At 43.9% G+C, this 144,179-nt stretch overlaps 2 protein-coding genes and 1 long non-coding RNA gene across 9 annotated transcripts in view; 2 read left to right on the forward strand and 1 right to left on the reverse strand.

Annotated features, from left to right (window-relative positions):
• Nucleotides 1-8,520: 8,520 nt before the first annotated feature.
• Nucleotides 8,521-79,289, reverse strand: KCTD15 (potassium channel tetramerization domain containing 15). Of its 7 annotated transcripts, none has more exons than XM_032230927.1 (5): nucleotides 79,067-79,289; nucleotides 73,640-73,818; nucleotides 37,758-37,902; nucleotides 26,862-27,167; nucleotides 8,521-11,140 (listed from the first exon to the last, which is right to left on the reverse strand). In XM_032230927.1, the coding sequence occupies exons 2-5, from the start codon at nucleotides 73,801-73,803 to the stop codon at nucleotides 10,985-10,987; spliced, it is 771 nt and encodes a 256-aa protein (XP_032086818.1). In that variant the 5' UTR covers nucleotides 73,804-73,818; nucleotides 79,067-79,289; the 3' UTR covers nucleotides 8,521-10,984. The 7 variants fall into 7 exon arrangements, with proteins under 7 accessions (XP_032086818.1, XP_032086816.1, XP_032086820.1 ...); XM_032230925.1 differs by having other exon boundaries at nucleotides 73,640-73,826; XM_032230929.1 differs by lacking the exon at nucleotides 79,067-79,289 and adding an exon at nucleotides 78,574-78,764.
• Nucleotides 79,290-130,469: 51,180 nt separating this feature from the next.
• LOC116517511 lies at nucleotides 130,470-131,042 on the forward strand. The gene is made up of 3 exons (XR_004256471.1): nucleotides 130,470-130,554; nucleotides 130,775-130,848; nucleotides 130,978-131,042. It is a non-coding gene; the product is annotated as an uncharacterized LOC116517511 (long non-coding RNA).
• Nucleotides 131,043-143,651: 12,609 nt separating this feature from the next.
• Nucleotides 143,652-144,179, forward strand: part of LOC116517895 (endogenous retrovirus group 3 member 1 Env polyprotein-like) — a 2,316-nt gene continuing 1,788 nt past the window's right edge. Inside the window, exon 1 of the mRNA XM_032231079.1 lies at nucleotides 143,652-144,179. This exon is cut by the window's right edge and continues 1,788 nt beyond it. Coding sequence (XP_032086970.1) covers nucleotides 143,652-144,179 — 528 coding nt within the window.

Here is a 144,179-nt window from a genome sequence, read left to right on the forward strand (position 1 = left end):
AAGACTGCTATATCATCCCTAGTTCCTCTCTTTGTTCAACTAGACATATGCAGTTCCCGCAAATGTTCACTGTACACTTGAGCCTCCAGCCCCCTAATCACCTTTGTTGCTCTTCTCTGCACTTTTTCTAGAGTCTCAACATTTGGATGCCGTACTTCAAGTGCAATCTTACCAAATCAGTATAAAGAAGCACTAGAAATTAATGCAATCTTGGTACTATTCCTCTGTTGAGGCAGTCTAGGACTCCGTTGGCTTTCTGAGCAGCTGCAACACATTGGGGAACTGGCACAAAGAAGAGGGGGTCAACTTATTTTCCAAAGCACCAAAGAAGGCAAGAAAAGAAACAATGGATGGAAAATAATCAAGGAGAGAAGCAACCCAGAGTTAAGGAGAAACTTCCTAACAGTGAGGACAGTTAACCAGTGGAAAAGCTGGCCACCAGAAGTTCTGGGTGCTCCATCACTGGAGGCGTTAAAGAAGAAACTGGATAGCCATTTGTCTGAAATAACATAGGGTCTCCTGCTTGAGCTGGGGGTTGGATTGGATGATCTCCAAAGTCCCTTCTGTTATTCTATGCCAGTGGTTCCCAAACTTGGCAACTTTAAGACTTGTGGACTTCAACTCCCAGAATTCTCCAGCCAGTTGAAGTCCACAAGTCTTAAAGTTGCCAAGTTTGGGAACCACTGTTCTATGCTATAATTATGCAGGCAAGCTGCCAGAGTTGGGAAACTCTACTTTATTCTCTCAACGCTTCCAGGCAGTTTTCATTTTAAAGTTGCTTTGGGTGTGTGAAGCCAGCCAGGAGAAGGCTGATGCAATAGGGGGCATCCCAAGAGCTTGAGGGATGGGTTGGGGGTTCCCGAGCAACCCTTCCTTGTGCCTTATGGGAAAAGAAGAGTGTGTGGCTCCACTCGCTGGGCAGCTATTTCCTGAACTGGGCAACCTCTGTCCATGGTGGCTGAGATTGAGATTGACTGCCAACACAATGATCTCGAAATCCCCAAGGTGTTCATTGCCTCCCAGAGGCTGCTTGTCTGAACTTGAAGCTCAGTTTCTCAGCTCTCCAAACTTGCCTGCCTTAGAATCCCAAAATCAGAGACAAAGGATCAAACCTGCAAGTGCCCCCCACCCCCATAAGCACTTTCCTGCTTCCTGGAGCTGGAGGCAGAATCTCTCCCCCCCCCCCCGATTTTTCCTTTTTATTTTTATTTTGCCTTGGATAGCTGAGCCTTCGAGCAGTATTCCACTGCCTCCAGTTCCAGGAATTAATTCCAATTTGTAAAGAAACGAACAACAAAACCTTTATTGAATCTTTATGAAAGATTGTCGCTTGCTGTTCTTCTGGGACTAGTTCCAGGTGTCTCCGTAGTCCTAGGTTTTAAATGTCTCTGGCCCAGAACAGAGGAAGGAGGCAGGTTGACTTTCCTATCCATTTTCCCTGATATGAAGACCTGGCTTGGGGAATCTCTTGGATCCTATTCAACAAAGATTTCTCCTCTAGCTGCAGCCAGAGATTTTTAATACACGCTACCTAAAAAGGCTTGACTAAATGCCAGCAATACAGTCTCTTCTGTGCCAGATAGAAAGTTTTCTGGCTGTTGCGTTTGGCTTTGTTTGAGGATTGGTTTTGTTCTTTTATTGGAATAGGCACCTGTAAGGGCCGTGTGGGAGAGTTTTGACAGCTCAGAGCCTTCCAGAGAGAGGCCGGGATTTAGAGTCAGCGCAGTCCTGAATCAAAGTGGTTCTCCATTCCATTTTCAGGGCAAACAGTCTTGAAAATCCTGGTACAAGCTGATTTGGTGATCTGGTCTTCTTCTATTGTCACTTGCCATATTTTTCAGACTATAAGACGCACCAAGATTTTAAAGAGGTACATTTTTTAAAAAGGGTTTTGCACTCTGCAGGCCTCCCAAACCCTCTGCACACCTCATTTTTTGTGAAAAAAAGGGGCATGCAGACAGAGACCTGCAAAGTGCTCCTGGGGGCTGTGGGGGGGGGAATGAGCAAAACCCAGCTTATTTTACATAAAAATGAGACCATTTTTAATGCAAAAAACAGGACACGTGTAGGCTTTAGGAGGCTTGCAGAGTGCTCCTGGGGGCTGTGGGGGAGGGAATGGCCCACTCTTTGCTCATTTTTGCCCTCCCCAGCCCCCAGGAGCACTCTGCAGGTCTCCCAAACCCTCTGCGCATCCCTTTTTACGAAAAATGGGATGCGCAGGGCAGGGTTTGGGGAGGCCAAAAATGTTGTATTCAGTGCATAAGATGCACCCAGATTTTTACCCTCTTTTTTGGGGGAAAAATATGCATCTTATACTCTGAAAAATACGGTACTTTTCCCCATTTCCTACCATTAGATACACCAATGTGGATGTGCCCCCAATGCCTCCCCCCTCCCTTCCTCTTTGGTGGCAGGAACCCAGCCGGCTGACTATGGAGATCCTGACAGCCAGAAGACTCTCCCAGATGACAACAGCCACCCTTGCCTTGGGGGGAGGGGGTGTCATCGCTGTTGCCAACATTATGTACCCAGCCAGATTTTAGCAACACACGCAAGGATTATTTGTGGAATGTGGCTTGGTTTATTTTTAATATCCTGTTATAATCCATGCTCTCTCTTTATATTTTTTTATGTTTTAAGTGTTAGGTTTTTTTTAATGCACACCTGTTTATGCAGTTAGAGAACTTTGTTTATAGTTCAGATTGGAAATCATCTTCTTCATCATCATTCCCCATCATGTCAGGCTGGTCCAAAACTCTCCCATGCCAGAAAGATCTCAGCTGACCCCCCCAGAGGGATCAAGTCCTTTCCCACACTGGATTGGCTATTGCCCAGGTAAACGAGGGCAGTTTTTGCTGCGATGCTCCCTTGGCATCCAGTGATAGGTGGGCTCAGTTCCCTCAGCTCAGCTACCAGGGCAAGGAATGGCAGAGTGACTGGCAAACGAACAAGATGCTCCCTGAATCCTTGCCTTGCACCCAAATCCTGGTTGGACTCTGAGGTTCATTTGGAGGTAGCATTTTAATAAACCAAGCAGGAAAATAATGAAGCTCAAGTTGGCGAATGGCCAAGAGCAGATTTCCTTTCTGTAAGAACTCTGCCTGCCCAGGGTGGTGGGACCAGAAGCATGTCTAGCTTTAGCAATCAGTTTAAACCCACCCAGCTTCTGCCTGGGTGCAGAGCTTTCCTCCCCTGCTCGGTTTCTCCCTCCCTCCCTCATTAAATTCTGTCCATCTACCAGCTGTGGATTGCTGGGTGCCCTCCAGCTAGACTGCTTTAATCTGGCATCGCATTAGGGCTTTGTCTATGCAGCCCTCGGGGTGCAAGCAGACTTTCTTCTGGCTCATAAATCCAACCATCCAAGCTATTACAACAAGCACAGTCAAAACCTCTTCATTTGTGTACAGGACTTGGATGGGTTTCTAATCCTTTCCCAGGGTTCCTGCAAAATACTGTCACACAATTGTCCAGGGTTCAGAGCCAAAATGTTTCGCTTCTGGTTTAACACAACCAGCTTTGGTGAAAAGGGAGGGCAGCTGGGAGGCTGCGAAAGAGCTGGATTCATATTTCTTTTCGGTCCCTTCTCCTCGGTCTAATTCAGGGATGTACCAGTAGTCCTCGACTTACAACAGTTCATTTAGTGACTGTTCAAAATTACAACAGCCCTGAAAAAAGTGACGGGACCAGTTTTGACTCTCACGACCATTGCAGGACCCTCATGGTCACATGATCAACATTCATAGTCTTGGCAGGGATTCACAACTGCAGCTTAATAACGGCAGTGATCCACTTAACAACCATGACCAGAAAAGCAAAACCCATTGTGGGAAGCCCCCCCCAACCCCAAAATGAAATATTTTGGGAAATATTAAAAAAGGCACAATATTATATTTCCCGAAAGGGAGAAATGGAGAGACATGCTGTTTAGGGAGGCCCCAGTTTCCCTGGCCGAAGCAGAAACTGAGGAGGCCAGCTTTTAGAAATGCAGATTGGGTAACCCATTCAGAAAGGCTGGAACAAGACAGAATCTCAGATAAGCAACAAAGAAAAGGTTGACAAAATTAGCTCAGACAAACACCTAGGATTTGCATTTCCTCTTTTGCCTATAGAGCCAGCTATGACCCCTACATGACCCCATAGGAACCCAAAATGTATAAAACCCACCAGCCCTAAACTCCACTTTGTGGTTGGGGTTCTGCTTCCTCAATAAAGGGAACCTTTCTTTCCAATCAGCCTTCATTTTAATTCCTTTCTCCCGGATTGGAATTGAACCAGATGGATTTTCCTTCCAATACCACTTAACAAATGTTTCACTTAGTAACAAGTTTTGGGCTCAATTGTCCTAAGTCGAGGACTACCTGTATTTGCTCTCTGGTTGAGAAAAGAATTGCTACACGGAAGCACAGCGAGTCATAAAATTCTCTTTTATTTTATCAGAAGTGGCCATCTACTTCGTTTCACTCTTTTTCTGACGAGATGCCAGCCTGTAAGGAAAGCAGGGCCACACAGGTCTAGAACTACTTTTAGGGGGACAGAAGCTTGCAAGTGCGAATGTGCTCCTCCCTCGTTTTATCTTGCTTTGAATTGGGGAAGGGCCAGCCTGCAGTGTTCCTTAAGTTTGTTTTTGGGAAGGAGCATAAGGCCTTGCTGCCCGATTGTTGCCTTGGTTACAGATTTTACAAGGCCATTCCCTCTGCCCTCTGCATGAAGGAACTCATTTCAATAGGAAGCCCCCTGCCATTTTTATTTTTGAAAATAGTCTCTGTGTTATGTGTAGAAAGAGAGAGGATGCTTGAGACTTAGTAGTTCACTTTGCAACTTCCCTTTTATTTATTCCTAATGAAAAGAATCTCAGAGAAGTGCAAATGTGGAGAGGAAGCCTAACAGATTTCAAAGCAAAAAGTTGATTCTATGTGGGCAAGTGGGCACCATGCTGGACACCTGAATCTTATCTATCTCCCAAGGTGGTTGTCAGCAACACATTAGAAGATAGGTGGAAGTGAATTAAGAAAAAAATGAACCCTGTTCTGCTGAAAACAGAAATGTATAAATAAATGGATATAGGAAAAATAAACGTTTGTGGATATACTACTTTGACCCCCAAAACTTGGAATAGATGAAAGTGAAGAAAAAAATCTAGAATGGAAAAGCAATAAATTGTGATGTATATATCCCCCCATGGTCATTTCCTTACTGCAAACACCAACTATTTTGTAGGAAAGAAGTTAGAAAAAAGGGATGCTTTTGCAAATGGACATTTGTGAGTATCAGCCCTATCAGTAGATCAGACCAGACAATCAAATCCATACAAAGACTAAAACTATTTTCATTGAATCTTGCAAGTGTGATTGGGCTGTGTTGCCGCTTCCTTGGTATCTCCTGTGAATTAGGGAGGGGTATGTCAGAATATTTTCTGCTTGTTCTAAACTCATCGATTTGGTAACGGAGTTTGCAAATATCCACCAAGGTCGTCCTTCTTACCCTCTACAGGCTGAGAGGGTGGTTGAAGTTCTCTTAGCCTGTTGTAAGTGGCAAGAAGGAATCCTCGAGGCTTAGCCATTGCATTGAGTTTGAACTGGTTAGGAGTGGGCAACTTTCTTGGTGGGATGGTGGCAACATGTGCATATGCAATTTGCCCTTAAGTCACCCATGGCTTCTCAAGCTCAAAAGATTTGCCGATATATTCTGGTGCTTAGCCATTCCCAAATCCACTTTACTCTATGCTCCTGAGAGAAGAGGGAAAATGGATAGGGAGTGCGTCTTTTTATTTATTTATTATCATGGCCCTTGCTTGTGAAACACTTCTCTTTGAGAAACTTGCCTAAAGAAATTCCCCTTGGAATTTCTAAGGAAAAGAATTACTAGGAATATTTTTTCATGGTACAGAAAAGCGTCTCAAAATGCTTTGGAAGTGAAGTGTTGCTCTGAAACTACAACTGGTACTTTTGATTTTGAACAGTTGGTTCTTAAGAAAGAAAATGGTATCAAAAATAATATTCAAAACTCTCAGTGAAGCTGAAATGTCTGCTAGAGAAGGAGCCAAATCTGCTTTGTCTAAAGAGGTCCATCTTCTGTCCTGTCAGAAGGAGAGGAGAAATCAGCTATCATGCCGGCCTCACATACTAGGGAAATCAGATGGAGCACAGTGGGACATATCTTTTAAACAGGTTCCATGGAAACCATTTACTTGAATTTTTTTAAAAAGCTATTTTGGTTTCATTAGGTAGCAGTGCCAGCAGAGCTGATAAGCATTGGCTGGTTGGCCATAAAATGCTTGAGTTAATGAACGGGTTAATCAACATAGACAACAAAATGGCCTTTTCCTTCTGCTGGGTTCCACAGAGTTATATTTAAAGAGTTGCTCCAAACAGCTGGACCAAGGTATGTTGGGACCTTTTGTGGCATTGGAAGATCCTGACGCCCACTTCCCGAATTACACAGTAACTCATGTTCTTACCACCCTAAGACACTTATGGAGCAGTAGAAAAGTTGTAATCAAAACAGCCATTTGAAACAATTCGGTTACCAGGGATTTTACGTTTAAATTTTCTTCCTGTGCACCATTTGGATCAGAAATGGAGTTTGCTGTTGCCATTGTTTTCCCCTTTGTGCTTCAATCGGGTGTGTGTAATGGGGAAAATAAGACACAGCTGTCATTGATGTGGTGGTTTGAAGACCCAAGCATTGGGAAACACACTTGCACATGAAATTAGAAAAAACTACACTCTGCATCTTGAAGTCAGTTAGCCAAGCATTAGAGGCTTTAAAGAGGAGGCATCCCGTTCTAAGGGATTGAGTGTTTCCATGTGTCCTTATTTCACTACTGTTCTTCAGCACATGCTCTGGAGTCATGACTCACAAGTTTCCCATTTGCTGGAACCTTTGATGGAAGGACTTTCCCAAGAGGTTTGAAGCTGATTTACGTAAGTTGAAATGCCTCGCAAATATCTACCTGGAAAGAGGGGAACGGAGAAGAGTAGGTGGGAAAGTCATGAGCAGACTTTTGTGGCAGTTCTTTCAGAGACCACAGAAAGAAGATTGTACTTTATTTGCTTCTTTCCTAAGACTTCCTGACAGTATGTCATTAAAAAAAGGTGGCAACCACAATGGCATCATCCATTTTTTTCATGTCTGGTGCATGTCTTTTTGATCACATTCTCTATGAACACACTTACTCAGTGTTTTCAACAGGACATGTCATCTTGGTAATGACTCACACACAGTGATGACATTTTGATTGACATACAATTTGGCTACCCAAGGTTGCTTGCAGAAAAGGGCAAACATTTATCCAGAAGCCAGCTGAGTATTCTTCCCTGAAAGGTTTGGGATTTTTTCCTGTTATTTATTTTTAAAGAACAGAGACACGGTTGAGTGCAATAAAATGACGAATGCATCAAGGCTGAATATATGTAGGTGTAGTGGTCACTGCAGATCTAGGCAAAGAGCCTCACAGGTAAACTGGATTTAGGGAAAGATGAGGAATTTTTAACATGCCTGAGATTTTTCCACAAAGAAATGGTTTTGAAAGGCTGGAGACTCTTGGATGCTACCTAAATGTACTAGACTTCTAAGTGTTATTTCAGCTGTTATGACGCTATTGCTAAAATAACATTAATTTAAAAAACTAGTCTAGTTACACGCACTGGACAATTACTCTGTGAGCCAAACTGAAATATTGATGTATTTTTTAAAATGCGGGTGGGGGAGATTTGGTAGAACTTAAGTGGTTTCTTGGTGCCAAAGGTCCAATTAGATGAGCCACCATGAAGAGCAAGTCAGCCAGATAAATGGGAATGGTGAATGAGGCACCGTTCTTCTCTGTTTGAAGCGCACAACCCAGAAGGAATGTCCCAGGAGGATTCATTTGAATGCCCCAATTCTGTTCTCAAACACTGAAATAAAATAAAATTCTGCTTATTTGGCTCTTGACTTTATGGATATGTCAAACACCAGAAAATGGTTGATGGACACATTGCACGATCTGTTTTTATGAAGGGCAAGAGGAATGCCGAGAAGGTACAATATTAAGCATTTACAGTACAATACAATTTAATAGGTATCTTACATACAAAAGGGATGGCATTAAGACCTAAACATTTTATTTAGAAAAGATATTAAACTAACTTGATGGCACAAAATGTACTATGCAGCCATTTTTCTGCATAGGTAACCCTCAACCAGTTGTTTGGGGGGGGGCAGATGGAGAAATTCTCCTAACATTTTTTTTTTTGCGTAACAGCTCTCACTCAGTTTGATGAAAGTAGCGTACTTAAAAAAAAAAACTATACTTTGAAAGAGAACTTTAGTGAAAAAGTGGTGTGTTGTGACAATTCTGTACTTTAGTTCTGAGGTAGCTAAGGGATGTGTGTGTGTGTGTGTGTGTGTGTGTGTTTCTGTGTGTGAGAGAGAATGTCCTGTTTTTCTTGGTAGCCCTCTCCCAGATCTCTCTTCCCAGGTTCCTGGGGTCTCTATTATAGCCCAAGGGATCATGAAGGGGACTTCCTGGCCTTTCTTAGTGACCTTCAGCACCATTCAGAGGGCAGCAAAACTGCAGGGGCAGCCTCTTGCAAAATGCAATACATGGCTGCCATCATGTAGTTTGACACTCCCCCCTTCTTGCCTATCACAGTTAACTGGTTTTGTCCTTAAATTGTTGGGAGAACTTTGCTTTACTCTGGTGAAATTCCTCCCTACCCCCAAATTTGCTGGATAATTTCTATTTGTAGCAAATAGAAATATTTCTATTTGTAGCAATTCAATTATTACTCTTGCTGATGAAATATGTGAAAAAGACTCTTGGTCAGTTCAAAATGGGGTATTCTGCTCAGAGCAGCAGCTTTCTGGGATACCAAATTTCCTTAATGAAATTCTTCACAAGGGGTGCAAAAATCTAAGGGCGGGTTTTTGGTCCTGGGCCGTTCCATTTTAGGTGCCCCTGCCACATTTTGGTATACATCTTTTTTCTTGAACTTCAAACAATTAGAGCGATTCATCCATCTTAGCAGGTTTACTAATTCAAGAAAACTGCCTTTTCTCCTAAATGTTTTGAATTGGCAGTTTGATTTGCCCTCCAGGCAGTGGTGCCTCTTGGGAAGTGCATTTTTGAGGGGGGGGGGGGGAAGAGTAACTGAGGTTCTTGGCCAGATGTGGATTCCACATTAAACCGATAGAGAATGTCTGGATTCTCACTCAATACACTACTCAGGAGGCATCAGGGGTGGAGATTTCCTTTCCTTTTTTTAATCTTTTGAGCAGAGCCACATACTGGGACTTACTCGGAAAACTCAAAACACTTTGCACAACTGCAAGGTGCACACAACCTGATTTGCCATGCTGAGTAATAGATATTTGTGATTCAGTGCATTCTAGGAAGTGAAGCACTTACCTTGGCAAGATGGGTGAATGGTGATTGGCCTGCGTTGGACTGAGCCGTAGTTTTAACGAACAAGTTTTAGCCTAATTTTTTAGTGTGGGAACTTTAGATCCTGCTTGTTCTTTTTGCTATAACTGTCACCCAATAAAAGTTCCTTCTGAAATGCTACCTGTTTCAAGAATTCTGCTTTCTTGAGGGGACCGTTGTAAGACAAGCCACCCTTCAAAGTCCTAAAGGCCCTCAATATTTGAGCATGTAGCATGGCATATAAATGCTCCCCACCTCCTGCATGTTGGCCTGGGCTTGGATTCTTGAGTTTTATGCAAAACCGGTCAATCAGCGGGGGAAGAAAATAGTGCTAGCAATTACACTGTGTTCATCATCCCTCTTCCTATGGGTTACATCCATTGGGTTTTGGGAAACGGCAGCCCCAACAGGTTTGAAGTTCCTTTGGTCAGGAAGGATGCACTAACTGACCAATCAAGGAATACAACCTAGAGAGTAATTCATACAACACCAAATCATGGCACAGCATAAATGGGCAGATTTTTCTGGATCATCTGAACTGTCGTGACTGCTCAGAGATTGAAAACCAAGTTTATTTTCTCAAAGAATGCCGATGCCAAAGGATTTGTGAATGGAAGCAAAGTATTTAAAGTAGTTGCTCAAAAGAAAAAAAATGCATCACACTTTTGTGTCATTTAAAAAGATGACACACAGCATCCAATCAGTGTGGCATCATCCCTTTCCATGAGTCAAGGCAATATGGGGACTGAATTCAAGTGAAGAATGAAAGGTGACTTGAGACACAATTTAGCCAGTTCCCGTTCTTAACGACAATGAAAACCAGCATACCATAACTCGGGCTCACCTCAGGACCTACATAATTTTGCAAAAGGACTTGATTTTGAAGCTCTTTTTGTTTAGAATTTGCAGCTGTGTGAGATGTGTATGCGCATGGGGGAAGGAGGACAGTAAAGATGTGGGGCTGGAAAGAATGAAATCAGGTTCAGCACCATAAGAGCTCTGGTCCCTTCCTGAACTGGCTCCTCTAAGACAGCTGCCATAGAAAAATAAGCCATAATACAATGAATCCAAGGAATGAGCAAAGGATGGTGAGTAACAAATGGAGATAGGAAAGTAATGACTGTCAGGGTTGAGGGAAGACGCTCAGAATACCACCAGCTTCCTTCTGGCAGCTATCAAGATCTCGTCACCTGCGTAGGACAGAGGGACTGTCCTCCAGAAAGCTGGTGGGCTTATTCCTTCAGTGAGACATACTTTAATTACATCAACTGGTCTTTTCCACCAAATTCAGTCCAGTTAGTTCTTTACAGAAGCATCACTACTTTCCATGGGCCAATACAATCCCACAAAACGCCAGACTTCCAAGTGCACTGCGATGACGACTTGAGTGATAATACAAAGACCTCTGGGTTGGGTCATTGTCCTTGCTTCCACGTGAGAGTCATGGCTGGCCATGCAACAGGGTTGCTTCGGAAACAGGCTGGCTGCTCCTGCATAATACTGTCCTGGGAGTCCCAAGTGTTTCCACCCAAGGGACCTTTGAACCCACCTACTGTCTCAAAGGAGGGAGGGAGTCCGTCCTTAATCCAGGGGTTCTTGCTTTATCCTGATGGTGGTATTGGGCTGTGGTCTCCTGTCTTCACGACACAGCACATATTCACTGAACTGGGAGGAATCTACGCCTCCCCCACAGGACGCTGCCACATTGAACCCCTTCTGGAACAACCGTTCAAGAACCTGGAGATTTGGTGGGGGGAGAGAAATACAAAGAACAAAATTTCATACCCAATGCGCCCCTGAAAGAGCCAAAGATGCTTTCCTGACTCCATATAGGCTACATTTTCTAATAAATAGGCAGAAAAAAAAAAGCCACTTCATGGTACCTGAAATGGCCTGGCCCGCATCCTTTGACAAGCCACAAATGGCTTATCAAATAAACCATGTGATGTTCCTGAAGGAACTTCATCTGTTTAGAATACATGTCTGATGCGAAGAGAATCCTGGATTCAACTGCAAAATTTCTTGGCTAAAAAGTCCATGCATAGAATTTTAGGCAACACATGATACTCTTAAGTTAATAGCAATAGGACCCAGACTAAGGTCTACACTACACAGTGCTTTACAGACTGACTCTCGAAGTGGTTTACAGAGTCAGTCTGTTGCCCCCAATCATCTGGCTCCTCATTTTACCCACCTCGGAAGGATGGAAGGATGAGTCAACCTTGAACCTGGTGGGATTTGAACTGCCAAATTGCATGTAGACGGCAGTCAGCAGAAGTAGGCTGCACTCTAACCACCGCGCCACCACACCTCTGTTAATATTACTAAGGGATCCTAATGGAGTCATCTACTTTAGGGGTATCAAACTCACGTCGTCATGTGACATATTGTGACTCCCCCCCCTTGCTAAACCAGGGGTGGGTGTGGCCAGTGCGTGACACATCCTGCCTGCAGGCTGCGAGTTTGACACCTCTGATCTACTACATCTTGTAGGGAATTTTGTCACCAAACCCTTCCCAGTCACCTTCTAAAGTACTGGTTTCAACCAATGATGACCTAACAGACTTAAGGCTTGACGTCTGTACAGACCGCCAATCTCCATACGATCCTCTTCAAAATGCCTTCACTTTCCAGGACTTTGTCAGGACTTCTCCTTGGTTAATCTCAAGTTATGCAACGTTATGTTTTGTTCTCTTCAGAAAGGAACCAAGTTCTTCCACTTCAGTGAGGCTTTTTAAGTGGATTAATAATAACTATACCTTTTTTTCCTGGATTATAAAACTGTTTTGATGTTTTATTTGCCCTCTTGAGAGGTAAGAATAGAAGCCATTTAAACTACAACAAATTTAATAAGTGATGATTTTTTGGATAGGCTCTCCATGGCCACTGTGAAAGTTGGCTATGTCTAGCATGGTGTCAGAGGCAAAATTACTCTGGAGAACATCAATGGCACTGGGAGCCTGTCTTGCTGGAGGGTGGGGGGAGTGAGACGGGGCTCTTTCCGATGAACCCCCCACCTAAACCTCCCTCCATCCTTGACTCCTCACTATGCTCTTTCTGTACCTGAGTGTAGTGTTCTTTCTTTAAAAATATTTTTTTTAAAAAATCTTTTTTATTCAGCATTTTTAAACATTAAAATCACAATTACGCTTTTACAGCTTTCCGCTATTGGTATTCTTTTTTCTTATTTCTAATTTTCCATTCTACGACCTATTGTTTCATACATATACCTCCCTGTTTCATGATTATTGTTTTTAGAATATATACAACATATATACAACATTTGTATCTCTATTGATTCCTGAATATATACATCTCCTTTTGTTATATTTTCTATTCAATCATTATGCATTAATTTTACATCTCTTTTCGAGCCAATTATATCACCTTTTCCATATCTTATAATACTCTGTTTCCTCTCTATCCCTTAGTTCCATTGTTAATTTATCCATTTCCATGCATTCTAGCACTTTTTTTTTATGATCTCCGCGTTTGAGGGGATGGTTTTTTGTTTCAGGTTTTGGGCGAATGAGATTCTGGCTGCGATAATTATATGAAGCATAATATATTGAATTTCTTTGCTTATATTTCCTTTTATTATCCCCAAAAGAAACAGCTCAAGCTTCATGTCAATTTTTTGTTCCATTACTTCCAATTTTTTATTAAAGGACTGGTCCTTTGCTGCTTCCAGGGTGGCCCTGTGGGCCGAATTTGGGCCCCGGGCCTTGAGTTTGACACCCCTGGTCTACATGCTCTTTTATGTAGATACATACATAATCTATGGTCAGATGATTTTTCTCTTACCTCTTTGGCAAAACCCACCAATTGCTTTCTTGTTTCCCAGCGAGATATGAATTATTTATTTCATTATTTAAAAAACACTCTAAAGTAAATAATCCTAGTTCAACTGTCTCTAGTTCATTTTAAATTGTTAATCTTATTTCTGACCCAGCATTTTGCTTTTAATTATGCCTAAATCCTTATCTTTCTTGGCTTTTAGCTTTAATCTTTCACCACGGTTGAAGGATCACTCACTAGGTGGTATAATTGCTCTGCTGCTCTGCAGCTTTTAAAATACTTCTATTCCCAGGGGCTTTAGAAAGGAGGGATTGGGGCAAAGCCCTGCTGTTGAACAGGTTGCATTGAGGCAGGGAGCATGGGATTTCTCCAATGGCTCCCGGTGCTCTTACTCATGAGTTGCCTGCAGATCTCCCTAACAGGAACGGCCTTTCCTGGCTTCTTGTCCAGAGAGGCTCCTCTCTCCTGGCCTTGCGGCCCAGTCACTCTCTCCTCTTCCTCCTGAGCATCATCTCTGTTATTTGGAGATGCATCTCGTCTCCATTGTTCCCCACCCAGAAGTCTGAAAGGAATGCTGAACCAACGATTACTTATTAATCAAATTTATCTTCGTTTTCTTTAACTGTCCACCTCAAGCAAGTAACTCTGGGCAGGAGCAGTCAGAAAACGATTACAATATTACAATTAAATGAGTAAAAATGTCAGAATAGATGTCAGTGTGGCCAGAAAACAGGGCACTCGTGGTCCCCAGACATGGACTCAAAGCCAGGTCTTCAAAGAGCCAAGAGGCCTGAGGCCATCTTTGATTCTGAGAGGAGAATGGTGGGGAGGGAAAGAACTGTGGCCAAGAAGGCAGGTCTCCTAGTTCCCACCAGTTGACATTCCTTTGTTGATGGAACCGGCAGCATTGGAGGTGGGTTCCTACCGGTTCAGCCGAACCGGTAAGAACTTGGCGGCCTGGGTCGCTGGAACCGGCAGTGACCCAGGTCTGCCACAGCCCCAAACTGGTTCTCCTATGGGACCGCCATCTTGTTTTTCGCACACACGAAATTTTCAGTGCAAAAATTTGATTGTTTTTCATTTTTTAAGGCGCAGACCTTTTTATTTGCAAATGTGCGTGAGCGAAGTGAGTGCACCCACGCAAAGGTTTTGAGGCACCGAACTGGCAGTAATGCCGACAGCAACCCACCCCCGGGTAGCATGCCCAACTATCAGACTGGATTGGACAGGTGGAAGCCTCTGGGAGGAGATGCTTCCTCACGCATTTCAGATGCAAGCCATGAAGGGCTTTAAAGGCGTGTTTCCGGGTGCAATTCAACCAGCAGAAACACAGGCATCCAATGCAGCTCTCACAGTGGTGTTACATACGTTGAACATACAACATCCATGCAGCCACATTTTGTACCAGTTGAGGCTTCCAAATGGTTTTCAAGGGCAGCCCCACGTAAAATGCATTGCAGTCATCCAAGAGGCCACAAACTATGATGGTGACAGGACCCACCAGTCCAGGAATGGGCACAACTTGCACACTACCCAAAGGTCTTCTAGCCACAGTTGTCACCTGCCCTTCTAGCAGGGCTTATCTGCCTATCAAGATGAGGTGGAACAGTTGCTTTCGTGGTGTGGAGACAATAACTTGGTCCTTAACACCAATAAGACCAAGGAGCTTATAGTACAGAAGAAATAGATCAGACATCCAGTCCTTGCTTACCAATGGAGACCAAGTGGAACAAGTGGCCAGTTTTAAGTTTCTGGGGATTATCTTAAAAGAGGACCTGACCTGGGGCACTAACATTGCAGCACTGGTCAAAAGGGCCCAGCAGAGATTATACTACCTGAGACTTCTCAGGAAACAACAAATGAATGAAAAATTGCTGTTGACCTTCTACTGCTGCACCATAGAGAGTATTCTAACTTACTGCACTTGTGTATGGTTTGACAATTGCAGTGGCAGATAGAACAGCGTTCCAGAGGGTCAACACAATTGCCCAGATGATCATTGGTTGCCTTTTTTTGAACTATTACCATCCAGCAGACAGAACAGGACAATAAAAACAAGGACGAATAGGCTGAAAAACAGCTTCTATCCCAGAGCAGGAACTATATTGATTTCTACTGTATAGTGCATTATTAATGCAACATAGGGTTTTCAATTTCAATTACCGTATTTTTTCGGAGTATAAGACGCACCTTTTTCCCTCAAAAAAGAGGCTGAAAATCTGGGTGCGTCTTATACACTGAATGCAGCATTTTTTGCCTCCCAAACTCCACCCCCTTCACCAAAATGGCCGGGTACAGCCTGTAGAAGGCTTTCAGAGAGCTCCTGGGGAAGGCAGAAATGAGTGAAAAACAGGCCGTTTTTTTGCTCATTTTGCCCCCCCCCCCGAGTACTTTATAAGCCTCCTAAAGGCTATGCATGCAGGGTTTTTTTTGACAAAAATCAGGCCTGTTTTCATGAAAATGAGGCATTTTTCACTTGGTTTTTTTGGGGGGGCACCCCCCAGGAGCACTCTGCAAGCCTCATAAAGGCTATTCAGGCCTTTTTTGGGGGGAAATAGGCTGTTTTGGGGAGGTTTGCAGAGTGCAAAAACGGTTTTTTTATTTGCCTCTTCAAAACCTTAGTGTCTTATACTCCAGTGTGTCTTATACTCCGAAAAATTCGGTATATAGCATGTGAAGGATGTGTGTTTGTGTTTTTGTTTTTATAGTTATAATGTACACTGAAGATGGCATTTAATTTCATTGTACGATGTGCAATGACAATAAAGTAAAGTAAAGAAAACTAAACTATGTCCAGGAGGATCACCACATTGCACACCAGGTTTCCACCCCGTCCAGGACCAAAGTTTGGAGACCTTTGTCACCAGACAGCCCAGGTAGCAGAACTCACCCGGCCTTGCTTGGGTTGAGTCAAAGCCCACTGTGCCCCATCCAGTAGGCACTGAGACAGAATAACTATGGCATTGCCCAGGCAGCCTGGGATAGAGAGGTAAAACTGAGTATCATCAGCATATGGATGATACCTTGCCTCAATCTTCTGGATGACCTCACTCAGAGGTCTCACATAGAGGTTCAATAGAAGAGAATCCAGCCCTGAGGCACCTCACAAAATAGAGGCTGTGAGCTGGATCTCTCTTTCCCTTATCAATACTGACTCCAGAGAAAGGTGGAAAGCCAGAACCATGCAATGCCATCCATCCTCGCAGGATACCTGCGAGACCACCTACTGCCACCAGTAGCCTCCCACCGTCCAGTGTGACCATGGATAGGTGGTTGGAATAGAAGACTTCCAAGATCCTACACAACCCTTATTATTCTATGTTTTATATCTGCAGGAAACATTGCTTGAAAAGGCAAAAGCTCCTTTAAGATGTCTTAGCCATGGATCAGCCAAACATTATGAAGTCACAGCAGCCAACGAGCAACAACCCAAACGTTACTTTATATACTGTTGGAATACTTTTGTTAAAGCCATTGGCCTTATTTCCCTGCTCTTTCAGACTCCAGCCCAGGACGAAACAGTAGAGATTGAATCTGAGAGTTTATCAAATGCGTTTTGGTCAAAAAGGGATTTCAATGCAGGTCTTCTGAACTGAGGCTACCAGCGGACTTTTTCCATGTTATTTTAGTTTTCTGGACTTGTTTAGGGTATAAATTACTCTGCAAAATACTTGCCTCCAAAGGGCCCAGGAGAGGAGCTAGGAGCTACTTGATGCATCTTTGTCTTTCAGGATCTCCTAGCATATTATGCAGTGATAATTCTAGAAGTTATTCCTAAATGACTACAGTGTGATTAAAGTCTTGCTTACAGAAAACCTCTGCAGAAAAGCCAAATATTAATCAAACAAACAAGCGCTCTGCAGGGCAGTTCAGTACATTATGGAGTAACGTTCTGTCTGGTAGTGATATTGATGCAACCTCTTAAGGAAAAGCAACGCCAGGGCTTCCCTCATAACCAAATGAGGCTATGACTCATCATGAATGTGCAATGTCGGAAGTGGGGGACGACGACAGTGAGAATGCCTGCAAACACATTTACTGGTGCAATTTGTCTTTTAGGGGTTTTCCTTGTTTCTGGGAGCAGGGAGGGAGAAGATCTGCAATCAATACATATGGATTTGTCTTCCTTATGGTGCTGGCCTTTCCATGAGATCCCAACACAGCTACATCCTCAATTTTATTTTGGCCCCTGGTCCATGGCCTCCAAATCCGCAAAGGTCCTTCTCAACCCAGTTGCCTACTTCTTCCTCAGCTCCAACCGACATAGCCAGGACCTCTCCTGCCCAGGACGAGAGCTGTGCCAGGTAGCAGGAGGCAAGGGGCCATCTTGAGTCAGTTTGGTCAAGTGGTTAGGGCACCCGGGTCGTGGCTGCATCTCTCCTATCCAAGCTTCATGAGCTGACAGCCTGACTTCAGCAACAGAGGTGGAGGACAGATTGGACTAAGGAAGAAGGGGGAGATGAATGCCCAGCTGAGCTTTGGGAGAAGCTCCAGCCAGCCAAGGTCAACTAATGCTATGCAGAGCTGAAAACCCAGCCCCTGTTTCCTAAACAATACATGCGCACCTGACTGGACATTTGCAGACAACCAGGGGAAGGAGGGGAAGAGGAAAATTTACTTTGTATTGTTGGTGCAGGAAAAACCTGATTCAGCTTTGTTACTTCTGTAACTATTTAAGCTTCAGTAAATTACCGTATTTTTCGGAGTATAAGACGCACCTTTTCCCCTCAAAAAAAAAAAAAAAAAAAAAAGAGGGTGAAAATCTGGGTGCGTCTTAGCCACTGAATACAGCATTTTTGGCCTACCGAAACCCCACCCCCTTTGCAAAAATGGACATGCAAAGAGTTTGGGAGGCTTGCAAAGTGCTCCTGGGGGCTGGGGAGAACAAAAATGAGCAAAAAACAGTTTTTTTTTAGGGAGCCCAGCCCCCAGGAGCACTCTATAAGCCTCCCAAACTCATACCCCCCCCCTCTTTTGGCAAAAAATGAGGCGTGCAGAGTGCAAAAACTTTGTTTTACAAATTTACCTCTTCAAAATCATGGTGCGTCTTATACTCCGGTGTGTCTTATAGTCCAAAAAATACGGCAAACTCTCAGCAAAAGCAAATGGCTAGAATTCTTTCTTTGCTAGAAGACTGATTAGGACAATTGAGAACAGACTAGAAAGCGAAAATGTAAGTTCTAGTCCTGCCTTAGGCATGAAAGCCAGCTGGAGGACTTCGGGGTTGAGGGTGGGTAGGGGGGAATAGGAGGAGGAAGGTGTGCTGGGACTCTTCATCGTCTTCATTCATTTGTAAAATAATAGAGGTGGGGTATAAATAAACAAATAAATAAAATATCTCTAGTCATTTGCAGATTGGGAAAGATTGAAGGCAAATGAGGTCCAGGAAGAAGAAGAATCTCACGGCTTCAAAATCTAAGGGGCTGGTTTGGACAAAATTCAGCAGCACATTTTTCTGCGGCTATTGATAAAAATGGGATCCCACGTCTGATAACAGACATGGCACAAGAAAAAGAAGTCATTGCAGAGCCACTTGCACGATGCTGCTGAAGGGTGGAATCCGCTGTCAAGATCTGATTCAAGAGAGGCTGTGTGTAGAATCTGAAAAGCCTCCTTGGAAGGCTGACCCTGGGCGTGGCACGACAAAACCGCGCCCGACTAAGCCGCGCCCGATTAAACCGCGTTGCTGACGTCATCAACAGGGCGACAACAGCGAGCGCGGAGAAAGAAGGGCGCTTTAAATAGCGCTTTGAAAGCAAGCCGATTCAACTTAAGGTAAGGGTTAGGTTTAGGGTTAGGTTTAGGGTTAGCTTTAGGGTTAGGTTTAGGGTTAGGTTTAGGTTAAGGGTTAGGATTAGGTTTAGGGTTAGGTTAAGGGTTAGGTTTAGGATTAGGTTTAGTGGGGTTAGGTTTAGGTGTTAATTTTAGATTTAATAAATCGCATTGGGGCGGGAGGAGGAATTTGAGGCAGTAACATGGGCAGGAGGGGAGACACCTTGACAAGAACCAGAGGTGCCAAACCAGCCTCCAAGGCGGGGGTGAAATTCAGCAGGTTCTGGAGAAATGGTAGTGGAAATTTTGAGTAGTTCAGAGAACCGGCAAATACTACCAGTGGCTGGCCCCAGTGTGTGGAGGGAATGGGATTTTGCAGTATCCTTCCCCTACCTCGTCCACCAAGCCACGCCCACAGAACCGGTAGTAAATTAATTTGAATTTCACCACTGCTCCAAAGACACCTGGCCTGAGAACCGAATGGGAAACTTGAAGTGAGAAGGGCCAAATATTCGAATCATTCCCCAAACATCCAAAAGGCATCCTATTGGACACTCATGAACTGGTCAAGGGGGGAGAGCCAGAGTAAGGGGGGGGGAGTGTAACCTTTGTACGGGAATATTCATATCTAGCTTTACTTTCACCACAACCACTTAACTTTAGTAAAAGAATCTATCATTTCAGCCAAATGGAGTCAAGGGTCTTTCTTTCCTAAATGTCTAAGTTGGGGCGTATTTCCTGGTTGAGGAAAGCTATACTAACTCATCTGACTATTCAAGGGGGCAAATTAAGAGGAAGGGTTGATCACAACAAACATATCTTCCCATACTAGCAGAAAAGTGTGGTGCCTGGCGGTCACTGTTCATAACAATATTACTCTAAATTTAAAAACAAGAAAACCAACCCAGAATGGCAAGGTGGGGAAGAGATGAAATGCAATTGAAAGAAAAGGAAGAACTCCAATGCTCTCTGTTAATTAACCCTTATGTGATAAATATAAAAGAGTGATCCCAATCTTTCCACCTAGGCGGACCAGTCCCGGATGTGTGTGTGTGTGTGTGTGTGTGTGTGTGTGTGTGGTGCGTGTGTGTGTAAGGAAGAGGGGATGGTTTTGTGCAAGTGGCAGGTGCACAGGCTTGCAGGTGCAGTTTCATTTGGGTAAGAGGTGGGCGCATGTGCCCACCACTTGCACAAATTGAGCTTTACACATTCATGGCTGCCACGCATGTAAGTGCATCCGCATGCAACCAGGTAGTGGGCTGCAGCCTGGGAGTTGGGGACCCCTGATATAAGAGACTATTTGTAAAGCCATCAGGAGCCATCGTGAATGGTTGCATGATGGAAGCCAAGAATCCAGGAGAGGCCTTTTCTACTCATTCTGGAGTCTGGGCTATTAATGCCCCTTATTCATTTCCATATTGGCAGCAGTTTGATAAGCAATAGGTACATGCATGCATTCCCAATGGAAATCAAATTTGTGGCCCACCAGAAGGAGAGTAGATAATTGGTCCATCTACCCACTCACCTGATGCAATTATTTTTTAATAACCTGAATTGAAGGAGTAGAAAAACCATAACACAAGTTTTCCTGGTATATCCAATCAGGTTCCTAAAGGACTACTACTGTTATCAGGAAAACTTGTTTTATAAAACTGGTCGTTGACCGTAATAAAGATATATTATTATTACACTTTATTCATTAAACATGAAACTCAGGCAACTGAACATTCAAAAATGCATTGCAAATAGCAGTGACTGGTGCTAATGGTTGATACGGTTTGCTCCCAGCGTCCTAGGTATCAACCAAGTACCTTCTTAAATATAAGATGTTCCAAGTAGCGCAGTTTTTTGCAGTTCCACTGGTGTTATTGCAGGAAGCTGCAATTTGTTGATGTATCTTGTAAAATTCTTTGACATGGTGCCAAGTGCCCCGATGACAATGGGTATCATTTTACATGCTTCATCCATAGCCGTGTAGTTTCGATGGCCAGGTCGCGATATTATTATTATTATTATTATTATTATTATTATTATTATTATTATTATACAATTGTATCACAGCGGCCAGTTGTTTCGCCGGATTTGGCATTGGTTACTAGTCGGGCCCCACCCAGGGGCCTAGGACATCATAACGTATTCTCGTAATATGCGTGCAGATCCAAGCAGTGCGGCTTTTTGCATTTGACTAATGGTGATTTTGTCAATTTTTAACTGTTTTAAATGTAATTCCAGTGCTTTTGGAATAGCACCCAGTGTGCCAATTACCACTGGAATTACCACTGCTGGTTTGTGCCATAGTCGTTGAATTTCGATTTTTAAGTCCTGGTATTTTGCGATTTTTTCATGTTCCTTCTCGGCGACCCTGCTATCACCTGGTATTGCGATGTCTATGATTGTGACCTTATTTTTCTCAACCAGTGTGATGTCTGGTGTATTATGCGCCAGTATTTTGTCCGTTTGCATACGGAAATCCCACAAGATCTTGACCATCTGATTTTCGGTGACTTTTTCAGGCTGATGTTCCCACCAGTTTGTTGCTGTTTTAATATTATAATTTTTGCACAAATTCCAATGGATCATTTGTGCTACTGAATTGTGCCGCAATTTATAATCAGTCTGCATGATTTTTTTACAGCAGCTGAGTATATGATCAACAGTTATTATTATTATTATTATTATTATTATTATTATTATTATTATTATTATTAAAAACAAAATAAAATAATTTTTTCCTGATAACAGGAGTTTCCTGATTATTATTATTATTATTATTTTATAAAACAAAATAAAATAAATTTTTCCTGATAACAGTAGTGTTATGATTTTTGTTAGCCAGTTAAAACAAAAAAAAATGATATAAAAGTTAATGACTATTGGGGTTATTATATCTGGGTCAGCTTGTTGCATATATTTCAGGGGAGAAATGAATGCACTAATTTGGGAAAAAAGGTTAAAGGACTTTGGAATAAGATTGTGACAATTCCTAGTTTAAGAATTATATGACATTTTTCTATGTGCTAAATTGGAAGTCAATATTCTGTACGCATGGAGATTTTACAGTAATTAAACCATATAAAACAGGGGTCTCCAACCTTGGCAACTTTAAGCCTAGAGGACTTCAACTCCTAGAATGCTGGCTGGGGAATTCTGGGAGTTGAAGTCCTCCAGGCTTAAAGTTGCCAAGGTTGGAGAGCCCTGGTATAAATGATCCTGGGGAGACGGAGATCCTGGGAACTTAACATCTTTGGTTCTGGATGGGTTGTACTGCCTCCGAATGATCCTCCCGGACTCTTGATTCCTATTCAAAGAGCAGGCAGTCACCTTGGCTACAAAAGCCTTTGTGCCACTTCCCCTTGTGCACCATTTGCGCCCTTTCCTGGATCCAGAGTCCCTCTGTTCAGGCACTCAGACCCTAAACCTCATCTATACAAACATTTTGATTAAATAAAACAATATTTAAAGTGTGACACCAAACTTTTAAATGCTGACTCAATGGTTCCTGAAACTGAATGTTTCTTTGATCAAGATAAATCTTTCAAACATTGCTAAAACTCAGAATTGTTATTATTGTTATAGGAAGTAAAAGACACTTTCAAATCCACGGAAACCAGGAAGCCCTCCAGCTAAGTTGGTTTTCCTGGGCAGCTGGATATCATATCCATGGAGTCTTTTGCTGCTCGTCTGTTGGAGCTGAGTAATCAAGGTTTTTTCTCTCTCTTTCATTAACTTTAAAGCTGGGGAAGGTTAGGGTTAATTTTGCAGAGTGTACAATTGATCACTGAAGTCTATTTGTCAAATACGCCTCCAAAAAATTGCCACAGCAGTCTGGCAATGAGGCTTAAATCCTTTGCCAATGAATCCGCTTGGATCTTTGCAGTAATAAAACAGTGAGAATTAACCGATATTTGAGATGTAGAGTAAACTGAGTTGGCAATGACGACTTCACCGTGTATGAAAAAATAATATTTTGCTACGATGCAGGTTGAATTCTTGAAATATACTTTGAGCTGGGTTATCTTTTGTTATTATTAGTAGTATAATATATCTCAATCCTTCAAATTATAAATATATTTCACCACATTGTATGTTGTCTTAAGGAACTTGCCAAGGAAATTATTTGTGTTTCATTAGATTTGATTTTAGAACACTGGTCTGTTTTACTAATCAATCAAATGATATTTTGTGTATAAAGGTGTTTTTAGGATCTTTAGAGCATGCAGTCTTTAGAGTCTCCTTGATAATTAAGATTCTTTACGTCCATTTGTAGGTATTGTACATTTGTTTAAGAAATTATCAGGGTATTGAACTAACTGAAATAAGCCAGTTGGATAAACATACTGTATCTCTAGACATTTATAAAAATGGAATTTTCTTACCCAAATTGATTCTGTAAAATATTCTAGAATAATTATTCACATGAAGATATATTTGTGCAGAGGCACAATTCTAGCATGACAGGCTGCAACTTACATTGGGAAAATTTGGGGACTAAAATTTGATCTTTGTTCACATGAAAAAATTACTTTGGACTAATCTAACTTAAAAAATTTAAGTCAAATATGTATCTATTTACATACACGCACATTAATAAATTATATGATTCAGACCAGTTTATGAATCATTTCTTCAAAAAATATAGCATAGTGCAAGAAGAATTTAGATGTTCTAAAATGACTGTGTATCCAACTGAAATGTTTTCAATTTAGATCTAACACATTAGCAACTTTTGAAATATCTTAATTTCTTGTCATGCTGAAAAGCATTGTGAAAGATTATAAATCTGCAGGTGAAGTGAACAAACTTCCAATATTTGCAAAAATCTGAAATGAAGAATTTAGCAACTTGATGCTTTTGCGCTTTAAATATTGCTAAATATATTATCTCCAGATAAAATTAACTCATCAAATGCTTTATTGGACACCTTGGCAGATGCTCAAGAAGATTTGAATGTCAACCTTTTCATGTTGAGATTGTAACATATTTAGGTGCACATACTATTTAGGGATTCCTTCTGGTTGCTCCACTGTCAAGACAACACAGCTGAACCAGAAATTTGGCTCAGATCTTTGCAATCCAAGATCGGTTATTATACCATACTGGCCTCCATCCCATCAGTTGTGGGTAGAACTGGAAAAAAAAGGGAAGCCTTTATTTTCCTTGCTGAACCTGGCTTGGGATTTTCACATGGGAAAACACTCCCAAGTTTCATTACTACCAATGAAAGCACTTTTTCAAGAACTAATAGACTGGTTTCAGGGATGAGATGCTGTACTGTGATTGTTACTCCCTAAATGCAGTTGTCCCCCAGGGTTGGCCACTGACATTTGCTCATTTGTGGAGTCATTGTGCTTTTTTTTGTACTATTTTTCAAAAATCAGAATAGGAAAGGAGGTAGAAGATTCCTGGAAGCCACCTGCTGTCAGGACTCCTTTTTAAAAAAATGGCCCAAATGATATGATTCGGCTTGGGCAGCAAAATGACTGAATGACAGCAACAGGATTCTGGGTGAAGGAGTGGGTAGATTAAAGGTGAGACTGGGAATAATTAAGATTAATGAAAAGTAATTTAGCTGCTTCCACAGTTCCTGATGGGGAAAGCATGGCTGTCATAAAACAAAAAAAAATGCTTTTAATTCACTTCCTTTTCAGTTGTTGGAAAGTAGCCTGTTTTGGCAATTTTTCTGTATTTGGAGAGTTTGACGTAGTCACCATGGACCACCTGATCTCATGGCCCTAAAGTTAAAAAAATGGATTTGTTTTATCTTTATTTTGGGGGAGGGGTTCTCTAACTCCTGGTTTGTCTTCATTATCATAACCTCCAGTTGGTTAGTGATTAAGGCATCAAGCTAGAAACTTCAGAAATTGCTGGATTTTGGAAGCACAATCTTTAGATTTATGTTCAGCTGATCAATCAATAGTTTTCCCTTACCGAATATAGCATTCTAGAGGTAAAAATAAACCACAACTCCATTTTCTTCTCTCACTCTGTATAGGAGGCATTTCTGCACTTGGATCTTGGGCTTCTTAAGCCATTTCCCAGTGAGCCACAGAGGGATTTGGCTTGCATGAAATTCCAATACAGAGCCAAAGTATTCCTCTATTTCTCGTAGCTTAACATCACCGTTGTTTTATCATTTTAATCCATTCTTGCCGTTTTATAGTCTGTTCTGATTTTATAACTTTTATTCCTACATCTATTCCACTCTGCAATTGTGACAGTGAAATCAAGCCATGTATTGTGCTTTATTAATAAATAAGCTGATTTAAAAACAGTGGGGAGAAATTCCACTGGGGTTTCAAGGATTAAACTGGGTAGGAATTCATCTCCCACTTCATCCTCAGCCACCAGCATCACCCAAAAAGACTTCCAAGGCGGCTCCTTCTCTTCTTCAGGACTGGGCACTCCAGGTAACACGAATAACCATGGCCTTGGGGGCTTCCTTCCTGGAGCCGAGGTGGCACAGTGGTTAGAGTGCAGTACTGCAGGCCACTTCAGCTGACTGCTAACTGCAGTTTGGCGGTTCAAATCTCACCGGCTCAAGGTTGACTCAGCCTTCCATCCTTCCGAGGTGTGTAAAATGTGGACCCAGACTGTGGGGGCAATATGCTGACTCTGTAAATCGCTTAGAGAGGGCTGAAAGCCCTATAAAGCAGTATATAAGTCTAACTGCTATTGCTATTGCTATTCCTTGGCTCCCACCAGCCCAAATCTTTGGCCAGAAATGAACTCCCTCCTGCATGGCACCTAAGGAAAATCTCATGCAAGAAAAACCATGTTTTTTGGCCTTCCCTAATTAGTGAGGCTCTATCAAAGCCTGCTGAGCGGTCCCCCTTCCTGGGGGCAACTAGCCCTGGTGGGAGAACTCTTCCACAGAAGACGCCAAAGGACACAGGGAACCCAGCTTGCTTTTTCCAGCACCTGCTGATCAGCCTGCCTTTGTTTCAAGACCTAATTTTAAAACTTTAAAAAAGGATAGAAGGAAAAAAAACTCTCAATCAATCCCACAAAAACCTTTGAGTATAAAGTGGAACACATTTTATTTTAAATACTCTGGGCAATTTTTACAGTACATCTTTTTTTTTGGGGGGGGGGGGAAGTGCAGAGATCATTTTTTAAAGTCCATCCTGCAGGCTCTATCATTTAATTATGAGCGGGACATAAATTATGCATTTAAACATTGTTGCATTTTCTACAAAGTGGCATGCAAAACATTTCTCTCCCCCTTTTCTTTCCTTTTCTCCTTTTGTACGTACTGTAGTTTGATCGGTCCCCCCCCCCCCCCACATTCCTAGGGGCAATGTAGAAGGAAAAAGAGGACTGCAGGGTATGCAGTGATGAAAAAAATTAGCATTTGTCAGGCTAACACCATTATGAGATCAGCGTGGTGCTAACATATACAAAATCTAAATCTATTTTTTTTCTCCTGCTTGAACTTGGGAGGGGAAAGAAGAAGAGAGAGGAAAGGGTGGGGGGGAAGGAAATACTCTGAACAGTGCATGAGCTCACCATAAACCAGGGGTGTCAAACTTGATTTCATTGAGGACCACATCAGGGTTGTGTCTGACCTCAGGGAGCTGGGGGTGTGGCCAGCTCGACATCACTCAATGAGGCTCAGTTTTCGGCTGCGACAACCTCCGGCATCCCTCTGCCAGTGAAAACAGAGCCAGGGAGGACTGTGCGACCTTCCCGTGCTCCATTTTCACTGGCAGAGGCACCGTGGGCCAGTCCTTCACTCTTTCCAGGGTGGGCCCATGGGCCAGATCCGGACCCTCGGGCCTTCAGTTTCATACCCCTGCCATAAACCATGTTGCCACACACTAGGTGGAGGGACACGAAAGCAAAGAGGATTCTTCCGCTGACAAAAAATAAGGCAGAAGGGCAGAATTACCTGTACCGAATTCAGCCGGCAGTAGCCGTTCAAAGGGAAGCGGATGACATGGGTGGGGTCCTGGTTCCAGCCGGCATTCACCGAGTTGCACATCACATCTCCCGTCTCTGGAAAGATCTCCTCGATCAGCGCCTTCTCCCCGCTCAAGGCGATCCGCTCACCAAGATCCGGCGTCACCCTCACCACCAAGCAGTCACAGGGCTGGAAATGTTTCTGTTGCTCTTTCTCCTGCTTCCATCGCTCCAGTTCCTTGATCATCGGCTGCAGCTGGTAATACTTGGCTTCTTCATACAAAAGACTGAAGTCCTTTGGAAAGAAGGGAGAGGGAGAGACTAGAAGCATCGATGGATTGTTCTCCTGACCCCTGCAAACACAGACCTTTTTTAAAAAAAAAGGTTAATATTCCGCTCATGCCAAAAGGTCCATTATTCCCTTTTGCATGGGGGTGGTGGGTTGGGGAGTCAAAAAGTCAAGATGGCAGCCACAGCCATGTGGCCAAAGTCCTACCCTGGAAGGGGCTTACCCAGTCCTGCCAGCCGCTGTAGCAGGCGCGGATGCTCACTCTGACCTCTCCAAGATGTTGTGATTGCAGTGTATTTGCCTGCCTGCCTGCCTGCCTTTTGTTCCACTTGTGCATATAAGAGCCATACAATAAACTGAAGCAACAGACGCAGCAACAGCAATGTCACTTAGGCTTATTAATTGTTTCACAGTGCTTCGCAACCCTCTCTAAGCAATTTACAGAGTCAGTCTGTTGCCCCCAACAATCTGGGTCCTTATTTGACCCACCTCAGAAGGATGGAAGGCTGAGTCAACCTTGAGCCTGGTGAGATTTGAACTGTTGGTAGCTGGCAGTCAGCAGAAGTAGCCTGCAGTACTGCATTCTAACCACTGCGCCACCACAGCACAAGCAGAATCTTGCCAGAACTGATCTCCTAGGGCAACAGTCTCCAACCTTGCCATCTTGGCGGCCCAGCGAGGGGTGCATGTGAGTGGAAGGCGACATCCATTCACAGAGATGGAGCTTTGCACACAAGCGGATGGCACTTGCACTCACATGAGCCAAGGGTGACTGAGCAGAGAGTGCTCATGGATGGACAAGCTCCTTTGCACAAGTGGAGATTTGCGTGCGAGGGCAAGGGCCTGCCATTCACATGAGTAGAGCTTTGCGCGTGAACATTTGCCCATTGGTCATGAGGCCCCGGTAGTTGGCTGCAGCCTGAGGGTTTTGGGGAGCCCTGCCCTAGAGTGCTTTTCCTAATTGTCACTATTACAACAGTTGCATCTAATTGTGTGTAACTGGGAAAGAACTCCATAGGCTAAACGGCAGTCTAATTCATGGTCATCCCTACTTGCCTAAAAATCTTCCACTAGTACGAGCCAGTGAATCCATTTTGTCACTGATTTGCAATCAAATAGGAAATTTTAATTGGCTACTCAATCTAAATCTGAAATCCTATTGCACTGAACTCACGTGTGACGTACTTTGGAATAAATACTGTATGAAAAGGGTGAGGCTGTACTTAAAAATAGCTGTACATAGTTTTTTTTACAAAAAAGTTTAACCAAGCAGGTACACACATTTTCCTGCATGCAGCAACAGGTTGGAGATTTTTTTCCCTTCCCTTGGTGACCATCCTCCTCCTCAGATCAACTCTGTGGTACCCTACCTCTCTTAAGAAGGGGACTATTCAGAGATCATTTTTCAGAAAACCTGCCAGGTTTACATGCAGCAAATGAAACAATACAGAAAAATGAAGGCATCCTGTTTGTAGACTTATAAGCAACCAAGGTTTAAGAGTTCATTCAAACACTTTCTGCAAGCATTTGGGGGCTGTTAGAAATGCAGCACAAAGCCTACCTTAAGATGGGCAGATAATAGAATAGAACCGAACAGAACCTTGGAGGTCTTCTAGTCCGGCCCCTGCTCAAGAAGGAGAACCTGTCCTACACTATCTGTCCAGTCTCTTCTTAAAACTCTCCAGTGACAGCACACCCATGATTTCTGGTGGCAAGCTGTTCCACTGGTTAATTGTGGAATGAGGGAGCCTGTGACCCTGATTAGGCTGTAGCAGAGCAGTTTTCCCACAAGAAAGGTCCAACTTCCCTGGCAAGAAAATGACACCTCCATTAAACAAGGAAATCCTCCTTCAAAGGTTTCTTTCCTGGCCCCCAGGGAGTCCAGAGGACAATGGGTGTCTTGGAGGATCAAGATGAATCAAGAAGACTTACTTCAGTTCAGGCAACAAATATTGGAAGGGGGGAAACTGCTTTGTCTAACTCCCCTACTTAGAAGCATCTTTAAAAAGTCCTCAAGAAGGAAGAGATAAAGATGTTGTAACTACACAATACTAAATGTTCGAAGCAAAAGATCAGAAGTCTGCAGACCAAGATTTGTCTGGTTACCTCAAAGCCAAGGTCTAGATTTGCCTTCTGCAATTAGACATTCTTTGGGCACTTCCCTAAATTCTGCTGAAGATGTTACCTAGCTTGGTAACAAAACATTTGGAAACCAATCCACAAGCTTGGAGAACGAACCTCTATCCTCCAATTATCCCAATTCTGGATATTTCTTCTTCAGCCCATTCCTTATGTCTCCTATTGGTCTCCTGACTCCTGGACTGCAATTGTCTTGCAGTCTCCCATGCACTTAAGCTGTAGGTCATAGAAATCCAATCCCAGCCATGGGGCCACCTTTTCCTTTCCTAACAGAAGCTGGACTGTGAATCATTCTATTTCAGAGCACCTGAACAGTCCGAATTTCTGGTTTATGGAAAGGCACCAGTATGATGTACCTGCTTGCAGAGGAAGGCTGAAGTCAGGGGCAACAGCAGCAGCTTAACCCTGTCCCAAAGATCGTGCCAGAAAGAGAACTTAAATCCCAGAATTTATTCACCAATTATATTTCTTTAATTCCATAGGATTATAGCCTCTTCAATTCCAAGCAACACTTATCTCCCTCTTATTGTTGCAAGGATTAAGCTGTATAGGCTTATAAGGCAAACCATTTTTTTCACTCTCTTACAGAAATCTGGCAGGAAATCTGCAGAACTCTCCACCATAGGGTATTGCTGAAGCAAAGCATTGCAAAACATACCTCAAAGTTCTGGCAGCCAGCCCTACAAGAACCTGAATGGCACCTGAGAGCCACACCTGGAGAAGACAGGAAGTCTCATCTTAATATTTGCAAAGAACATTAAGATTGGGTTGCTCTGCATCGCCTGCTCCAATTCTTTGCCCTGCAGGTGTGTTGGGAGCAGCTCCCAGACTTCCCAATGAACAGGGCCAAGAGGAGAGTGATGGGGGGGGGGGGGGAGTTTCTCATGGTCCAAAGGGCTACAGGCCGGGGAGGGCAGAAGCCATCTCCATTCCCAGCAGTGTAGCAAAGATTTCCCAGAGGGCAAACTGCGGGCGTCTCTTCTAATGATAGGCTTTGTTTTAAGATAACTTGAAAACATTCCAATATATTTGGGTGGAGAACTATTATTCCTATTTGGGATGACTGGGCCCAACAGGAGAATATTCTTCTCTTGTGAGCTGGATAGAAAGTAAGAATTATTATTATTATTATTATTTTATGCCCCTGACTGATGGGGGTTTAAGGGTGAGATATTTTCTGACCATTCTTCCCCTGCTTCCTTTAATGCAGCTTCCAAAGATTGCTGCCTATATACAGATGTTGAGAAGATTGTCAAAGGGATGGAGAGGCAAACAGAACAAGAAAGAAAGCGGCCAAGTTCCTTCTCCTCTATGCACCGTTTTCTGAAAAGGACATTTTTAATGTAAGCATATTCTTCTCCCCCTTCTCCTTCTCCCCAAGAACTCCCTGCTTCTTCTGAATCTGTTCTCCCTCTTGAGTCCTCAGAAGTCCTACCTCTCCAAGGGGCAGCTCTTCTGAGACCACATGCTCATCAACGTCTCGTCTGCAGCTTGGAAAGCAACGCTGATTCCCGAGCATCCCATCCTCCAGTGCCATTTCATTGCCTTGCTCAAGAGGAAGCCGGTCAGCCCAAATCAGCAAGGGAACAACACCCACGAAGCACTTTCAAGAGGCAGAAGCGGAACTGCCTTCCCAGGCTGGCTGCTAGCTGCACCCGGGAAGCTGCCAATCTGATATTGCTCATCTGATAGAAGGCGGCTTTACTCCCATTTTAATGCAGATGACTCGGGGCAGGAAATGGGGAGTCCAAATGAAAAAGCGCTGACAATGTTTTTTCAAGGTGCTGGAGAACAAGCTAAGCCCCTCTGGGACTCATTGCCAAGGGGAAATGGCTAAAATACAAGCTATGGCCAACAGGAGGCATCGGCCCAAGGCAAGAGGGATGGTTTACTCTCCAGCAATATTAATAACAAGACCTTATTCCAGTCTTAAATGATCAAAGCACTGACTCTGGCAAGTCTGGCTGTTGCCACCCCAATCTCCTCCAAGCTGGTGCTCTCAGCTATGCCTGGATTACACCTCTCAAGCCAGCACAGGCAAAACACAGGAGGTTGGGAAGGCTGGCTACAAAATTAGGCCTCATTTCAGCCCTCGGAGCTGCATGAGGGTGCAGTGGTGGAAACAGAAGCGCTGGAGATCCAAGCCAAATCTTGTGGCTCGAATGGGTTCTCCACCTATCCGGCAGCCTGCTCTTGAGGAAGCCTCCTTACCATTGCAAAGACAGTCCCCATGTTCCTGTGACTTCTAAAAAAAGCCATTACTGCTAACTCCAAGTCCTTCTGTTGCTGGCTGCTACGTGCTGTAGAGTTAAGTGGAGGATCTAAGCCAAGGGTGAGGGTACTTTGAGTCTTGCCTTATTAGCAACTGCAGCAGTAGTTAATATGCACTGTAAACACACCAGCCAGATGTGATAATAGAGAATTGCTAGCTAAGAACATAAGAGGCATGGCTGTCTCCATTGCTCACCACTCGCTTAGCCAGAAAACAGCCCTCCATGGAGGCAGGACTTTTAAGAGCACAGCCCCACAATCAGCCCTGCTGGAACTGGTGGAAAAACTCCCCGAATAAGAGGTGCGAGGATTTACACCTCCCTTTACATTTTGCATTGTTCTATCTCATAGGAAAGATAAAACATACCAGCACATTTGTTTTATAGATAGCATTTTCTTTTGCTTATTCCTTCCCATTATCTGGATCAGCTTCTAAATCCATCTATTAGATTAGATTAGATTAACAGAGTTGGAAGGAACCATATAGGTCATCTAGTCCAACCCCCCGCCCAAGCAGGAGACCCTACACTATTTTTGACAGATAGCAGTCTAATCTCTTCTTGAAAGCTTCCAGTGATGAAGCTCCTATAAGAATAAGCTCCTAACTATAAGAATGACCGAATCCCTTGTAGATCAGACAGCTGTTAGCATGGATGCCAGTAAGGCAACTTTGAAGAATAAGACAACTGGCGGTAGAAACAGCAGTGGCGGTCCTTCCAGCACAAGTTTTTCAGAAATATATCTTGCATCACTGCATGTTGAACAGAATCCAGTTCGGCTGTAGTTCAGCTAATCAGCAAACTCATAATAGGGTCCACATGGCAATGCTATTTTCCAAGCCACTTTGACAATCAAGGAAGACTTTCTGGAAAGCAAGAGATGAGGGAGAATGCCAAGGAGCCCAAATCTCAAGCAACGTACTGTAATTTTCAAATCTAAAAAGGTTCTATTTGTAATATTGCTTTGATTAACGGAAATGCTGAAGCACTTAAATCCTGGCAGTTCAATTCAAATACACGGAGGGCCCATGGAGCCAGTATAAACATTTCTGAGATGCTGCATTCTGTTCATAGTGCTGCTTAAAAGGGACAGCATCCCAAATCCTTGGGCATTTGTTTCAATGACTCCTGCTGAGTTGCATGAAACATTCCAAAAGAAACTGTACAATTCATTTTCCTCAGTAAGAACTGCCATAGTCTTAACAGATTAACAGAGTTGGAAGGGACCTTGTAGATCATCTAGTTCAACCCACCCCCCACCCAAGCAGGAGAGCCAATCTCTTTTTGAAAGCCTCCAGGGATGAAGCTCCCATACCTTCCGAAGGCAACGTCTGCTCCATGGGTTGATGGCTCTCACTGTCAGAAAATTCCTCCTTATTTCCAGGTTGAATCTCTCCTTGTTCAGTTTCTATCCATTATTCCTTGTCTGGACCTTCAGGGGCTTTGGAGAATAGCTTGAACCCCTCCTCTCTGTGGCAGCCCCTCAAATGTTGCAAGATGCTAATCTATCTCCCCTGGTCCTTCTCTTCCCTAGACTAGCCGTGCCCAGTTCCTGCAACCGTTCATCCTATGTTTTAGCCTCCAGTCCCCTCATCATCCTGGTTGCTCTTCTATGTACACTTTCTAGAGTGTCAATGTTTTTTTTTTACAGTATGGTGACCAAAACTGGATGCAGTACTCTAGAGGTGGTCCTACTAAGGCTCACTAAGCCTTGTTACAACTGTGTCTTGGATGCTTAAATTCTTTCTTAGATATCTCAAATCATAATAGCAAAAGGAGCATTAAAGTGGAGCAGATATTGATCACCTCCCAAGAACGCTGAGAAGCCCAGAGAAAGGTTGGTCACTCAAGACCTGCTGCTTCATACTAAAAAATGCACTTGCATTTCCCTGTCATTTGGATAGAATGGGACACCCCCTTATTTCTGCAAATCTAGAAACAAAACCGAAGAAGCACATTTCTCCTGACCATCCAAAACACATTACTAAAGACATTTATAGTTTCTGGCATAATTTGGCTCAGTGGTTCCTCATCAAAGATTCCTATTTCCCAAGTGGAATAAAGGCTCATATCCTGGCATATGTGAATAATTTAATATGCTGTGCTGCAATAGAGCCTTTTAATTTATTTTATTTATGCTGCTTTACTTTTTGCTACTAATGGTTTGAATTCAGAATGTTTCAAGTTTCAACATTCTCCTGTTTGAAACAGGAGGCTTCGACTATGCTGAAAGTCTTTTAAGCTTAGAAAGCTGTTTTGAATTCAGTTGAAACGCATTTCATGTGGTTGAGGCAGCCAGTTATAAACGCTACGTGTCTAGGATCAGATACTTTTCTGTGCCTCTACTAGAAATTATCACAGTGGAGTATTACTATCTTGTATACAGCTGCCATTATACCTGAGATACTATTTGGTTTGTGGCTTTTTTTTAAAGAGGTTTAAGTCATTCATGGAAAGCTTTTGCTCTAAAGGACAGCTATGCATTTTTGAAGTAACAATAAAAGAATAAATATATATTGCAGTTATAGAGGTACTTACGGTAGTAATTGCAATGGGAATTTCTATCATTAAGGATGTGATAGTAAACTGTGGCTGTATCGCTTAGTGACAGCAATCCCTGCAATCCTGTTGCTATTGCAAGAGCCCTAGTGGTGCAGTGGTTGGAATGCAGTATTGCAGGCTGACTGTTCACTGCCAGGAGTTCGATCCCGACTTGTTCAAGGTTGACTCAGCCTTCCATCCTTCTGAGGTGGGTAAAATGAGGGCCCAGATTGTTGGAGATGATATGCTGACTCTGCAAACTGCTTAGAGGGGACTGGGAAGCACTGTGAAGCAGTACATAACTCTAGGTGCTATTGCTATTAGCGGAATCCCCTGCTTAGGCAAGGCAACTTGTTGCCAGCTTCCCACAACCAAAATCAGTGGGGAAGTAAGCAAGAAGTTGTAAATCCCAGGCAGGAAGGCAGGCAGGCAGGCAGATAAGTAGCTGGGAAGAGGCAAGAGGTACAGCATAGGTCAGGTGTGAGGGGCTATGCAAGAGGTCAGAAGAATGCCAGGGGAGACATGAGGGTGAATATGCGGGGCTGTGCAGGACCAGTGCAGAAGGGCTGGAGGAGACGAACTTCAGCGTCTTGCGAATTTCCCTGCAGTTTTCTGCAGGGGACCCTTCTGGATTGACTTTCTGGGGAGGTGATCATGTGATTGCAATGTGCTGCAACCTGCGGTAAGCATGAATTTGTTGTGAAACTCTCACATCACGTGACCGCAGCTGCAGGGGTGCTGGGATGGCCAGAATTCGTAGGGTCACTCAGAACCATAATTCGTTCAGCGCCATCCTACCCATAACTCTTTCCAACTCATCCTCTTATCCACTCATTTGGCTAAGGCAGTGATGGGGAACCTTTTTCGTCTCGGGTGCCAAAAGCACGCGGGCGCTATCGCACGTCCATGTCCACCCCCATAATTTAATGCTCCCCCGCTGTGCTGCCTGTACATGCGCGCATGAACCCCCTGCTGCCCTGTGCATGCATGCACAGCTTTCTTGGACCCTGGGGAAGGCAAAAATGGAGGCCCTCCGGAGGCCAGAAACGGCCTGTCTTCCGACTTCCAATGGACCCGGTAGGTCCGTTTTTCGCCCCCTCCAGAGGTTTTCAAGAACCCTGGGGAGGGTGAAAAACAGCCCAACACACAAACCAAAAGTTCCGGAATGGACTTCCGGGTTGCCTGTTGGGCCATTTGTCTCCCTCCAGAGGCTTCAGGAGATTTCCCTGAAGCCTCCAGAGGGCAAAAAACGGCCCAACATGCAAAGCGGAAGTCCGTTCCCGAGCTTCCAGTTTGTGTGTTGGGTGATTTTTTGCCCTCCGGAGACTTCAAGCCTCTGGAGGGAGAAAAGCAGTCCAAAATCAAGTCCGAAAATCAGCTGTTCAGGGCACCCATGCCTCGTGTGCCCTCAGAAATGGCTCCGCGTGCCACCATCACCATCATGGAGCTAAGGGATTAAACAAGCCCAGGTCCTTGTTCCCTGTGGAAAACCCTGCTAAATCAACGTTCTCTAGCTGGCCTCCTCCAGAGTTCAGGGCTTCAGCTTTAAGGATTGCCAGCCAACTTGCTGCTTTCCCAATTCAGCTGAAGGATGCCTGGTCGAGCAGGCGGTCTCAGAGGTGGGTCCTTACTAGAGAAGGTTTCAAGGGCTGCACACTCCTTCTTCTGACTTGGGGTGTTTCACTCCCACCCATTCCAATAACTGCAACAGAGCACCAGGTTAAGGGAAACCCACTGATTGGAAAGCATCATGGAAGCTGGCTTGGCCAGGAAGGGCTCAGCAGGAAGCAACACAGACCTGCGCATGGCAAGTGTGACCTTTCTGAGCTGCAGGAGCACTTGGCTGGAACTGGGCACTAGGCACAGTGCTTTCCAGATTGCCCATGCCTCTTGTTGGGAAGTTTGCTGCAGCCTTTTCGAGGCAGCGATGCTAATGCCCAAAGCGATCCTAAGCTCATGCGGAAGCACCCCTTTCAAAACGTACGTCCAGAAAGCTCACCATGTCCACAGAATGCACTGAACCAGGGGTGTCAAACTCAATTTCATTGAGGGCTACATTGGGGTTGTGTTTTACCTCGGGGGGGGGGGGGAAGTGAGTGTGGTCAGGGTGGGCATGGCCAGCTTGACATCACTCATCGAGGCTCCATTTTTGGCCGTGACAGCCTCCTGTAGCCCTGTGCCAGTGAACACAGAGCCCGGGAGGAGTTGTGTGGCCTCCCGAGCTCCATTTTCAGTGGGAGAGGAACATGGGTTGGTCCTTCGCTGTTTCCAGGGCGCGCCTGCAGGCCAGATCTCAGCACCCAGAGGGCCGGATGCAGCCTGCGGGCCAGTGGTGGGTTCCGGAACCCATTGCAACTGGTACGATGCAACAGGGCCACGCGCCCACCACATGCACACGTGCTTACCGCCCGCAACTCTCCAGCTCCTAGGCGGAGCCTTTAGCAGGCGTCGTATGCTCCGTGTGCATAAGCCCAATCGGCTCAAATACAGGTAAGGAGGGCGGGTGGGTCCTCCAGAGCACCGTACTGGAACAGTACCTGGTGCTCCCAGCAGGCCCTGGTATGCCTGTGCCAGGGCATACTGGTCATATCCTACCACTGCCGCGGGCCTTGAGTTTGATCCCCCTGCACTAAACCAAACCACATGTCACCTGAATCCAGAGACAGAGCAGTACAAACAGTTCCCAGTCAAGGGCATCTCTAGTATGGAACAACACTAATTAAACTATGAGCTGTGTGGTTGTGGACAACATCTCGATTTTTCAACCCCGGTTGACCCCAGCTCCCCGTCTTGAAAAAAATCAAAGAATTCACTACTGCTACAAAAGTGGGCACCCCGTTATAACCTTTTAATGTGAAACATTATATTCAGTATATACATAATGACCTAGAATTAACTATCAGTAATTAATTTAATTCTATTTTAATCTGGTTTTTATCCTGGCTCCATCTCTTTTCTGCAAAAGAGCCTGTGGTGCAACGCTCTAATATAAAATGCATCCCATAGTCTGGAAAACACTGTGTTTCCTAGCACAGCATGCTAGCCAAACAACTGTGGTTTATTGAACAAACCATGGTTGAGCAAGCAATAACTACCGTATTTTTCGGAGTATAAGACGCACCTTTTCCCCCCAAAAAGAGGGTGAAAATCTGGATGTATCTTATACATATAGCATTTTTAGCCCCCTTTGCAAAAATGGCCATGCATAGTGCTCCTGGAGGCTGGGGAAGGTAAAAATGAGTGAAAAACAGGCTGGGTTTTTTTTTGCTCTTTTTTGCCCCCATCCGACCCCTCAGGAGCACTCTACAAGTCTCCTAAAGGCTATGCATGCAATTGTTTTTGACAAAAACAGGCCCATTTTCTTGAAAAACGGGCCATTTTGGAGAGGTCTGCAGAGTGCAAATTTTTTTAAAAAAATTTGCCTCTTCAAAATCTTGGTGCGTCTTATACTCCAGTGCGTCTTATACTCCGAAAAATACGGTAAGCATGGTGCCACCCTCTGACATGAGTTTGAAAATGGCAAACTCTTTTCACAATTCCTACAGTGGTCTGCTTAGCCAGAGAGGACAAGAGAAGACAGAAACGTCAATTAATGAATGAAAATTAAAAAACAAAAAACAGATTACAGGTTTCTTGCCTGTCTTACCTTAAAATCCTCCGGGAGCAGCAGCTTTGAAGTTCTTAAGAAGCTCAAGATGTATCTGAATATTTCACCATCTCGATCAATGAAATAGTGTTGTTTTAAACTGTCCAAGACAATCGGCTCTGTGCCATTAAAGAGGCGGCTTATTCTGGGGAGGCAGAGGAGGGAGAAAAGGAAGAGAGTTGGCAAAAAGGAGCAGAAGGCTGGGGGGGGGGGGGAACAGAAAGGCAGCACATCCTTTCTAAGGTCCTAGTGAGCTTTCCTTAACGTCACCTAGTCCAGTCGTGGGTTTCAATTTACTTTGCTACCGGTTCGCTCGTGCACTGGGTAGGTCAGCAGAGCCTCCCACTGCCGCCACTACTGGTTTGCCCTATCCAGGATGAACTGGCAGAAACCCTCTTCTGACCTAGACTCTTTTCCAGGGCAGGAGGCTGCAGAAATTAAGTCTGTCCTGCAGAGTCATCCACACACATCCCAAAGAGTCAAGTCACATTGTCATGAATATGACCAAGAACCACGAACTGATGAAGGTCACAGAACTGGCTGGATGAGGAAGAGAAGATGCCCAGATGACTCTAGAAAGTAGGCTCCAAAGGAGTCATTCTACAGCAGAGGTCCCCAAACTTGGCAACTTTAAGACTTGTGGACTTCAACTCCCAGCTGGCTGGGGATTTCTGGGAGTTCAAGTCCACAAGTCTTAAAGTTGCCAAGTTTGGAGACCTCTGTTCTACAGCATCCATCTCTTCTTTCCCTCCCTGCAAAAGAAAATTCCGAGGAGAGGCTCAGATTCAGGAGGACCCAACCACTGTTTGAACAACACAACCTGGCAGCCCTGAAGAGGCTCCCAAAATTCCTCTGGGAGCCAAGGACGCTCTACCAGGGTTTGGAAGGGTGTGGACCAAAGCTAGCCGGAGTTGGGACTGCAACCTGATTGGACCATGTGATGGACATGTGACCTGGGGGAGAGGCAAGAACTTTGGGTTTTGATTTGGGTGGGGAAAACCCTGGGTCCTTCAGAGTTGGCTTTTCATCCGCTGTGCCAATACGACATCCCAAATAAAATTATGCTTTGGGGAAACTCTGGGCCTCGGAGTTTTGATTGCTTTGGGGTTGTTACTTGGAACCCTGACACAACCTACTGACTCCTCAGCAGAAACATGGCCGCAACAGGGGTGCAGGACAGGGGTGAAATCCAGCAGGTTCTGGAGAACCAGTAGTGGAAATTTTGAGTAGTTCAGAGAACCGGCAAATGCTACCTCTGGCTGGCCCCAGAGTGGGGTGGGAATAGAGATTTTGCAGTATCTTCCCCCTACCAGGCCTACCAAGCCCCACCCACCAAGCCACACCATGCCCACCAAGCCACACCCATAGAACCAGTAGTAAAAAATTAGAATTTCATCACTGGTCCAGGATGAGGGCAGGCAAGGTGTCCTGTGCTCATCACAGGCAGCCGTGGGACCTGGCAAGTCAGTCCTGCAGGGAGAAAGGGGGCACAAGGGGAATCTTCCCTAACCAGCTTCTGTTCTTGGCTCAGGAACCACAGTTTATGAAACTGAAGACATGGCATCCATACCAGGCATTTGGGGGATTGCTTCCCTCTCTTTTAAAAATTTCCAGCCACATGTCTCATCTTTTTTTTGGGGGGGGAACTGTGTGATTCAATCTCTTGTGGGGGCCCCATTTCCCATCTGGGTTTTTGGTTTTTTTTTTTGCAAATGCAGCCTACTTAAAAAGCAAAACCCCCAAACGGCTCCTTGTCAGAACAAGCCACACGTTTCATTCTCCTGTCGTCTGACTGCCACATATCTCCAACCTTTTAAAAGTCTCCTATGGCCGACTTTTCTCGCTGGCAGAAAGCACCTCTTCCCACTCCTTCTTCCCCCTTTTTCCTTCTCTGCCTCTCTCCGGAAGCAGCGAGCGGCCCCCAGGCATCTGGGTGCAGTTTTTGACTCAACACAGGTAGTTTGGGGACAGGCTGCTGCCTCCCTCCTCCCCGGATGGCCCAGATCGAAGCCTCCTTTTGATGTTGCCTTGTCTTCCCACTTCATGTATAATTTTCTTTCCACTATCGGTCCTTAATCTGGAGTTTCCAGTTCTTTCTAATTTAGTAATCATCCACAGATTTCATTAATATACCTTCCATCTTGACTCTCCTCTGGGTTAATTATAGAGATATTTAATATTGCGGAACACCCTGCTCCCTGCTGAACGCCAGAGAAAGGCTCTGCTTCCCCACTCAGTGGCCAACTCTCCCTCCTACTCCTGGTTGCAGCCCATCAGCCACCGAATCGCTGGGGTTGGAGTTAATTGGAAAACCGTCTTAGTAAGCCACAGTGTGTTGGTTACCTTGCCCCATAGCCACTAATTATGCCAGGGTTCCCAAAAGGAGCAGGGAGGTTTGGGTGGCAATCCGTTGCCTGCTACGGCATCCTGGCCAAACCTTGCCTGGATCCAAATCCTTGAGCCACCCTGTGCTCTGCAAGGGTTGGCTTGTGTCAACAGGGGACACACCCACTTCTTTGAACACCCTGGGAATCCTGGTAATGTGGGGTTGCCAACACAGACCAACAGGTTTTAGAGAAAACGATGATACCATCAAGGCTGAAGGTGTTATCTGTGAGAACCAGGGAATTTTCCTGCAGCAACCGAGCCGGTTATGTGCAGTAATGAGGACCTTGTCGGGTTTTGAGAGCTTTCAGATGATCTAGAGATCAGAGAAGAAAGCCTTGAGCCAAAGCTGGTTGCAAGAATATTCTTTGCCTGCCCCCCTCCCTCCCCCTCAATCTGCCCCCAGCATTGCTCAAGAGTAAACTCCGAGATTGGGAATAGCTCCTGTGCTCTGTTATTCTGGATCAGTATTAGCAGGGCAACAATGTTTACAATGCAATTATTTAGATAGCATTCGGAACAGTTCACGGCAAAATAAATCTAACCAGCAGATGATCTTCACCAGGAATACTTGTATGTCTAAAACCTCTTCTTGCTTGCTTACATTTGCCTATTTGCCTTTTATTTTTTATTTTTTGGCAAGCAGAAGAAAGTCCTTCTATTTGAACTCAAGGCCACCTGAAGACTCCTAAATCACAGGATTAATAAGAGAGGAGCGTTACTTTATCATGTTTAATGTTGCTGGTTTTATATATAGATGAATCAAATCCCGTTTTTGTCCTGACCTCACCCATTATTTTCTGCAATGGAGCCTTCAACCCAGTGGTGAGTTTCTAAAAATTTTAGAACCTCTTCAGTAGGTGTGGTCTGCTTTGTGGGAGTGGCTTGCCGGCCATGTGACCAGGTAGGAGTGGCTTGCCAGCCATGTGACTGGGTGGGAGTGGCCAACTTATAAAATGTGGTAATACTCACTTAACAACGCTCTTACTTAGCAACCAAAATGTTGGCTCAGAAACTCTGGCATTTGAAGCACACAAGTCTTAAAGCTGTCAAGTTACAAGACCCTTGCACCCCTAACCCTTTAGTAAAAAAAACCCAGGGGTGTTCAAACTTGACAGCTTTAAGACTTGTGGACTTCAACTCCCAGAATTCCTCCTCTCGCTCTTCATCTTGATGATGTGCGGACGGGCGTGGGGTGGTGGAGCTGGAACTGGTTCTAAACGGCCCTGTAGATTTGTGGAACCTCTTCTATAGAAGAGGTTAGAACTGAAAGGAACCCACCCCTGCTTCAACCTGTTGTAAAATCAGTGCAGCTTTCAATATGGGAAAGCCCCCCCCCCGCCCCCAAGTGTCAGAACCTCCAGGGTTACAAAAATGCTTTGTGCAACGAAGGATTAAAGTCCTCTCTGCTATAAGCCCATGACTGATACTGGACTGGATCTGCTTTCAGCTCGTCTTGATTCAAAGCAGAATTAATCTGCAGCAGGATAAAGTGATAAGGTTTGTCCTCAATTTTAAAAGGAATTAATTTAGCAATGCAGCAACACTAACAAGAACACTGGTAGTGCTAATGAATGTCGTTTGCTGGTGCTCACAGGAAGATTTTCCTTTCCTACTAAGGTTCTGGTCGCCACCTCTCTCTTTTGCCACTTTTTCATAGGGGAAAAAAAGCAAGGAAATGATTGGTCCATTAATGGGAGAAAATGGCAAGAAGATGACAAGCAACAAGGAGAAAGCAGAACTGCTTAACTCTTTTTTTGCATTTTTACACAAAAGGAAAAAACAGTTCAACCTATCAAAAACAGTACCGTAAAAAACAAATTAGGAATACAAGTTAAAATAGGCAAGAAAATGGTGAGCACCTGTCCACCCTAGATAAGTTCAAATCACCAGAAGAAGATGGATTTGATTATCATTTCAGGAAAAGATAATCAAGCAATGAATCAGCGAACACTTAGAGGCAAACTAAGTCATAACTATGAGCAAACATGAGTTTGTCAAAAACAGATAATGCCAGACAGATCTTATTGCATTCTTTGACAAAGTGACAAAATTAGTGGACTAGAGGAATCCTGTGGATATAATTTATTTGGACTTCAGTAAGGCATTTGATAAAGTAGACCACAACCTACTACATGATAAGATGGATTTGTAACTGGTTGACCAACTGCACTCAACGTGTAGTCCTCAATGAAACTGCATCTACATGGAGGAAGGTATGCAGTGGGGTACCCCAAGGCTCTGTCTTAGGCCCAGGACTCTTCAATATCTTTCATCAATGATTTGGATGAGGGGATAGATCAAATTTGCAGATGACACCAAGTTGGCAGGAATAGCCAACAGTGCAGAAGATGGGCTTAAGATACAGAAGGAACTTGATAGACTTGAATATCCAACAAAATGAAATTCCACTGTGAAAACAGTAAGGTTCTACATTTAGGCAAAGAACTCCAAATGCACATAGTATAGGTGGTACTTGGCTCAATAGTAGTAACTGTGAGAGGGATCTTGGAGTCCTAGTGGACAATCTCTTAAATATGAGCCAGCCATGTGCTGCAACTTCCAAAAAAGCCAACACAGTTCTAGGCTTCATTAATAGATGGATAGAATCAAGATCACATGAAGTGTAAATACCACTTTATAATGCCTTGGTAAGATCATACTTGGAATACTGCATCTAGTTTTGGTTGCTACGAGGTAAAAAGATGCTGAGAATCTAGAAAGAGTGCAGAGAAGAGCAACAAAGATGATTAGGGGACTGGAGGCTAAAACATATAAAGAACGGTTGCTGGAACTGGGTAGGTCTACTTTGATCAAAGAAGCACTAGGGGTGACATGGTAGCAGTGTTCCAATATTTCAGGGGTTGCCACAAAGAAGAGGGGGAGTCAACCTATTCTCCAAAGCAGCTGAAGAAAGGACAAGAAACAATGGATGGAAACTGATCAAGGAGAGAAGCAACTTAGAACTAAGGAGAAATTTCCTGACAGTGAGAACAATTAAATCAGTGGAACTACTTGCCTCCAGAAGCTGTGAATGCTCCAATACTGGAAGTTTTTAAGAAGAGATTGACAGCCATCTGTCTGAAATGGTAGAGGGTTTCCTATTTATTTATTTATTTATTTATTTGTTTGTTTGTTTGTTTGTTTGTTTGTTTGTTAAATTTCTAGGCCGCCCAATCCCGGAGGACTCCGGGCGGCTTCCTGAGCAGAGAGTTGGACTAGATCTCCAAGGTCCCTTTCAACTCTTGTTATTCTGTTTCCCTCAGTCTGAGTTTTTGGCCTTCTCTGCGATGGAATTGCATTTCTGTTAAAATCCATCTCCCCAAGTCCTTTGCATTTTCGTATCTGGTCAAGAAATGGGCTGAGCCAACCACCCAAAGTGAAAAAATTTGCCCCCTACAAGGACATTTGACTGACAATTTTTAAATGCAGAGATCCAGTGTGAGTTCCACTTCTGATCTTACTTCCTTTCAAGCATGCTTGCTACAAGGCAGAAAAACATATCCCAGAGGAATTGAGTAAAACCAAATTATTATTTATGTAGCTCAGGAAGCTGCTGCTTTAGCTGCAGTAATGATTAAAACTATAACCAAAAAGGTTGAAACGGGGGGGGGGGGGAAGTGGGAAAAGAACAGGGCACTCTTCAATGAGGTGGACCCACCCCTGAAGAAGTCCTGCCTTGGACATCGGCTTCTTTGGCCCTTTTGCAACCAGATACAACCATGTTGCTTGTATCTTTCATCTTATATTCTTTTTATTTTTTTCCTAGTATGATTTGGTAGCTTATTAGTAACCTTGACTATCACTAAGTGTTGTATCTTTTTATTCTTGTGGATGTATTTTATTCTCCTTATGTACACTGAGAGCACATGCACCAAATTCCTTGTGTGTCCAAGCATACTTGGCCATTAAAGAATTCTATTTATTCTATGTAGACAATACTGCAGAATAATATGAGAGAATTAGTGGAAATGCCTATCCTCATTACATGGAGTATAGAGGCCACCCACACCCACCACACCCTTGTCTGTGACAACCTTCAAGTACTGGAAGACAGTTATTATGCCCCCCCTTCTCTTTTTGATAGGCTACATGTAGTTAGCTCACAGTACACACAGAAGCATTGGCCGTTTTTAAAACAGAGAAGGCCACTGGTGCCAAAGAGGCCTGTGGGAAATGAGGTGTTCAAAGGAGGATCTCTGTACCTAAAGAATTAAAGAAGGATCCTCCTGGCCGTGGAAGGGAGGGAAGCAATGTTTGCTGCCTTGGATGATGCTGTGGGACTTCCTCCCTTCCATTGGGGACATGGAGAACAGCTGGAAAACCCCTCATTTCTGGTGCTGCTCTGAATGACTCTTCTCCATGTGTCCCAACTAACTTTCCCATTCAAAGACTTGTGCTACTAACAGAAGTACACACACACCCCCAAATTAAAATATTTCCTCCACCCTGCCTTGAATAGCAATGGCACTTAAGACTAATATACCGCTTCGCAGTGCCTTTACAGCCCTCTCTAAGCGGTTTACAGAGTCAGCCAATGGCCCTCAACAATCTAGGTCCTCATTTGACCCACCTTGGGAGGACAGAAGTCTGAGTCAACCTTGAGCCTGGTGAGATTCGAACTGCCAAATTGCAGGCAGCTGGCAGTCAGTAGAAGTTGCCTGCAGTGCTGCACACTAGCCACTAGTTAGAAAATGCCAGTTTCTCGAGCCATAGGGAAAGTCCTTGCAGAGTCCTTGAAATGGGGGTTTGTCAGGGAGAAAAGGATTATTTAGGGGTGAGGCAAAAAGCTTTTGCTTGGAAACTAATCTGCGGAGAATGAAAAATAAGAGCTGGAGAAGAATTCCCAGTTTCCCTCATGGCATCAGTCCCAAGACCATGTTTGTCCACCCAGAAGAACTAATCCCTTGCCTCCCACCATGCACTAGCTGCAGTGGGGACACCCAGCCTTGGACTTTGTCTTCCTGAGATCCAAGGAAGCAACCTGGCTCCCACCTTAAAGTGAGCTTAACCCTCTGAAAATAAGTAAGAGGATTGGAAACTCTGCTGCCTTCCTTCCCAACCAGCTCAGCTTCCTTGCCCAGGTACCGGGAGGGGGCTGGCCTAGGAAAAGTGTCTGGGAAATTCTCTTTTAATTGGGTCCAAAGATTCCATTTATAGACCTCCAAGAGCTCAGATAGTGTCCTAATCAGTCTGAGGTCAGTTTGGGAAAGATGTTCTCTTGCTAGCATCCCCCCTCCCCAACTAGGCTTCCCTTTTGACATCAAAATGTCACTTAATGGAAGGTGATGCCATTTCACTCCTCTGCCTCTGGGTTGAGGACCTGCAAGTCCCTTGCCCAGCTTAGATGTATAGCCCACCTTTTCCCAGGGGGCTTCTCTTAGGAATCTTCCTTCACTCAATCCCCACAACATGCAAGGGAGGCTGGGCTGAGAGAAAGAGCCTGGCCCACACTTAACTTCCATATTTGACAATGGCCCACCTCTTCCCTGTTCCATCTTCTATTTATTCTGCAACTCCTCACTTCCTTCAGGTCCTGGCTCTCCCACTTCTCTGGAATCACTTGGAACAGGGGTATCCAAACTTGGGAACTTTAAGACTTGTGGACTTCAACTCCCAGAATTCAGGTCTTAAAGTTCCCAGGTTTGGACACCTCTGACTTAGAGCAAACTGGTTTGGCAATGTCCACTCTTGACCATAAGACTCATCTACATCAGTGGTGGGATTCAAACATTTTTGCTACCTGTTCTGTAGGCGTGGGTTGGTGGGTGTGGGTTGGTGGGCGTGGCAGGGGAAGGAAACTGTAAAATCCCCATTCCCTCCCGATCAGCTGGGACTCAGGAGGCAGAGAATAGATGGGGGCAGGGCCAGTCAGAGATGATATTTGCTGGTTCTCCAAAGTACTCAAAATGTCCGCTACCGGTTCTCCAGAACCTGTCAGAACCTGCTGAATCCCACCTCTGATCTACATGTCCTCACTCAACCGCAATCAATTTGTGCACCTTCAGAACAATGTTCCTCAAAGTTCCATTCACCTGCAGGGAAGATTTGGGCCAGCATTGGATATAGAGGCAGAGGAGTTAGAAGAATCTTACATAAAAATAGCTCTCACGCCTGCCAAGTCCTTAATAACATTCATTAAAGGAATTTGCATTTGAGAGAAAAAAGTATTTGGAAGAAAATGCCCCAACTGAAATATGAACCTCCACTAGGATAGATTTGGGATTGAGGTGGCCGAGGGATGACAGGAACGTTCTGAATTTTTTGGGGGAGGGTTTTGTCCTCTCTCTGGGGGCAGTAGCCTCCCAGGCTTCCTGCAATTTGCTAAATCCCACGGAAGCACAAAAAGTGGGCTTTTCCACACATTTCAGGCCGCCAGGAGTCCTGGAGGAATTTGTCACAAGAAACAACTGCACCATCAACAGCTTCCCTGACCAGCTCCAAAAAACTCAAAAATTGTCCAAGGGGAAATTCAAAAGGAATTCTCAAGTGGTCTGAGAATGAGATAAAAAGCCAGAAGCCTTAATCGTGAGAGAAGAAAAACTTTGAAGACACTATAAGGCCTATCCAAGTAGACCATTATCCATTTCACTTCCATTCGGGAATAACACCTGGTGTTACATCACTTATGTTGATGGTGTGATTTAAAAGAGATTTAAGTGAGCCCTCTAAAATGTGCTCTTTTTACTCTGTTCAAACTTTTCCTGCCCCTGTCCTTTTGTCATGCTAGCCTAAAAATAGGCTAAGCCTATTATTAAATGATAGCTTTCCTAAACTGAGGCCTTATACATGCCTGAGCTTTCAATTTCCTCTAGGCCAATGATGGAGAACACAGCACACAAGTCAACGGTGACTTCTCTTGACATTTTAAGTGTTTACCAACACCCGACAACAGCTATTCTTGAAAGAACGCCTTGTTCTCACACGTCTGTAGAGATTCTCAGTCATCCAGGTCACGGTTGCCCGAAAGATGCTTTTTCAGGAGGCCACTGGACTTCCTTGTTCTTTTCTTTTGAAGACGTTTTGCTTCTCCTCCAAGAAGCTTCTTCAGCTCTGACTGGAGGGTGGGGAATGGAACTATTTGTAATCCTTGCAAGCAGCTGGTCATTGGCCTCCTTTTAGGATGCTGTTTTCATATGAATTTCAGAAGCTGCCAGAGGGCACACAAGAACCGGCTGTCCTCTCAGAAGGCCTCCAGACGTCACATGAGGGGGACATGCTTTTGCTCCAAAAATGGCACAAGAATGGAGTGTCCTTTCCCTGGGTTTTGGGGGGCTGCGGAAAGGGAATTTGCTGAAGCCGCTTCAAGAATGAAGGCCTTGTGGAACAGCCCCCCGGAGGCCTAATGGGCCTGGCAGCAGAATCAGAACATTGCCTGCAGGCGAATGGTGCCTGGAGGATCGTGAAAAACGCTGGCTGTGGGCAACTGCGCTCATGACCAGAGGGCTGAAGTGCAGCTCTGGACCTCACCCAGCCTTGATGCTACCGACAAGTGCCACACTCCAGTTGTGTATGTGTTTCATGGCTATGACAGGACTCAAACTCACAGTAGTCTCTCTCTCTCTCTCTCTCTCTCTCCCTCCCTCCCCCTCCCCCCCTCTCTCTAGCTTGGTGCCTTAACTACGACTAGACCAAACGTATGATATAAAAGACATATCAGAAAAGGAAGAAAAAGAGATTGGAAGTGAAAATAAAATTGATGTGTAGTTTCTGTGGTTAAACCACTCTATTTTTTTATTAAAGAGCTTTGTCTGAAAGAGAGCAAGTCTATTTTACTTGGGCAATCTTACTACTTTTACAGAGAGTGCTGCATCCCTACGTTAAAGCATCTTTAAAAAACAGAAAAGGCTCAGTTTTACAACCCATCTGTCTAGTCTATGGAGGCTAATGGCTGGTTGCCTTTGTAGGTCATCCTGTCTGCTGGAATCATGTAATTTTTTGGCTCACACAAAGCACAAGGCAATTAACTTTTTTATTTGACAGCTGTCCTAAGGCTCTTCAAACCAGCTTTTTGTTCAAGAAGTCGCCCTGGGAAAGGAATAGGAAGGCCTTGAAGCAACCAGTGGACTCCATTCACACGACACCCTGGTTATAGGTTTAGCATCTTGTGCGAACGCAGCCTTTGAGGGAGGCTGGGCTGCACACAAACTTGGAACCTGATGCTGAAGGTGTTTCCCTGGATATCTCTGATTCAAAACTGACAGCTGGGGGGTGATCTCTGTTATAATCCCTACCATGCCAATTGTAAAGCGGGTGTGCTGGGGGAGGGGGGCAGTTCTGGTCCACAGCATGAAATTTACATGGAGTTTTTCACCATGAGAGATAAATTTGGGAGAATTTGGGCCAATGCCCTCCCTCTCAGCCCCAAAGCCGGTGTGGGGTAAAGTCAAGATGAAGGGGCTGGGTTGGGAGCAAGAAGACTCAGATTCAAGTCCCCCCCCCCAAAAAAAAGCTCTTTGAAGGAGCTACCTTACGGGGTGGTTATAGGAAGAAATAGGGAGATCCTGTACAAATGATGGGATAGAAATAAGAAAATAAATAAACGGAGCATGAATGGGATATGAGACTCGGTGACACCTAAGCCTTGAATCTGTTTCCTGTAACAATTATGTTTTCGATTGTGTTCCTAAACAAGCCTTGCTGTTTGTAAGCTTAATTTGTGTGTTTGTGTGTGTGGGGGATTTGGAATGCCACAGACACTAAATAGCTTGTGCAGGCATGTTTTGTCTTGGTAACTTGCTCTTAAAAGGTTTTTAAAGGAAAAAAAAGCATAAGCATGTCAAGATACAGAATAAAGAATAACAGAGTTGAAGGGGACCTTGGAGGTCTTCTAGTCCAGCGGTCACCAACCAGTGGTGAAAATTTTGGTGGTCCACAGAAAAATTATTTGCATTTTTTATATTGCACTAAATACTATTTATCTTTTTAAAAAAATCATATTAGTGGTCTATGGGGTTTAAAATTATGGATTTAGTAATTCCTGAGGTCCAAAAAATAGGGGACCCCTGTTCTAATCTAATCCCTTGCTCAGGCAGGAGACTATACCATTCCAGACAAATGGGTGTCCAATCTTAAAAACCTCCATAAGGCATAAGGAATTATAATTAAGATATAATGGAACAACAAACATAAAAATATGGATATCAAATTCATCTGCGGCTGTTATACTAATACTGTCATCTAAATTAACAGTACATATAGTCTGTAAATGACGTAACATGCAAAAGCCAGAGAAAGAAAAGGTTTGGAAATGCATTTCAGAAACGGCACAAGTAAATCTTCTGGGCCCTTTGATTGAAAAGAGACTATCTTAGACATTGATCAACAAAATCTCTTGGCCACACAGCACTGCAGATCAGGGTAGATTTCCCTCTCAAAAGTTGTGTGATTATACAAGGGCAGCTCTCAACAAACTCACATGGTATTCAGCAGAGAAATGCAAGCTCGGCTTACTCCCCCCCCCCCCGCACTCTTATATCCTGTCTTAACATCACCCATATCCTGTTTGCTTAAGCCCAAGGGCACAAGATGGCTTGTTCTCCTATTAATTCAGATCTAACTTTGCATACTTAGCAGAGGTTGCAAAATGACCCATCCTTTTCCTTGCTTCCCGGGAGGTGGGCGGGTGGAGCATTAAAAGAGTGAAGTGTTATTCTGTGTGAAGGGAGCCTTGCTAAGGCCAGAGAAGGAAGCCATTCTTATTCCTCTCTTGCATGGCAGAGAAAAGAACAAAGGATCCCGTATTGCCACAGCCAAGGGCCCAAAATCCAGTCTGGTTTAGGGGATATACGCTGAGGTAGGCCCATGTTCTAAACTAGATTAGAGTTAACGTCCCCATAACTAATATTTATTAACTAACCACTGAATAACTACAGTGAGCATTGTAATACTCATGTAATTCTGATTTATATCTGTCATAAACCTGTGTTCTGGAAAGCATCCTGGTTTGGGAGGGTTTGAAGAAACAACAATCTATTTACAGTCCCAAGACTCGCACATAGAAATTAAAACAACCACATGTGATTTGAGAATACAACCACATCTCATTAATTAATACTTCTGTTGTAGCCTGTGACAAGAGCAAAGTCTTGGCACTTGGGTTGGGATTTAGCAATGGTATAAGGGATTCCAGGGCACTTACATTTTAGGGATATCTCTAAACCCCTTTGGTCTGAACAGCCAAGCAGACTGTTAAGGTTTGATGTGCACACCAAGAGAGCGATCTTAACAACTCAGAGGTCGTGTACCTCTGGAGTAGCCTTTTGATTTTGTTCTTCTGGTAACTGCGAAGCCCTTGATCTTGATTTCCTGGGTTTGGGCAGCTTGCAAGGACTTCAAAGGCTCTGTCAAGTTGGGTGCCCCCTCCCACCAGCACCACTGCTGCCTCCTGGGGAATGCCTCCCTCCTGCTCTCCTGCAGTGCCATGTTTCCCACCTCTGCCTCTTGAATGCCATATCTGAGCAAAGCGGAAGTGACAGACACCGCACAGAGGAGAGGGAAGAGCTCAGAGGACTTGTCAGCTTCGCTCTGTCTCCTCGGGGGTCTCTGGGGATACAACAGCTTTCAGACAGGATGGGGAAGGGGGCAAGAGGAAGTGGTCTCCCAGGCTGGCCAAAGTTTTGCCCTTGGGGACCCCAGACAAATTGGAATCTTTGACAGGAGTTCTTTTGGAGCTTGTTTCTCATAAAGGAACCATTGTATTGTGACCATTTGACTTGGGACAGGCAAATTACCTTTGTGATCACCATGAAAGAGCATAGATGCAGCTGCAAAATTAAAGGTCGGTTGCGCGATTTGCTGAAAATAATGTTTAAAGAGCTCTCTTTGCAAGGGAGATTTAGACCCTGCTATGCCACAGGGAAGGGAATTGCCCCCAGAAATTTAACCACTCCCATCAGGGGGGAAACCAAAGCCGTTCAAGTGCTGAGCTGCTAGAAATGTGAAGACTAGGACTTTGAAGGATTTAGCACAATTGTTGCACTCCCCTAAATGTTAAGCTGAAGAAAGGTGCCCACAATAACCTATACGCTAGTGTAATTGATGTCCTGGTTCTCATAGCAGGACCATATTGAGTTGGGCTAATAACTGACCACCATCGTGGCCACTATCTTGATTGGCCCCACTACCCCGAAGATGCTGGGTTTTATAATACTTTGAACACCAAACCACCCAATCCTTCTGTCGAGTGAGTTGCTGCAGGAGCCTAGGATGGGGAAGAGAGGCGTGTCTGCAGTGAGGAAATCACAGAAAGCCATAAAATGGTCTCAGCCCTTAATTTATGCAAAGTCTAGCGGCCTCCCCAGGCATGTGCCTGGGGAAACCGCACCTAAGACCAGAGGCACAAGCAGCTGCTCCATCTGTCTGCTCTGAAAAAGGAGGGGAGGCCACTCTACTTGGACTGATGCTTGGTACATGGGGCAAGAAGCGTGCTAAGCCCTGTTTTGTCATTGTGACGTCATGCGAAGTCTGAACAAAGAAGCTGTACAGGGATTCTGGCAGTCCAGAATCTGTGAGCCCAGCCAGTACATTCATTGGGTTTACCTTGGAGCACTTCAGAGCATCTTTATTACACATCTTATCAACAAATGTAGATTGTTGTTCAGAGCTCTCATGATGGAGTTCAGCCCCAGAACTGAAACACACACACAAACACACTCCTCCTGGTATGTAGGGAGGAAAGGAACTTCCTGCCCTTTGGAAGAGGGGCTGTTTTGAGGACAAGCCCCAGGTCTGTCTCTCCCAGGGGAGAAAGTGTCTATGCTGTTGGTATCCTTGCCTTAGAGGGCCCATGCGGCAGCGGCGGAGGGATTTTTTTCCAATGAATTGAAGACTTCACACAGGCCATTCTGTTGGGCGGAGAATGGATACTCTTGCTTGCTTACTAATCTTTGAAGCTCCAGTTTCTTTTAAAATATTATATTCCATTGTAATTTTATCAAGAGCCCAGCTGTTTTGGTAGAAAGTTCAGTATCCCAGCACATGTTTTTTTTTTTTTTAAAAAAAAACCTCAGTCCAACAGAGACAGATCTTTTTAATGGGAATAAAACATGCTGCCTTTGCTCTTTGGAAGACGAAAAATGCCCTGGGAAATTAGAATGGCTCTTGTGCCTTTGCATGGCGGCTGTGCTCGCTCCGGTCTCCACCTGAACTTCTGTTGCTGCCTAAGAGGAGACAGCACAGCTGCCAAGGAATGTCCCAGCTGTGTCCTTTCCTTCCTTGTCAGCAGCTGTTTGACTGCTTCCTTTTTTCCTCTCCTTTTCTTTATTTTTAAAGGCATTTGCAATTTCTTTTCCTGCTTTGGAGCAGAGCTGTTGAGACCGTCAGCTTTGTTTGGAGAGTGGGTTAGAGCAGTGTTTTTCAACCACTGTGCCGCGGCACACTAGTGTGCCGTGACATAGTGTAAGGTGTGCCGTGGGAAAATTACTTTATATATAGTCAATATAGGCACAGAGTTAAATTTTTTTAACATTTTCTAATGGTGGTGTGCCTCGTGATTTTTTTCATGAAAAAAGTGTGCCTTTGCACAAAAAAGGTTGAAAAACACTGGGTTAGAGGAGACGGCTGAGCCAGGAATGGCATGGGAGTTGCCACTCCAACACGTTCAGCTGCCTCATCTGCCCGGATAAGCCATGCCAGGAGGGCGTTGGAGGGGAGCTCTAGGCAGCCGATGTGGGAAGATTAGCCAAGGCTCTTTCAAGGCAGCCTAGCATCTCCCCGAAGGGCATATTGGGGCCTGGCTAGGGAGTGTTGACTTCAGGCTGGAAGAGAAATGGGTGAGGGAGTTCTTTGTAGAGAAGGAAAATGCAGCAACCGGTGGATAGGAGTAGACGAGTCAGAAACAAAAGGAATTTCTGCATATATTTAAATACACAGTTAAATTCATGTATTTGTTCACAGCACCATGACACATGGTGGGTTTTTTAAAAAAAAATTATGGGCACAAGAGCCTTCCCCCAAAGAGGAAGAGCAGGAGTAGGAGAAAGTTACAGGAAGAAGGAAGGGAAAGGAGAGGAGGAAGGAAGAAAGTAGAGAAGGGAGGGAGGGAGAAAATAAAGGGAAAATAAAGTGGTGTTATAACAGGAGGAAGGGATGGTAAACAAAGCAACCCAAACTGTATATTATAACCTATTAAATGAAATAATAAATGTATAAGAATGATAAATGTTAAAACACTTGGAACCAAATGACATGCTGTATGTGATGATGGGTTTTTTTTGTGTGTGTGTGTGTTTTCTGTTTTTTGTTTTGTTTTACTGTTGTGGGTATGTGTTGCCTATGTAACAAAAATAAAAAATTTAATAAATAAAAGAGCCTTCCCCAAGAAAGCCACCCTCAGAAATGGAAGGAGCTTCTCAAATTGCTTCTCATCAAAGTAATGTGTAAAATTATCATTCCCTGCATCTATCCTCTTTCTCCCTCTCCCTCTCACACACAAAATGCACGCACACGCGTGCGCGCGCATACACACACACACACACACACACACACACAGAGTCAGCCCTGGAGCAGTGATAGCAAACATTTGGAGCTCAGTGTGTCAAAAGTTTGGGAAATTCCTACACTCACTCACTCTCTCTCTTTCTTTTTCTCTCTCTTTCTCCCTCCCTCTCTCACACACACTTACTTGATATGTTTAATAATTTATTACTGAAAATTAATATATTTACTTAATAAAATAAATATGTTTGCAGGCAGGAACTGTCTTATTTTTTTTATATTGACTGGTAAAACTAGAAGGCTTTTTTAGTAAACAGGATACTCTAGTAACTTTTTGGGTGAATAAATAATTAGATGCAAAGTCCCTGAATTTCATATAATGAATCCAAGGGAGAGGAAATTGGAGCCATTTGTGGATAATTTTAAGCCAGGAACATGGCCATGGTGTGCAATTCTTATAGGATATTGCAGGATATATAAGACTGTTTCCTGGATTTCCTTGCAATCATGGTGGACTTTCACTCACATTTGCTTCCTCTTGGATCCCCCAAACTAGGCACTTAATGGTGTTTTCTTCCACTGAATAAATTGCTTGACGGGTTTACATAGGCTCCCGAGGGAGCATCTATCTAGTTTAGACTCCAATCAAATGCAGCCATCGGACTGAACAGTGAGATTGGTCCCTTCTCTTTTTGTACCTCTCACCTCCACCCAACACCCCCCCCCTCCAAAACCTCACCCAGGGCAGAAGAAAACAGGTAAACAATAGTGAAGACCTACCAGGGCTCTCAAAACTACACAGTCAAAATCTGCCCCAAAATAGCCATGCAGCAGCTTTTTTCTCTATTTTAAAAACACAATTGAAGATGTAGAATAATGATTACTCTGTCTTTAACCATGATCTTACATGCAGGCATCAAGACACCACCACTGTAGTATCAAGATAAAAGGGTGGGGAACAGTTTCGGCTCTGAGGCCTAATCCTTAATTTCTGTGGCCTTGTTTTGCTTCTCTGACAGCAACACTTCCTAAAACTAATGGGACCAACAGGGATTAACAGATTAATAGAATTGGAAGGGACCTTGTAGGTCATCTAGTCCAACATCCCTGCCCACTCAAGCAGGAGATCCTACACCATTTCTGACAGATGGCGGTCCAGTCTCTTCTTGAAAGCCTCCAGTGATGAAGCTCCCACAACTTCTGAAGGTGTTCCATTGATTAATTGTTCTCACTGTCAGGAAATTTATCCTCATTTCCAGGATGAATCTCTCCTTAACCAGTTCTATCCATTATTCCTTCTGGTCTTTGGGTGCCTTGGAAAATAGCCTGACACCCTCCCCTCTGTGGCAGCCCCTCAAGTATTGGAAGACTACTATCCTGCCTCCCCTGGTCCTTCTCTTCACTACAGTAGCCATGCGTGAGTGCAAGTGTTCAAAGTCCCCTCTCTGGTAGGCCTTCAAACGCAGATAGTCAATGAAGTAACAACACTGATGCCAAGCAGTTTCATCATGCATCCCTACAAGGTTAAATGCTTTGGGATTTTGTCTAAAGATTGTGTTTCCCCTGACTGTAAATATCCTTCCCAGAATGTCCCAAGAACTTTTGCAGATCAAAATTGTATCTAGTGACGGAATAGCATGGAGAATTATGATCATCCAGATTTAATGCACATAATTATCTGCAAAGATGAGAAGATTCCTTCTGCAAAAGAAGGGACAACACACATTAAAAGTAAAGCGTACCAAAGTGGCAAATTAATTTATTTAGAAAGTTCTAGATGCATATTTCCCAGTAACAACAAGATGAAAGAGAATTGAAAAGCACCAACTCTTTCAAATTTGAATAATAAATATCATCAGGGTGTTCTTCTAGAGTTATAAATACTGATTAAGTCATTCTCAGATGGAAACAGTTGCCCAATGAATTAAGAGCTATGAAGGAATGCAAGTTTTGTATTAAAAATGTGATTTTCAAGCAAAACAGACTGGAAACAAGGATTCTCAGGTCCACCTGAGAATTCACTGTTTATAACTGGCTACTTTTATGAGGATATTCCGTTTAATAATCAATAGCAATAGCAATAGCAGTTAGACTTATATACAGCTTCATAGGACTTTTAGCCCTCTCTAAGCGGTTTTACAGAGTCAGCATATTGCCCCCACAGTCTGGGTCCTCATTTCACCCACCTCGAAGGATGGAAGGCTGAGTCAACTTTGAGCCGGTGAGATTTGAACCGCCGAACTGCAGATAGCAGTCAGCTGAAGTGGCCTGCAGTACTGCACTCTAACCACTGCACCACCTCAAAGATGGATGGATCTAAGGGTTTACCACAAAAAAGAGCGGTCAACCTATTTTCTAAAGCATCCAAAGGCAGGACAAGAAGCAATAGATGGAAACTAATCAAAGAGAGAACCAACCTAGAACTAAGGCGAAATTTCCTGACAGTGAGAACAATAGCAGTGGAACACCTTCTGACGTTGTGAATGCTCCAACACTTAAAGTTTTTAAGAGCTTGGACAACCATTTGTCAGAAATGGTATAGGGTTTCCTGGCTGAGCAGTTGGTTGGACTAGAAGACCCCCAAGATCTCTTCCAACTCAACAGCTCTGATAACACATCTGCCAGCTCCTTCAGAACCTTGTAATCCATCTGGTCCTGGAGAGGTCATCTAGGGTGGACAGGTGCTCTCTTACCATTTTCTTGCCTATTTTAACTTGTATTCCTAATCTCTTTGTTTTGATGGGCTGCACTGTTTTTCCCTTTTGTGTAAAGACATGCAAAAAAAGAGTTAAGCAGTTCTGCTTTCTCCCTGTTGCTTGTCACCTTCTTGCCATTTTCTCCCATTAACGGACCAATCATTTTCTTGTCATTTTTCTTGTTTTTTACATGAAAGAAGTTTTTGTTATTTTTGACTTTTGTCACAAGAAGGCTTACTTCATTTTGAGCCTTAGCTTTCCTGACTTCATCTTTGCAGACTCGACTATTGGTTGATATTCTGCCTTGGTTATGTGCCCCTCTTTCCATTTTTTATTCTTGTCTTTTTTGTTTTTCAATTTATCAGAGAGTTCTTTGTGTAGCCATGCTGGCTTCTTTTGAGATCTCTTCTTTTTCTTCTTCAGTGGAATTGTGCTAACTGGGCTTTTAGAATCTCACTTTCCACATTCCCCTGGTTTCTTGAGTTGTTCTCCCCTTGAGGATTCCCATGTACGGAATCCTTCTCCAGCTTTAAGTTTATTGAAATCAGCTCTCTTAAAATCTAAGACTCTAGTTTGACTTTGTGCTATTGCTTGTGCTGGCATAACATTAAATTCCAATATTACATGGCCCTTCTCCACACACCCCAAAAATCTTTCATTGCCTTCAATGAGCTCTGGAGATGCAGTAGTTAGAATGCAGCAACACAGTATTGCAGGCTACCTCAATGTTCACTGCCAGCAGTTCGGTCCTGGGTTCGGCTCAAGGTTGACTCAGCCTTCCATTCTTCTGAAGTGGGTAAAATGAGGACTCAGTTAGTTGGAGGCAATACGCTAATTCTATAAATTACTTAGAGAGGGCTGTAAAGCACTGTGAAGCGGTATATAAGCCTAAGTGCTATTGCTATTCTATCATTTCATCTCGGTTAGTGAGAATTAAGTCCAGTATGACTGACTCTCTTGTTCCCTTCTCTACTTCATGGGAGACAAAATTGTCAGCTAAGGTTTGTCAGGAATCTGCTTGATCTTCCACTTGGTGCGGAGTTTGTCTCCCAGTTCATGTCAGGGTAATTAAAGTCCCCTATTACTATTATGGAGTGCTTCCTTAGGTAACTGACTTATCTCAGTCTGTTACCTAAGTTACACTATATTGCCAAAAGTATTTGCCCCCCTGCCTTTACTCGCATATGAACTTACTGTAAGTGACCTCCCATTCCTAATCCATAGGGTTCAATATGACGTTGGTCCACCCTTTGCAGCTGTAACAGCTTCAACTATTCTGGGAAGGCTGTCCACAAGGTTTAGGAGTGTGTTTATGGGCATTGTTGACCATTCTTCCAGAAGCGCATTTGTGAGGTCACACACTGATGTTGGACGAGTTTACGTGGCCTACCACTTTGCGGCTGAGTTGCTGTTGTTCCCAAACACGTTCTTATAATACAGCTGACAGTTGACTGTGGAATATTTAGGAGCGAGGAAATTTCACGACTGGATTTGTTGCCCAGGTGGCATCCTATCACAGTTCCACGCTGGAAGTCACTGAGCTCCTGAGAGCAACCCATTCTTTCCCAAATGTCTGCATGCCTAGGGACTTGATTTTATATACCTGTGGCCACAGAAGTGATTGGAACACCTAATCCTGATTATTTAGATGGGGGAGCGAATACTTTTGGCAATATAGTGTAGCTTAGGTAACTGACTTAGCAAAATGTTCCATGTTTCCTCTGTTTGGTTGGGTGGCCCATAGCAGTGACAGTGAACCTTTTCAGACTGAGTGCCAAACCGTACTGCACATGCGTGCCGGAGCCCCAGAAGCCCGAAGACCAGCTGGCCGGCACATGTGCCCACAGAAAGGGCTCTGCATGCTACCTCTGACACGTGTGCCATAGGTTCCCCATTATGGGCCTATAGTTTACACCAATGGCAATGTCATTCTTTTTTTTTTCTTTTAGATTGACCAAATGCATTCAAGATGGTTTTCATATAATGTTCCGCTATATTTCTGTAGAGATGTAGTTATTTCTTATATATATAGTGCAATTCCATCTCCTCTATTATTAGGTCTATTTCTTTAAAAAAATTAAAATCCTCTAGCTGTATATTCCATTCATGGGTTTCATCCCACCAAGTTTCTGTAATGGCAACAATTTCATATCTGCCCTCATGTACTCACATTTCTAGTTCCCCCTGTTTATTTCTCATACTTTGTGTAGTGGCGTATAAGCATTGGAGTCCTTTTCGACTGACCCTGTGTTTGCTGCCTACATAACTTGTTTTATGTCTGATTTACCCTTCCTCCTTACCACCTGTTTGATTAGTTTGATGGTACACACTAACATGGAGAAGGTTTTCTCTTTTCAGGACTTAAATCAGGGACGTGCAAACTTGGCAGCTTTAAGACTTGTCGATTTCAACTCCCAGAATTGAGTTGAAGTCCACAAGTCTTAAAGCTGCCAGGTTTGCACCCCTGTGACTTACATCAACCCATCAAAAGATAACACAGCAAAAACCTGAATTCTACCCTCTATCTTTGCTTTTGACCCAATTCAAGTGACATCCTTCTTTTAGTTCAACTAGCTTGTTTACCCCACTTCTCTCTGAGATCTTAAAAGGGCTTGCCCAGCAGATCAGACCTATTAGCTGATTTGAGCAAAGAGTCCTCCAGTGACTTATATTAATGAATCACGTTTTATCCATGGACTCTTCTGCTCAGAGCCCCTACAAAATTTGACTATCGTATTTTTCAGAGTATAAGAAAAGATACTTTTCTTTCTTTCTTTTCTTTCAGAAAAGAGGGTGAAAATCTGGGTATGTCTTATACACTAAAAACAGCATTTTGTCTCCCGAAACCCCCCCCCCTTGCAAAAATGGTCATGCATAGCCTTTAGGAGGCTTCCAGAGTGCTTCTGGGGGCTGGGAAGGGCATAAATGAGTGAAAAAGGGGGCATGTTTTGCTTGTTTTTGCCCCCCCCAGCCCCCAGGGGCAGTCTACAAGCCTCCTAAAGCCTATGCCTGTACCCTTTTTTTGACAAAAAACGGGCCCATTTTTGGGAGGTCTGCAGAGTACAAAAACGTTTTTTTAATTTGCCTCTCCAAAATCTTGTTGCGTCTTATACTCTGAAAAATACGGTAATTATGGGGTAGGGTGACATTCCAAACATAAGACCTATCCCATCCAGCATCCTTAGGGAGACAACCAAGTTTTACATGAAGTTCAGAACTTATCCATCTTTATAACAGCATCTCAAGATCTTCCACATCTTCTGGAGAATGACATGTGGACAGCATTATTAGTTTCCTCTGGTGTCTCGAATAGGCAATTATTCAAACACAGCACTTTGTGTGCCTAATACTCCATCCCTGTCCCATCTCCTAACTGACTGGCAGAACTTTGAGGTTCTCTTGGTTAAAATGGCTTTGCCTGGACCCAATTTTTGACTCAGAGAGCAAGGACCACCCTTAAAACAATTCTATCTCGCGCAAACACATGAAAATATACTCAAGCTGCAAAACAATTCAGTGAGGATAGAAACAATCTTACATGCTGTAAAACATTTATTGTGTCAAGGATGTGATCCCTTTACTGTTTTATGTTATTTAACACAAATCTGGGGTGTTAAAAATCAGCATTTGGGCAAAGAGCCCACCCTACAAACCAAACCTCTCAACCAAATTCCTGTTTCTCTAAAAGCCCATTTATGTAAGAGTGAAGTGCTCCACTCAGTTCCCAGTGCAGCAGGACACAGCACCTGTACGTTTCTTACTCAGAGTCACAACTCAGACATAACAGTTCCATAGCAAACAACTTCCACATTCTATGTTTTGTGTGGGACTTCATGCTGAATAAAAAGGATGAGCTGGCATGTACAGCTGAGATATGGGGGAAGTCATCCCTCTGAAATGTGCCAAAGTGGGTTTCAGCTACGGAGTCTGCTACAATCCCAGGGCAGGGGTGGGTAGCTAATCTGGATGATTGTCAGAGGTACTACCTTGCTGATAGCTGGGTGTGACTCTGTTTGTGAGACCAGGTGTCAGGGATGGATTGAACTGCTGTAGCAACCTCCCTGAAGGGTCATACCTGGCCTTGGCTGCTAGATGCTGTGGCTGCTTGGTAGTGGAGCTACCCAGGCTTACAGTGCTGAGGTACGTCATCCTACATTTTTAGGAGCCCAGGGGTTTGTTGGCCACGATGACAAGTATGGATCTAATCCAATTTACTGAGGATTTGATCCATGTTTTTTTTGTCTTGTGACAGTTGTAACATGATCAGGAATTGGCAAATACCATATTTTTTGGAGTACAAGACATACCAAGATTTTGAAGAGGTAATTTTTAAAAAAACGTTTTTGCACTGCAGCCCTCCCAAACCCTCTGCACGCCTAATTTTTTTGTGAAAAACATGGCATGCAGAGAGTTTGAGAGGCCTGCAAAGTGCTCCTGGGGGCTGGGGCAGCAAAAAGAGGGGAAAAACAGCCCATTTTTCATGAAAACGGGCCCACTTTTGGCCAAAAAAGGGGCATGCATAGCCTTTAGGCGGCTTGTAGAGTGCAAAAATGAGCAAAAAACGAGTGGAAAACTCCTCAGCCCCCCAGGAGCACTCTGTAGGCCTCCCAAACCCTCTGCACATCCATTTTTGCAAAGGGGACAGGGTTTCGGAAGGCCAAAAATGTTGCATTCAGGGTATAAGATGCACCCAGATTTTCACCCTCCTTTTTGGGGGGAAAGGCGCATCTTATACTCTGAAAAATACGGTATATATCATTAATCTTGGTAACCCTAGAATTTACTGAGGTACTTCTAGCTGCAGGGAGGCTGGGCCTATTTATCTTCCCCAAGCACTTATGGATCCGACCAAGTTTCAGAGGGAACTTGTTCCTGAGGCTTCGATGCATGGTTTGACTTAGTTACAGTTAAGTAGTGGTATGGGAGGAAGTCCTTGGGAGACTAGGCCAAGGGATGCAGCTAAAGGAATGGTCAGATAAGAGACAGCAGAGCCCCCAGGTGTATAATGAGTGGAGAAAGAGGCTCAGAAGAGACCCTCTCTTGTTCCTCAGGTTGAAAAGGAGATAGGCAAGAAGGGTTGTTACTTTCAGACTTACTAGGTAGTCCAGATGGGAAACATCAGTTGAACTAGTCGTATTTTATTATGAAGCTACATTAACTGAATCTTGTGTCTAAAGATGTAATGCTTCCCAGAGTAACCTGGTGTCTCTTGTGGATAGGTGGAATACCTGTAGGACGATGGTGTGGACTATTTTCAAGACTTCATAAGTAAAGCTGCTTGGCTTTAAGATGAGTTGGACTCCAGTTATTCAGGTTCAATGAAATCGGAAGTCTTTTGGGAAGACATTTGTTCTGAGGAAAGGGAGGGGGCTCCTAGTGCTATGGTCAACCATTTGAGTTTTAGATCCATGCACTTCTGGATGGTCAAGGCCTCCAGGGAAGGAGCATACAGATGGATCTATGAGGTGTTAAATGCCTCTGGTAAGAGAGAGGAGATCCCAACTCCTTCTCAAGAAGCAATTGCCAGATCTGAAACCAGATTTAGACAACTTTCATTATTCTTCCAACTTCCCTTTTAAAGGGAAGTTATTGAGAAGTTGATTGGTTTGTAGCATCAAAGAGTCTTGGATGAGATGGAATATCTACACCTCTTTCCATCTGTATTCGCTTCAGATACGCTTCAAGGTGCTACTTGCCACCTATAAAGCCCTTCATGGTAGTGGATCTGGGTACTTGAGAGACCGCCTACTGCCGATCACCTCCACACGACCCATTAGATCTCATCGTTTAGGCCTCCTCCGAGTTCCATCCGCTGGCCAATGCCGACTGGCCACCACGTGGAGGAGAGCCTTCTCGGTGGTAGCCCCGACCCAATGGAACGATCTCCCCGTGGAGCTTCGTACCCTCACCACCCTCCAGACCTTCCGCACAGCCCTTAGAATCTGGCTATCCCGTCAGGCCTGGGGCTAAAGATTGTAACCCGCCCGAATGGTATGAATGTTGCGTTTTAATCATGTACTGTCTTATATGTCAAAGTCTGTCCCCCGCTTCCTTTTGATTGTGAGCCGCCCTGAGTCCCCCCAGGGAAAAGGGCGGCATACAAATAAATAAACTAAAAAAAAAAAAAAAAACTATTCAGATTGAGACATAAAGTAGTGCTAAGGTTTTTTTTGTTGATTACCTTGGGTAGAGCTTTTATTTAAAAAAACGGTTTCACACAAAATATGAAGCTACAGTGCATTCAGAAAGTATCCGCACCCCCTTCGCTTTTGTCAATTTTGTTATGCTTCAGCCTGATTCTACAGTTGTTGAATTTTTTCCCCATTAATCTACACTCAGTACCCCATAGTGACAAAGCGAAAACAGAATTTTAGACATTTATTAAAAAGAAAAAAACTGAACTATCACATTACCATATAAGTATTCAGACCCTTCACTCAGTACTTCTGGGCAAAGAAGGTGCTGAAGCACCTTTGGCAGCAATTACAGACCCTTCGGGGTTTTTTGGGTAGGACACAACAAGCTCTGCAAACCTGGATTGGGGAACATTTTGTCATTCTTCCTTGCAAATCCTCTCAGGCTCAGTCAGGTTGGATGGCAACCATCGGTGGACAGGCATTTTCAGGTCCCTCCAGAGATGTTCAGTAGGGTTCATGTCAGGGCTCTGGCTCAGCCACTCTAGAACATTCACAGTTGTTCCTAAGTCACTCCTGTGTTGTCTTGGCTATGTGTCATCTTGGCCTTCAGCCCAGTCTTGAGGTCCTGAGCGCTGTGGAACAGATTTTCATTGATAATATCATTGCACATTGATCCATTCAGCTTTCCTTCAACCCCGGCCAATCTCCCAGTCCCTGCTGCTGAAAAATACCTCCACAGCATGATGCTGCCACCACCACCATGCTTCACTGTTGGGATGATATTGGGCAAGTGATGAGTGGTGCCTGGTTTCCTCCAGACATACTGTTTAGAATTGAGGCCCTACAGTTCAATCTTGGGTTTCATCAGACCAGAGAATCTTGTTCCTCACAGTCCGAGAGTTCTTCAGGTGCTTTTTTGCAAACTCCAAGTGGGTCTTCATGTGTTTGGCACTGAGGAGATGCTTCAGTCTAGCCATCCAACCATAAAGCCCAGATCGTTGGAGAACTGCAGTGATGGTTGTTCTTCTGGAACTCTATCCCATCTCCACACAGGCTCTCTGGAGCTAAGTGAGAGTGACCACCGGGTTCTTGAGAGTTCTTAGTAAGAGAGTGACCACCCTCTCTTACAAGACCCTTCTCCCCTGATTGCTCAGTTTGACCAGGCAATAAGTTCTTGAAACAGTCCTAGTTGTGTCAAACATCTTTCATTTGAGAATTATGGAGGCCACTGGGCTCTTAGGAATCTTCAGTGCAGCAGAAATTTTATTGTAGCCTTCCCCAGTTCTTTGCCTTGCAATAATCCTGGTGTCTGAGCTCTGCAGGCAGTTCCTTTGACCTCATAGCTTTTGCTCTGCTATAGTGTGCATTATCAGCTGTGAAGCTTCTATAGAGAGACGTGTGCCTTTCCCAATCATGCCCAATCAATTTACCACAGGTGGACTCTAATCAAGGTGCAGAAACGTGCCAGCAATGATCAAGAGAAATGGGAGACACTTGAACTACATGTCAATCATGTTGTTGCAAAAGATCTGAATACAATGTGATATTTCAGTTTTTTTCTTTTTAGTAAATTTAAAGACATTTCTAAAATTATGTTTTCACTTTGTCATTATGGGGTACTGAGTGTAGATTAATGAGGAAAAAAAATGAATTTCAACAACTGTAGAATCTGGCTGCAGCACAACAAAATTGACAAAAGTGAAGGGGGTATATGAAGACTCTCTGAATGCCTGTTAGTGGACTTCCTTTGCATGGGCTTAGCTTCCTATGGCAAATAGTGGAAACTCCTTAAACAATTCCATGAACACCAAGGCTAGGAATCAAGCACTTAATGGAGTAGATGGAGAAGGGAAGAAAAGTGAGGCTGTTTTACAAAAGAGATGGCCCTTTCAATACACAAAATATGTGAATCAGTACCATCCACAAGAGTGGAGAAATGGTTTCTTTATTAGCATACAGCTTGGCCTCAAACTATGCGGACTCTATGAAGACCTAGAGCACAGCTGCAATACTTTTTGCATCTCCCGCTCAATAGGATTATGTGTACAAATGCATTTACTTGATACACAGTAAGTCTCCACCCAAGGATCGTGATGTAACAAAACAACCGTTTCCATTGTTAGTGTCAGGCCTGCAATTATATTCCTTTTAGAATTTTGGCCTGCCACACTTTCTCTTATTTCATTATGCTGTTTCTTTAGTATAGTTGATGGGAGGGGGAAATAGAAAGGAGTAGGATTGTGGAATGTATTGTTGTCATTCTTTTCTAGAAGACCAAGGTCATCTTTTGTCTCCGCACTTTTACACCTGTCCGGAAGCAGCTGGGTGGAGATGCCAGCGTGGAAGAAGAAGATCGGACCATGTGATGGATTGTGGGTGTGGGGACAAGATCATGAACTTTTAACTGGATGGGATTCTGATGTAATTTCCAGAATTGGAATTTCCACAGCAATGTGATAAGATGTCTACTTTATTAAATTGGGACTTTAAGGATTGTTTTGCCTTGGACTCTGATTTAATTCTACATGATACTTGAAACGCTGACAGTTAGCAAGAACGGAATCATGAATGCAAAATCCAATGGAGACTTTTCTGAAACCAGTATTTCTTTCAAAAAATGTAGCATCAACCATGGAATAGAAGTTCCTAACAATGATAAATGTTTGAATTTTTTTAAAAAAAATACTTAAAATAAATTTTGAGAGAAAGCTTGTCCACGAGATGACAGGTTGTCAACAAGGAGTGCACACAATTGGCGATCAAGGAACCTTATGTTGGCTGTGAAGCTTCTGCTCGTTGGTGAAAGGATTCCCAGGCAAGGCTACCCTCTTCTGCCTCCCATTTTACAAGACAGAAATCAAATGAGATGCTGGGAACAGCCTATTTCCTACGCTCTTCCAGGGAAACCTGGAATTCCTCTGAAATCTAGAGATGCTACAGGCAAGAAAGGGTGGATCTTTTAGTGTATGGACTCAGTTCCTGTTGCATATCTGTGTGGCAGCCCAAAAAGTCATCTCTAACCATCTGTAGTGTCCCCATTCTATGGCAGCTTCAAATCCCCAAATCGAGTAAGGTTTTCTCCAGGCAGATAATACAACATTATTTATTTGTAAACTTTATTTGCTGCCTATTTCACCATGGGGCTACTCTAAGTGGCTTACAATCATACAAAGAAAATAAGAGTAGTGTAAACAGAAGTAAAATAATAGAACCATAAAAGGGCAATGAAAAAGGACACACAGAGAGTAATCAATATGATAACCAAAGAGATGGGCAGGTGGAGAACAAAGGGCAGGGAGGAGGGGGGGAAGGTGGAGTCTGCTGTCAATCTAGCAGACACCACTAGCATAGAACTCCCCCATTTGGTCCCCAGGCTAACTGGAGGAGCCAGCTCTTGGGGGAGAATAGGAGGGTGGGGGAAGATCTTACCTTAGAGCAGGGGTGTCCAAACTTGGGAACTTTAAGACTTGTGGACTTCACAAGTCTTAAAGTTCCCACAGTTGGACTATGCTGGCTGGGGAATTCTGGGAGTTGAAGTCCACAAGTCTTAAAGTTCCCACGGTTGGACATCCCTGCCTTAGAGGATAAGAGGTTCCAAAGGCCTTGTAGCCAAGAAAAGGCTCTCCTTTGGGATCCTTATAGTCGTTGGAGAGTTCTTTTGACTGACCCCGGGATACAAAGGAAGCTTTCTCTGCTGGCACAAGTAGGAAGGGCTTCTCTTAGCAGGACAAGGCAGGTCATCAGGTAGCCTGGGCTTGTGCCATCAAGGTCTTTCAAGGGTATAACCAACACCTTGACCTGCTGTCAGAAGCAGACCGGGAAACAGCCAGGGAAGTTTGCAAAGCAGAGATGTCATAGGGGCCATCTTAGGGCCCCCAAAGACTGCTCTCACTGCTGCACTCCAGTTGAAGCTTCCAAATGGACCTCAAGGATTGCCCTACATAGAGCTCCTTGCAATAATCCAGGTGAGAGATGACCTGATTGAGTAACGGAGCAGGATGAGTCCTGATCCAGGAAAGGTTGCAACTGGGGCACAAACTGGAGTGGTGCCAAAGTTCTCCTGGTGACATTGGAGATGTGAGTCCAGGAGAACCCCTAGAGGTTGAGAATTGGGCCTGAACTGGGTACTGCAATCTCACCCAGAATTAAGGATGACAAACATTCGGATCCTGAGGCTGAATGCACCCAAAGCCATTCAGTCTTGCCAGGGTTCAGTCTGTTGTTGCCCATCCAGATCTCTAGAACCTCCAGGCTTTGCGAGGGGACAGAGGCAGCACCCCTTGGGTTGAGTTGAGCATCATCAACATATTGATGATGTCTTGACCTATGGTGATGGAAAATCTCACACAATGGCTTCATGTAGATCTTAAACAAGAGTGGATAGAGTACTGAGCCCTGCGAGACAACGCAAATCAGCAGTTGGGGACTGGATCTCTCACTCCCTATGAACACCAATTGGAACTGACCTTGGAGGAAGGAGGTGAAACAGCACAGAACGGAGCCACCCAGCCCCAGCCCATATAGCTGGTCAAAGAAGAACCCAGGATCAATAGTATCAAAGGCTGCTACCTTCCCCCAAAAAGGAAGACTGGACGAAAGTTGTCCGGGCAGGTAAGGTCAAGTGATGTTTTTTTAAGGAGGGGGAAAACCAGTGCTCTTTAAAAGATCTTGGGAATGTCTCCATATCTACTGAGGAATTTATCACTGCATGAACCAACCTGGTAGTCACTGTCTTGGAGGCTTTCACCAGCCAGGAGTGACAAGAGTCTAACTAGCAGGTGACAGCGCAGAGGATACGGTCCACTTCCTTAGGTCCAACTGGGGCAAACTTGTTTCCAAATTGCTGAGCAAGTTGTCATTCTAGGCATCTCATAAGGACCAGCACCATGCAAAGTTCTAACTGGGAATAAAGCTGAACGATTGTATCCAACTGGGGTTCAACAAATTCTTCTGCACAGCCCTAAAGATGATTGTCCAAATTTCCCTAGTGTAGGAGGGATTGGGTGAGTCAGACCAAGGTTGATGGGTAACGCTGTGGATGGAAAAAGAGCAGAAGTATAGTTTTCTTTCACCACTTTTTTTCCCACGATAGGTCCTAATAGCAGCTCTAAGATGTGTCCACTTGGGAGTCATCCTTTGTTTTTCTCCAGCAGCACTCTAGATGGTCTTTGAACCCATTTCAGACAGACCTCTTCAGTCCCTCCATGAACCACAGGGAACAATGGGAGCGAAGGGTCGTGGTAGGTCGCCAAGGCACAATTCTGTCCAGAGCCTCAGCTGCCTTTCCGTTCCAGGCTCTTAACTGTTAAGGTTCTGGTAGGACCACGCAGCAAATTCTCCAGGATATTCCAGGTCCTCCTGGAACTGATTTGGGTCCACCAGTGTCCAGGAGTGAACAATTCCAATGGACCCGGTCTCCCTGCAGAGAGGTGGTGATGTAAGAGGGCTATTCAGGGTGTGGTCAAACCATGACCGGGGAGATAAGGTTCGGCTCCCCACTAGACCATGTTGATGCTGCTCCAATAGGAATATGAAATCTGGTGTGTGACCATTATTCCAAGTCAGACCTGTGACAATCTGAAATAGGTCCACGGCCATCATGAAGGACATGAACTCCTGAGCTGCTTCTGAAGCCAAGCCCAGGGAAGGCAGATGGAAGCCACCCAGAATGGGCGTTGGCCAAAAGTCCTTTGATATAGGTGTGCATTTGCCAATTCGGCAGGCTTTTCTGCATTCAACAGATAGACAGAAGTGGCATTTGCCACTTGGGATTATCAAGGCAGGATACAAACTGAAAAAATAAATTGATTACTGAATATTTGTTGGGGAGACCACTGAAAGTCAGCAGATTGCTCCCTCCTCCTCTTACAGGTAACAAGAATCCAAGTTGCCCCAGGCTACAAACCAGGATAGTACAAGGCTCCTCCATCCTCACACACAACTGTTAAGGCACGAACTGGACATGATGCCATGAACAGGAAGCGGCTCACTGACTCTTCCCTGGGCCGGGCTGCTTCTCCATGGGCCTCCTGTTTCTCATGCTGGAGCACTTCTGAGCGTGAGGCCTTGGGGAGGGTCTCTGCAGCCACACCAGCACAGATGCTCATCTTCAAAGGTGATGCTTTGAACTTTGTGTGGTCTTTCTGGCTGCTCAAGGGAGGTAGAAGCCAGAAAGCGAATTCTAGTCCTTGGCCTTTTTTCTCTGCCTGCCCTCTTGATTCTTTTGTCACAATTGTTTAAATGACTGTCTCAAACACACATGCTCACACCTACAAAACCTGATAAGAGATTTCCCCAATACTCTTCATTGCTTTCCCAATTGTCAAACATCGATTTGTAACAATCATTTCTTTTAATAAAGTTTCAGGTAACAGGATCTGTTTAACACCAGGAGGAACCAATAATGGGCCACAAAGTTTGAAGTTTATAAATTACTGTGCAGACACACAAATGCAAGCAAAATAAGGAAACACGCCTATTAACTGACATTTGGCTACAATCCGGCACATGTATGACAATAATCCCAATGAAAACAGCAAGACTTGCTTTCTTAGAATGAAGTTGTTAGATGCATCCAGATTTGCAGAAGATAATTAATTGTCCATTTGCCTGTCTCCTAGAGAAAATGTTGCGGCAATTTTGAAGGAAAGGTCCAGCATTCTAATGTTATTGAATGTTCTTGGTAATATTCTTGTTATTGCCTCCAAGAACACCATGCTCTGGGGATCAAGGGAGCCATTTCACCCTTCTGCCACTTAATCGTCTTTTCTTCTCTACATGCTCTCAGTCCTTAGCAGAGTCTTTTCCCAAAAATGTTCTCTCCCACTGAAATTGGGGGGGGGGAGGGGTATTTCGTGCAACCACACTGCTAGTTTTTTGTGGGGTTTTTTGCTTCAACTGGCTCCATTTCTTCATTAGTATTTGCAATTCATGGTGGCAATTATTTATTTATTTAATAGCAATAGCAATAGCAGATTTTTTTTTAATATACCGCTTCATAGGGCTTTCAGCCCTCTCTAAGCGGTTTACAGAGTCAGCATATTGCCCCCAACAACAATCTGGGTCCTCATTTTACCCACCTCGGAAGGATGGAAGGCTGAGTCAACCCTGAGCCGGTGAGATTTGAACCGCTGAGCTGCTGATCTAGCAGTCAGCTGAAGTAGCCTGCAGTGCTGCATTTAACCACTGCGCCACCTCGGCTCTTTTGAGATCCCAACCTCCTCTGGGCCAAGGCCAAGGCCAAACCTAAATTTGATTCCTCTTAGCCTAAATTAAGTTCCATGTATTAAATGCCACCAACGTATTTAAACGTTTTCCCGACCCGATACATTTAACAATCAAATCAGTGCTAAGTTTTAGAGCTTCAGACTCATCCACAGCTTATGAAAGGCCACTAGTGAGCAAAAGGCCTTGGCAGGGCAAGAGAGCAGAGATCCCTGCCCTGATGAACTTGCAATCTGAAGTTAAGCACACAGATCGGGATCAGCAACCCACGGCTCTGGAGCAGCATGTGGCTCTTTCATCCCTCTGCTGTGGCTCCCTGTCGCCAGCCGGCTCCACAATTGATGGGGCTTTTGGTTGGGACAGGTAGAGGAAAAAGGAAGCCGCACAAGGAGGAGACTCTATGGTCAGGGAACTGGACTTCCGGTTGGAAGAAGAAAAAGGATGCCGTGCTAGGAGGAGACTCTATGGTGGTGGTGATGGTGGGGGGGAACCGGACCTCTGGCCGGCTCCAGAATTGAACAGGGGGGCTTCCGGTTAGGATCTTTGTGGCTCTTTGAGTGTTTAAGGTTACCGACCCCTGGATGGGAAAAGGAGGCAGGGTCACCTGAGTTTCACTTCTTTATAGTTTTTAATAAAATCTGATCAAGTGCTCTGATCTCTCGGAGATAAAAATGACACATCCGTTTGTTAGGTCAAGAAGACTCGTGATTTATCTATGGCCCAACTGGTACTAATGGTGCAGACTAACTTAATCCCATTAATTTGATGTGTAAATAAACCCCTCTAAACTCAGCAGGATTCTGACAGTCTGGTTTTTTTTAAATCTCAGGGCCCTGAACAGCTGGAAATATGCAGGTTTTAGATCAAGAGGGAAAGAGCACGTCCCCTGGGAGCTTTCCTTAGGCCAGTGGTTCCCAAACTTGGCAACTTTAAGACTTGTGGACTTCAACTCCCAGAATTCTCCAGCCAGCAGAGCACAAGTCTTAAAGTTGCCAAGTTTGGGAACCACTGCCTTAGGCCCCAGTCCCATCTAAGTCCATTTGTATAACAATGTTAAGGGTCTGGGATTTCCCCAACTTCTGCCTTCCACATTCTCTAGGGCTGCAATTCAATGTTTCAGCATACAGGCTTGGCTTCTAAGAGCTGCACTTCCAAAGTACTGAGAGATTCTGCAGCAGAGGCAATCTGGAGTGCATTCAGTTATTATCAATTAAGCAGAATGGGAATTATAACTTCTATTGATGTTAACTTATTCTGAACTCCTTGAAATTACATCTGTTCCAGCCATCTATCCTGGAACAGGATAGTCCAGAAGCCTTCAATGCCATTCCTTAGTTGGGGATGGCTTACAGCTCCTGCATTGTACTTGCCCGCCTACATCTATTACAGCCTATCTCTTGATTTCGAAAATTATATGCTCACATGAAACCCATACCATGATTGAAACCAATGAGAAAAGAGGATGCACATTTAACAAAACTTTAATATAATCAGCATCTTTAAACTCCCTTCTTCAGACCCTGAAAGGTATAAGCGGCATTTTATTACAGACTTCAAAGTTAAAGAAATTTAAATACAACCAGGATGATAGAAAAGAAGATGTGAATCTATTATGAACATATCCACAGTTGTAGAACAAACAATAAGCTGGATGATTTTAAGTCAGCTCTTATTTTATTAGGACCACCATGGCTCATGTATTAGTTGGTTATTTTTGAGATGTGAACACATTTAAGCAGCTTAAAAATATATTTCTGGGAATCCATTGGAAGATACTTGCAAAAAAGTAGAGTTAATATTAGTGATTTTTAATAACTGACAGGTATCTTTAACATCAATAACATCAAACAATGTTTTCTTCCAAATTATCATTACGCCACATAAAACTCCACAAAATTATACCAAGAAGGTGGGTATTGCTTGCTTGCAAACATTATCCCACTCATTGAATCACTGCATTTATGGAACTTACATATAATTACAGCTCTTGGAACTCCAAAGTTAAAAGGCTAAATTATAGAGCAGATAAAAATCTCATCCTAAATGCATAGAAAACAGAGCAGCTCATAGCCCTTTTCCAGAGGTGCACTGCATTGTCCCATTTGTATTAAAGCTTTATTTGACCAAAGCACATACACAATTATTGCCAGGGGCTCAATCCAGGCCTTATAGTTCTTCTGCCCCTTTGGAAGGGATTGAACCCAAATTTCTAACGGCTTTATTCCAAACAGCCCTATGTGTGTTAATATAGTATTAAAAAACCAGGAGTGTGATTTTCATTAAAAACATATGCCTTTGAATAAAATTTATACATTTAAAGCGGCTGTCAGATTCCTTCCAACTTTTCTTTTGCCCAAATAGGCTTAACAGGTCTCTTCTTCTGCAATGTCTTTAATGTAATAGAGAGGAAAAGGTTGAGCAAAGCTCCACGGATTAACATTGTTGCCTATTGATAGAAGTAACTATTCTTTTCAGACAGCCTGGGCTCCCTCTTTGTAAATAATGATGGGTGGATATGGGCTCTGCAAGAATTGCAATCCTGTGTTTTTTCTAGGGAAGGCCTTTTAAATGATGAGCTGTGACCAAGCAAGTTATATGTCCATGATCTGAAAGACCAGTGGATCTATGGGCAATATTTTTCTGAGTAGCCAGGCCCTTTCTAGGCCAACAAGGCATCTGGCACATATAACTGACCCTAAACCCCAAAGAGTGCTCACCTGAACTAGCCTCAATGTTCTCCTCCCTAAGGCAGCTCTTGAAGGCGGATATACAATATCCAACCCCTGACAGCCCCAAGAGCCAAGACTGGGCCTTTTTGAAGAAGTCCCTATTTCTCTCTCTCTAAAGAATGCATTCTAGGGGCTTCGTGTTTTGGGGCTCATAAATCTACCTAAGCAAGCTAGGAAGAACTCCTAAACCATGTTCTCTTTTGGGAACTTTTAAAATGAGTAAGCTGTAAAGCTTGGCTCAATAGGGCAGACCAGTTCTTTCAGAGTCTTCCTGCAATGAGCACTCAATAGATTTCCCCAACTTCGTGCCCTCCACGTTCACTGGGGCTGCAAGTCAATCTTCTGGCTCCAAAGTACTGAGAGCTTCTCCAGCAGAGGCAATTCAGTAGCTGTTATTATCAATCCAGTAGAATGGGAATTCTAACCTCTATGGATGCTAACCTATTCTGAACTCCTTGCGATTAGATCTGTTCCAGCTAGATGGCAATGGTGCTAGGGAGATCCTTAAAATGGCACCCAACCTTCTCCCAAGAAGACCGCCGTCTTCCAATGGAGTTCAATACTGAACAACAGCAAACCCCCAAAGCATCCCCTCTCGATGAAATGGAGGTGGCTTTAATTCCCACCAGTTACAATGCTATAAAAGTCACCCTAGGCAGCAGCAAATTGTGGTTCAACATTTAGAAGGTATTGCTCAATTTAAGCTTTTGACTCTACCTCTGGAAATGCTTTCAACTGAAAATGACATGTGTTTGCAAGGTGGTTGAAACTGGAATTTACTTCCAAATCATTCGGAAGAGGCAAAGGGAAGTGTAGCACCAGCAAATTAATGGCTTATGTTATTCCTGTATATTAATTAATTCCACACACATAGACATATATGCACCGAGAGAGTGTTTGTTATAGGAGGACTCACATTTTTACCACTCTACGGAAGGCTGCTGCAGATTAAAGCAACCTTCCTATGGTGGAACATCCCATTGACATAACAAGACCTTTAGAAAATCACTGAAAGGAAGAACAGCAAAAATTTTGATTTAAAAACAAAAGGCAAATTGTTGGAGAGTTGGCTGATGAAAAACAACAACATATATCCCCCTGAATTAAAATTACCTTTAAATAGCACATTTCCTTCCCCTGAACCAAGAGCATCTTCCTCCACAATCCCAGTTGTCTGGAAATAACACAATTATTTGGAATTCTCTTATACAATAGTAATAACCACCACCAGAAAAAATGCAAAGGCATTGGCCCTTCAGCCAGGGCGACCTTACCTGGAATCGGGGTATTTGGTCAAAGTTGCTAGGCTGCTGGTATACATGTGACCTCCTACATCAATATGCACCGGGGCGTTAGATTTGGTGAGCTGGGCAGGCAGAGGAATTCCTTGAGCAGCAATGGGAGAAACTGGGGACCGTGTCAGAGACAGCCGGGACATTGCTCTGCCTTCCTCCTAGAAACCTCAGACAGAAAAGAACAATTTCCTCTTAAATTGTTGCAGTTGTGCGCTACCTTGATTCCAGCATGATCACAGATCTAATAAGATCTCTTTTGCATCTGCCTGATCACATATTCAGCTAACAAATTATTGCCACCTTCATAATTAAGTGTATTTGCATCATAGTCTTCGAAGGACCAGCGGCAAAGAAAAAGATGCTTATTAGCAATAAGAAATCAAGGGGAAAAAAATCTTTTTCAAGGTGTCAGCCTCAAGGGGCATAAAACAAACTGCAAAATTCTAATTAAAGGTCGCAGGCTTATGTGTTAGATGTGAAATATCCCCTGACAAACGAATAACCAATTTGTGAATTGGGATTCAGGGGTTTTTGCAAGTTTGTCTCAGTAACAAGACACCTCTAAATTAGTGACTTCCTCAGTACCTAAGGCGTTTCATTTAGACATGTAGTAAAATTCACATCAAACTTGGAACTATTTTTGTTGCTTTTTAAATAACTAACCACGCAAGAAAACAGATAGCTATTTGTTATCTTCAGGACAATGTACCCAGAAGAGAGAATGGAAGGACAGGCAAAACTAAAGGTTTAATCAATTATCACTGCCCTGCAATGTCTTTTCTGTACATAATTTCCAATTATCCAGTGGCCTCACTTTGAAACACACACATACACCAATCCTCTTATATTTAATACCTAAAGCTGTCGTTTCCACACACACACACCATTTGAAAGTTACAGATGCAATACGTCTTTAAATGAAATACATGTATTATCATTTTACTCACATGCTATGGAGTTCTGATCTATGCAGAAATATAAGGATGTTCACTTTTTAATATTTGACATAGGGAAGTCTACACGTTATTTTCATTGGCCTCGATGTATTGCAGGGCATATAGGTACCAGCAGAAAATCTTGCAAAAAACAGAGCAGCCCCAGCACTTCTAACCTCTCCTTCATGTATTAAATCAAAATATGCCAAAGATTAAACAATTATGAAATGTTTAATTATATGCAATGTTTTGAATATAATGCAATGTTGTCATATTGCAGGAGTCTATTCAGCCAAGAGTTGGCAAGTATCTCCTCTGTGGTATTTCACAGAACATTTTGGTTTTTTAGAGATTAAACTCTTTTCTCAGAATCTTCATCTTGGAGTTCACTTGGGCAACACCATTCCCACCATACAATAGGCAACAACTGGAAGTGCTTTCCCTAAGATGGAAAATACCATTTTTGGACTTCAGGGACAAATGTAGCAACATGCTGGGCAAAGAGTCCTTTCTGTCTTTGGCATCACTTCCGGCTAGATCTCCATCATTTGCTCTCTCTTAGTAAAAAGACTCAACCTGTGCAGAACCCAAAATGATCAAAAGCCTCAGCTAGTTGACAGGAAACTCTTGATAACACAGTACTGTTCTCAAGTGAAGTTCTGACTCCAAGGAGGACTGAGTTTTCTAAGGGAGTGGATATTCCTTTCCTTCGGGGAATATTTCATGTGGCAACTCAAACCACTTGGTTTTTTATAAATACATGTGCTGTATATGTTCAACCTACCCAAATCTCACTGTCTGCTGGCATTATATTCTATTTGCAAATGTACCACTTCTCAAGGCCAGATGCCTAATCTTTTCCTAACAGCCACATTCTTGTGTCCATGCTCTTTTCTGAAGGTTAAATCCAAAACTCCACAGACCAACCTCATGTAGAATGGCTCAAGCCCAAGGAAAGTTATTTCTTGCTTTAAAAGTCCAGCCAGTTGAAGCTCACCCTTTCTTTAATGAAAAGAAACCTTCCCCCTTCCTTGTGTTTTTGGAATGAAATTTTAGAACCAGGAGCCTCTTGAAAAAAGAGCTTTTTCTTGAAATATATATGCCTGCTGCCCCATCACCCTACCCAGTTCAAGAGCAAGTGTTCAACTTGCTGCTATAATTCTCTTTGATGTTAACAGTGCAGGAGAACCCTATCTAACATCTATATGGAAGACAGATCTTAGCTATGCCAAGGAGGCTTTCTTGGAAACAAATTCTCAGATTATAACATTTGTTAGGTGCTAAACAGCATTAGATTCACAAAACTTACAGAAGGTTTACTTTACTATCCAGTAGGGCTTACTTTGGAGCAATTTTGCACTGAGCTGCAGTATTTTTTTCTCTTTCAATATATAGCCAGAAAAATATATTATTCCCCTAGTAGGATTTCCTGAAATCCATCTTGTGAATTCTTTCTGCCTCACAGTAGGAGAAAAGAAAAGGCAAGAAAAGGGGAGTCAAACTTAACAAATGTGATCCTAAAACCAAGACCCGAATTTAAAAAGATGGATGCAAAATTACTCATCATTGTTATCACAGAAGATGGACATCATGCTTTGAATTATAGACATGCAATTTATAAATGTCACATAACTCAAGCACTACCTATTATTATGCATTCAAATAAATCTTAAAATAACAACTCAAGAAATCCAGGTAGGATAACATTACAGATAGTGACACCAAGTTTCAAATAATCTGTGTCGGCAACCTGCCCCTGGAGAACAAATCGTGTCAATCTGCTGAAGGTATGTTGCTTCTCCACACACCAACCAGGCCAAAAATAATATGCAACTCTGAACGGCACCTTTCTATTAAGGTGGGAAGATTCCCAAGTGGCTCGTGCCCCAAACCAGTGGAGCTGATGTGTGCATCTGGCATGGCTCACTGGGATCTTTCCCTCCCTCCCTGCTTTCCTATGCTAACTGCCAAAGCGCTGCTTGTAAAATCTATTTGCCCATGAAAAGTGAAATAAGCGCCGTCCCATGCTCATTTACACACAAAATGATTTTGTGTCCCATGGAGCTCACAGTTGTTCAGCTCTCTAGGGGTGATTAAACCAGCTAGGCTGCTACAGCTTGAGATGAGTTTACCAGAATTGTTTCTCCACATAGCTGCTTCTCTGGGACACTTTCATTTTTATCCATAAAAGGTAACAGAAGGCAGTTGTGCAAGCTCCATTCTCCTCTGTGCCCATGGCTATCATCATGGGGGGGGGGGGGAGTGGGGAGAAAGGCTGCAGAAATTCCCAGGGTATTGTCTGCCTGACTCTCTGCCTGCCCCCCACCCCCACTTCCCTCAAGCCCACTATTCTTCAATATTATTCACTATTCTTTCCTACTTTTAGAAAAAAGACTTCAAAAGTACAAAAGGGAAGTTGGTTTGGATGAAATTTTCTCCCATCTGCTCACAACTGGAGGGGGATACAGGAGCCATGGGGGGGGGTGGTTGAGATGGGAGCTGATGGAGGGCAGAACTGAAAGCCCTCCTTCAGAGGGGAAAGTAAAGCAGAGGAAGTGCCGCCCAGGGGGCAGAAAAAGGAAAGAGGGCCGAAGAAATAACTGCAACAGCACAACAGCCGGGCCGAAGGAGGAACGGAGTTTACATCGGGGCGTTCCAGTCTTCGGGGCTGCAGATGGGAAGCCAGGCTAATTAAAGAGATGAAAACGCTTCTGCTCCCAAAGTTTACGGTTGCCTGGATTAACGACAACAATTGAAACCGGCGCCTCTTCTTCACTCGTGCAATTTATTCCTCCGTGCCCGTTTAAGAGCCGGAATGAATTCTGCGCCGACAGCCGCAACCCCACATTTCCAGCCGCCCCTGCAGTGCAGCCCCCTCCCCTCACGCCCCCTCCCGGGCTCGGCGGCCACTCCGTCTCCAGGACCTCCGGCCTAGCCCGGCCCTCGGGGGCACCACGGCGGCCGGATCCCCTTCACCCCTTCCTTCCTCGCCGCCGGGATGCTTCCTTGTCCGGCGGGGGCGACCCCGGGCAGCGGCAGAGGGCCGAGAAGGGGTCCCGGGCTGCGACTCCCCTGCCCGGCGGGCTTTTGTCTCGGCTCCCTCCATGGAGGTCTCCTCCTCAGAAACTTTCTCGGCGCGCCGAACTTCCCGCCATCCTTCCCGGCTCGGCCCCGTCTGGACGGCAACCAGGCGGCGGTAAGGCAGCCGGCGCCGCGTGCGACCCATCCCCGCCCCTCGCCCGGCCGGGAGTCCGCGCGGCGCCCCCAAGTTCGCGGAGAAGCCAGGCCGGGCGACCCGCCTCCTCCCCCGGAGGAAAAGGCCAACATGGCGCCTGGACGAGCTGCCGGCACAGACGGAGCGGGGAGGGCAGAGCAGCCCCGCAGCCCCCGCTCGGCGCCAGACTCCTGCCCGGCGGCCCAAGGCCTCCCGCTCCCATTGTCATCCCTCCCGGCCCTGCGCGGGCCTCGCCAGCCTGCCTTCCTCCCGGCCCGTCCCCGCGCCCCTGCCCCTGCCCGTACCATGCAAGGCTGCAGAGCCGGCCGCCGCTGCCCGCCAACCCGCCTGGCCTGGCGGTGCCGGGGGCTAGGGCGCCGGCGCGAGCCACGTCCCCCCGGGCGGCGGTGGAGCTGAGGCCGAGCCGGGCATCGCGGTCTTCACGCGGCGGCGGCAGCGGCTTTTGCCCCTTCCGATGAACCGGCTCCGGGGGAAGCGGCGGCGCGCGCGCGCGCCTCCCAAGCGGAGCCGTGGCGCGGCCGAGACGAGGCGGAGGTGGCGCCGAGCGGAGCCCGCGGGGAAGCGACGCTGGCGGCCCCTGTCCGTCCCCCCACCCTGGCAGGCCGGGGAGCGGGGCTTCCCCGGGGCCCCCGACCCCGCCGGGCTCTTAAGCAGCGCTTCCCCTGTGGCTCCGGCCAGGATCGGCGCGCGCGCAGACAGGCAGGAAGAGCCTCGGCCGGCTGGGCTGGACTTGCTCGCCTTACCTGGTGCGCCGCAGAACGGGCGAGCCGGCGATGCGCGCCCCGCCTCCCCACCCTGGCTGCGGGCTGTCCGCGGCGCTGCTCCGCTCGCTCGGCGGCCCGGAGAGGCAGGAGCCCGGCGCTGGCCTGCCTTTTGTCCCCCGCCGCCTCCGCCCGCTGGCTGCGAGCGCTCTGCCAAGCGGCTCCCCCCGTTCCGCGCCTCCTTTCTGTTTGTTTTGTCTCTGGGTCTGCGGAGGGAGGGAGGGAGGGAGGGAGAGCGGAGTGGATCGGCAGGCGAGGCGGCCGCCTCTCCGCTCGCCAAGCGCCGCGGGGAGGGAAAGCGCCGGGCGGGCAGCAGCCGCGGCGGAGGCCGAGTCTCGCTCCAGGCTGTGCCCTCTCCGAGCGTCCTCCCTCCCGCCCGGCCGCCCCCGGCGATCCGGCCCGGGAAAGCGGAGCATCCCCTCGGGCTGTTCGGAGCGGCCCCCGCAGGAACCCTCTTCCAGTGGCCGGCACTTACTTTCCGTGCCCGCTAAGGATGCGAGCGTCCCCGCTGCTCGACGGCGTCAGGCCACGGCGGCCACGTCCCTCCGGCGACGGGCGGGCGGGAAAGCGGCTGGGCTGATCCGAGCCATGTCCGCGCCGGTTCCTGGCGCAGCTGCAGCCGGCATCGGCGTCGGGCTCCCGGGCAAGGAGGAAGGCAGGCAGGGCCGACTCCTCTGCCAGCGGAGGGCGGCGCGCGAGGGGCACTTGTTGATAAGGCGGATCAAGTTTGGCGCTTCCACGCGCGCCCCGCCCGCCTCTCCTCCCGCCCCCGACCTGCGCGGGAAGCGCCGAGTGCGCCGCGGGCCCTGGCGAGGCTCCGCTGACGTGCCTGGCTGGGCCCCGCGATTGGAGGGAAGCGGCGGACGCCGCGGGCCAGAGGCGCCGTTTCCAAGACGGGCTCGGCGAATGCAGCTGCCGGGGGCCCTACCAGGCCCGCCTCGGCTTGCCCGGCCTCTCCCCGCGCCCCCGGCTCGGCCGCGGCGTGGCTGGCGAGCGCCGCCTCGGGGGCCTTCCAGCCGGCTCTCCCAGGCTGGGGCGCCAGCTTGCGAGTCCCCGGGGCCGTCGGGCCTGCCGAGCCCCGAGCGGCGGCTGAGGCTGCGGCGCCCCGTCGGGCCGCGTCTCCCTCCCGTCTCCCGCCCCGCCAGCTGCTCCTCCATGCCAGGCGGGCTGCTGGAGGAGGCCCCCCATTCCCCGCCTTCCTTCTCCGGGCCCCGAGCGGGTCAGGAGGAGGCCGCCTTTTGCCATTTGGAATCGTTGGGGGCCTGCTAGACCCAGCCCGGGTTTCCCCTTGGAGCAGCTTTAGTCGTATCCTGAACGCTTTATTGCCAATGTCTATGGAGGTTCTCAGTCGTCCAGGTCCTGGTTATCCCAAAGGTGCTTTTTCAAGAGGCAGCTGGACTTTCTTGTTTTTTCTCCGAAGACCTTTCACTTCTCCTCCAAGAAGCTTCTTCAGCTCTGACTGGATGGTGGGGAAGAGCGGAAGAAGCTTCTTGGAGGAGAAGGGGAAGGTCTTCAAAGAAAAACCAGAAAGTCCATCTGCCTCTTGAAAAAGCACCTTTCTTACCATTATTGTAATGTGCGTAGATTATGAAATTGAGAAGGATAAAACACAAAGCTCCCATGTTTCTCTTGTAGTTAGGACATGGCGACAGAAGTACCAAACATGCTTAGCTAAGCAGAACTTTCCCTGTCCTGCTATTTCAATCACAAAGACTGGCCTGGTATCCTTACTGTTTGTTGCTGCTTACATATCTGATCTATACATTCTTGTTTATAACATGGGTATTTTTAAGTCAATCAATCAGAATAGAGCTGGAAGGGACCTTGGAAGTCAATCTAGTCCAGCCCCCTGCTCAAGCTGGAGATCCTACATCAGGGGTGTCCAAACTTGGGAACTTTAAGACTTGTGGACTTCAACTCCCAGAATTCCCCAGTCAGCACCTTAAAAGTCCCCAAATTTGGACCCCCCTGTCCTACACCATTTCAGACAAGTGGTTGTCCAGTCTCCTCTTAAAAACCTCCAGTGATGGAGCACCCACAACTTCTGAAGCTTTATCTGTATATCCTTGGTTTAAAAGCTATGTAGAAAATCGTCAACATTAAGATAAAAGTCCTGTTAAAGAGGTTTGTTCCCAAGGGAACACAAGCATTATTAAATTGCACCTTACAATCCTTTTAAACCACAGAATTTGGGCACACCTTTAGGGCAGCCTGAAGGTAAGTTTGCAGTTGTACTGCCTACTATGGACAGAAAGGAGAAACAGCAGGAAAAAGTTATGTCATTCTTTGATCGGCATTGATGCAAAAGGTCAATTCACCCACAGGGTTAAGAAAAACTGAAGGGCCTCTAATAACATTCACTACAAAAACAGAAAGGCCTTTACAGTTTGACTCCCTTAAGTTTTTCTGACAGTGGTTCCAACCTGGGGAATGCCCCACAAACAGACAAAGCCTGGAATTACTTTCTTACAAAGTAAAGCAGAAACTTTTCCCCCCAAGGGGAGTTTATTTATTTATTTCCCAAACACAAGCTGCAGGAGAAGAGGGAAATTTTCTCATTAAAGTTACATCCCTGCAGTTAGTTCAATTACTTGATATATGCAGAAGATGTTGTAAATTTAAAGATTTAAATAGCTTACAAAGATGCCAGAGGCTCCATCAGTTAATTTCCTTAATTTATGGATTTTTTTTTTAGCTCAGCTTCTGAAGTGGGAGGGAAAAGAAGAAGAAGAAGAAGAGAAGACAAAGAGAAGTAGGTCATTGGATAGAGATCTATCCGGGTCAGGATTCCCTGCTTGTTTTTACTGCATCCATCAGAACAACTTGAGATTTGGGGGCATTTTTTTGCCATTCCAGACTGCAAGCAAGGGGAGCTTCCAGATATAATTCTGGGGAAAATCTTGATCTGCAGAGCATCCTATTTGTTACTGTTTGGTTTTTTTTAAATTTTATTTGCAAACATGTAAAATACACACACACAACACTTATATATATATAAATATATAAATTTCTCCTGAAGCATAAAATGGAAGAGGAAATCATGAAAGAACAAATGATAAAATGGACACAGAACTTTGGCTATAATATTGAATTGGATAAATGGGAAAAATTTTGGGGAACAAACTTAAAAATGACACTATTGCATACAAGGAAAATCAGTACAAAATGTTTTACAGATGGCACCTGGCACCAACAAGGTTAACTAAAATCTCAACAAATACCTCCCCAAAATGCTGGAAATGTGAATCAATACATGGAACATACTACCATTTATGGTGGACCTGTGAGGAGGCTAAAAATTTTTGGAAAAGGATCAAAAAGTGGCTAGAGGTAATAATAGGTATCAAAATAGAATGGAATCCTGAAGGTTTTTTTATTAGGAATAATGACTGTGAAATATAAAAAAGAAATTCAGTATTTAATATTACATATAATTACGGCGTCAAGGATTGCCTTTGCCCAGAAATGGAAAAACAAATTAACTCCAAGCGAAGATGAAATAATAAGAAAGGTTATGGACTGTGCTGAAATGGACAAATTAACAAAAGAAATCCAGGGAAAAGAAGAAATAGAATACTACCAGATATGGGCTAAATGGTATAGATGGATGGAGGAAAGAAACAAGGATCAAGTTAAGGGGAATTAACTTATTAGTTAAGGAGAATTAACACACACACACACACACACACACACACACACACCTACCCACCCATTCACATTTTCTGATAGAGAGAATTATCAACCCATGGAGCAGAAGTTGCCTTTGGAAGTTGTGGGAGCTTCATCCCTGGAGGCTTTCAAGAAGAGACTGGCCTGTCATCTGTCAGAAATGGTGTAGGGTCCCTTGCTTGGGTGGGTGGGGGGTTGGACTAGATGACCTACAAGGTCCCTTCCAACTCTGTTAATCTGTTAATCAAGTAGCAGGAGGTACTAGGAAAGCCATTTGTATTTGACAACCATTAATGCTGTGGCTAAAATGCTGAGCTTGTTGATCAGAAAGATCAGCGGTTCGAATCCCTAGTGCTGCGTAATGGAGTGAGCTCCTGTTTCTTGTCCCAGCTTCTGCCAACCGAGCAGTTCGGAAACACATAAAATGCAAGTAGAAAAATAGGAACCACCTTTGGTGGGAAGGTAACAGCGTTCTGTTCGCCTTTGGCATTGAGCCATGCTGGCCACATGACCTCGGAGACATCTTTGGACAGCACTGGCTCTTCGGCTTTGAAACAGAGATGAGCACCACCCTCTAGAGTTGGGAACGACTATCACATATGTGTGAGGGGAACCTTTACCTTTAAATGCTGCCATATTCATATTTGTCTTTTAATCCACTGTGCTGTTGTGCAAATGCATAGTGGCTATTGCCAATATTGGGGTAGTTTTACAAAAAATGTTTTGAGAAAGAGGAATGAGGAGCTCTCCTCTTCTCCCCTTCATTCTATTGGCCTTTACGCCTCAAGTCAGTTGACCAAACCAATGTTATCAGAGAACCCCCACTTAAATTTCCTAATCCCTTCTAGTTAATGTCACAAGTATCCCTCAAGTAACTGTGGTAAGCTGAAACACACTGTTGTGACTGTGCAACAGATTCTCTCTTTCCCAAAAGGCCTGGAAGCAATAAAGAACAAAAGTAGGATTTGGATAAAAACAGCACCAGATAAGAGAGATTGCAGTTGGTGTCCTCTAAGCGCATGGCAGTTCATAGGTGGACACAAACCTAAGGACAGGTAGTCCTTGACGTATGACAACAATTGAGCCCCAAATTCCTGTTGTTAAGTGAGACATTTTAAAAGTGAGTTTTGCCTCATTTCACAACCTTTCTTGCCACTGTTGTTAAGTGAGTCGCTGCAGTTGATAAGTCACCCGGTTGCTAAATGAATCCGGGTTCTCCACTGAAGACCTTTTGCTTGTCAGAAAGTCACAAAATGGGGATCACATGACTCCAGGACACTGCAATGGTCAGAAGTCACCAAGCGCTTGAATTTTGATCACATGATCACGAGGATGCTTCAATGGTCCGACTCCGAACTGTGAAAAATGGTCATAAGTCACTTTTCAGTGCTGTTCAGTGCCTTGAACGGTCACTAAATGAACTATTGTAAGTCAAGGACTACCTTTAGTCAGGCATGTTAGGTACTTGGGCCCATCTGGATGGTCAATAGTCAATAACTAACCCCTTCTTCTTTCTGTTGCCCTTTGCCAACCACCATTAAAACTTCAGAAAGAAGTCAGCCGCCATCAGTATGGGTAATCCTGAGGGCATAATCCTCCATAAACCCCATCAAGCCCTTTGTAAACCAGCTATTTTGGCTACTCTGCTGGTAGTGAATTTCCTTTCTGCCTTGTGAAAATACATTTCCATCCTTGTGATCCTAATCTCCATGCATTTAGTTTCAATGGATGACCTTGAGTTTCTGTGAGAGAAGAAAGAATGCTTCTTTCTCATTCTCTCCCTTGGCCACATGGGTGATTTCCTCCCTCTGATGGGTCTCCCATTAGCCCTCCTTTGTCCCCTGCTAAAGAGGTCAATGGCCATCTCCTTTCCTTATAATGAAGCAGCTGTTTGGTCTGCCCTCTTTTCTGGAGCTCTGTAAAATCCTTTCTAAAGTGCAAGACTTGGATGGCAAACCATATTCCTAGAAAGGGAATTATTGCATCGGTGGCTCAGCCACAGGTCTTGGATGAAATATCACGGAACAAGTTTGGTTGGGAATCTAAGGACACCAATAGGTTTGGCTCTGCCAAAAGTTTAAATCCATGCAGTCTGCTGTCCATTGTAGGAAATTAAAACCCAGCTGTCTCCTAGAAAAATGAAATATCCTGGGAAATATTGAAAAGGCAGAATATTATATTTCCCTGGATCAGAAATGGAGAAACATGTTTTAAGATAGGAAGCAGACTCACTCTTAATAGCCCGCACCTTTGTCAATGGGCCATTAAAATGCCTGAGCCAGTCTATTCTACATAACAAAGATATCCCCCTTCCATTCCAAAGTGATGAGATTAAGGCATGATAGAATTAGCCCTTTACCCATCTCACCACAGGGCACCTGGGAAAAAGCATGCTCAACTAAACGTGGACTCAAAGCACAGCCTAACGAGTTGCCTCTGCAGGGCCCCATACGAGTCTGTCGACCAATCAGAATACAAGATCAAGATCAAAGGCCAGAGAGGGCATAAAACCAGGGACGTTCAGCATCTCTGCCTCTTTTCTTCTTCATCCAACGTCTGGAAGCACGTGATCCCCCTTTTCTGTCCGGGAGCTCAAGCTATGGGATCCTGTCCACCAATAAACTCTCCTTCCAAGCAGCCTCCGTGTTTCCAGGGCCTTTTTCCCCACTGGGAACTGAACCCAGAAGGACATTTCTTCCAACACCATATAAGATCCCCACCAGCTCAGTTCTGGTCCCTGTATAGATGAGGTTCAGTGTATATGTTTATGTGTGCTCACATATTTGACCTGCATTTTCCTTTTACAATCTGTACGTTAGTCAGGATCCCTCCCAGAATAACACTGACTGGAGAACAGAGACTAGAAACTAGATTTGTTCTGGGACACAGCATGAAGTCAACCCTTCAACCCTTGATGAATTGCAGTGTGAACAATCCAGCGAAAGATGCAGGGGTTGTGGAAAGATCAGTTCAAACCATTTCCAGGATGGTAAAGTGCATAAAATTACAATACAAACCATTGCAAATTGTTGTCCTTCTACATGAGCACAGAAATAGAGAATTGCCTCTGCAGTCCTATCTCCCTTCCTTCAATAGGGCCAAGCCACCTGATGCCCTTCGGGAATTTAGCACTAACAAGTTAACTCCATTAACTCGAACCCAAATGGCAAGGTTTAGTGGGAGGTGTAGTCCAAATAATCTGGAGGACACAATCCCTTTCAGTAATCCAATTTCTCACAAGACAGTAAGAATGAAACAAGCTATCTGGACCTTCTGCCTAATTAGACTTTGAACTGAGTAGACTAAAATAGGTTTTTTAAAAATGTTTTTAAAATGTTTTAAATGTTTACCATATAGAAAAGGTGTTATGTTTATCTGAATCAGCTGGATGCATATTAAAGCCGCAAAAATGTTCAGGCATAATGCATGTTTTCTGTTTTACAGACCTCTATTATGCTGTGATTCTTTCTTCTTTCTGTTGTTTTAGGATCCTGCATGTCAGTACAATGAATATATACATATGAATTAATACTTAAAAGACACAATGCCAACTAAACAGTATTATGGAGAAACATTGCAGTATGATTAAGTATTGGTGTTTTCAGTCTAACATTTCTTTTCCCACTAGATGAAGTTTCTAAGATTTTCAAGGTACATGTCAAGGACAGGTTTATAAATGGATTTTTATTTATTCACAACTTGGAGACTAATTGCTTCTCTTTGCCTGAAGGCCAAGAGATGGGTTTTAATATGACACTTCAAAAGTATTCATAGAGCCACTGAGATACTAAAGTGTCATTGTTTTAAGAAAGAAATCTCAGGATGGTACTTGTGACCCTGAAAATAACATCTTTCACCACTACGATAGGATTTTTCAGTTAAAAGCTCTACTATTTAAAACCATACAAAGGAAACTACCACTCTGTATTGTGTTGAAACCAAGAAGACAAAAAAAAAAATTAAAATATAGTTACTCAACTTCAGCATGCAACTCGTATGTCCTTAAAAACTTCATCCAGATTCATGGTATAAAATTACTGTGGAAATAAAATATTACTGATGAGGATATTAGGGTAGAACAAAATTTATGCAAGAGGTGCATTATTTTTATTTTTTATCAATATCATTTTATTTAATTCATTATTAACTGAAATATTCATTATTTAAGGATATAACGTGTACCTATTAGTTTAGATTACTTTGAAGACAACATTTTAATTGCCAGTAGCATTTTTCTTGTAGAATTCGTTCTCTTGGTGCTGATAAATTTTTTAGTTAAGACAGAGTATAAAGCACAAGTTGTTTTTAATGCTATTCTTGTTAAGTTGAAGTTCTACAAGTTGGGGACATTTTATGGGGTTGCTCTCAGTGGCTGCGCTCAAAAATCCCATGTATATAAATTTATTTATTTATTTAGAAAATGTATATAGCCTGAAGACTCACAGCGATTCTAGGCGGCTTACAAACAATAAAAACACAGTAAAAATACAAATCTTGAAAGTAGTCATTTATAATCTGATAATTTTGGAAATCAAAATAGGATAAGCTGGAAAAACATGCTGTAGCAAATCCAAATAATTCTGGACTCTAAGCTTAATGGACTTCATTTCTTTGTATGGTAGTCCTTTGGATTTGAAGAAGATATTTCAATTCAGAATAGAGCTGGAACAGATCCTGGAGGTCTTCTAATCCAACTTCCTGCTCAAGCAAGAGACCTGATACCATTTCAGACAAGTGGCTGTCTGGAACATGTTTTAATAATGACAATATAACGGACTAAGACCTTGGAGGTCTTCTAGTACAACCCCTGCTTAGGCAGGAGACACTATACCATTTCAGACAAATGGTTGCTCGATCACATGTCATCTTGATTCTATCCCCCTGTTGATACAGCCTAGGAGTGGATTGGCTTTTTGGCAGCTGCAGCAGAGTTCTTGGCTCATATTTAAGTGATTGTTCACTAGGACTCCCTTCCCTTGTAGGAAGTTATCACCCAGCCCTCTCCCAGAAAAATGAAACATCCTAGGAAATATTGAAAAGGCAGAATATTTCTCTGGATGTGAAAAGAAAGAAACATGTTTTAAAAGACAAAATAGCTGCCTGTAGCTTCCTGCCCATCCCCACTTTGTCAATGGGCCATTAAGAAGGCCAAGCTAGTCCCTTTACATAATAAAGAGTTCTCCCTTTCAGCTTCAGGGGGGATGGGATTAAAGTATGATAATATTGTCACTTTACCCAACTCGCCACATGGCATCTGAGAACTCAACCAAACCTGGATTCAAAACGCAGCCTAGAGAGTTGCCCCTGCATGGCCCTATGGGAGTCTGACAACCAATCAGAATGCAAGCTCAAGATCAAAGGCCAGAGAGGGCATAAAACCAGGGACTTTTAGCATCTCAGTCCTTCCTTCTCTTTTCTCCACCAACATTGAAGCGTGTGATCACCTTTTCTGTTCAGGACTCAACCCATGTGGTCCTGTCCACCATTAAAACCATCTTTCCAAGCAGCCTCCATGTCTCCAGTGTCTTTTTCCCCACTTGGAGCCGAACCCAGAAGGACATTTCTTTCATCACCCTCTCACCATTGAGCCCAGTACTACTGATTCTAAACCTGTGCATTTAGTTTTTCTTGCCTGAGCGTAAAACCTTACTTTTACCATTGAACTACACTTCATTGGAGAGGCTCCAGTGTCCACGCCTGTTAAGATCCATCTAGATCTTTTCCTTTTCATTCATTTTGATAGTGTCCTGATCAAATCCTAGTGGGGGGGGGGAACGGACTTAGACTTTGGAAAAGAGAATAAAAACAGAACGCTTGAAGGCGGAGAAATATCAGAATCCCAAATGGAACATATTGGAATTTAGCTTAATTTCAAAACCAAGTGGGAACTGGATGTAGGGAAAGATAGAGGTGGAGGAAGAGGGCATGCACGTCACAGAGGTATGCAGAGTTACATTGATGGGAACTGTGAAATAAAATACTTGCTTGGTGGTAAATTAAAATAAGATAAGCTGGGGATGAATTAATCTTGCTGCAAAAACAGTCACAGAAAGGTATTTTATAATGTATACAGGCAGTCCTTGATATATAACAGTTCATTTAGTGACAGTTCAAAGTTACGATGGGATTGAGAAAAGTGGACCATTTTTCACACTTATGACTGTTCTTCTGTTCCAGTCATATGATCACTTTTTGTAACCTTCTAACAAGTCAATGGGGAAGTCAGATTTACTTAACGACCTGGGTCACTAATTTATCAACTACAGTGATTCACTTAACCACAAGAAAGGTCATAAAATGGGTCAACACTCAAATAAACTCTCACTTAACCACAGAAATTTTGGTTTCAATTGTGAGCCCAAAATGAGTATTTGTTGAAATAAGCAAATTGGTTTGACTAAGATTCCTTCCCCTTTTATTATATGGAAATGAGAGCGGAATACAGCGGCGAAGGGACAATTAAGAAAGAAAAGTGGTAAATCAAGAAGATTGAAGCAAACATGAATGGCTGATGAATGAATGTGGGTGGAATACAAAAGCGAATGACCATTAAGAAAACAAAACACTGAGGCTGTTTGATCCCATAATGAATAAAAAGTGGATTACCAATGCATGGAAAAATTAAAGGGAGTTTTAGAAAGGGGAAGACCAAAAAAAGATTTGACTAAATGAAATTTATGAGAACCTCAGAAAGAAAAAGCTACAAAAGTTATGTGAGGATGTGATGGAAGTTAGGATGGTTTTGTAAGGATGGCAAAGTGAGGGGAGATACAAATAGTGTTCATTTAGCAACTGCTTCATGTAGCCACTATTCACAGTTAAAGCAGTGATGAAAAAGTAACTTTATGACCAATTCTCACATTTACATATAACCTTTGCAGCTCTGTAAAGCAAAAGAAAGCTGAAGTAGCAATAGCACTTAAACTTATATATTGCTTTCTAGTGCTTTACAGTCCTCTCTAAGCGTTTTTTCCAGAGTCAGCCTCCCCCCCCCAAAAAACAATCTGGGTCCTCATTTTACCCACCTCGGAAGGATGGCGCCACGTTCTGAGCATGCTCAATAAAGTTGTGTTTAAGCGGGAGTTATTCGACAGCTGATTGGCTTACCATCTGACAGCTGATGGTAAGCCGCCGTTCCTGTCTGAAGCTGGTTCCACACTGTTAGCTTGTTACATTGAGGAATAAACTCGTTAGCCTCTTTATTCCTGTCTCCACCTCAGTCATTCTGGCCATAGCCCACGGTCCTGGTACACAATACTGGCAACGAGGGTGGGATTGCCGAACTGAGGTGCGAGTTAGCTGGTCACTACCGCTGAAGTCACTAGCTGAAGTCACTTAGGAACCGAACTTCTCCAGCGCGATGAGAGTGGCTACCAAGCTGACAGGAATGGCCACCTTAATGTTCGCGCCGTTCAGCCAGGGCTCTGAGACATGGGAGTCCTATACGGCCCATTTTGAATGTTTTCTGGTTGCATACAACCTCACCGAGTTGACAGATGAGCGGAAATGTGCGTTCTTCCTGTCAGTATGTGGATCTGACGTGTTCCACACAGCCAGGGCTCTCACAGCCCCCGACCCCATCAAGGCGGTTCCATGGCAGACGCTGATGACGAAGCTAAAGAGCATTACATCCCATTGCCATCCAAAATTGCCCGTCGGCACGCTTTCCATCAGCAGAACCAGAATTAAGGAGAATCCGTCAATAACTATGTAGCTGCGCTGAGGTCAGCAGCCCTTCATTGTGAGTTTAGGGACCTCGACGAAGCCCTTCTCGACCATTTGGTCTGTGGCATTCGCGATCTAAGCCTTCAGAGACACCTCTTGGCAAAAGCTGACCTGTCCTTTCAATCCACATTTGATGAAGCTCGCGCCGCTGAACTGGCTGCGTCTTCCCTAACCGCTATCACTCAAAGCCAGGCCGTTGCAGCACCTCATCCCTCAGGAACTTTTAGCACACTGTTGACATTGCCCGGTTGTCCACAAAGGATCAGGTAATTTCCCGGGTCTTAGATAGCAATAGCAATAGCAGTAGACTTATATACCGCTTCATAGGCCTTTCAGGCCTCTCTAAGCGGTTTACAGAGAGTCAGCATATTGCCCCCAACAATCTGGGTCCTCATTTTACCCACCTCGGAAGGATGGAAGGCTGAGTCAACCCTGAGCCGGTGAGATTTGAACCGCTGACCTGCTGATCTAGCAGTAGCCTGCAGTGCTGCATTTAACCACTGCGCCACCTTGGCTCTTAGATTGGGTTAGACGGGGTGGCCCAAGGACTCCATAGGGTCTGAGTTCCTCCCTTACAAAACGCGGCTAACGGAACTCTCTGTGCAACGCAGCTGCCTCTTATGGGGCCATCGCGTTGTTGTTCCGGCCTCACTCATCCAGCCGCGTTAAGCGGCGTCCGGCCTACCTACAGGACTACGCTTGCGCAAGTGTAGGGGGGAGGAGTGTCACGTTCTGAGCATGCTCAATAAAGTTGTGTTTAAGCGGGAGTTATTCGATAGCTGATTGGCTTACCATCTGACAGCTCCGAGTATAAAAAGGGAGCTGTCAGATGAGAAGCCGCTGTTCCTGTCTGAAGCTGGTTCCACACTGTTAGCTTGTTACATTGAGGAATAAACTCATTAGCCTCTTTATTCCTGTCTCCACCTCAGTCATTCTGGCCATAGCCCACGGTCCTGGTACACAATAGATGGAAGGCTGAGTCAACCTTCAGCCTGGTGAGATTTGAACTGCCAAATTGCAGGCAGACAGCAGTCAGTAGAAGTAGCCTGCAGTACTGCACTCTAACCACTGCATCACCATGGCTCAAATAAGATAATAAGCACAGTTTTGGTTTCACTTAGTGACTGCTTCATTTAACCCAGTTGCTGGTCCTTATTGTAGTTGTTAAACAAAGACTACCTTGCATTGAAAAGTATAAACCAGGAGTGTCAAACTCAAAACCCAAGGGCCAGATCCAGCCCACGGGATACTTAGATCTGGCCCATGGGGCCACCCTGGAAACAACAAAGGGTCAGCCCATGGTGCTTCTGCCAGCGAAAACGGAGCTCAGGAGGGTTGTGTGTGCCCCATACATGGCCCCCTGCAACAGCCTTTTTCCTTCTCCTGGTCATTGGCTGTCCCTGTCGTGTCTATTGGTGGGTACAGCTGGCCTCTAGGAAATCCCTTCCATGTTTGATATGCAAAGGCCACCTCCCCAGACCAACCTTCCCAGAGCCATGAAGTCCTCAGGCATACTGCTTGAGAACCTGTACACCCTTTCTGGATGAGGGCAGAAACTTCTTTATGTGGAGCCATTTGTGTGTGACTCACAGTTAAATGTGTGGAATCATGTGTGTTCAGAGGTTGGCAGTCATAGTTGAGCTTTTGCACTGCTTATCTGATAAACAGAGTTGGAAGGGCCTTGTAGGTCATCTAGTCCAACTCCCTACCCAAGCAGGAGACCCTTCACCAGCGATGGTGAACCTTTTTTGGCTCGCATGCCATAAGCAGGGGGAGCGCAGGGGGTAGTGTGTGGGCGTGCCACACCCATAATGCAACGCGCGACACCCCCAGAGCAGGTGCATGACAGGCGGTCCCTCCATTTTTTGCATGCTTTTTTGGCCCTCCCCAGAGGCTTTATAGGAAGCTCCAGAGGCTTTATAGAAGTGACTTCTGGTTTATCCGTTGGGTCGTTTTTCGTCCTCTGGAGCCTTCAGGGAACCCTCTGGAAGGCCCCTGAAGCCTCCGGAGGGCTTAAACCGGCCCCACGAGCAAACTGGAAGTCCGTTCCTGAACTTACGGTTTGCCCATAGGACCAGTTTTTTGCACTCTGGAGGCTTCAGGGAAGCTCCTGAAGCCTCCGCAGGTCCTCGGAGGGGGAGGGGCAGGGGAGGCTCTTTTCGCCTTCCCCAGGCCCCTATAAAGCCTCTGGAGCATGGGGAGGGTGAAAAATGTCTTTAAAAAAGGCTGAACTCAGCTGGCCAGTGCGCGCATGGGTGTTGGCTATTCCTGCCAGCTGAGTATCATCTGCAAATTTGATAAGTTCCCCTTGTATTCCCTCATCTAAGTCATTTAACTTTGGAGATGGGTAAGATCAAATTTAAGAATGATGGTCGCAGAAGCTCTCATTCATTTTAGCTTTTCTAGCATTCCCAGAAAACTGTGTTGCTGGAATTGGAATTTTCAATTTGGTAACTTTGGGTGTGTGGAGCTGTCATTTTCCAGGTAGCTGAGTCTGAAGTCCTCTGAATTTACACATCTGGGGAGACGCAGGTTGAAAAGGGCTAGATTCCAATTGCCAATTGTGGCAGCAGCTCCTTTGTTACTGCTGTGTAATCCACCGGCATTGCACTGAATGGGAAGTTTGCTTGAACACCGCCTTAATCAAATTAGAGCTGTGATAATTAAAATCATCTCTGTTTATATACAGAGATAGATATATAGATATATACAGATACGCATTCAAAGACAAAAGACACATATAGTTACAATCTAAAGAGGGGCAGGTATGGAGGGTGTGATCTAGTCCTTTATTTGCTAGAGACACCGAGGTTCTCAAGGGATTCTCACAAGTCTACAACGTTTTCTGGCAAAGCTAGCGCCTTCTTGGGATGCTGACACATGATGTGTGAAATCCTATAAAGCCAGATGCTAGTTGTGCTTCCTACTGCAATAGTTTTGGAAAGATTTAAAAAACAAAACATAACAAAAAAAAGCAAAATCCTGTAAGTCTACTATTTTATATTTTCAGGTAGCTGATTTTTCAGACATCATTGTAATGATTCAATCTGTCTGCAAGTTTATTACAGTCAAAACCCGCCAAACCAATACATATTGCAAGGATAATTACATAGAGCACTACCACAAAATATTTAACAAAAATAAACATAATTGGGAGGAGGAGCCAAGGTCGCGACAATACGGACATGTGGTCTCAATGCTCTGAGACCACAGACAATACTTTTGCCGCTGGATGGTCCAATCGGACCTAAACTGTCCCAAAGAGACGGTGAACAGGAAGAATACGTCTTGCTGACCTCAGGGATATCGCAAAATCCCTGAAAGAAGCAAGAGAAGTTCTTCAAGCCGGCGACAAAAAATCCAGCCAAGGCTGATGAAGTCAGGGCGGCTCCAAAATGGAAGGATACGGAAAGAGAAAGTGTTTCCAGCTGGTGAGGAACTTTTACTGTTTTAAAAAGAGACTGCCTATAAAAACTTACAATTAATCTAAATTGGAGAAGAGAAGAATCAAGCGGCGGAATTAAATTTGGAATGGTTTTGGACAGTGGTTATCTTACTTTTTAAATGCTACCTTCATGGATGGGATTTATGCAAGCCTTTTGAAACGGATGGATGAAGTTTTCTTCTTCTATTTTTTCTTTTATTGTTCTCTGTAACCTATGGACTAAAGTTTTCTTCTTTCATTGCTGTGGGTATTTTTCTAATTCATTTAAAGATTGGACTCTTTTTTTCTAACTTGAAATACAAAAAAGATACAAAAGGAAATTAGTTTTTCAACAGTATTACCACTGCTCGGAGGCTGGGAGGGTTTGTTGATTGGAGTTTGTGTATTGAAAATGGAACACTTTTTTTTCTCCACTGATTGTTTTGATTTGGCACTGCAAGGTTTCACTGCTTGGCTACAGAGAGTGATAAGAAGGGAAGCACACAGATGTCCCTTTGAAGTATATTTTTAATCAGATAAAAGTGAAAACAAACGTTCTTTGTGAATCTATGCTTTAATTTTATTAAACTTCCAAGCTAGAGCAACTGTGTTTTTTAGAATAACACAATTTCAAAAGAAAATAGAAATCTCAAGTTTGCAAAAGATACTTTCAGAAATACAGAAATTATCAAATACATATGAAAGAATAGAGAAAAAAACTGGAAGATTTAGAGCATATAACCACAAAATATGACGAAGAAATTGAGGATGTCTATCAAATGCAAAACGGTGTGGTTAAAACTAAAAAAATTGAAGTGGAAAATGAATATAAAGAGATTAAACCTGCTGATATTTATGGTGATTGGTTTGTCTCTGAAAATGGAAAGAATGGAATACTGAAAGAGGAATTAAATGGAGAGGAAATTTATTCCAGAGGGCAAGATACAGAAGAAGAAAAAAACCAAAGAATCGATGGATTTAAAGAGAGAAATTCTATTAGCAAAAGCATTGATAACACTGCTGGCAATCAAAGATAAGCCAAATAAGGAAACAGAAAGTGGGCATCAAGATTATATGAGAGATCTTATAAGCAAGGAGTTGCTAAGAGGAGTTTATACAAAGCTGACCAAGAAGATGATTAGAGGACTGGCACCACAAATGGCAGAAGATATGAGATTGTTTTGCTATTGGAAAGATACAGGTTGTTAGATGGAAGAATATAATTTAAAACTAGTTAAACTTAGTGAAATTTATTGACAATAGATATAGCTTAAATAAATAACCGATAATGTTACTAATTTATACAATGTGTAGTGTTATGATGAGTATAATTGGATATGAATAGTGAATGGTACCCATGTAAGGAAGACTAGCAATCACTTTGGATTATACATTAAGGTTAATAATAATAAAAAAAGAACTAAGTTAGATACAGTTAAAGTTTTGATTATTAGGGGGAAAATGTTATGATATAGGATATATTCAAATAAAAGAGGGATAAGAACAACAATGTATATATAGATATGGGTATAACATAAGGAAACCGGATGTAAACTTTAAATAGTGATTTGGAAAGGAGGATTAGAAAACTTTCTTATAAAATATCATGGATGTTTAGCTAGAATAGGATTTAAGGATTTAGTGTTAGTGGAGGATTTTAGAAATAGTATGTCAGGCCTGCAGTTATATCCCTTTTAGGATCTTTGGCCTGCCACACTCTCTCTTATTTCATTATGCTGTTTCATTAGTGTAGTAGTTGGGAGGGGGGAATAGAAAGGAGTAGAATTGTGGAATGTGTTGTTGTCATTCTTTTCTAGAAGTCCAAGGTCATCTTTTGTCTCTGCACCTCTGCACCTGATTGGAACCAGCTGGGTGGAGATGCCAGCATGGAAGAAGAAGATTGAACCAAGTGATGGATTTGTGGGTGTGGGGACAAGATCATCAACTTTCAACTGGGTGGGAATCCTAGATAACTTCCAGAATTGGGATTCCACAGATGTGCTAAGTTGCCTGACTTATTAAATTGGAAATTTAAGGATCATTTTGCCTTGGACTCTGATTTAATTCTGCATGATACTTGGAACGCTGACATTATCCCAATTATCCTTTTAAAATAAATCACAACATAGTAATTAAAAGGCCAGCATGTGGTTATGTATTAAATTTTGGTATATTTTATGATGAAGGACACTTAAACAATTATAGTCAAATGAAAATGGAGATATGATGATAGTGATATGTATGAATATTTGAGTTAAAATATTTAAGTTAATATGAATTATGTTTGTTGACTGTGGAAGAGATGCACGAAAGTCTTTTTGTAACCAACTGATACACTTTCTATAGCATGTAAAGAAGGATGTTGTATTTGTTTTAAATTAAATTTTTTTTAAAAAACGTATTAAAAAAACATAACTAAGGCAGAATATCAGCATATAGCCTGAATCTACAAAAATGAAATAAGACCTGCAACAAATCTCAAAAATAATTTTAAAAGTTTCTTTCGACAAATAAAAGCCAAGAAAAAAAGTCAAAAGAAACAATTGATCTACTAATAGGAGAAGATGGCAAGGAAGTGATAGGTACCAGGCAGAAAACAGAGATTTTTAATTCTTTGACTTCATGCAAAAGAGAAAAAATAGCACAACCTATCAAAAACAGAACCAAACTAGGAGTACAAATTAAACTAAGCAAGAAAATGGTAAGAGAACACCTGTGCACTCTAGATGAATTCAAATCATCAGGTCCTGATGGATTATATGATAAAGTTTTGAAGGAGCTGAACCATATCTTTCAAAGACCCTGGAGAACTGGGGAACTACGAGAGGATTAGAAAAAAGTTGATGTAGTTCCCATTTTCAAAAAAGAGGGGGGGAAAACAGACACAGGAAATTACAGACCAATCAGCAATCGAACTTCAATGAGCCATGGTGGCACAGTGGTTAGAGTGCAGTATTGCAGGCTACTTCTGCTGACTGACAGCTGCCTGCAATTTGGCAGTTCAAATCTCACCTCGGTCAAGGCTGACTCAGCCTTCCATCCTTCCGAGGTGGGTCAAATGAGGACCCAAAATTGTTGGGGGCAATATGCTGACTATAAACTGCTTAGAGAGGACTGTAAAGCACTGTAAAGTGGTATATAAGTCTAAGTGCTATTGCTAATACCGGGAAGATCCTGGAAAAGATAACCAAACAACAAATTTGGAACACCTAGGAGAAAGCAAAGGTGGCTCAGTGGCTAATACATTGAGCTTGTTGATCAGAAAGGTTGGCAGTTCGACAGTTCAAATCCCTAGTGCCGTGTAATGGAGTGAACTCTCGTTACTTGTCCCAGCATCTGCCAACCTAGCAGTCCGAAAGCACATAAAAATGCAAGTAGAAAAATAAGGACCACCTTTGGTGGGAAGGTAACAGCATTCCGTACACTCTTGGCATTTAGTCATGCCAGCCACATGATCATGGAGACATCTTTGGACAGCGCTGGCTTTTCGGCTTTGAAACGGAGATGAGCACCGCCCCCTAGAGTCAGGAACGACTAGCACATATGTGCGAGGGGAACTTTCACCTTTTAGGAGAAAGCAAAGTTATAACCAAAAACGAACATGAGGTCATCAAAAACAAATCTTGCCAAACAAATGTTATTTCATTCTTTGACTAAGTGACGAAATTGATGGACCAGCAAAAACGGCGCATAATATCTTCCCTTCAGTGAGACTGCAGAGTCCCACGTCAAACTGTAGATCACAAAGTGACCGACGGTATTTGCAGATTATATTTGAAGATGACACCAAGCTGGCAGGGATAGCTAACACTCTAGAACAGGGTTGTCAAACTCAAGGCCCGGAGGCCAGATCTGGCCCACAGGGAGTTTAGCGCTGGCCCGTGGGACTACCCTGGAAACATCAAAGGACTGGCCTGCAGTGCCTCTGGCAGTGAAAACGGAGCCCAGGAGGGCCACTGGTGGCCCTCCTGAGCTCTGTTCTCACTTGCAGAGGGTTTCAGGAAGCTGTTGCAGCCAAAAATGGATCTCAGGATCCTGTTTCTGCTGGCAGAGCACTTGGGCTCCCACAGACACCCCCGACACAAGTGACATTGAGCTGGCCACGCCCACCATGGCCATACCCACCTGACCCCTTAAGGTCAAACACAATCCTGATGCGGCCCTCGATGAAATAGAGTTTGACACTCCTGCTCTAGAAGATAGGCTCAAGATCCAAGTGGATCTTGACGGAGTTGAACACTGGGCTCTATCTAACAAAATTAAATTCAATGGGGAGAAAAGTAAGGTTTTACACTTAGGCAAGGAAAGCCAAATGCACAAGTATGGATTAGGTGAAACTTGGCTCAATAGCAATAACTGCGAGAAAGACCTTGGATTCCTTGTTAGTTGCGAAGTCGTGTCCAACCCATCGCAACCCGATGGACAACATTCCTCCAGGCCTTCCTGTCCTCTATCATCCTCTGGAGTCCATTGAAGCTCACGCTAACTGCTTCGGTGATTCCATCCAGCCACCTCATTCTCTGCCGTCCCCTTTTTCTCTTGCCCTCAGTCTTTCCCAGCATGAGGCTCTTCTCCAGGGAGTCCTTCCTTCTCATTAGGAGGCCAAAGTATTTGAGCTTCATCTTCAGGAGCTTCAGTTTTGACCTTCTCTTCTCTTCCTTACTGTACTGTACTCTACCCTACGCTACCCTACTCTACCCAGGCCCAGTACAGATATCCATTATGGGGAAATCCAGGAATTCTCACTTTAGGAGAAAGTTATCACAATTTGCAATGACATGGCATGAGGACTGTCCTCTCATGCAGATGATTCACCCAAGGATTCTAGTACAAATCAGTAAACCTTCTCAGTTTTCACATCAGGGGAACTTTTTCCTTGGAAGGTAGAACAGAAGCTTATCAGAGAAGAGAGCTGTGGAACCATCTTTCCAAATGATGGATGGGCCTAAAGCCCAAGAGCCAAAACCTGCTACAAAAGGCACCACGCTACTTAATAGGAACACCTCATATTTCAGAAGCCATTCAGAAACCCACTAAAAGAAAATAGAAGACTTGGGGGCAGGACAAAGTCAATGCTTAAAATTAGTTAATATGATTATTCTTCATTTTCCCCCGTGTGTCAATTAAAATTACAGTTTGGTGGCATCTTCTGAACAGGTTTGAGAGCTTTGCTCAGGGCATCAGAGGTGGTTCCCAAGCCTCAGACTGTACACCCCCAGGGTACATTAATGACAAAAGCCTGAAATTACACGTCTTTCATCAGTACAAGATCAGGTTTGATGCGTCTCTAAAAAATGCTGTGGTGGTAGCCAAAGATCACTTGGGATGCATTGGAGAAGAACATAGCAGGAAGGAGGGAGATCAGCCTTCCGTTCTGAAAGGAACAGGACCCAAAGCTCTCCAATACAATACATTAACTAGAGGTAGCTAGAATTTGGAAAGCTTCCTCTTAGGAAAATAAAGAGAAGATTAGGCGAGAGAGAGAATAGAAGGATCATGTAATCTGTTCAGCTTCGTCAGTGGGAAATGGACTCTTCTGAAGGATGGAGATTAGATTGCTCCATAATTAAAAAATTCGGGAGTTATCTAATTTCCATCTCTGTAGCAGCCGTAACAAGCTCCGAGGAACAGATTGGAGTAAGAAATGGAACAAGATGGAGAGAAAGGATATGACCCAAAATATAGTCTATAACAAATGGAAAATGGACGGCAACTGTACCCGAAGCCATAAAAATAGCTTTGATTTTTGAACTTCTCTCGTTTTTAGGATGAAAGCAGAAATTTCCTTCATGTTGCAGGTGACAAGTTGGAATCTCAAGAGCTTCTCACAAATGTGAAATGGAACCTGTCAAATGGAGGGAAGCAGATGGTTCCTTCCACCCAGCTGTGGATTCCTACCAGTTCGTCCCAGTTTGGCCGAATAGGTAGTAACTTGACCAAACATGGGACTCTACCGGTTCTATCCTGGGTGCCGCCATCTTTATTTTCTGTTCTGTACATGCGCAGAACAATCTTCATCGAAAAACTGTAATTTCCCCCTTTTTTAATGGCGTGTGCATGCTGGTCCCAGAGATGGGCTGTTTTTTGCAAAAATTGAGGCAGTTTTGCCTTCCCCAGCTCCCAGAAGCACTCTGCAGGCTTCAGCACAGCTGGGGGAAGGCAAAAATTATCCTGTTTTTTGCCCATTTTTTGCAAAAACAAGGGTGTTTTTGCCTTCCCCCAGCCCTTCTGAAGCCTGCAGCGTGTTCCTGGGGGCTGGGGAGGACAAAAACTTTTTTTCTTACTGGGTAGTTTGCAGGCACTCCCTTAGCTCCGGCGAGGCTGGAGGAACACACCCACCCCTGTCAAAACTTTTTACCACTGTTTCGGTGGGTGTGGCTTGGTAAGGGGGTCATGTGACTGTGTGTATGTGAGTGACATCAAGTTGGCCACACCCACTCAGTCACATGCTCCACCCATCTAGCCACGCCCACTGAACCAGTAGTGAAAAATTTTGAAACCCACCCCTGCTTCCCCGCTTGGGGAGACGGGGGTTCCCCCGAGCCAGATTTGCAGTCTCCAGTTGGGTTTGTGAAGTGCAAAAGCACTTCAGGGTTAAAAACACCCCAAAACAAAGGGTCTTTGCTATTTGCATGCAGGGCAAGATATTTCTTGGTACCAGAACAAGCTCGGAAGGTTATGACCTCAAGATGCAAAATTGTTTCTAGAGAAATCCAAAAAAGCAAATCCTTGCAGGATGACCCACCTCTTCTCCCCGGAATGTTCGCAGCATCCAGGCCAGAAATGTTGCTGAGGGTTATTGCTGACCTTGGGCTGAGTAAATGGAAGAATGTGGCTGAGCAATCCTGCTTGATGGCATTGAGCTGCGATGCGGCCAAAGCTCACCCCGCTTGGGCCATCAATAGACATCAAGACAGGAAGTAAAACCTGAGTCTTGCACTGGGATGTTAAGTCAAACTAAGCCTTTAATGAAGCCAAATGCACCTGGTGGTCATTGACAATGATGCAGCTCTGCAGATTTGGGATTTGGAAAGCTGAGGCTTCGAAAATATTGAAATTTCTATGGTTCTGAATAGTTTTGGACAATATCAATAAATCAGCTTGATAGCAACAGCACTTGGACTCATATACCGCTTCATAGCCCTCTCTATGTCAGCTGGCCAGGGGACTCAATGGGAGAGTACCACGCTTAGATTAGATTAGAGTTAGACTCTACGATTAGATTAAATCATGGATCTATGTTACAGAAAAACAGATTCCATTTAAATATTAGGGAATTTTTTTGCCTGACAAGAAGGATTGTTCAACAATAGAACCTACCGCCCATCGAGGTGATAATCGCTCAGTTAGATGTGTTTAAGCAAAATTTCAGCAGCCTTCTCTTGGAGAGGCTTCGATCTGGAGTCCTATCTGGTCAAAATGATCCTTTTCCTGCCCCAAGATTAGAAAATACCTTGGAGATCTTCTAGTCCAACTCTTCCCCAGGACAAGCATCCTCACACTGTTCCAGACAGGTGGATTTTTAACCTGTGTTGGGAAGCGTCCAGTGATGGCACCATTATGATCCAGAGGTAGGCTAATCCATGGTTTAATACAGGGGTGTCACTCAATTTCATTTAGGGCCACCTCAGGGGGCCGTCGCTGGGGTGGAAGTGGCCAGGGTTGATGTGGCTGGGGGGGTGGGGGGGTGGCCAGCTCAACATCACTCGTGTTGGGGGCACCTGTGGTGGCCAAGTGCTAAGGCAGGACTTCCCTCAGACCTTTCCTCACTCTCATTATAAGCTCTCTCCCTCCCTCCCTCCCTCCCTCCCTCCCTTCCTCCTTCCTTCTTTCCTTCCTTCCTTCCCTCCTTCCTTCCTTCCTTCCTTTTCTTCTTTCAAAAGAATGGCCTCCTGCAGTCCTCTGCCAGCCAAAAACGTAGCTCACGCATGTCCCCCTAAGCTCCATTTCGCTGGCAGAGGCACCGTGGGCTGTTTCCAGGGCGGCTCCATGGACCAGATTTAAGCACCCTGTGGGCCTTGAGTTTGACACCCCTGGTTTAATAGCTCTCATGGCGAGGAAAGGTTTCCTTACTTTGAGTTTTGATCTCCCTCAACAAAGCTTCCACCTGTTGTTCTTGTCTTGTCTTTAGGGGGTCTGGAGAATCAATCCATTCCCTCTTCCTTGTGACATTATATATTGTCCATCGTTAGCCTCAGATCTCTGCCTGTTTTTTATGTGGGATGCTTCAGTTGTGTCACCATTGTTGCCAGCTTGGCTTTCCAACTACGTCCTGTGGACATCCCCGAGGTCTTCCTTGCAAAGAAGGAAAGGGATTCAAGGATGGCTGAGCTGTGCGGATTTCAAACTCTGCTAATCATCTCTATGAAAAGAGGAGAAGGTAGGAGTTTGCTGACCTGCGCAAATGACAGCAATTTATTCAACCCGGAGCATATTGGTAACTGACTTGGCCTCCTTTTTTTTAGAGGTGAAAACAGATATATCAAAGTGTTCAATATTAAAAAAATATATGTTTGAAGTGGATAGTGAAAAAACTGCCTTAATGATATCAGAACTCTTGTAGCTTCTGGCAAACTGGCCTTGGAAAGCAACCAGCAAGGTAGAGAAACAGAAATGTAAGTGGCAGTAAAAGAACAAAATCCTTGTTTGGACATGGCAATTATCACAGGATGTGCTACTATTACAGGGAAGAGCCACAGGAGTGGTTAAAGGACCAGGCCTCAAACTGGGAGATCTTGCGTTCGAATCCTGATTTAGGCATGAAGCCAGCTGGGTGACCCTGGGCCAGCCACTCTCTCTCAGCCCCTGGAAGAAGATAATGGCAAACCACTTCTGAAAATCTTCCCATGAAAATGGCATGATTTAGACCAGATAATTGTCTGCAGCCAAAAATTGACTTGAAGACACAAAAAATAAAAAAGATAAAAGAGAGCAGTAAGCATTTGCTTTATCTTTTGGGCAGTCTTAGAGTGAAATGTTTTTGTGCACTCTCTCTCACACACAGTCCTTCCTTCCTTCCTTCCTTCCTTCCTTCCTTCCTTCCTTCCTTCCTTCCTTCCTTCCTTCCTGTCTGTTTTGCTCTCTCACTCCTTCCTTTCTTCCTGTCTACATCTGTCTCTCATTCTCTCTCTCTCCCTTCCTTCCTGTCTCTGTTTCACTCTCTCACTCCTTCCTTCCTTCCTGTCTCTGTTTTGCTCTCTCACTCCTTCCTTCCTCTGTTTCTCTCCTTCTCTCTCTCTCCTTCCTTCTCTCCTTCCTTCCTTCCTTCCTTCCTTCCTGTTTCTCTCCTTCTCTCTCTCTCCTTCCTTCTTTCCTTCCTTCCTTCCTCAGTCTCTGTTTCGCTCTTTCCTTCCTTCCTTCCTTCCTTCCTTCCTTCCTTCCTTCCTTCCTTCCTTCCTTCCTGTCTCCTTCCTTCCTTCCTTCCTTTTCTCTCTCTCTCTCTCTCTCTTCATGTGTGTGTGTGTGTGTGTGTGTGTGTGTGTGTGTGTGCATGGATATATATGATGACATTTCACACACGTTCAGCTTGAGAGGAGGAAGAAACTCCTCCTATTAAGCGAAAGGCTCTCTTCAAAATCCTTCTCTTCCTTCACAATGCTGGACCTGGGAATTTCTCTGGCTGGCAGGCAGGGAGGCAGGCTCTCTCTTTTTCCCTCTCGTTGATGCAGCCTTCACTCACAATCACAGCAGGGACCAGTTGATCTTCATTTATAATTATTTTCAATTCCCTCATCCTGGAATAGACAGGAAAGCAAGTCTTCAAGGCAACTTTTAGGTACCAGTTCGCTGAATGCACTTGTGATAGAGTTGAATCTTCTGGATGTCATCCTCTCAAGTGACATTCCCAGTCATGTTTGATGGGGATCTAAAAATAGGCCATGGCCAAAATAAGCAGGAAGACAAGCATGTGAAGGAAGGGAGAGGGGAAAAAAGAAGAAAAGACCAGCAGCTTCTGATCATCTCTCTCCTTAAGAGCATCCAGTAAATCCCTAAAGGCTGCAACGAATTGCTCATTCCAATCTGCATTGGGATAATTTAATATTTTCATAGTGACTTTTATTAAAGTTTAAAAATACAAAGATGAAAAATTATTACAAATTAAAGAAAATACAAGATTTTAAGAAAAAAAAATGAAACATTAAGAAAAGAAAAATAAGGAAAAATATATATAAAGAAATGTTTTCCCCCTTCATCATGGCAAGAACAGTCACTTATCTCCTTTAGCATTTCAACCAAATATCTCTTTTTTCCATATTCTGTTTCTTACTATGAATAAATTATAAAGCCCAGCCATTCAGCCTTAATAAGCAAAGGTTCATTAAGAGTTACTAGAAATAACAACACACTGTATGTTTTATCCTCAATCAAATTATATTTTTATATTCCTTTCCTTTTAATTCAATAACTTAACATTTTCTCTAAAATACAACAAAAACATATTCTTCCCATATCTTATTTATTATCTACAAACAAATCTTCAATAAAAAGAACCAGTAGGAGTTACCAGAAACAATATATTAAAAACCTTCATATTTAATTCCTTCAAACCCACAAATTAATTTCTTATCATTTTGTCTTTGTCTCTTTTCAGAAATTTCTTCAAAATTTTCACAAAGCTTTCCCTGAGTAGGCTGAGTTGAGTTAAGAGTAAGGTGACCAGATTTTCAGATTGGTAAAAAGGGACACCTTTGACCGGGGGGGGGGGGGGGGGGAAGGGATGTGAAAAATTTTATACAGAGCAACAAAAATTTTCATACAATGCAAAAATAGTATTGTAATATTTTTTTATTTCAACATAATTACAATTTACAAATATAAATTGTAACTGTTGCCAAACATCCAAATTTTGATCACGTGACCATGAGGATGCTGCAATGGTCGCTAAGTGTGAAAATGGTCGCTAAGTGTGAAAAATGGTCATCAGTCACTTTTTTCAATGCCATTGTAACTTTGGTCACTAAGCCCATTATACCACCTTTTTTGCCACAGTTCTTAAGTGAATAACTGCAGCTGGTATTTTGTATTTTGGATAGAATCTTTTTTTAAATAGCCTAAGACAATTTTTAAAAAGAATCCACACAGAATAAATTGAAGTAAAACATTTCAAACTATTCTTTCTATGCACAATATATTTCAAAGTATTGTGCATAGAATTTTTAAACATGGTTTCACTTCAATTTATTTTGGATAGAATCTTTTTTTAAATAGTCTAAGACAATTTAAAAAAAGAATCCACACAGAATTTTAAAAAATCCTATGCACAATAAATAAAATATTATTTTAAAATACATTAACAAAATAAAAGAAAAAAACCCAGCTCACTTACCAGCAGGCTTGCACTACAAGTCAACCCAGAATGATGTAGATGTTAATACAAAGAACTGAGCAAATTGAAATGGTGAAATTAGTCAGGGAAATATTTTTCAAAGAAACTTTGCCACCATTTTGGAGCAGACCTCCAACCTCCGTGCCCCTCCCCTCCAGAAAATCCAGGAAGTAACACTCACGACCTCTCTAGCCAAGTGTTTCCTGCAGCTCTATGGTACTTGGTCATTTTTTCTTATAAAATGAGGTATCCATTTTGTTGCTTTAACGTTTTAATATCTTCAATGAAAGTACTGAGACAGAGAGAGGGATTAGACAGGGTGTCTTTTGTCTTGCCCCGGTTAGGATTTCTTAAGCAAATCCACTGGGCTTTCAACATGAAGCCAGAAAATCGGGACTTTTTAAAAACGGCCCGGGACACGGGACAAATTGTTATAAAGCGTGATTGTCCCGCTGAAATCGGGACGTCTGGTCACCTTAGTTAAGAGAGCTGGTTTAATATCAACTGTCCAATTAGTAAACCCAAAACAAGGAAACACTCTTGGGAGAATTCCCAAAAGTAGAACTTTATTGGATACACCATGTTGGTACTGAAGAAATGAAACCAGCTCTGATTTCCTGTGTAAATGCTTGCCCAGTTAAACAATCCTCCCTCCTGTTCTGCACCTCTGGATGATCATATTGTCCAATTATGAGACTGTCTGTTGGAAGAAATGTCCTTCTGGGTTTGGCTCCAAGGGGGGAAAAAGACAGTGGAGGCATGGAAGCTGCTTAGAAAGATGATATAATGTTTTAATGGTGGACAGGACCGCAAGGCTGGAGGTCCTGGGGGGAAAGGGGGATCACAAGCTTCCAGGTGTTGGGTGAAGAAGAAAAAGGGTCGAGGGAGGGGCATGCAGGGCTTTTTATAATCTGTTCAGCCCCACCTATCTGCCTCCTGCTCCTGTGCAAGAAATGTATTCTGATTGGTTGTCAGACTCACATGGGCCCATGCAGGGGCAACTCTCTAGGCTGAATCCAGGTTTGGTTGAATTCTCAGATGCCATGGGGTCAGTTGAGTAAAGGGCAAATATTACCATGCCTTAATCCCCCCTGGAGCTGAAGGGGAGAAATCTTTATTATGTAAATGGACTAGCTCAGGCTTTAATGGCTCATGGACAAAGTGGGTGGGGGCAGGAAGCTGCAGGGAGAGTTACTTTGTCTTTTTGAAACATGTTTCTTCCTTTTCACATCCAGAGAAACTTAATATTCTGCCTTTTCAGTATTTCCTAGGATATTTCATTTTTCTGGGAGGGGGCTGGGTGATAACTTCCTACATGTCTTTTGTTATGAGAAGGTCCATCTCTTTCTCAAACACCTGCAGTGGCGATCTTGCTGGCTCCAAGCTCTCCTGATCTCTGCATACAGAGATGGCTCACAACCATCCACAGGAAGAAGTGGAGAAATGTTACTCCAGCTCCCACCTTCTTCACACTCCACTCTCGTTCACATATTTTTTTCTAAGGCTGCTTCCTTCTTTCAGGATGGACACAAGAAGCAAGCAGGCAAGCTTTGCGGGGGAAAAGAAAAAAGTGATTTGGCTTAAAACCCATTGACAGCTACAACACAACCCTGGAGGATTTGACAGGAAGCTTTGAAACATACAAACATAGTTTCAGATTGCAATGTCTGTTATTCCAAAGATGGCTGGGAAAAAATCCAAGCAAAAATAGGTAAATTCCCTGTTTCTGAATTGTTATAAATTAAAACCTGTTCCTATCCTAGTAAAATACACGGATTCCAGAATGAGTAGAAAAAGAGTAAAGAAATCAGCCTTATGGGCTGCTGGTCAGTAATCTGTCTTAGTAGTCAAAATCAAATCAACACAATGGGTGGGAGACAACGACCCTCAAATTTCAGCAGGTTTGTCCAATATCTATTGTCTTGTAGACAGCAGAAAAGCAGAAAAGCTACACTACATTGCCCAAAGTATTCACTCACAACTGAATCTGATTATTTGGATGGGGGAGCGAATACTTTGACAATATAGTGTGTAAAGTAACACATTGACTGCCAGAAAAATCTAAAACCCATGGTGAAAATACAATACATCCAAAAACTTGCAGGTTCCCAAAACCATTTATCAGAATTTTGTTTTTGTTTCTCTAGACATCAGAGGTCTTGCAACTAAGACTCAGTCCAGATGAGAGTTTCACAACTTCAGGTCTTCACCTTGGCTCCTCCTTGACTATATATTTGAAGAGAAAGCTTTGTTTCTAACCAGGTAAATGCAAGTGAGCCTGAAGGCTGTCAGGATTATACTGCAGGTGCCACAGCCAGTTTCCTTAACGGCTTTCTTTGTACAATACGAGTGAGAAACTAAAGAGAAAATATTTCCCCCCTTTGCACGCAGCTTTGCAACTAGTGTAGTGTATTTTTTTTTTAAATCTTCCAAACACAGATAATATATCTGCTGACATCTTGTGGCCATCAGTGGGATAGAAATATTTCATGACTCGATCAAAGCGACTTCTTTGTAGAGTTTTGTAGGTCAATCATTTGTTGCCTGATACGACAACATGACTGTGCTGCCCTAAATACCAGTTTGATTCTTAAGACAACCAATTTAAAGAACAAAATTCATTTTGAAGGATTTTTTTAAATTTATTATAATGATATCCTACCTTTATTATTTTTATAAATACTCTTAACCCTAAAGGAACATAGCTAATACTCCCCCCTCCTCCTATTTTTTCCCACAACAATGACCCATTGGGTTGAATGAGAATCTCCTGAGGATTGGCCTAAAGTCACCCAGTCAGTTTTCATCCCTAAAGTGGGATCAATATATCAGTGTTTCTCAACCTTAGCAACTTGAAGATGTCTGGACTTCAACTCCCAGACTTCCCCAGCCAGCGAATGCTGGCTGGGGAATTCTGGGAGTTGAAGTCCGGACATCTTCAAGTTGCCAAGGTTGAGAAACACTGCAATATATTAGTCTCAATAATGTTTGAGATTGACACTGAGTCTTTACTGATTAGCCCTTGGGCCATATCATAGTGCAAAGTTCCAGAAATAAATTATTACTAAAATTTGCTAAAAGCAATTTAAAATGGAATTTGATAAAATGCAATTTAAAATGGAATTTGATAAAATGCAATTTAAAATGGAATTGGAATAGAATACAACAATTTAAGATATAGGTAAAATATGATAAAATTATATTTCGATGTTACCCCTGCAATCTACCCCAATCCGTCCCACGTTTGCAGATCTCAACCAAACCATTTAGATTAAATACTGTGCTGGATTAAATGTTATTTTCAGGTTCTGGCCGCACATAAAGTAAGTTGCTTTGATATGGGGATCCCAATGAGTCATTCATTTAGCATATGGACCAAGGTACCTATCTCTCACCCCCTTATACAAGCAAGAATCAAATAGGATGTGAGCCAGGTCTTCCACCTCTGTTACGCAAGAGACTGGAAGGCCACAGCTTCTTACAAAATTTGTTAGTTATTGGTGATCCAGGAGATTTGTGGTTTTAATTTTATTTGCTCTAGTAGACATACGTAACTTGGGGAGTCTATCAGTTTCCATTTTATTGACTTTGCACCAGTAGTTATATGCTCTAATTTTGGATAGTGCATGAATTGTATGAATTCCCAATTCAGCTCTAACTGCTGCAAAATACATCTGAAGTGCTGGGGCTGTTTTTGTTCTAGGACTGTGATTGAGTATAGACTCCAAAATTCTGCTCCATACAAGAGCATAGGTGTGACCTTAGCTTTATAAATCTTAATTAATGGTGCTAGGGAGCCTGGGTAACTATGGTTCTTTAGTTTAACCAGTAAATTCAAATGGGCTTTTGCTCTAAATGTACTCCGTTGATGATGGCAAGCCCAAGATGAGGTCTTGGAAAAAGTTACCCCTAAATATACAAAGGTGTTAACCTGTTCAATTGGTTCACCATCTAATTGCCACCTATGTCACTGATGGTGTTTTCCAAACACCATTATTTTTTATTTATATTTACTGATGATTAGGGAGTTATCCTGGCAATATATTAGTTTCAATAATGTTTGAGATTGTTGCAGTCATTCTACAATCTGAGCAATTGTAGTGTGCTGCTTCTGCTTATTCAACAAAGATAATTCCAGACATGTAATAAAACCTTTCCCAATCTGTGCTCTGGAGAAGCGTGCTAGGTAGTGTCAGCCTCTGCTTTGCTGCTTGCTTTTCAGCTGCCATTGAAACAGAGGGGGGGGGGCATGGTAATTGGGTGAGAGAAGTATTCTGTGCAGGAGAGACTGTAAGAAGGGAGTTGTTCTCACCATCTACTGTGCATGTGGCAGGGAGAGGAGTTCCCACCAAGGCCAACTGTCCGGCATACCAACCTGATGATGAATTTTGAAGATGTCTCCCACATGACACCTGAGGAGTGTTTGGATTGGACTATGGGATGAGGTTACCAAGGGGGGGGGGGAAATGGGTCATACATTGATATCTATGCTTGCGCACGCTTTTATCTCAGATCCAGCTTTGCTTAGCTTCTATCTACTCACGACCAGTAAAAGTTCTCTTAATTCTACAAAATGGAGTTGAGTGGTTTCTTTCTTGGTTACTGAGTGAAGCAGCCCTGACAGGTAGTCTTCAATTTACAATTGAGCCTCAAATTTCTGTTGCTAACTGAGACAGTTGTTAAGTGAGTTTTGCCCAATTTTACAAACTTTCTGGCCACAGTTATTAAGCGAATCACTGCAGTTGTTAGATTAATCACACAATTGTTAAGTGAATCCAGCTTCCCCATTGACTTGGCCTGTGAGAAGTTTGCAAAAGGGTATCGTGACCCCGGGACACTGCAACCGTCATATATACGAGTCAGTTGCCAAGCGGCTGAATTTTGATCATATGGGGATGGTCATAAGTGTGAAAAATGGTCACAAATCATATTTTTCAGTGCCATTGTAACTTTAAACAGTCCCTAAACAAACGTTGTAAGTTGAGGCCTAGTCTAGCTATATTCTTGTCACCCTCAACTCTCAGCTGATGAAAATAATGGGAGGAACTGCCCCTATTTTCTTCTCCTGGACATTCTTTCCTTTACATTCATAAGCCAATTTCCCTGGAAGACAGGCATGGAGGGTTGTTTTTGGTGGCTTGCTCTATTTCTGGGTCCTGAGAGGGAATGTTGTCCCCTGGGATCAATAGCTTTATCATGGCATGGCCCAACGTAAGCATGGTCATGGTTGACTCACTACACAACACCTCAGCTTGCAACCAGCAACTGTAACGTAATGGGAGGGGGCAGGGAGGACATTGGGATGTAAGGGAGGCCCTTGAAGGGAAATTTGGAATGGAAGTGTGCCAACTGGAAGCCTGAGATGGACGCAACACCCCAAGGCCACCAGCAGACAGACCGTTCCCAAAACAAAGTGAGTGCAAATGATTGGTGAAAATGGACAATGGGAAGTCCAGGGGGAATTTTCTTATGCTATTTGCGCACAAGATCATTAGAACTGGCTTTTCTACTTCAATAAAGTTATATTGTTGGTAAAAAAAAATGTGCCAGGAGTTTCTTTTGCTGTCTAGCCCAGCGGGACAGTTGACAAGTATTGCCGAAAGTATTCATCCGAGATGTTGCTATTGTACTGTTTTTGTCTTGGGGGGGGGAGGCTTTCAGTAAATCCTGATTCCTGGTGATACCTGGAGAAGTCCTTGCTGTCCTCTTGGTAAGGTTTTCAGAAGCACTTTGCCGTTGCCCTAATTTCTCAGGCAGGGCTAGAATGCAGGGTCGGCTGGGTTCTAGCCGAGACATTTAACCACTACACCAACCCAGCTCTCATTTTCCATCTCAGTGCAAACCATTCTGTTCTTAGCTAACAAGCTGCACTGATTTATGGGCAGGATTCAAGATGCTGCTGGTTAACTGGAGGGATTCCTCCAAGGAGGAGATGCTCCAGGGCTCTAGAACAATCCACCATAGGCAACTCTTCATCACAGCCACCTTGCCAGGGCCAAGTTGCTGCAGGACAAGAGTTACCCTAAAATCAAAGAAATGGTAGAACAGAATCTTTAAAGAAATGATGCAAAAGGAAGGACAGAATGAAATTTCCATGAGAAAAATTGAAATATGTATTTATTTAAAATAATTAAATTGAACTGTTAAATTGCCCTGCAGTGAGTTGTCCCATGCAGAGGTGGATTCCTACCGTTTCAGACCAGTTCAGCCAAATAGGTAGTAACTCAGCTTGCCACGCCCCCCTGAACTGGTTTTCATCAGCGGCACCATAGGTGCTGCCATCTTGTTTTTTGCTTCTGCGCATCCGCAGAAGCCATTTTTTTCACACTGTGCATGTGCGCAGCACGCCCCTGAGCGAACTGGCAGTAGCAGCAGCTGAAACCCAACCTTGGTCCCATGGTGAATTGTCCCATTCTGTGCTCCAGTTTTTGAGACTCCCACAGTTTCTGATGCCAAAGGAGGAGCCCGAACACCCTCAATATCCGTTCGTGGATGGCTCAAGATCTTAGGACTGATTGGTTGCAGTGACAAGATCAAACTTTTGCACAAACTCTGCACTTGGGAGGGCATTATTTGGGTCTCCTTAGTCCAGGGACGTGCAGTCACTAGAGGCAAAGGAGGAGGGGGCCTCACCAGTCTCTCAGGGAAAGGAAAGGATTTTAAATAATTTTCTTAAAATAATTAAAGCAAGGGTAGTTGCTACCAGATTTCAAGTCACAGTGGCTTGGTGTCTGCTCTCAGTATTAACTAGGAGGAGGCCAGAGAACTAGGGGCCTCTTTTGCATAAGGAATTGTTTGCCTTTTAAGAGTTAAGCAAGGGTTAACAAGCAAAGAATTCCTTATGCAAATGAGGCACGTATTCTCTCGCCTCCTGTAGAGGGCATTTTTAGAGGCTTTTTAGAGTTATCTGGGAGCAACTAGCTCAGTCTGACAGAGCTCTGGCTTTTCAAGAGGGGAGGGCAGGGCAGGGCAGGGAGAAGCAGAGTTGAAATAGTCTCTGAAACAGCTGGAAAAGGTGCGTGTGGGGAGGTGGGGAGGAATTCAAAAAGTTTGATCGGAAGGCAGCAGGGGAAGGGGGGGGTGTATGGCAGAGGAGCTGCTTTCAAGCATTTGGAAAATATATCCAATCCAACTTCTGTGTTTGTGTTTGAGAGTGAGTGAATGAGAGAGGGATCGAAGTTCTCTGTGTGCGTGTGTCTGTTTGAGAGAGGGGGGAGGGAGAGAGAGAGGGAGGAAGGAGGGGGAGGGAGAAGAAAAAGAATGGGAAAACTTATTTTGCAAGGGGGGAAAATGCTGTCGCTTTAAATCGGAACTGAGCATGCCTGGCTGTGGAATTCTGGGAGTTGAAGTCCACAAGTCTAAAAAGTGCCTCACCAGGGCTAAAGCTGACCGCACGTCACTGCCTTAGTCATAAGTTTTATGGACGGGTTCTCAGTTGCAAACTTTTCAAAAGTGCTAAAAAAAGTCTTCAGAGCACTTTGTCAGGTCAGGAAGGGCTGATCTAGAAGTGACCTAATGGCTGCTTTCTCACAATGCACTGAACCCGATCAGGTAGAAGCGGTTTTAACCTTGGGATGTGGCTTTGCAGTGGGAAGAGGGCGTCTGCAGGATGAGGTGTCAAAATAGTGAAGGTGGCAGCTACAGCTTTGAGAGACCCACCTTTTTATATGCAGACAACTTAATCTTTTAGACACCTGTCCATTTACAGCCCTCTGGGGAGAGCAAAGAAGGCTGGCTGCTCGGTTTATGCTTCTGAGCATAAAGCAAAAAGAACATCACTTCAGCAACTAGCTGAGGTGGGTTGTGTTGGAAGTAGCTAGTGAAAACAATTATTTCATGTTTTCTATGGTGTTTTATTAAAAACAGACACCACTGGATGCCACTCTTGCTTCAGGTTTCACAGTAGAATGCTTTCACGGTATGAATTACATTTTTTCTCCTCTCCTTTTGAAAAAATCACCAGAAATTTACTTTCTTGTTTTCAATAACACTACTTTGGAAAAGGGCTGCGTTGGAGGGGTTTCCCCCCCCCCCGCAAGCATTTCGATAGCCATCTAACTTAATCAATGTGACTCTGAGCATCATGAAATGAACAAGGAACAATGCAACCATGTATCATTAACAGAATAAACCCAGATGTCAGGAAGGCTTCATGATAATGTACACAACATGCCTTTGTTTGCAAGGCAACTCTGGGCCTTTGAGGGATCTAATGGAAACACGGGATCGTTGTGAGAATGGGATGTCGCTTTTCTTTCAAACAGAAGGAGAGGATGGTTCCGGAAACACTTGGCTTTCCTCTCCTCTGCAGGGGATGCCATGGAAAAGCCTCGGCCTCTTCGGCTGGAGAACTGAGCATGGAGGGAAAGGAAAAGGAGGGACAAAAGACCTTTTCCTGATGGGACAGAAACCCTCTGGATGAAGAAGGAGTTGCATGTGGGGATGATCCACTCTCAGTTGCCACTCTTAATGTAATTTTAATGGATAAAGTTAGATAAACAATTGATAAGGATAACAATGTGTGTGTATATATATCAACCCCAGGTATGCCCAAATATGGGAGGAAGATCACTACTTCCATTCTCTGTCCTTCGGCTCGTCACAAGAGACCATCCAGGCAGAAACCCAGAAACCCACAAATACAACAAACATTTATATATATATACATACATATATATATATATATATATATATATATATATATATATATATATATATATATATATATATATATATATATACACATACACATACACACACACACACACACACACACACACACACACACATACATACATACATACATACATACATATTTAGAGTCACAACACCTGGTAAGCCCCAATTATGGGAGGAAGCTAACTGCTTCCATCATCTGTCAATCGGCTCGTCACAAGAGTCCATCACGACAGAAACCCAATATTTTTACTGTTGCCTTTGTTATATTTGTGTTTTTTTATTTGTGCTGATAAATAAATAAAGGGAGACTAGTATAGATCTATTTCAAGCTATTTAGCTCTCATCAGCTAGCCATAGCCTTACTGGGATTCGAACCTGTGCTGTATTGCTTCTTAGGCAAATGTCTTAGCCAGGCTTAATGGCTAAGACATTTGCCTAAGAAGCAATACAGCACAGGTTCGAATCCCAGTAAGGCTATGGCTAGCTGATGAGAGCTAAATAGCTTGAAATAGATCTATACTAGTCTCCCTTTATTTATTTATCAGCACAAATAAAAAAACACATATACATATACATATACATATACATATACATATACATATACATATACATATACATATACATATACATACACATACACATACACATACACATACACATACATATACATATATATATATATTGGTTTGATAAGAGGAAATTTGGTAAAAAATTTAAATGGTGAAAAAAGGGGAAAAAGTAAGTTAAACTTAGTCAAACTATCGCTAAATAAATGACTGATAATGATAATAATGTAATGATTTGCATTGACAGAATAAAAGGGAAAGAGGATAAAAAATGTAAACAATGATTAAGAAAAGAGGTTTAAAAACTTTGTTATTAAACACAATTAATTTTTTATTTTGAATGTATTATAAAGGTACAATGTGATTGGATGATATTGAAAATAGATAAGGGAATGCCACTATGTGGTTTTGTTTTAAATTTTGGAATGTTTGTTATGGACGTATGAAGGATGAGGTATGATGATAGCAATATATATAAATATGTGATGTAAAGTAGATAATTTGATATGAATTAGAGGTGATGATGGTGGAAGGGATGCACGAAAATTCTGGGTAACCAATTGACACACTTTCTACAATTTTGTAATGGAGGATCATTTTATTTGTCTTTATTTAAAAAATAAAAAAAATTGGGGAAAAAAGGATGCAGCTGAAGAGGATAAAAATATGGGAAGGAGTAGTGGTGAAATTCAAATTTTTTATTACCGGTTCTGGGGGCGTGGTATGGCTCGGTGGGTGTGGCTTGGTGAGTGTGGCAGGGGAAGGACACTGCAAAATCTCCATTCCAGAGGTGGCATTTGTCAGTTCTCTGAACTACTCAAAATTTCCATTACCGGTTCCCCAGAACCTGTCAGAACCTGCTGGATTTCACCCCTGGGAAAGAGCTAAAGCATTTTAAACAGTTTTCACAGAGAGAAGTAGAATATCCTATTTATTGTTGCAAAGAAAAGTTTATACAGTTCCCCTCCACCCCATTCTGGACAGGAACTCTAGAAAGGTACAATAAAAATAGAAAGTTGAGTGTCAATTCACTCTTTTTAAACCCAGTAATTGGCAGTTCAGAGTAAGCAACAATAAAGATGATTCATAAACTAGATTAAATTATCCTGTAGGTTCTATTTTATCTTAGTGAATCTTAATTCTAAAAGAAGGGCTTAATGGGTCACAGACTAGTCATGTGCTGCAGTATTTCTCAACTTTGATAATGTTAAGATGTCTGGATTCAACGCCCAGAATTCTTTAGCCAGCATTCAATTCTGGAAATTCTGGGAGATGAAAACTGGATATCTTACATTTGCTAAGGCTGAGAAACATTACTTTATTGGGTAAAAAGTACAGTGACCCTCACTACTTTCTTCAAAAAAATAGCTGGTATCCATCCACCTTTGTCCCAGAAGAATGCTAGCAAATCATCATGGTACCACCACTTCTATCTTCCTTGGTCAGGTAACAGTAGGTATCATTTCGTCTACTGCAGCTAAACGGCTTTTATGTAGTGAGACCTAGCCCCATCTTTTCCCCCCTTATCAATAAGAAAGAAGTTGGTGACACCATGAAAATAATGAACTGACAAGTTTTAAATCACAGCTCTCCTTAGAAGTTTGTAATTCGGAATGATGGGGGGGAAAAATGAGAGAATGACCAGGAGCCAGGTGGATGCACTTGATTAGAGCAGCAATGGAAGTCTTGAAGGACCAAGTTGAAGACTGATGGTCTTGGAGAAAATCTACAAGGTCACTAAGAGTTGACTCTGACTTGATGACGCATAATTCATCTATTGATCATCAGTGATATGTTTGGTTGGTATTAGTTTCATTCTGCATGATTGAGCCTCTTGGGCATAGTAGATTGAGTCAGTGTTCTCCACCCAATGAACCAATTGGTTGTGTTCATAGAAAGTTGAAAAAATCTGTAACTCGGAACATTTTGTCCTGTATTTACAGTCTTGAAAGAATCTTAGTCTCTCTTGCTAAAGCTGAGTAGTTGACTTTTCAGCTTCTCTAAAATCTTGAGTTCCAAGTGGAATTGTGGATATCTGAAATTGGCGTTAAGAGGAAATGGCAGGTGGATTAAGGCAAGTAACATATGGCCTTCAATTGTCCCCTCCTTCTTTAATATAAATATACCTGTAGAGACAATAAGTGCTAAGCCATGAAAGCAGGTGCCACGAAGATGAGAAAAAGAAGTGGCTTCCAGACAGGTGGACTCTGGATCCAGTTCAGCCTCAAGTATTTGTTGGCTTAATTTCCGCTGTGTTCAGAAGGGATGACCCAATGATTATGAAAAGAAGCCCCTCCAGTTCAAATAGCCAAAAGTCTCTTAGAAGCCTACAGGCCGATAACCACAACTTACCCATTCATCCATTGTTCATTTGCTTACTGTGTAATGGGGAAGCAAGAATTACTATTAAACATATTTATATAGCCAACCAACTCACACATGGGTGACTCAGGGTGACTTACAATATTTTTAAAAATCTAAAAGATGTACCATATAATAAAAACATGAATCCCCTCCCATGGCAGCAACAACTTGAATTAGCCACTTGATCAGCTCATTCTCTCTCCACACGACCACTGAGAGGGCCATGTTTTAAGGGTCTTTTGGAAAGGCAGGTGGGGGCCAGCTGCACCTCGGGGGAATGAGGAAAAGACCATCCTCCAGAAGGCCCTTGATGATGTCTCACCAGATCACAGTGGCTAATTGATGGGATCTGCCATGGCCCTCCCAATAACCTGGTCCCAAGCCATGTATGGCTTTCAATGGGATCACCAGCAACTTCAATTGTACCTGGAAGTAGACTGGCAACTAGGTGACACATGCACAAGTCTTGGCTTGTTCAAAACTGTTCAGGCCGCTACCTTCTGAACTAGCTGATGCTTCCGAATGATCTTCAAAGGCAGCCCCATGTAGAGCCTGTTACAATACTCGGGCAGGCGATGACAGGAGGTGGGTGACTGTGAGAAGGGCATAATGGTCCAGGAATGAGTGCAACTGGTGCACAACATGAAGTTGTGGAAAGATCCTCCTGGCCATGACTGCCATTCACGCCTCAAGCAGGAATTGTGAATCCAGGAAAACCTCTCAATTATGCACTGGGTCAGTCTAGGATATTGCAACTCCACCCATAACCAGCAATGGTAATTCTCCAAGAGCCAAAGAGCCTTCAACCTAGAGCCACTCCATCTTGCCAGGACTTAGTTTTAGTTGGTTGCTCTCCATCCAGACCTCAACAGTCTCCAAGCACTGAGAGCAGTCATTGTATTGCATAATTCACCATAGGCAGAGAGATGTAGAGCTGAGCATCATCAAATACTGATGATACCTCACTTCATGTTGACAGATATCTCCACCAGGGATCCTCAACACAGGCTGCATGCCAACACTTTCTTTCTTTCTTTCTTTCTTTCTTTCTTTCTTTCTTTCTTTCTTTCTTTCTTTCTTTCTTTCTTTCTTTCTCTCTTTCTCTCTTTCTCTCTTTCTCTCTTTCTCTCTTTCTCTTTCCTTCCTTCCTTCCTTCCTTCCATCCTTCCTTCCTTCTATACAAATATAATATATTTGTATCCAGCGTTCCCATTCAAAGCCCCAGATATAGGGATTTTCTTCTACTTTGTTCTCTCTGGATTCTCTGGTTCAAGCCCAATATTTTATTGGTTAGACCCAACTGACAGATATCTCACCCAGTTCTGGGCATTTCCACTCAAAAAGGATAGAAGGGTTCAGGGGAGATATGTCAGGATGGAACCAAACCCTATGAATAATGGTTAAAAGGTTTTACTTCTAGGTTTAGCCTACAGATGTCTGCGGGATGGCATGACAGCAGTTTTCAAATATCTTAAAGATTGCCATCTTGAAAAGGAAAGGGACTTGCTTTCTATTGTCATAAAAGGAAGGATCAAATCTAGTGGGTTAAAACTACAATGAAGGAGAGTTAGATTAGAAATCAGAAGGAACTTCCTGACTGTATGAACCTGTAGTGGGTTGCAGGCGGTTCGCCCCGGTACAGGCGTACTGGTGCCAGCCCAGAGCACCAGGTACCGTTCCAGTACGGTGCTCTGGAGGGCCCACCCGCCCGAGCTCCTTATCTTTGAGCTCTTTGGCACTTCTGCGCACACCCATGGAGCACATGGCACCTGTGTGATGCTCCGCCAAGCAGTTGGAGCATTGCGGAGGCTCGTGGAGGTGTCACAGGAGGTAAGGACACAAGTGTGCACTGTGTGTGTGTGTCCGCGCATGCTTTGCATGTTCATGTGGTGAATGCCGGGCCCGGTTGCACCATACCGGTTGCATCGGGATCCGGAATCCACCACTGGTATGAACTGTCAAACAAGGGAACAGGCTGTCATCTCAAATCCACCCTCATTCAATGGTGAAGCTTTCATTTGTGGCCCTATGCTTGTAAGTTGATTTCTTGAGAAGTCTGTGCTAGAATATCTACATATGCACTATGGGCATGAGCAGTTGTGAAATTCAATTTATTTTACTGCTGGTTCTGAGGGCGTGGCTTGGTGGGAGTGGTAGGGGAAGGATACTGCAAAATCCCCATTCCCTCCCCACTTCTGGAGGAAGGATAATGCAAAATCTCCATTTCCACCCCACTCCAGGGAAAGGATACTGTAAAATCCCCATTCCCTTCTCACTCCAGGGGAAGGATACTGCAAAATCCCCATTCCCTTCCCACTCCAGGGAAAGGATACTGTAAAATCCCCATTCCCTTCTCACTCCAGGGGAAGGATACTGCAAAATCCCCATTCCCTTCCCACTCCAGGGGAAGGATATTGCAAAATCTCCATTTCCACTCCACTCTGGGGCCAGCCAGGGGTGATATTTGCCGGTTCTCAGAACTACTCAAAAATTCCAGTACCCTGTTCTCCAGAACCTGTCAGAACCTGCTGAATTTCACCCCTGGGCATGAGCCTCGTCTCTGAAGTATCAGCTTCTAAAAATCTATATTTTAGCAGACCAGCTTCTGAAAGTGCATAAGTATGCATGCGTCATCTGATCTTGACACTTGCTAGTGCAAAATGAACTACTATTGAGGACATAAAAGTAAATCAAGGGATATAAAAGACCTACAACATGACACATAGGAAAGGACACGTGGTCTAGTAATACATTTGTTCTCCTGCACAATATTGAATGAACATTTGGAGAGCCAAGTTTTTAATTCTGGAAACGCTTGGAAGTTACTCAAATGCCAGTAAAAAAGCTGAATAGCAAAGAGGCTCAAAAAGAATCGAAAAACAATTGGCTTGGCATATCCAAAGGACTTTAAACTAAAATTGGAAGGAGAGAGAGAGAGAGAGAGAGAGAGAGAGAAATCTTTAGGACTTAATCCCAAGCATAAACCTCAATACAACCAATGAAACAATGAGATAAGGAGTGGGGAGAAGGAAGGGGAATTCAGATATAAAACAGGAGTCACAGAACACAGAATCATGGACGTAGGAAGCAAACACAGTCAGCCCAAAAGGACTCAGATACACTAATGCTCAAAGTGTAAGGAACAAACAGAGCAAAGTTGAAGTCCTAGCACATGAAGGCAGGTATGTCATACTTACTATTACTGAAATTTAGTGGGATTAAAACCATGTGTCAGGCCTGCAGCCATATTCCTTTTGGATCTTTGGCCTGTCACACTTTCTATTATTCTACTATGCCATTTATACTGTGGGAAAATGGGAGGGGGGCTTGTATGGAGTTAAATGCTATGTAGCCAAAACAAAATTTCTTCTAGAAAACCAAGGTCATCCTTTGTCTCTGCACCTCTGCACCTGACCAGAACTGGATGGGTGGAACTGCCAACATGGCAGTGGGAGTTTGGACCATGTGATGGACTTGTGGTGTGGGGGCAAGATCGTGAACTTTCAACTGGGTGGGGAAAACCGGGAAGCTTTCAGATTCGGGTTTCCCCAGATGTGCCAACATGGCTCTCTTAATAAATTGGAACTTTGAGCAATACTTTTCCTTCGACTCTGATTTAATTTTGGATGCTGATACCATGATTGAAACATACAACTAGAGGTATCTTCCCTCTGAGAGGCTTCTTGGTACTATTGTCCCTCTTACAAATCACTTCCTATGTCAGATCCCAGATAAGCAGAGGGTAAACAATTCACTGCAGCCTCTTCCTTTCCAGGATGTTAATCTCCCTGCCCCCTTTTAAGCATATGCAGTTTTGTTTTCAATACGGAAAATCAAGATGGCACATCCATGCAGGTTCACAAGAGCTGAATGTTTTGACTCCAGGTTCTTCTGTTGAACAAAAACCCAAACGCCTCTTCACGCTTGACTTCTCTTCCACCCTGTTGTTGGCTCTCCTTGTTTGTTGCACAGTGAACCTGGGAGTAGTTTCCTTATATGTTGCTGGAAGCTACTTCAACTAGGTCAGCAGACAGCAATGCTCCAGTCACACTCAATAGGAAATCAGCAGCATTCTGCAACCAGCAGCAACCAGCAATCTTTCTCTCTTCTCCTCCCTTGTTCAGCTTCCTCCCTTCCCTGAATCGTCCACTGCCAAACTTCAGATTGTTCTTCCTGTTTGCTTTCTCATGGAGAACACATCAGACCTTTATACCAGCTCATTCCCCTTTTATACCTGACCACTTTTAGGTCTTTGCAGACGATGATCATGCTTTCTGTTAGTCCTCTGTAAACTCTCAACAATTCCAGACCCCCTTATCATCCTTGGAGCTCTCAACCTTCTCCAGCTTCTCCATGGCCTTTGAAACTGAATGCCCTGAACACAGCATATTGCTGTAAATGTGGTCTAAAGAAAACGGACTACAGTAGGATAAGAGCAATAGCACTTAGACTTATATACCGCTTCACGGTACTTTTACAGCCCTCTCTAAGCGGTTTACAGAGTCAGCCTCTTGTCCCCAACAATCTGGCTCCTCATTTGACCCACCTTGGAAGGATGGAAGGCTGTGTCAACCGGAAGGAAGGAAGGAAGGAAGGAAGGAAGGGCAAGAGCAATAGCACTTATACGTATATGCAGCTTCATAGTGCTTCACAGTCCTCTCTAAGCGGTTTACAGAGTCAGCCTCTTGCCCCCAACAATCTGGCTCTTCATTTTACCCACCTCGGAAGAATGGAAGGCTGAGTCAACCTTCAGCCTGGTGAGACTCGAACTGCCAAACTGCTGGCAGCCAATCAGCAGAAGTAGCCTTCAGCAGGACCGTCTTAACAGCATTATGGGCCCCGGGCAAAGCAGTGTACTGGGGCCCCCATGACAACTACTCACAGGAATAAAAATGTAAATGGTATCTCCATGCTAGTATTAATAAAAATGCAGTAAAATGTAATAAATATGTTGTTGTATTTATATGATACAAGGTGCATTGAAGGGTTAACATATACAGATTAGTGTGGGGCCCCTGTGCTCGTGGGAGCCACAGGCAAGAGCCCATCAGGCCTATGCATTAAGACAGCACCCGTCTGCAGTACTGCACTCTAGCCACTGCCTCACCACAGCTTTAGGAGCTCATAGGAGATCATCATCTCCTATGAGTTGAATGCAATGCTTGTGCCAATGCAGTCCAAGATTCCACACCTCATTGGCTGACCCTTAGCTGGTTTTCAACTAGTCCTCCTCAATCACAAGGACTATCACCAAGACAAGTCTCTCATCCTGGGACAATACCTTGGAGTTTTCTTACCGAAATGCCATCTGTCTCCATTGAATGTAATTCTTGGTTTTGGCCCACTGTTCAAATTTGCCAAGGTCACCATGAGCTGGGATTTTGGTCTCTAAGTGGTGATCAACCTGTGTAGCTTGATTTCATTTACGAATGTAATATCCCTCCCTTCCATTCTCCCCTCTGGCTCTTTATAAAGGGGGGCTAAAGGCTGGAGCAGATTTCTGCAGCCACTGCCCACGAGGGAACATATGTGTCTGTCATTTGAGGTTGAGGTTACGTAGGATTTCCTTTTATACGTCTGGCTACCTCAAACAGCAGAACAAATATCAAGAAGTAGCCAGTTTGCAAGTAGGGCATGCAACTCCGCACAAGGATCTATGACGATTCACCATGGGCAACTCCTTACGGCCAACTCAGTGCAGGACAACTTGCCCTGACCTTTTCACCACAGAGCAACTCGCTGTGGGACAAGAGTCACTCATATCAACGAAATGGTGGAATAGAATCGTTAAAGAAAAGATGCAAAAGGAGGGACAGAATGAAATTGTGAATCACAAAATTAAAATATTTTTTTATTTATTTTAAATCATTAAATACAATTGTTAAATTGTCCCACAGCGAGTTGGCCGTGGTGAGTTGGCTGTGGCAAGTTGTCCCATTCCCTCCACCCAACGTGCAGTTGGGATTTGGGAGGGGTTTGCTTGGGACTGTCAGCAGCCCTCTTCAACCTCTGCTTACCCATCAACTCCTTCAAAGCAAAGATATGTGTTGGCAGCTAAGGGCAGTTGCAGGGAACCCTCAATCAGCCTTCAGGAGCAGAACCTGGGTGGGACAATGCAGAATTGTTTATCGGCATTTTTTGCATGCAACTTTTCCAACACTTGCCAAAGCTACCAGAGTGCACTATGACTTTTCTAATGTGCCAGCATCTTTATGAAATTCTAAAAGAGATAAATAAAGGAACAACAGGTTTCTTAATGAGTGGCTAATTAATTCGTGGCATTTTGCAGACAGGAGCAGGTCACTCAGAAGCCCCTGAATGTATAGGAATACCTAATAGCGGGATAGGTTTTAAGAGAAATCTTTGATAAAACTTGTCAGTCCCTGTGAACGTCAGATACAAAGTAATGTAAGAAAATGGAGCCTCTCAGCATTAATTTAAGAGGTGAGAAATGATGTACATTTTTTTCTATCGTCTGGTCTTTTCATCTGAAGCAAATCTTACCTTCTCTGCATTACAAGGAGTTCCAGGATACGTTCCTCTGAAATATTATGCAGAGGTCTAGAATTAACCCGAGCACTTCTTTCATTTAAATGCAAAATCTGGAAAGAAGAGAACTATTTAAAAATTCCAATTGGCCTTAATATGTTTGTATCAAATACTTTGCAAGGGTGGGCTCCTACCGGCGTTACTGTCAGGTGTTACTTCATTTAATAATCAGGAAAGAAACCACTCAACTCCATTTGCTTGAGATTAAGTATACTTTTACTAATTACAAACGAAAAGTAGCAAAGCAAAACTGAATCTGGTTAATTAGGCACGAAAGCAAAGAATATCATGTATAGTTCAATCCCCTCCCCTTGGCACCCCAGTCCATAGTCCAATTATAATTCACCCAACTGTCAGGTGGGAGATATCTTCAAAAAACATCACCAGGATGGAATGCTGGACAGTTAACCTTGGCGGGAGACTCCCTTCCTCCACATGCGCAATGAGATGGTCAGGTCAGTGTCTAGAATCTTCCTCCAGCACATAATGATTCCCTTCCCAAATACCATGCCCCCCCCTCCCTGTTTCAATAGCAGCCAAAGCAGCAGCAAAGCAGAGGCTGACAGTTACTACCGGTTCGCTAAGCGCAGTGCATGCATGTGTAATTGAACAAAAATTACTCAGAAATAAAAGGAAAACAGCTGAGGAGCGGCAATTCAATCTGCCGTCCCAGATCAACTGGGCTTCAGAAGCTGGAATAAAGATAAGTAAACCCAGGGGTGGGCCAGTGGGCCCAGTTTTTATAAAAACAGAGAACCGGTTCACTCTCTGTTTGAAGGCAGCACTATTGGTTCAGGAGAACTGGTCCAAACCCACCACTGGTTTGCAGCCTACAGAGGTTATGGCTGTAGCAATAGCAATAGCAATAGCAGTTAGACTTATATACCGCTTCATAGGGCTTTCAGCCCTCTCTAAGCAGTTTACAGAGTCAGCATATCGCCCCCACAGTCTGGGTCCTCATTTCACCCACCTCGGAAGGATGGAAGGCTGAGTCAACCTTGAGCCGGTGAGATTAGAACCGCTGTACTCAGGGAGTGTATCACAGTATAAAAAAACCTACCTTTCCCATAAAGTTTCATTGTCCACAACCATCTCATATTTAAAGGTCATATTTCTAGCCTGGTGCCTTAACCACTAAACCAAACTGGTTCAGCAACAAAAATGATTAGGGGCCTAGAAATTAAAACATATGAAGAACAGTTGCTGGAATTGAGTGTGTCCAGTTTAATGAAAAGAAGGACCAGGGGAGACATGATAGCAGACCTCCGATATCTCAGGGGCTGCCACAAAGAACAGGGGCTCAAGCTATTCTCCAAAAGCACCTGAAGGCAGGACAAGAAGCAACTTTTTAAAAAGAGATTGAACACCCATTTGCCTCAAATGGCATAGGATCTTCTGCCAAAGGGGGTTGGACTAGAAGACCTCCAGGGTCCCTTCCAAAACTGTTACTCTGTTATATTTGAGTGGAAAGAGCTGCTGGCAAGAAGGCATCCTGGATGAAAAAAAAACAAACTAGTTTTGTGATGCAACAATGCCAGGAAAAACAGTAATCACTCCCCTTCACAGGTTCTTCCAGTGTTGCTGCTGAAAGAGACCTTATCTATACCATTTGCCTGAAGATGGCCATTTCAATTAATGCAATTTTAGGAATGACGTTCACTGTCAGTCTGGACCTCCTTTTCTTTCTCTCTGCTGCAGCTAGGATTGCAAAGGCATGAAGTAAGGCCATCCTTTTCTTCAGAATGTCCCTCTCTTGGGGCCACAGCATCTCCCCAACCGGAGGCCTTACTGACCAGTCATGAGATGGCTTCACCCTGAGGTCTTCCTCTGGGGCAAGTGAGCCATTGTCTGCAGGAGAGTTAGGTGAGGGTCTTGGAGGGAAGAACTCTTGTGATCTTGGCTTGGTTTCCTCCTTTTTTATCATCTTCTGCTACACAAGGCTCTAATCCAGTGTTTCTCAACCTTGGTGACTTGAAGTCCTGTGGACTTCAACTCCCAGAATTCCCCAGCCAGCATAGCTTCAAGTCACCAAGGTTGAGAAACACTGCTCTAATCCAAATCAGAGGTAGCTACCTCTTCTGAGGACCACTTTAAGTATTTAAATAGCAATAACAAACCCCCTTCTCATTATGTTCTCAGTCATTCTTCCATCCTCTGACAGGAGGTTCTCTCATCTTTATTCACTGGCTGCTTTATTAGTTTTTGTAAGATGAGACACTTGGAGTTCCACCTTTAGGATAGACAACCCCTGCCCTGTTGGGCCATTGTTTCCAAGATGTTTCTTTACTTAAACAGAAAAACAGAAGGGTGGGCAAAAAAGCAGAGGGAGCGGAAAGTGCCAGCTTCCCCACCGAGTTTCAGAGAGCACTGGAAATCTCCCTTCCCTTCCCACAGTTCTGAGCAATTTTTTTCATCAAGTGTTCAACAAATTCCTCTGCAAAAGTCCTGCAAATGTCCCAACGAGGACAGGAATAGAACTCATGGTCTCCCCCAGGTGCCATCACCACTACACCAAATTGGCTCTTATTTTCACATTCTACCTATACAATATCTAAGGCTCTGACTGTTGCCCAGCTCCAGATGCTTTTGCTATAGGAGGGCCACAGGAATCATTGTGAGGCCTGTTGATTGGAGCCACTTATGTAGGAAACTGCACTTACGTCTCTGTTCCTTGGCTCATGTCAATTTTTAATAATCAATCAATCTATCAATCAGAACAGAGCTGGAAGGGACCTTGGAAGTCTTCTAGTCCAGCTGCCTGCTCAAGCAGGAGGCACTATATAATTTGAAACAGATGGCTGTCCAGTCTTTTCTTAAAAACCTCCAGTGATGAAGCACCTACAACTGCTGAAGGCCAGCTGTTACATTAGCTAATGTTCTCACTGTTAGGAAGTTTCTCCTTAATTCCAGGTTGCTTCTCTCTGTGATTAGTTTCCATCCATTGTTTCTTCTCTTGCCTTCTGATGCTTTGGAAAATAAGTTGATCCCCTTTCTTTGTGGCAGCTCCTCAAATATTGGAATACTGCTATCATGTCACTCCTTCTTTTCCCAAACTAGCCACACCCTGTTCCTTCAACCATTCTTCATATGTTTTGGTCTCCAGGCTTCAATCATTTTAGTTGTTCTTCTCTGCCCTTTTTCCAAAGTCTCAACATCTTTTTTGTAATGTGGTGACCAAAACTGGCTGCAGGATTCCAGGTGTGGTTCTACTACTACTACCTTGCTAGTTCTACTCAAGGTAGAATTATCAGGATAACATGAGAACCAGAACTTGGAGGTGTCCTGTTCTAAGTGGACACACTGGCATACGCTCCAATTACTTTGATGACCAGAAAAATCAATAGTCAAGAGCATGCCCTTTGGGCAAACAGGAGCTGGGCAAAGAGGAGAAATAAACATGCGGTTGCTTGATAGCTAAGGAATAATGTCAGTGGAACGAAGTGCAGTCCAGAGTTGTACCTGCATGAGACAATTGGTGAAACTAGAAGGCAAATAGCCAGCACAAAACAGGTTCCTCAATGGGGAAATGCAGTGGCAAAGAAGTTAGAGTGATCCATGAAAATCCAGAAATCAAATGCCTGGAAGTTCCAGAGGTTTATCTGGGTTGTAAGATACAGGAGCAGAGCAGGAAGCAAGGGCATGGGTGTTGCATGGAACGTTAAACAACTGTGTATTTTATCTGCTCAAATGGAAACTCTAGCTAACACCACAATATTTGGGCTACAAGCCCTGCAGGTGGAAGTTGACTCTTTAGCTGGAATTTTAACTCAACATAGATTAATTTTGGATTACTTGTTAAGCAAGGAAGGAGGCCTATGTGTTTGGTTGAATGCTACCTGTTGTCATTATTTGAACCAGTCTGGAGAAATTGAAACCAGTGTGGAAAAATTGCATGATATCGTTCAAACAGTTAGACAAACATATAAGGCCTCGGACTCCTGGTGGGATTGGTTGACCTCTTGGCTACCTAATTTTAGCTGGTTGGGAAATGCTGCCAAGACCATTATAACCCTTGTTGCTTTGCTGGTACTGTTGTGTTGCTGTATTCAATGTGTACCCTCTTTATTAACTATGTGTAAGAATATACTCTCTAGCTTGGCTCCACAAAAGAAAATTCATGTAACCACATGGAGTTACATGAACAGTCAACCACTTTCATGGGGAAAGATCCCTTCCGCATGCCCAGCGACGAAGAGGGAGACGCTGCCTTTTAAAAAACAAAAACAGAGGAGATGTTGGAATCCATTCCGGGTGTGTGCAGGGCAGTTTTGTCTGTCTGAAACACACACACACAGGGATGCAAAAACATCGCATCAGAAACATCTTTCTCGCCTAACGGTCAGGACTCACTATGCAGCCTCATGTAACATGAACTATGTGAGCAAGCTACTCCCACACCTGGCCCCTCTCCCCTCCCTATGCATTGCTATGATTTTCTATTAGTTTATTTGTAGAATGCTGTGACCTTTTCATTAGTTTACTTGTACCATGTGTGATTATATATGCCTTTTGATACGCTCCTTTTGATGACGCTGTCACTAACTTTTCTAATAAAAGAGGTCTCCAAGTACATTTGGGGCCCGCTCATCCCAAGGAATTCTGCCTGGTGTTTTCCTTTTGATTAGGCGAAGATACATGAGCGGCCCTCCAGTGTGGCAACAACGCCGCATCCTGGGGTCATATAATCACCTTTTGACAAAGTCAAATGGGGAAACCAGATTCACTTATGTTACTAACTTACCAGCTGCAGTTATTCACTTAAGAACTGTGGCAAGAAAGGTGGTATAGTGACCAAAGTTACAATGGCATTGAAAAAAGTGATTATTGACCATTTTTCAAACCTAGCGATCATTTTCACACTTAGCGACCATTGCAGCATCCTCATGGTCATGAGATCAAAATTTTGATGGTTGGCAACAGATTCGTATTTATGATGGTTTCAGTGTCCTGGGGTCATGTTAATTGCCTTTTGACCAAGTCAAATGGGGAAACCAGATTCATTTATATAACTAACTTATCAGCTGCAATTATTCACTTAAGAACTGTGGCAAGAAAGGTGGTATAGTGACCAAAATTACAATGGCATTGAAAAAAGTGACTGATGACCATTTTTCACACTTAGCGACCATTTTCACACTTAGCGACCGTTGCAGCATCCTCATGGGCATGCGATCAAAATTTTGATGTTTGGCAACAGATTCGTATTTATGATGGTTTCAGTGTCCTGGGGTCATGTTAATTGCCTTTTGACCAAGTCAAATGGGGAAACCAGATTCATTTATGTAACTAACTTACCAGCTGCAGTTATTCACTTAAGAACTGTGGCAAGAAAGGTGGTATAGTGACCAAAATTACAATGGCATTGAAAAAAGTGACTGATGACCATTTTTCACACTTAGCGACCATTTTCACACTTAGCGACCGTTGCAGCATCCTCATGGTCATGCGATCAAAATTTTGATGTTTGGCAACAGATTCGTATTTATCATGGTTTCAGTGTCCTGGGGTCATTTTAATCGCCTTTTGACAAAGTCAAATGGGGAAACCAGATTCACTTATGTTACTAACTTATCAGCTGCAGTTATTCTCTTAAGAACTGTGGCAAAAAAGGTGGCATAGTGACCAAAGTTACAGTGGCATTGAAAAAAGTAACTGATGACCATTTTTCACACCTAGCAATCATTTTCACACTTAGCGACCGTTGCAGCATCTTCATGGTCACGCGATCAAAATTTTGATGTTTGGCAACAGATTCGTATTTATGATGGTTTCAGTGTTCTGGGGTCATACAATCAGATTCACTTATGTTACTAACTTATCAGCTGCAGTTATTCACTTAAGAACTGTGGCAAAAAAGGTAGTATAGTGACCAAAGTTACAATGGCATTGAAAAAAGTGACTGATGACCATTTTTCACGCTTAGCGACCATTTTCACACTTAGCGACCGTTGCAGCATCCTCATGGTCACGCGATCAAAATTTTGATGTTTGGCAACAGATTCGTATTTATGATGGTTTCAGTGTTCTGGGGTCATACAATCAGATTCACTTATGTTACTAACTTATCAGCTGCAGTTATTCACTTAAGAACTGTGGCAAAAAAGGTAGTATAGTGACCAAAGTTACAATGGCATTGAAAAAAGTGACTGATGACCATTTTTCACGCTTAGCGACCATTTTCACACTTAGCGACCGTTGCAGCATCCTCATGGTCACGCGATCAAAATTTGATGTTTGGCAACAGATTTGTATTTATGATGGTCTCAGTGTCCGGGGGTCATTTTAATCGCCTTTTGACAAAGTCAAATGGGGAAACCAGATTCACTTATGTTACTAACCTACCAGCTGCAGTTATTCACTTAAGAACTGTGGCAAGAAAGGTGGTATAGTGACCAAAGTTACAATGGCATTGAAAAAAGTGACTATTGACCATTTTTCACACCTAGCAATCATTTTCACACTTAACGACCGTCGCAGCATCCTCATGGTCACGCGATCAAAATTTTGATGTTTGGCAACAGATTCGTATTTATGATGGTTTCAGTGTTCTGGGGTCATACAATCATATTCACTTATGTTACTAACTTATCTGCTGCAGTTATTCACTTAAGAACTGTGACAAGGTGGTATAGTGACCAAAGTTACAATGGCATTGAAAAAAGTGACTGATGACCATTTTTCACACTTAGCGACCATTTTCACACTTAGCGACCGTTGCAGCATCCTCACAGTGCGAACCATTAAGCAGTGGAACAGTTTGTTTCCAAGACTTGTTTGTGCTCCATTCTTGAAATTTTCAGGAAAAGATTGGGCAATCATTTGCCTGAGATGGTAGGAAGAGCCCTTCCTTGGGCAGGGAGTCAGACTAAACGTCGCTTCTGCCCTAGGATGCCATGATTCCCTCCGTGCTTTGTGCCACAATGATGGTGCTTCTCTGTTGTTCATGAACCAACAACTTCCCACATGAAACATACAGGCTAAAAGGCCACAAAGGGAGTCAGCCACTGGCCACTCCTAGACCCAGGTGAGCTGCCCTCCTTGGGTGGGAATAGAATATGGCCATTGTTTACTTGGTTGCTGGGGGAACTAGATTGCCAGTTTCCCTGAAAAGCCACTAGCCAGTGCCCAGCTGCCCATTCTCCCTTTGTGCAGTGACGGACGTGCAGCTAGTTGGTCATGGCTCTCAGAAGGCTCTTCAGAGTAAGTGTGGCCATCTCAGCTGTCAAGAAACTGGCAGCGGGGGAGAAAGTCATACTTCTCAACTCTTCTGACTGATTGACAGCTATTTCTCTTCTCTTCACAGAATATCCGGAAAAGGTGTTCGCACCTTTTCTGTTGTCTGAAGAGCAACGTTGAAGAACTTCCTGTGCCTCCTGACAGGTACCACCCCCTTTTCCTTAAACCCTGGGCATGGTGGGGCACCATTGATGGACTGGAGAGTCTGTAAGAGCCTCTCCCCAAATGGCTTTCTGTCCAGAAGGGGTTTCAGGGCAAAAAGATGGGCAGGGTGACTGGTTAGACTGAGAAGGGGGATGTTAGATGGATGTTTTTTGACATGTTACCTTTTTCTTTTGGCCAGGACGGCACAGGAACTGGAAGACCAGCGGGGAGAATGGGAGACACATCATGTGTCTGATGGCGGCACATCTTCCTCTCCTGGGGTAAGGGCGCTTCTGCAAGAACGCCAGTTCATGCTTCAAAACCGGGTGGGGGAAGGGAGGAATTCCCACTTGGGGGGAACCTGGCCAGCCCACATTATCAGCCACATTTCCCATGGTCTGCTGTCTCTTTGCCCTCTATAATGCAGCCCTTCTTCCTGGGGAAGATAAACATGCAGAAGACTTTTAATTTATTCCTTCAATAAACAATTGTTTCTTGCAGGTTGTGATGGGTGGTCCTGCCACCACCCGGAGTCCCAGGAAGGAAGATGTCAGGCCAGCTCTCATTTCACTGAGGTAAGTTCTCAGCTGAGGGATTCTGAAGCCCCCAAGAGAAGGGCTAGAAGATAGATTGGCAGCGGGCAGGCATCTCTACCCTCTGCCTCTACCTCTGCTAACAAAAGAATGACTTTGATCTCTCCCCAGAAATGAGAGCTGTTTGAAGTGGACGCCACGGCTACCTACAATTTGGGAGACCTGCACTGAGTCGGTAAGGCCAGACCAGCTCCTCCCCATGGTAGTGGCAGAAGCCCTGACTCTGTGCATTGGTTAAAATGCACAGAGACAGAATATTTGCATTCTTATTGCAGGACCTATTGGAAGAATATCATCCGATGGGGACGGCTCGGAGCCCAGTGCAGGAGGGAAGCGGTGACTGCCTTTCAGGGTAGGTATCACTTTGGAGGGTGAAACACTTGCAGAGGGGAGGCATCTCAGGGGAATCCCACTGGAAGGCCAAGTCCTTTGGCAGGCCAGCCGGAAGGGCTCCTAGAGCTTCCACATGACCACTCTTACAAAAGGTCCTAGGGCTTCTTTTGATCTTTGGCCCTTTTGTTTTCTCCCCCAGAGAGGAAAGGCAGGAGCACCACAGGCCGTGGCTGTCCACCGTTTTGGAGACCTCCACTGAGTTGGTAAGAACTGGACAATTCCTCCCCAAGTAAAAAGAAGACGCCCTGTCTCTGTGGATTTCTTAATATGCTAACAGACAAAATATTGATATTTTCATTCCAGGAACCACAGGACCAACCAGTGGAGGAGGAGCTCTCTCCTGGGCAGGACCCCTCTTCTCCAGAGGTAAGAAAGTTTTGGCAATGGGGCCGATGGTTAGGGTTAGGGTTAGGGTTAGGGCTATGCCACGACTCCTGATGGGAGTGGGAGAAATTTCTAAGCTTAAAGCTTGCAAAGGCTTTCTTGCTGTTGGCCCCTAGGGCCTGAATGCACACTATCTTCTAGCAATATTATTGGGATGCAGAAAGCTTAGGATTTAGCCTCCATATTGTTATTTGCAGGATTTGCAGTTGGGCTCCAGGACCAGCAGCCTCTGTGAGATGGATTCCCTTGCTGACCTCCTGGAGGAGGAATCTGAGGATAGCTGGGACCAGGATGCAGAGGCCAGCTCCTCTTCCAGTCCATGGGTAAGAAAGACAAAGTGTTTTCAGTTGGGTAGGGATAGAGTCCTCTAGTCAGTTCTCCTAACCTGAGGGAACTGTGCTGGAGCGCTCTGGGCAGTGGAGCAAGGGGACACCCGGCCCTTGGGACAAGGTACTTAGTCTAACTACACTATATGCACCCAAGCTCTGGTATGACTGGTTCCTTTGCTGCAAAGCATCAGGGACCAGTGTTCTAAATGGGAAATGTGATCCCTATTCAATAGCCCCTTTTTAAAGGAATTCTGAGTTTCGTTTCTCTCATTGCTTAAGAGGAATCATTGTTGTTCACAGGATTCTCCAGAGGAAGACACTCTGGAGGATCTCAGCAGCCTGGAAGAGGACATCCTGGACTCCCTGGACCGCCTTCTAAAATAAGAAGAGGTATGAGCCCCACAGATGGGAAGGTGTCCAATATGCTACCTGGGAAGAGCGGAGGGCAAGTACAAGTAGCTCAAAAGAGCAACATGGTATTAATAATAGTCTTTGATTTCTCCCCCAGATGCTTCCTCAGATTCCCCTCCAGAGGTCAGCTTGGAGGAGGAGGAACCAGCCCAGGCACCTCGGGAGGTGAGTTGATCAATGGTCCCAAGCAGCCTGTCAAGAGTGATTTGGCTGAAACAACAGCTGCCACATGGCAGCCCTGAGGCTTCAGGTGGGGAAAGCAGGCAGCTGCCAGCTTGCTAGTGAGGAGGAGGAGGAATTGCTTCCTAGATCCCTCCTAATTGTGTTATTCTCTGCCTACAGGATGCCTTCAGTAATGGAGCTGGAGGGATGGACTTCCGGGGAGGGATTGCCGTTGGCAGCGGCTTAACTGAGCCGCTCCCAGATTCCTGGTTCGTTATCTAGTTAAAACATCACTGGATATCTCAATCTTCAGGCAAGAAGTTTGCAGAGAGAGACACAGCTGGTAAGAATTCTCTTTGAAGCTCGCAGCTTTTTTTTTCTGGCTGCGAACGGAGGGGGGAGATACCAAAGCTGAGTCATCCTCCGGCCAGAAGTCTCGGCTGTATTTACGGCACAAGGCGAAGGAACCCCTCTTAGGACAAGCTTTGAAACTATTTTATATGAAACTTACACAAGCAGAGCCCATATCTGAGAACTTTATTTGCTTTTTTTAGGAAAAATCCTAGCTTCAGCGTCATAAGTCTCCTTTGTGTATTTGTTTCCAAGATGGCATTTTTCCAGCTTTCGTACTTGCAATGATGGCATATTTTTAATTCCTTGGCAGCTTTTCATGATTAATTAGCTCCACTCCTTTGAAGATTCTCCCTTATCTAATTTTCAAAGACTCTTTGTTGATATAGAGACATTCCAAACGGGGTTTCTCTTTGTTTTTTTTGTCTTGCTGAACTGTTTTGGTTTAATGCCAGTTTTTTGAAATCCTCCGTAAAACTCTCTGTAAAAAGGGAGGAACTTCTCCTTTTTCTCCAAACGGCATAGTGGACTAGCAAAATTAGAATAAGTGCTTAAAGCAAAGATATAATGGCATCAAAATCGACTTCTGCAAAATTACCTCCTAGATCCACGTCTCCCATACCTGGCACAAAGTTGCAGCCCCCACCCTCTATGCCCCCTAGTGGTGATGTACCAACGAAAGAATTTTTTTTGGAAATGTTCAGAGAATCCAGAGAACAGAACTTAGAAGTGTTTAGAGAGTTCAGAGATGAAATAAGGAATGAGATGAAAGTCTTATATGATAAATTTGATGCTAAGGTCACCAAAATGAATGATGATATGATGGGAATTGTAAATGTAATGACAGAATATATTTCTGGAATGGAAGACAACTTAGAGATTCTCAATGAAGCTAAAACTAACTTGACATCTAAAACTGAAGTGGTGGAACAAAAAGTTGAAAATGCTGAAAAAAAATTATTATGATACAGTATAAGCAGATGGAGCTTGCATTAAGAGTCAGGGGGCTGCGTGAAGAGAAACAGGAGATCTTAAAGGAAATGTTTTCTGAGGCTTTTGACTGTATGGTGGGAAGACCGGGATCCAATTTTGATTGGCAGATTGACAAAAAATTTCGCGTTAATTCTTGGGCGGCAAAGCAAAGGCAACTCCCCCGAGATGTGGTAATATACTTTGTTACAAGAGAATTTAGAAGCATGATATTACAAGAGTCCTATAATACCAAGCTTCAAATTGGCGGACAGGATCTGATTGTTTTGAAAGAAATACCACCTCAAATGCTAAGAGCCAGAAGAGATTATGCTTTTCTGGTGGAAGAGCTTAGAAAGCGTCAGATACAGTACAGATGGGATGCCCCATTCGGTATCATAGTTACATTTGACAAGCAAAGATATCGTCTCAACTCTGTATGGAAAGCTCGAGATTTCTATCATAAGATTCTGAAGGTGGGACACCCTGAACCTTCCGGATATGGAGAAAAACCACAAGACGGACAAGATAAACAGCAAACCACACAACGATCAGATAAAATGTACCATCTCCCCCTCCCGGAAGGGCAAGGGGTCAGGGAAAAAAGACCTGACCGTATGACCACCAGACAAACGGAAAAACAAACTACAATGCAACAATCTCAACAATCGTCGGCCATTGATCAAGGAGCTACAGCAACAAGCTGTGGGAGGAGCCAGACCAAAGGTGAGACAGGCCTTGCGGGAGGCTCTAAAAAAGCTTCAGGCAACCAAAAATGACAACTAAGATTTTGACATGGAATGTTAATGGACTGAACTCTCCACAGAAAAGAAAGAAAATATTTCATTATCTCAAACAGTTTAAGAATGACATAATTTGTTTGCAAGAAACTCATATCAAATCAACCGATCAAAAATATTTGTTTAACCCCAAACTTGGTCAACATTTTGCGACCTCAGCCACGGAAAAGAAAAACGGCATAGTAGTATACTTAAGAAAAGACATTAAAGCCAAGCTAATTGAAGCAGATCCCTTTGGAAGATATATTGCATTAGATTTAATCTTAGAAGGGAAAAAGACATTACTTTTGGGAATTTATGCTCCTAATCAACAACAAGATGGATTTTATAGAAATCTCCATGCTAAATTAGTACAGTGGGACTTCAAGTCTTGTATACTATTGGGTGACTGGAATGGCGTGATTGACACCAAAAGAGATAAGAAGACATCTCGCCCGAACACCAAACTCCGAGCTAAGTTACCCAAATCCTTTTTCGACATGATGGATGACTTCGAATTGCGAGATGTTTGGCGTGAAAGGCATGCAGAAGAATATGACTTTACCTTCTTTTCCGACAGACATCAATCTCTTTCAAGGATTGATTTTATACTAATTACTAACGATTTACTTTCTAGGGTGAAGAAGACAAAGATTATGGCGAGAGTTCTTTCGGATCATAACCCAGTTTGGATGGAATTGGGAAGGGTAGTCCAGGCAAGAAGGTCTTGGAGGATGAATGAAAATTTATTTAGATATGAAAAGTATATTAATGATTGTAAAAAATTGTTATCTGAATATTTTGTTCTTAACATGAATAAGGGTACATCTATGGAATATGTATGGGATGCAAGCAAAGCGTATATGAGAGGAGTACTAATGAACATAAACAAAATACATAGATACAAACAAGGGCAAAAACGAAAAGAATTGGAAGAGGAAATTAAAGGGAAAGAGTCGGAATTAACATTGAACCCAGGTGACATAAAGACTAAGGAAGCAATTTCTATATTAAAATCCCAATTTGATATGCTGATCTCTGACCAGGTAGCCACCAGTTTATTATATGCTAAACACAATACTTTCTGCAACGCAAATAAACCCGGTAGGTGGTTGGCTTATCAGATTAGGAAAAAAAGGAAAGCTCAAAATGTATCCAAATTGTGCTATAGAGGGAAGGAAGTGTTTCAACAGGAAGAGATTCAAAAGGCATTTCGAGAATTTTTTACAGAGTTGTACAAAGGGGACAAAATTAGGGACGTAGACATAGATAAATACTTAGATAAAGAGAAAATCCCCCTAGTTAGAGAAGAACATAGGCATAAGCTGAACCAACCAATAACCTCTGGGGAAATTCTGCAGGCAATCAAACAATTAAAGTTAGGGAAAGCACCAGGTACAGATGGTTTAACAGCTGTTTATTATAAAAACCTACAGTTAGAAATGGTAGAACCTCTCAGAGAATTATTTAATAAAATTCAATCGGAAGGGAAAGTGCCCCCTTCTTGGAAGACAGCGTTCATATCGTTGATACCCAAAGAAGATCAAGATCTTACTCAGCCAAAAAATTATAGACCCATTTCATTACTTAATGTAGATTATAAAATTTTTACTAAAATATTAGCAAATAGGTTAATGGTGGTTATTCAACAATTGATACACACCGATCAAACTGGTTTTATACAGGGCAGACAGATGAAGAGCAATGTTAGATTAATTATTAACGCTTTAGAATACTTGGGAAAGAACAATCAAATTCCGGCCGCATTCATATTTTTGGATGCTGAGAAAGCCTTTGATCGAGTTAATTGGCAATTCCTGTTGAAGATATTGCTAAAAATGCAGATAGGAGATGGCTTTTTACAGTCAATTGGTGCAATATATCAGCAGCAAACAGCCCAGATCATAGTCAATGGAAGTTTAACAGACTCCTTTCAAATTGAAAAAGGTACAAGACAGGGCTGTCCTTTGTCCCCACTATTGCTGAATAAGATACGGGGCTTGGACGGTCTAAAAGGGATCAAGATTAGACAGCAAGAATACAGAGTCCGCGCATTTGCAGATGACTTGGTTATAATATTGGAACAACCGCAGGAATCCAGTAGGGTCTTAATGAATACGATTAATCAATATGGTCAAGTCTCTGGATTTAAAATAAATTTAGGGAAAACCAAAATATTAGCTATAAATATGAATACCAAGCAGAAGGAAGAACTGGGAGCGATGCTAAGATGTGAGGTAGTTAAAAAAGTTAAATATCTTGGAGTTAATATTTTAACCTCAAATGGGAAATTATATAAGCATAATTATGAACCACTTTGGCATAGTATACAGATGGAGATGAAAAGGTGGGAGAAACTGCATTTGTCTTTGCTGGGTAGGATAGCGGCAGTGAAAATGAACATTCTACCAAAAATTTTATTTTTTTTCCAAATGTTACCAATACTCAAAAGAGATGCGAATCTTTTAGAATGGCAGAAGGGTATCAACAAATTTGTATGGGCAGGAAAGAAGCCGAGGGTAAAGATGAAAATAATGCAAGATACACGTGAAAGAGGAGGATTGAAATTACCTAACTTAAAATTATACTATGATGCAATGGCATTATCTGCAATTAGTGATTGGACTCATTTAACCAATGATAGAATATTGAATATCGAGGGACATGATTTGGTATATGGTTGGCATGCTTACTTGTTATTTAACAAAAAACTGGATAAGAATTTTAAAAATCATATTTTAAGAAATGCGGGTCTGGAAAAAATACCAACATAAACTAAATGATAAATTGCCCATGTGGGCAATTCCTAGACATGCAATTGAAAATATGAATATAGAACAAAAACACGATAGAACCACTTACAGACAACTTCTTATTTTAGAAAGAGGGGTGTTGCAATTAAAATCTTTAGAGGTACTTAAAGAAGAGAAGGTAGTTCAAACGTGGTTTCAGTATGGTCAACTACAGGCCAGGTGGAAAATAGATAAAAAAATTGGCTTTGTAAAAGTTGAGGATAATTTGTTTAAACAAATAAGAGATCAAAGCTTAATGCATATAAAGAGGATATATAATGTATTAATACAGATGGATTCTGAAACGGAACTGACTAAGGACTGTATGATAAAATGGGCTCAGAATATTGAGGAACCACAAATGCTGGACACATGGGAAAGAATTTGGGTAAGAAATGTGAAATTTACACAAGCACAAAATCTGAGAGAAAATTTTTATAAGATGTTTTATAGATGGCATTTAGATCCCAAAAAGCTTGCTTCTATGTACCCGAATGTTCAGCCTAAATGCTGGAGATGTGGTTCTCTTGATGCTACATATTTTCATATATGGTGGACATGTCGTAATGTTAAGGCATTTTGGATAAAAATATGGTGGATCCTGCAAAATATCTTTAAAAGAAGGATAAAATTCACCCCCCAGCTGTTTTTACTAGGTATATGTACTGACTTTACAGCAGCAGAGATTAATTTGGTTCTGTACTTAATAACGGCAGCAAGACTTTTGGTGGCGCAATACTGGAAGAAGAAAGACTTGCCTACAATTCAAGAATGGACTTTGAAAGTTATAAACTTAGCCGAAATGGCAAAAATTTCAGCATATCTCAAAGAACATTCAAACGAGAGATATAAACGAGACTGGAAAAAATGGATTGATTATACACAAAGTAAATATGGGACTAAGAAACTCCAGATAGCTTATGCTTAACTGTTGCGATATACGTGCAGGTATGCATTCAGCCATACTGTAACACGTATAGAACAGAAGCAATAATTAACCATATGATTAAATCAGTAAACTAAAAGCAATAATTGGCCATATGATTAGATCAGTAAGGCAAACTGTCCAACTCCAAGCGTTGATTAAATCAGTACCCTTAACACTAAGCAGATCAGCAACCACAGACTTGTAACTAAGCGTTGATTAAATCAGGGGTTACAACTGTTTAACTCTCAAACATTAATTAAGCATTGGATGTTTGCATGATGATAAAAGGTTTATTGACTATGAGTGTTCTTCGAGTCTACATGAGAGTAAATGAGTTACCATATACTGTAAGCTTGCACAATCATGATTGGTCCGCATTAGCTATGTGAATCCACCCCTCCCTTGTGTATGCTCAATAAAAGAAGCCCCCAGACTTCGTTCTGGGTCGGTTTCGTCCCGAAGGAAATTCGTGTCCGAGTCTTCTTTCCTCATTGGCTTCATGAACCACCCACGGAGAAATCGCATCTGGTGACCCCCGACGTGATCCGTGCTGCCCATCTCATCTCACCCTCGGCCGGGAAAAGCCTCGCACCCAGGGCCGGCCGTCTGCGAACGGAGCACCCTCTCAATTCGTGAGTATGGGATCGGGTTTCTCGAAAGAGCAGGAAGCGCACCTTCATGAGCTTCGGGATATCTGCAAATCTTCTAGAGTAATTACTCAGGCGAAGGAAAAGTCGCTCCCCATTCCCCCTAAAAAGCATTTAATTGAATTATTGATTTATGTCAAAGAACATTGCCCAATATACCCGGAAAAGGGGTCTTTAAAACCCTCCTTATGGATGAAATTAGGCACCTACTTCCATGAGGATCCCCGAGCCCCTCCGGGCATTTTAACAACCTGGCGTTTGCTGGTCAAATGCCTCCAAATCCACGAGGAAGGTCTGGTCAAAAGCGCAGAGGCTGTGAAGCCTTTGCCGCTCCCCTTACCGCCCGCAGCCCCACCACCATACGAGGGCCCTGAAATTCATTTTGTGCCAACCGCCCCAGAAAATCCCTCTCCTTTTCCGCCATCGCTAGGTTGCCCTGTGCCTTGGCGGAGCGCTTTTGCCGCCGCTTTAAAAACGGCGCAAGAAGAGGGGGAAATGGAGCTGGCTCAGCACTGCTTCCCTGTCGAATACACACCCAATCAGGCTAATCCACAGGGGCCTCAGGTCCCGGTTTACAAATCCATTTCTTTTAAAACTGTCAAGACGCTTAAAAACGCTGTTTCTCTCTATGGCGTGCAATCCCCTTACACCAGGGGATTAATTAGGAGCCTGTTAACAGGCTCCCCCATGGTGCTGGCAGACTGGCAATTACTATTTGGCATGATACTTACTCCCTCTCAGTACGCCATATGGAATTCTGAATATTATAGGGAGGTTAACAAAATTGTAGCAAGAGACGCTCTCCCACAACATGTGACCGCTGGGCATCTCAGAGCGGGCGACGGCTTTGATACCGGTCCCTTACAAGCCACCGCCCCTCGTGAAGCTCTGGACTTGGTGGGGCAGGCTGCAGCGGCTGCCTTCGAGAAGGTGGACGATGCAGGCAGCCCCATAGAGTCCTTTTCAAAAATAATGCAAGGTTCAAATGAGCCGTACCCGGAGTTCATTGACAGATTGCAAAAGGCATTGATCCGACAGATTGATAACGTAGAAGCCCGAGCTGAGTTGATGTTGAAATTGGCCATGGAAAATGCTAATTGTGACTGTCAAAGAGTCCTCCGACCCATTGCTGCCAATCCTGCTTCCGCCCTGGCCGATTTTATCAAAGCGTGCCGGGTGGTTGGAACCCAGGCATTCCAGATGGAGGCTCTTGCAGTGGCATTGCGAACAACAGGCAGGAATGGTAACTGCTTTAATTGTGGGAAGCCCGGTCACTTCCGTAGTCAGTGTCAAGCGCCACAAAACCCCGCGGCCAGGGGAAAGGGCGCTCGCCCTGACGAAGGAACTAAACCTAGAACGATCTGCCCCCGATGCAGAAAGGGATTCCATTGGGCGAATCAGTGCAGATCCAACCCAATATTAAAAGCAGACCAGGGAAACTAGGTGTGGGGCCCCCAGCTAGCCCCACTACAAAGGCTGAACCCACTCCACAGCGAATCCCTCTAAGAGCCTCGGAAACGATCTCTGTCAGTCTGCCGGGTCATAATTATTTTCTTCCGCTACGCTCTGATTCTCCGCTGCCCTTGCTGCCGCTTTTGGTTTTCCCCGATAGGGATTTTGTTACCCAGGGCATTCTGGCTTCCCCTTTTCTAACCGATCCGGGGGATCTTACCTCCATCGGGTTAATCTTTAATATTAACACTCCTTCGACTATCTCAGCGGGCCAATTGATTGCTCACGCTATCCCTATCACCCCAGCTATGCAATGCCCTAACCCGGAGTTTTTTGCTATTGAGCAGACCGTAAAAGCAGCTAAGCCTTATGCTACCTTCTTGCTTAATGGGAGACCTTTTACGGGATTGCTTGACACAGGAGCGGATGTTACCGTCATCCGCTCGGATGATTGGCCTGCGGATTGGGATACCGAGCCTTCCCCCCCTGTTAGAGGGGTGGGGGGATCCCAGCCCGCCCGCACCAGTCGCCATTGGCTCACCGTGTCCTCTGCTAATACCTCCTCTGTAGTCTATCTTAAACCTGTTGTTCTGCCTCTCCATGTCAACTTGTGGGGACGAGACCTGATGTCTCGGTTGACTACCACCCTCACTATTGAATGACTTTGCCTTCTCCTCTACGCCTTACCCTCGTCTCTCCAACAGCAGTCTGGGTAGATCAATGGCCAATGCCCATAGAAAAATCACAAGCCTTAAAAATCCTCATTCAAGAACAATTGCAGGCAGGGCATTTAGAGCCCTCTATTAGTCCGTATAACACTCCGGTATTTGTGCTAAAGAAAAAATCTGGCAAATGGCGTTTGTTACAAGACCTGCGGGCTATCAATAAGATCATACAGCCCATGGGCCCCCTGCAGTGCGGATTACCCAACCCTAATCTAATACCCCAAAATTATGATCTCATGGTCATTGATCTTAAGGATTGTTTTTTCTCTATCCCTCTACATCCTGAAGATAGGCAACTCTTTGCATTTACTCTTCTTGAGCCAAATAATTCCATGCCTAATACTCGTTTCCAGTGGACGGTTCTCCCTCAGGGAATGCTTAACAGCCCCACTATGTGCCAGCATTACGTGCATCAAATCCTGTTACCCTTTCGTAAGTTGCACCCCCAATTGTTAGTGTACCACTACATGGATGACATCTTGGTAGCAGCCCCCGGCCCAAAGGGCTCAGTCGAGGCCGTATTCCCAGAACTCACCAGCATTCTCGAGCGGGGGGGATTGACAGTCGCCCCCGAAAAAATTCAAACTATTCCACCCTTCTCATACTTAGGTCACCGCTTGTCACTGGCCAGGTCGGTTCCCACGTTGCCCAGGATAATTCTCCCCAGGGTTACCACCCTGGTACAATTACAACAATATCTGGGGACAATCAATTGGGCACGCCCCTATATGGGGCTTACCACGAGCCAGCTGACACCCTTATTCGCTGCGCTCAGTGGGGGAAAACACCCCGCTGACAAAATTGAGCTGGGAAAAGACCAACTTGCATCCTTACAGTTAGTGCAGGAAGCGTTTAATAAAAATTGGGTGGACCGCTGCATGGATAACACACCGCTCGAATTGGTTGTTTTAAATACCCCATTGCTGCCCACGGGAGCGCTCATCCAAAAAATTGATACTAAAGTGCTAATAATGGAATGGCTACATCTAGCTCATACTCCAAGAAACACTATAGTGCCAAAAATTGATCAGATTGCTCAATTGATGATAAAGGGCCGTCTCCGCTCTAAATTGATGATTGGAAAAGAGCCAACTGTAATATATGTTCCTCTCCCACTCCACGCATGGGAGCAATATCTGACCACCTCAGAGTCTTTGCAATGGGCAACCAATGAGTGGTGTGGGGCGGTCTCCTGCCACCCCCCGAGTGATTTTCGCTTAAAACTCTTAGCTCAGCTTCCGATTTCTATCTCGCGACCTTGCTCATCCGCCCCGTTGCCTTCCGCCCCCACTGTCTTTGCGGATGGGGGAAAAACTCACGGAGCTTGCGCCTGGTTGCTAAATGGTTCTTGGGTTACCAGAACAACTGGTCCCCAAACCAGTGCACAACGCTCGGAACTCTCAGCCGCTATTCTTGCCTTTCAAAACTTCTCCTCTATGCCTTTCAACCTCATACTGGATAGTCTCTACGTTACTCAGATCGTAAAAACTATCCATGAAGCCTATATTTCCCCCTCCACTGACCCTGCTCTGTTGAGTCTTTTCTTAGCGCTGCAACAGCTTATAGCTGCTCGCCACCACTCCTTTTTCGTGGCACATATTCGCAGCCATCAGCCATTCCCTGGGCCTCTTACATTGGGCAACGAACGGGCTGATGCTGCAGCCTCCGCTCTCTCTCTATCAACGGAGGCTTTTACCCTTTCTCATTCCACTCCATGGGAGAGCCATGCATACTTTCACCAAAATAAAAAAGCACTAATGAAACAATTCGGACTCTCCGCAGCTGAAGCTGCCGCGATTCTCCAACAATGCCCCACATGCAGCCAACAAGGTCATAGCCTCCCCCTGGGAGTAAATCCCAGAGGAACGGAGGCATGCAAGTTATGGCAAATGGATGTCACCAGATTTGAACCATTCAAACCCTGGTTTTGCTTGCATGTTACCGTTGACACCTATTCAGGCTTTATCATGGCTTCTCCCCAGAGAGGAGAGACTGTTAAACATGTCATTAATCACTGCCTTCGTACCTTTTCGGTACTTGGTTGCCCTGAGGAGTTAAAAACCGATAATGGACCGGCTTACACAAGCTCGGCTTTTGCTGCTTTCCTTAAGAAATGGGGCACAATCCACAAATTCGGCATACCCTATAATAGTAAAGGACAGGCAGTGATTGAACGGGCTAATCAGACCTTAAAAAATGCCCTGAACCGTCATCTCGCCGGCGAAGGCTCTTTAAACCCTCCAAATTTGCCGGCCATCCAAAATTTTCTCAATTTATGCCTTCACACCATTAACTTCCTAAACGTGACGGGAGTCCCTCCCACGACGGCGGCGGAGCGGCATTTCACCACACCAACAACGGATCCAATGAGACCTCTTGTTTACTTCCGTCAGCCCCCTGAACCCGACTGGAAAGGACCCGCGAAGCTCCTTGCTTGGGGGAGAGGCTACGCAGCAGTGCAACATGATGACACCACCATATGGGTTCCAGGTCGAGGGATCCGCCCGTACCACCCTCCTGCTGCCGGATTCATCTCTGCCGTGCCAACTGCCACCCCGCCGGATTCCCTGCCGCGAGAAACCAACAGCCTCACCCCCTAAACCTGGCATCATGCTGCGATGTGCCCGGATTCTTCCCCTGGTGATCCTCGCGTCTGCTGCCTTCCTCCTCCTGCTCCTGTTAAGTCACCGTAACACCGACGTCCCCGCTCCACACCATGTATCCCGCAGAGACGCCCCCCCTACAAGCAACTTCAACTGTAGCCAATGTATCATTAAAGTATCCAAAGGATCAGCAACTACCAGCACGCTGATCTACTCTAATATCCCCCCTGAGGGATGTACTCAAGATCTTCCCAAATGCATTTTTAACAGGACTGAATTCAGTGTCTGCAAACAAGGCAATGCCGTGACTTGCCACAGCCCAGCAATGCTTACCAAATACAACATTACCATATGGGCCGGTCTCGGCATTGTTGCTGGGAGCCCAAGG

Source organism: Thamnophis elegans, chromosome 14 (assembly GCF_009769535.1).
Source record: "Thamnophis elegans isolate rThaEle1 chromosome 14, rThaEle1.pri, whole genome shotgun sequence".
In the NCBI taxonomy this organism is placed as follows: domain Eukaryota; kingdom Metazoa; phylum Chordata; class Lepidosauria; order Squamata; family Colubridae; genus Thamnophis; species Thamnophis elegans.

Coding starts and splice junctions, on each gene's coding strand:
- KCTD15 (XM_032230922.1), bottom strand. Junction 37,903..73,639: donor ACCAAATACCCCGATTCCAG/GTAAGGTCGCCC, acceptor CTGCCTCCCCAG/AATAAGCCGCCTCTTTAATG. Junction 27,168..37,757: donor TGCTCCCGGAGGATTTTAAG/GTAAGACAGGCA, acceptor TTCTTTCCAAAG/GACTTCAGTCTTTTGTATGA.